This window comes from Nycticebus coucang, chromosome 6, assembly GCF_027406575.1.
Source record: "Nycticebus coucang isolate mNycCou1 chromosome 6, mNycCou1.pri, whole genome shotgun sequence".
NCBI classification, from domain to species: Eukaryota; Metazoa; Chordata; class Mammalia; order Primates; family Lorisidae; genus Nycticebus; species Nycticebus coucang.
Genome location: NC_069785.1, coordinates 49,848,409 through 49,992,587, shown reverse-complemented (window position 1 = coordinate 49,992,587; position 144,179 = coordinate 49,848,409). Strand labels below are relative to the sequence as shown.

Here is a 144,179-nt window from a genome sequence, read left to right as displayed (position 1 = left end):
ATTGAATGTGTCCTCCTCGTGTCTTATAAGAAACCATCTAAGTGATTTTCAGTTCTCTGAGTAGCTCAGTTATGGTCTAAGGTAGTAGTGAAGATCAAGACTCTGGGGTTGGAATGCTCAATTATATCCTGGGGGAACTCAGGCAAGTTACTCAATCTCTTTGTGCCTTCATTTTCTCATCTGGAAATACAAATATGAGTAATAATGGTACCTACCTTATTGTCAAGTTATTATGAGGAATAAATGAGTTAATTTGGGTATAGAGTTGAGAACATAAACAGTTTATGTTCAGTTTTTGCTTTTACTATTTTAGCATTTTTTACAATTGGCTAGAGACTTTTACTTAGCCACATTCAAGATTCCAAAAATCATTAGAGACTGGAATAGGTATTTTGCCTCTTAAAAGAAAGTGAACAGACACAGGAGATAAAGGAGTCCAGAGATACCTAACTAAAACCCTTAGGTAAATATCATGCTAATCAGCCCAGCTATTGTCGCAAGGCTATATCAGAAATAGAGACAGAATTACAAGTATGCACTTAAACTCCTTCTGTTCTTAAAGGCCACCAGTACAAGGCATTTATCTGCTCAACAAAGGGTTCTAACTACCCACATAAGAGGCCTTTAGGCTTAGGAGGTAGTTACATTGCAGACTCCACTGGAAGGGGCTGATTATTTAGTTCAGCACTGGAATCTCAAACTCCATCTATTGGACCAGGACAGGAGCTGTGAACTAATGTCTTCTAACCCTTTCAGGAGGCAACTATTTATTCTGTAAGCGTTTCCCTCTATGGAAGACTGTGAATGCCTCTGATACCAATTTCCTTTTCTTCTGACTGACTGCCTGACTTCAGTGTAGTGCGAATTAGTTTTAGTCTTGGTCTTACATCAACTAGACATTTCCATTCTAAGCCTTTTATCTTGAACTGTGAAATGAAAGTCTTTGTTCTTTATTAAGGGAATTCTGGAGCAGATGGGACTTGGTTTGGGGGATATGGATGAAATTACATCATCTATAAAGCCAACCTTGAAAGGAGAACCTGATTTAAGCCCCTCAATAGGTGGGTGTGGTAACAGGTGCAAGCTGATGGGAGGCACCGGCCTCTGTGTTTCCTTCTGTTCTCCTTGGTAAGACTCTTGGTAAGGGGAAGATAGAGGTTAATGTGGCTATGGCATTGAATCTCTATTCCTAGGAGAATTAGCATTTAATAAAATTTCCACATTGTATCCATACTGTAACCAGCCTTTCATACTTTTTATATTAAACTGAAAATACAGATGTTGACACTTCTTGCCTCCCCCAAACTTCCCGCCCCCAAATTCAAGGTACACATTAGACCATGAATAAAAGTCATGGATAAAAATATTTTTGGTTAATAGAATTTCTCTTTAGTGGACCTGGAAATCATAATGTTGTGAAGTTGGTGATATCTGAACAGCTTGTGAGAGTTGAACTTTCAGTAACAGTGCTCAGAATTCATAAAGTTTTCTTGCTTTTTGATTTTAGAGGTCTTTCTTCTTTTGGATTAAATATCTGGCCTTATTTTCTTCTGGTCACCAAAATGGAGGGTCTTGGTGGGTGTCTTCTCTAGGAGATGAATGGCATACCTATTACTTGGACGCATACCTTGGAGGACACTTTATAAGCCTTCGTCACAAACGAGATGCCTCATCTCCTGGCATATACGACTTTCAGTGTGTTCAGCTAAGCTCAGCCCAGTGAGGCCTTCTTAGGCCAAATTATTAACTGTCTATGAGGTATTCTAGACATACACTCTTGCACCCCCTGGGGTACAAAGAGCCTTTTTGAGATGAGGGTTTGGTCCAGAAGATCCTCAGCCAATACAGATATATGCTAAATATGCTTTGAGATGGAAAGCATCAAGGAATCTCACTAAGGCAGCTGGTTTGGGAGTGCCATGGACCTGAGCAGTGATTATGTTTATAAGATGGGTAGAAGTGTTGAGGACAGTGTCTAGGAATAAAGCAGACATTAGCCTGCCCACGATCAATTCCTAACACAACTGTTCCCTAGCTTGGTGACCTTGAAGTTGAGTTGATCTCTCAACTTCAGTTCCTCCTCTGTGAAACTGAGAGAAAAACAGTAGGATGGAAATAGTAGTCCCAAACTCAATGGTTGGATCACAGTTTCAAAGGAAAGGAGTGCACGCACTTTGTCAGTCTTGTGTCCTCGAGTGGCATAAATATTTTTGTATTTATCTGTCTCCTGCTGTATTTTTCCATTCTGATTCACAGATAGTCTTTTCATTTCTCAAATAAAGAGAATGAAGGCAGGGGAGATTAATTTACAAAAAGCCATTGCTTCTTAGGGTTTGTAAATCTCTGTTACTACTGGTGATGAGGATAATAAAAAATGATAGCAAGATATGTTTAAATACTGTTTTACAGTTTTCAAATTGCTTTGTCATTCATTCTATCTCATTATCTTCCCAATATTCCTGAAGATATTCAGGAATGGGTGTCTTTATCCCTGTTTTACAGATGTGGAAACCCTCTAAGTCATAAAGCTAGCTCTTAGCTGGGCCAATACTACAATTCAAATCTCTGAGTTTAGGCTCCTAAACTGAAAAGCTTTTCATGATATCATAAATCACTCCCTTATCTCCTATCTCTAGGGTTTCTAGGTACATTTGTACCATTCTTAGGGCACTAAGATTGAAAAGGACATTAGAAATCCTCTAGTTAGCTCTCTCACTGAAGTCCACAGAGGTTGGGGACTTGCCCAAGATTGCATGTCTGTAATGGTGGCAGACTGTACTTCTTGATTCTGGTACAGAGGTCTTTCCATTAGCTCATGCCAGAAACTCTCTTTTAAATTCTATTTATACAAGGGGTAGGGGAGGAAGTACAAGTAAGAGGTAGGTCTGGTTTCAACCTCAAGCTATGAAATTTTATTGCAAAAGATTTAACAAGGAGGAGAACTAGTCAGGTCAGAGCTTTGTGAGGTTTGGGGACTTTTAGGTCCTATGGCTACTTGTAGGGTTTATGTGTTAGTTTTTTGAGTTTTCATACCTGTGAACCTTTCTGACCTATTGCTATAATTAGAAGAATCATATTCTATTTATTCCTTGGACTGAAAGTTTCCTTCCATTTAAGATCTGATTTGCTAAAGCTAAAGGGGTCTGAATCTGGAATGCAGAGAAGACTCCTGAGCTTTGCAGAGGGGAGAAAGCCGGAAGGCTCTAGCATAGTCTGTTAGCCGGACAAAGCCGAGAGTTGGCGCCCAGAGCCATGTCCTCGTCCGCCGGCAGCGGCCACCAGCCCAGCCAGAGCCGCGCCATCCCCACCCGCACCGTGCCAATCAGCGACGCCGCGCAGCTACCTCATGACTATTGCACCACGCCCGGGGGGACACTCTTCTCCATAACACCGGGAGGAACTCGAATCATTTATGATCGAAAGTTTCTATTGGATCGTCGCAATTCTCCCATGGCTCAGACCCCGCCCTGCCATCTGCCCAATATTCCAGGAGTCACTAGTCCTGGCACCTTAATTGAAGACTCCAAAGTAGAAGTAAACAATTTGAACAACTTGAACAATCATGACAGGAAGCACACAGTTGGGGATGATGCTCAGTTTGAGATGGACATCTGACTCCTGCAAAAATTAGAAGAAAAGCAGCAACCCGGATCCTTGCGTGTACCCGATCTGGCCAATAGAATCAACAAAGCAGAGCAGCAGCAGCACCAGCAGTCCCTATTGCAGTCTTCACCTCCCTCCCTCGGTGCCAAATGATGGGAAGATGGGTGTCATCTGACCATTCTTCTCCAGGTTTCCTGTTCCCATTCCTAATTAGACAGATTAAATTGAAAAAAAAAAAAAAAAAAAGAAAGGAAGCAGAAATTTAAAGCAGATGTTTGAGATAAAAATAAAGAGGGTATCTAAGGCCAGACCAATCCTTACGCTCTATTCATTAGAAACCTCCATGTGGGGACAGAGGAAAAGTGACAAATTCCAATGATGATTTATTATTTACACAGCATGGTGGAGAAGTTAATCACAGATGTTTATTGACTTTGTTGAACTAAATGACCTGCTCTCCCGCACACTCAAGGTAGTTATACGTGTATCCACCACATGTCCCCAAGGCGTAACTGTAATGCATCACGCTGAAACTCTCACGCGAGTGCATATTCAAATGTCCCTTTATCGAACTCTTCAACTTCATCCTCCCAGGTAGAAGAAGGCATGCTACTATACGGGTCTAATAGGATTTTGAAGCATCTGATAATAAGAAGTCCCAAGAAGATACACAAAATCCCGACAAAAGCAAAGCCAGTCTTCTGCTCCAGCGTCAATGAGAAAGCCGATACTTCGTTGACGCTCATCTTAGCGGAAGAGTTGCCACAGAAGATACTACTCATCGTTCACTGGGGCATCCTCATGGATCCTCACAAGTCCTGCTGGAATCACCTCTGGGCCTAGGTACAAAATTGGACTCTGTTTAGTTTTATTCTTGAATGATATTGGGCAGGTAGTTTTGCTTCATAAAATCTGGCATTTTTCAAACCCTCTTGAAGCAAAAGATGTTTGAAAACATCATCAGCAGATCAGAGCGAAGTTAACATCGGAGATGCTACTTCTGTTGCAGTAGTCATGGGCTTGCTTTTGTGGACACATAAAACTGTGTCTACTCACTCTAAACATAAAAGCCAGTATGAAGGTGAGTAGTCAAATAATTTCCCCTACCCGCTCTGGATTCATTGCCAGATGGTTAAGTTGCTGCTTCTTTGATCTGAATTGTCATCTAATTTTCACGTGTAAATAGTACCATAAATAATCAGAGAGCCTAAGCTGGTCAAGCTGTTCACAGCCTACACCTCAAGGTCTATCTCCATTTTATTTGGCATAGATCCTAACACTTTTATTTTATTTATTTCTTTGTTTATAAATTAAATTAATTAAAAATTTTTTTAGAGACAAAGTCTTGCTTTGTCACCCAGTCTGGAGCATAGCAGTGTAATCATAGCTCACTACAGCCTCCAACTCCTGGCTCCTGGCCTCCAGGGATCCTCCTGCCTCAGTCTGTCTGGTAGTTGTAATTACAAGTGCAGGACCTAATGCTTTTAAACAGATATAATGTCTTCTCTCTTTTTCACCCCTTTTGCTTTCAGAGTTACATCCTTTCATTTTCTTCTCCACTACCACTTTGTACACTAAATGTCAATTTCTTAGAGAAATTGTATTTTTGAAATTAACACAAGCAGTGCTCATCCTAGCAGCTTGTAGTCAACAAGCACCAATAGCTATGGCTATTAGCCTCCTCACCATCATAGCCATGAGCTTGCAGAACACCTTAAATAAACATAAAATCCAAGTTGAACGGTATGTTTTCTCTGCGAACTCAGCTTCTAGACAAGCACCCTGCTTCCCTTCCCAGCCAGATTTTTATCCATCAACTCCTATAATGTCGAGATTGTAAAACTACAACAAAAATGTTTAGAAAGTATTATGTATATAGTGAATTGAACCAAAGCTGCTTTTTTCCATTAGGTGTTTTAATGAATGAATTAAATCAACCAAAACAAAAAGATTGGTTAATTAAATCAAATGATTACTGAGGTATAGCCACCCTTTTTGAGAGAACTATTTATCACCAAATAGCTTTTCATGTAATATCTGAGAATGAGAGACTGTTGGTACTTTCATTTTTACTGTTAGTTCTAATAAGTTCTTAAAATTATATTTGTTGTAATATATTTATATGTTGTACATAATTCTATAATATATTTTTATGTTATATGTAATGTCATAGTATGTAATAATTGACTCTTGAGTTTTTGGGGGTCTCAATTATCAGAAAACAACTGAGATAGAACAAGTGATGGGAGGTAAAAAAGGGAGAGTGAGACTAAAAACAGTCCTTGTAGTTTTCAGAATTATTCTGCAAATAACATACTAATCAATGCCCCTGGATATTTTGTTTTATAATGATTTGGCTTACAAGAGAGATTTACTCTCAAACCTCGAGTGGCAGAAAGAGACAGTACTTTCTGGGGTATGGTATTTGAGTTTTTGTTCAATGAAAGGAAAAAAGAATATTGTTCAAACCCTTGTTGAATTTCTTTCTACTATATCAGTTTTGTGCCCCACTAAACATTGCATAGTGAAAATCCTTTAATTTTTTTTTTAATTTAAGAACATTTAAGTGGTTCAGAGTGGGCTTTCTGAAGATGGAGCTTTTGTTGCACTATCTTGTAAAAGTCATAGGAGACTAAACTGAGCATCTATGACTCTGAGACTTAACTGGGACTTTTTTTTTTTAACTAAATTGCTCATTTTTTTGCTTTCGGTCAATTAAAGGTCATTTGCTGAGATCCAGTCTCTGGCTCATTTGTTTAATGAATAGAGACAGTGAACTTTAGGATATTTTTTTCTTTATTGTTGGGGATTCACTGAGGGTATAATAAGCCAGGTTACACTGATTGCAATTGTTAGGTAAAGTCCCTCTTGCAATCATGTCTTGCCCCCAGAGGATATTTTTACATGGAGATGCTGAACCAAGCATTCCTCATGTAAGACTGATTCAGCCAAGTAACTTGTTCAAATCACTTTTTAACTAAAGTAAACCTTGTTAGGCTACAACAGTTGGATGTTTCTGGCGCTATGTGAGTAAAATGAGGTAATAAGCCTGGTTTATTGGTGGACACTGGTTTTTTCCAACGGAGTCCCTTCAATGAAGGATTTATTGCCTAGCAGCAAGGAACGTTGCCAGAAAACAGTCTTCAGCTGCTGGTGCCTTACACTGATTGTCTCAGTTGCAGAGAGCTGCCTCATCCAAGGTCACGGCCCTTCCCAGGAAGACCATTCAGTGATTAATTGATGAGACAGTGCAAAGTCATGGCCACCTTGACTCAAAGAGAGAGAACTCTAAAGGACCATTCTAGCTCCAGAGTTCCAAACGGGGTCAGCTGAGACTGTCTCACTGGGTTCATGTCACATTTCTGCCCACTTCTGCCTGAGTCTCTCCTCTTCCACAGGTGTTGAGCCCAAGCACACTCCTTAAGAAATATCCAACAAACCAGTGGAGTGGCTCAGGTCTATAATCCTAGCACTCTGGGAGGCTGAGTCTGGAGGACTGTGTGAGCTCAGGACTTGAAGACCAGCCTGAGCAAGAGCAAGAAGCTGTCTCTCAAAAAAAAAAAAAAAAAAAATTAGCCAGGCATTATGGCCCATGCCTGTAGTCCCAGCTACTGGGGAGGTTGAGGGAGGAGGATGGGTTGAGCCCAAGAGTTTGAGGTTATAATGAGGTATGGTGATGCTGCTGTACTCTAGCTGGGGTGATAGGGTGAGACTCTGTCTAAAAAAATAAATATATAAATAAATAACACACAAAGTTAAACAATTAAAAAAAAATTAAAGCAGAAACTAAACTCTTCTCAGGGTCTGGTGATGGGGGAACCCAGCCTTCAACATCTGGCATTGAGAAAGTTAAAACCTGGGCAGTTTTAAGGATTTGTTTATTTTACGCTGAGTTCTCTTTGTTACTGTGTAGAAATGGCCTAAACTGGTTATTCTAGCTATGATGTTAGCTAAATTTATTTAGGTGTTTAAAAGAATTATGAAGTACACATAGATCCAGCGTCATGCTGATCATTAGAGGACTTAAATCTGTTAGCCTGTGTTTAATCTACTTAACTCTGTTACTTTTCTTAAAACCGGCCAACCACCAAACAAATGAACACAAGAGCCATTTTCTAGATGAAGAAATAAAATACTCATTTCATTTGTTACCATTAGAATAATTAGACAAACAAATACCTTATATTTTATAATACATTTCATATATACCAGAGAATGCTTTGTTCTTACAGTTTTAGATAACATGTGGATTACGGAATTGTTATTTTTAATTGTAATTATTTTTCAATAATAATTTTCACATAGTAACCATAGTTCCTGGTATACTATAGGGATTTACTAATACTGTATATACTAATGCTAATTTGAATCTAGTTAAACTAAATATGTTGAAGAACATAATTTTTGATGAAATAAAGTGATTATTTTAAAAAAATGCACCTTTGAAATAGTCACAAAGCATAAACATGTGTTTAGTTAAAATGAAAAAGAAAATTCTATTGAATTTTGAAAATCAGCCTTGAAGATAAATATCAAAATTCAGTTGCTCTTTTAGAGGGCAGTGTTTCTGTTCTTTCCCAGCAAATTTATCCAGCATTCTCAGAAAGACTCACATGATTTTTAGTATTGAAAGGAGTGAAAATGGATCTTTCCTAATGTCCTTGTGGATTTCCTTTGTTTTCTAAGGAAAGGAATGTAGCCATTATATTGCTTTGGCATCAGTCTGTACCGGAAAGTGCAGAGTTAAAGTTTGTATTCAATTGTAATGACTTTGGTTGGCTTAACATTTCTGATATTATGCCTTCTTCCTCTGGCCCTGTCCTCTAAAATCTCAGCTGTTACCCTTAGCTAAGAAAATATTTAAGGTATTTCAAAGGCTTTTGGAATCAGGCAGGGATATAAACAATAAATAGATACACAGACTCACTGCTAATAAATAAAATCACTATTTTCATAGTGCCTTGGAGGAATAGATAAATGGCTACTTCATGGCTTTAAAAATAATTTATAAGCACTCTTTGCACCTCTATTATTGGCAAAATATAGAAGAAATGCAGTGTAACTAGAGAAAATGCTGAGAAGTGTTCAAAAACTTAAGGATATCAGTACTTTTAAAAAGCTAAATGAGCTTAAGGTAACATATATTAACATTACATTAACAAATATATGTATCTCTATAATATATCCATATCTACAGGGCGGCCATAAAATTCACATGCGATTTAAAATGGCATGCTGTTTTGCTCCACTATCTTGTAAAAGTCATAGACTAAACTGAGCATCTAATGACTCTGAGACTTAACTGGGACTTTTTAAAATGGCACACTATTTTAAATTGCACACAAACTTTATGGCCACCCTGTATATAATAAGCCAGGAAGATGCAATCATAGATGCTATGAAAGAAGGAAAAGCAAGTTAAGAGGAAAGAAAATGATGGTGGGTGAGGGCACTCCTTTAAACAGGTCAGCAAAGGGTGCCCTAGGGAGATAACTCTTTGTTGGGGAGACCCAAAACCTGGATGATGTCAAGGAGGAAGCCATGAAAATATGTGAAGGAACAGCCTTGAAGTTTGAGGAAATAGCCATTGCCAAGGCTTTGAGGGGGTAGAGTTTCATATGTGATATGCTCAGATCAAGAAATTGACTAATAAGGGATTAAACCCCTTATTTGTACAAAGTGGTCTAATGGTATTAAATGACAAAGGGAAGGTAAAACGACTTAATCTCTTTGTGTCTTTTTAACTAATGTAGAATGGTCTTTAGATATAACACCAAAAAACAGAAAACAAAACGAAATAAAATAAACACAAACCAAAACAAACAAACAAAAAAACCCCACCAAACAATATAAGGGGACAGGGATATAGCAGAATGATGTTTAGCCACATTAAATGAGTTAGAATTTCCAGGATCAGATGATTTATGCTTTGCAGATGTGCTTTCAAGACCTTTGAGAAATTACTAACCATGAGAGGCTTCCAGAGGTAAGGACATGGACAAATGTCTCAATTTTCAAAAGGAGTAAGGGGGGGATCATGAGAGTTATATATCAGTAAGTTGGAATTAATCTTTGTTGCGAATTGACAGTTAATTATTTAACAGGTAATTTGTCAACATTTAAGAAGTCACTAAAAGTTAACATGAGTTTAATAAGTAATGACAAATTCACTTCCTTTTTGGAAGTTTGCTGTTAACATGTTAATGAATCAGGAAAATAACTTGGATGTGGTTTTCTGATTTTGACAATGCACTTAATGGTCTCCCATGATATCTTGGGGGGGGGGAAACATGAGATACACCTTGATAATAGTATTTTTATGTAGTTCATAGTTGACTGAACTACCCTAATCGATAATGGGTTCTATAATCTTGGAGATAGGTCTCCAGTGTCACAAAGGTCTGACTTGTCTGTTAGTGTTTTTGAGCAGTGACTAAGTTGAAGACATTAAAGTGATGATGGCCAAACATTCATTACAAAATTTTACAAAATATTTCCAAAATACTCTCTATGTGTTGGAAACCTCTTTGTAAAAATTTGTAATTAATATTTTATAAATAAACGTGTTATTTTTTCTGCAATTTCCTATTTTCCCCATGGATGGCTACTTTAGGGGTGATTTTTGGGATACCCTATAAACCTGTAAACAAGAATAAAACAATGTAGTCTTCTACAAAGCAATAAAAAAAGGGAAGAGGAAACAAACCTGTATTTAAAATCTTCTTGGTCACAAATACTACTTTACATGTATTATTTTATCCCCATAACACCCATATGATATTGATATTATTATCTCAAACATCTTGAAAAAAAGGGAGATTCAAAGACAATAAATAAATAAAGAAAAGTTATTTTACCCCTTTGGGGGTCAGGAAAATTTTTCTTATACGAGATTGTATTTGAACTGACTCTTGAAAGAGAAAAATTCAGATATGTGAAGAAGAAAAGAGGATGACATTCAATGTGAAGGCAGAAAAGTGCTGGGTTTGTTCAGAAGACAGTGAGGAATCTGGCCCAGGCAAAGGGGACTATGGAAAACGAAATGTTAGAAAGATAAGCTGGAGGCAGATTTCAAAATACTTGGACTGCCAGGGTAAAAGTTTGAAATGTACTTGCATAAGGATTGAGTGGCTTGATAATGATACTGAAGTAGATGTAAGTTTGAGGGAGAGAGCATCATGGAAGTGAAATAGATCAGGTGAGAAGCAAGGGGTGTGTGTACTATGTAAGGTAGTATTTAATACACAGTAGATGTATAGAGAAAGAGGGTGTGGATTTGAAAGATATTTAGAGAAATATGATGGATGGGATTTGGCAACTGATGGATTGTAGTGGGCTGTGGAGAAAGAGACATTAAAGATGACTGTCCTCTCTTAAGCCTAGACAAGTATAAAGATAGTGTTTTCATTAACCAAGCAAAGAAAATAATAACAAAGCATATATTTAGATGGCAAATGAATAATTTTATTCTAAACTTGGTGAATTTACAGTATTCATGATTGGCATCTAGTACATAAAACACTCAATAGACAATTTTAAATAAATAAATCCAGATCATTTTGGTCAGCATAAAACCTTTGATGGGGTGAGTATTTTAAGAGTATTGCTGTCGAAGCTGGGTGCAGTGGCTCATGCCTATAATCCTAGCACTCTGGGAGGCCAAGGTGGGTGGATTGCTTGTGTTCAGGAGTTCTAGACTAGCCTGAGCAAGAGCAAGATCCTGACTCTTAAAAAAAAAAAATAGCTGGGCATTGTTGTAGGTACCTGTCATCCCAGATACTTGGGAGACTGAGGCGAGAGAGTCACTTGAGACTTGGAGTGAGTCTCCAAGAGTCACTTGGAGAGTTCGATTGCTGTGAGCTGTGCAAAGAGAGACTGTGTCTTAAAAAAAAAAAAAAAAGTATTGCTATCAAAGCTTGTAAAGAACAATTTGTCCAGGAGGGAGATATGTTAATACCTAAAAGTATTTGGAGATCAAAATTTAAGAGAAGGAAAATATTGAGTTTTGCTTAGGAAAGGTAAGTCCAAGAAGACAATAGGTGAATTCAATTACTGGAAGTGTTATTTGTAGGAAACTAGTGGACTTGTTCTAGATTAATCCAGTGGGCTAGGCTCAGCGCTGGAGCATAGTGGTTATGGTGCCAGCCACATACACTGAGGCTGTTGGGTTTGAACCTGGCCCGGGCCAGCTAAAACAACAATGACAACTGCAACAACAACAACAAAATAGCTGGATGTTGTGGTGGGTGCCTGTAGTCCCAGCTACTTGGGAGGCTGAGGCAAGAGAATTGCTTAAGCTCAAGAGTTGGAGGTTGCTGTGAGGTGTGATGCCATGGCACTCCACTGAGGGTGGCATAGTGAGATTCTGTCTCAAAAAAAAAAAAAAAGAAAAAATCCAGTGGGCTGTTGTGTTGTAATTCCATTGAGGTCTATTTGCTTTTACGGGAAAGGATTGAAGATGGAAGAAACATAGCAGTGAGTTTTAAGAAATGCCTCTCCTAAAAATAGAAAACAAGATCTCCTAGGGGAGTTATATAAGAAGTACTCAGGGTCATGACTAAGTGTGTAGTAGGAAGTTCACCTGGAATAAAGGAGGCTAGAGTTTCCGGAAGGAGCTGTTGGTAAATGTCAAATTCAGTAGTGGTGATGGAAGCACTGAAAACCAGGGTCTTGGGTTTGGCATTCAGAATTACTATATCATTAAAAAAATTAGTCGCATGTCCAGGAAGGACAATAAATTGAAGGGGATTTAGGAGAGATGAGTAATGAGAAAATGGAGTCAGGTGGTAAAGAAACCTGCCAGAAAATAACTTTACTTGCACAAAAGTTAGAAGTACAAATGGTTAAATCATGAGACTAATCATTTTCAATAAGTACATAACTGAAAATTTAGTTTTTAAAATAATAGCCAATAAATTCATCTGGGGTTCAAAGAACTATGAAATTTTCATTTTTAACAAAAAATACTTGGGCTCAGAAAGAACAGATGTTCTATTAATATATCTTAAAAGGAAAAGACTTAGCCATATGTATTTATATAAATACTCTACTTAATACCAAAGGTGAAAACAATATATGGGTCAAGGAGAACAACTGAAAGGGTAATAATCAAAAGTTGAAAAAGTCTAGCTATTACTGCAGGGTCTGTCTACATAAATGTAAAAATAAATAGCAAAAGTAGAAAGCAAATAACAGTAAAAAGTTAAGCAATTGCCTAAGAAGATGTTTAGCAAATAGATGGTCTAGGTAATTCAAACCATATACGTAGCAGTTGAAATACCAGTGTTTTGGTGGTGCCCATAGCTCAGTGGGTAGGGCACTGGCCACATACATTAAAGCCGGCGGGTTCAAACCCAGTCTGGGCCAGCTAAAACAACAATGGCAACCACAACAAAAAAATAGCCAGGCGTTGGGGTAGGTGCCTGTAGTCCCAGCTAGTTGGGAGGCTAAGGCAAGAGACTCTCTTAAGCCCAAGAGTTTGAGGTTGCTGTGAGGTATGACGCCAGGGCACTCTACTGAGGGTGACAGCTTGAGACTCTGTCTCAAAAAAAAGAAAAAAGAAATACCCGTGTTGCAGGTCTAAATTTTTCAAAGAATTTTTCCAACTTGCTCTGTGAAATAAACTTGTCTAACACTAAGGCTGAAGTTTTTGAGAATATATTGCTAATTGTGCTGAGCTTTGTGACTTTCTATGGCTATAGAACATAATATATATAAAAACATTGTTAATAAAGTATTATTGAAAACAAATAAAAGTCTTCCATTACAACACTAATTTTTCATAATTAATAGGCATCTGAAATATTCAACAATTATAGATAAAAGGTGCATTTTTACTTTAATCACTGGAAGAGATTGGAAAGCAAAAGATTATTAGGTTCTGTAAAACAGACATTGTAATGCCTACCTCAGGAGGAAAACATCGTCTTAATATCTTGTTTACTGGGAAATAGAAAATGAAATTGACATGAGAAAACGTACATTGAGAAGTTATAAAACATAAATTTTTAAAAAAATTCATGAGAAAAAATAGTTCAGAAAAAATGAATTTTCAATTAAAAAGAGTACAATGTAAAATTGGGTAGTAGTAAAGTTATTTTAAATATGCCACACTACAAAAAATGAGAAAAGATTAACATTGCACAGTTTAAATATCAGAATCATTCTAGGATTGAAATTTTAATATTTAAGTATTTTTTCTGTTGTATAATACTATTCCAAGTGATAACCATGTTTACTGGAGTAAATGTTCAGATCCTTTAGAAGTGAGTAACTTGGTTGTAAGTATATCATTTATTTCATGGCAGTTGTCAGGCACTGAGATTTCTATCTCCTGATGAGTCATAAGATTGGGCCAAGGGTATACCTGTAGAGAGTAAAAGGCCTGAATCTCATGAAGTTGGCTCCCACTTAGCAGTCAATAAATAAAAAGCAGCCTTTTTATGATCAGGTGTTATAAATCATATTACTGTAAGTACTTAAGAAAAGATAACAATATTTTTGTACTTGATGTATAGACTTTTATAGTTACAAATGTTGTATGTGATGTTTATTTCTTCCGTGAAATAAATGAAATGAGTTTACTGTTTAGAAGATACATTTATTATTTTGTAAGATGCACTTACAAAAATTCACTTTTCAGATAAAGTTATCTAATTTGCATGTGAGAATGCACAATTGCAGAAGCCATTGCTAAAAAGTGTGTACCCATTAAAGAACCTCCTCTGTTTTTTTTATCAACAGGTTTTCTCCCCCTCTTGTTTACTTATCTAGAAATGATATTCCTAACAATAAGTTTGCCATAGTAACAATTAGTGTAGAATATAATGTTCTGGGTAAAGAATATTTTAGTATTAGCCATTAGTTATTATAATCTCTAATGATAATGATATGACATTCATAATTTCATGAAATAAGATATAAGAAACCCCAAGCTTAAAAAAATAATGAATGCTCCCATATATGCACCATATACATATACATCCCACACAAAACATAAAGGTTATTAAATCCTATTAACAGTAAAGAGAAAATAAGCATTTTTGAAGCCACATCTGCATAGAGCTAATCATTAGGAGTGAAATATGTCAAAACCAAAGGAAAACCTTAAATTACAAACCCAGATGTCTTCCTCGCAGACAAGTGCATGGTTTCAGGGCTTCCCAGAGATCCAGAACCTTGAGATCTGTCGGAATCTACCTCAAAACCCTCAGCTTTCAACCTTAGAGAATTTCTCTCTTAAGAGAGTCTTTGGATGGCTCCTCAAGGACTCTGACACTCATTCCTTCCAAAGCACTGGGAACCTGGTCTGAAAATCCTCAAAATGTCTTACTAGAGAAACCTAGACCGTTATTCTCAATCTGCGTTGTTGGTCTCTAGTTTTCCTTCTCACATTAAACCCAAGAATCATGGAAACTTCCTGCAAAACCTTTTGGGAGAAGCATCAGCAGCAATCTGCACACGCACACACACACAGCATCTCCTTTATTTATTTATTTATTTATTTCTTGCTTGTTTGTTTGTTTAATTCATTTATTTTGGCGGCAGCAGCCGCAGCAGCAGCAGCAGCAGCGCGGAAGCATTAGGGCAGCTCTTCCCCCTTTAGAATTGGAACTCCTCAGACCTGCAGGCTCCGCCACCCCCCACCCGGCGTCTGGGTCCCCTCCTTCGGAAACGCAGGCGAGACCGAGGACGTGCTCCCCTGGACCCGCATTCGGAGCCCTGTGGGTGAATGCGCAGGGAAGGGGGAGAAAGTAACTTCGCAGGCAGCGGTGTCTCACCTTCCATGCTTGTTGCCATGGAGATGGAATCCAGCGAGTAGACTTAGTGTTGGCAGGTCTGTCTGTGCGCGCCGATCGGCTCAAGAACAATGGGAAAGGCGTGCTCTGGGCACCTGCGTGGAGTCTCGGGACCGCGGCGAGCGCTTTCCCGGCCTACGTGTGTAAATGTCTGTGTCTTGTCGGTGAGGACAGGAGGACGTGGGCGCCCGCCGGAGGACGTGTGCGCGCGCGCGTGTGTTCGCGGGAAGAGGTGCCTGGATTTCTCCGGGGTGGCCGCGTGTAAATGTTTACGCGCGCGTGTGTGTGCGTGTGTGCGCGTGTGAGACCGAAAGGGGAGGAGAAGGGGGAGGGGAATCGGCTGCCGCAGCAACAGGCTCTGTCTTTCAGTTCTGCTAAAAGAAAGAAAGGAAAGGAAAGCAAAAAGATAAGCGATCGTTTTAGCTGGTATCACACCCTGCAGGTCAGCAATCAGGGCTTATCACAATCTTTGCTTCCGAAAGCAGCGGGGGGCTTATTTATTCATTACTGAAATCCGTGTTTTCCTTTCTTTGCTGCATTCCTGGCTGTGCCGCGGGCATTTTACTGTGCTGGGGGCAGCTGTCACAGTCTAATAGTAGGAGCCGATTCTTACGTGTTCTTCTCGTCCGATAAGGGAAAGATGGAGTGGAAGGCATACTGCTTTGACTGGAGACTGAATGCGTCATTTGGAGTTCTTTCCCCCCAATCTTTCCCTTTTATCTTCCAGGCAAACCCACTGAACCCCCCACGGTTTCTAGGAATGGGCGCCTCAGCGCTGTCCTTAGTGCTGAAATGTTGCGGGTGAGACCTTGCTCCCAAAATAGTGGCGAGGAACTCTTTGATAATGTCCTAGATAGCTGCCAGACACGTTCCTAAACAGTGTTGAATATGTAGATCCCGAACCTCAACCACGTTGAAAGCAAAGCAAAGCAAACAACAGAAATCTCCCTTTTTATTCTTATTTTTAGGGGTTTGGTTATTTCTCTAAAGTCGGTGATAAGGTTCCCAATTCTATTTATGTTTTGAGACTATATCCAGATCCTACCAGTTGTAAGTACCTGTAGATTATCCTGTGGTTGGAGGAAAATGTAGGTACAGAATTGGGACGTTGTTCGTGTAAAAAAAAGGAGGCTAAAAAAATACATAACGCAAGTATAACCAGGTTCAATAATGAAGACGAACTTTATGATTTTTTTAGGGTATTAACTAATTTAGGAATTTAGTGGTCTCACAAAAATATGGGCAAGGTATAACTGTCAGTTCATGTAAGACCATAAAAAGTTATACTTTTTAATTTAAAACTATTAAAATGTCCTAAAATTTAGGTGAAACTCTCTAGTATGAAAGAGTATGGAAAACATATCTTCTAGAGATACTTTCATAGCCAGTAGTTTTATTGACTCTTTTAAGCTTGCTAAGGGCCACATCCTTTGTTAGTATTCTGTGCTGTAACTGTGATTCTTTTTTTTTGGAGACAGAGTCTCACTTGTCACCCTCCATGGAGTACTGTGGCATCACAACTCACAGCAACCTCAAACACTTGGGCTTATGCAATTCTCTTGCCTCAGCCTTCCAAGTAGCTGGGACTACAGGTGCCCGCCACAATGCCTGGCTATTTTTTTTGGTTGCAGTTGTCATTGTTGTTTAGCAGGCCAGGCTGGGCTCAAACTTGTCACCTTCATTGTATGTGGCTGGTGCCCTACTCACTGAGCTACCGGCACCAAGCCAATAACCATGATTCTTAAAATTTAATGTGCAATGAACTCCCCAAGAGACTTGCTAAAATGCTGATTCTGATTCAGTAGGTGTGGCATTGGGTGTCAGAGTTTGCATTTCTTAACAACATCCCAGCTGATGCCAGAGGTTGCTAGTTTGGTACCACTTCAGGTAGCAAGGTGCTTGAGATGTTATATTCTAATAAGGCAGTCACTCATATAGTGTGGGAAAGGAGGTCTTTTTCTTCCATCTATTATTTAATGTATTTCTCTAGACTTTTAAAAGATAATTTATTCAAAAAAGTTCAGAGGTTAATCATGTAAAGATTTCGTTTGCATAGTACTAACTGTTTATGAATTCATTTTCATTTGATTTTGATTTTGACATTGTCTGGACTCATGGTATACTCAACTCCACTCTATATTTTCATATTATGATCTGAAATCATTCATTCTCTTTGTAAACCTAGCTGAAGGAAGTAGTGATGAAGGAAGTAGTAGTAGCGGAAGGAAGTGATGATATTATATTATTCTGCTGCTGAGGTATGGTCCCACTTCAAAACTTTATTATCATGGTTAGAGACTTTGACTTATCATTTTATGACTTTCATTATGGCTCCATGGTAAATGTTTATGAAGCTGATTTTAAAAGGCTGGATGTTACAGATCTAATTCTCAGTTTAGAAAGTGGAACCATTTGTTTGATCACTTGTGTGGTTGTTAATTTGTCAGGTCATTGACATCAAACACACATGCTTAGATTTTGAAGGTTGCTCTGGATAGTTTTCTGATTTTTTCCAAAAATCCATACTTACATCATTTGATGTAGTGTTTCCAGTTAATGCTTTTGAATTGATTCCAAAGGAATGCTTTATCTACAAATTAGGTTCCTTGGTGTTAGTTGGTGCATGACCTTGACCCTTTTCAAACTATAAAAAAGATAGTGATGCTCTTAAAAGACTGCAAAATGGCTCAGGCAGGAAAGCATAATGGATTAATAATCCACTGTGCTCTACTTTGTTACATGTTGGGACACAAAAATAAATTTGTTTCTCTGCCCTTGAGGAGATACATTGCAAAACAACATGATAAGTTCTACAAAGTTCTGTAGAAGCACAGAGATTAATAAGCTGTTCGTATTTTATTCTCCACTGCCAAAGAAGTGATGAAGAATTGTGGAATACTTGCACTCAGGTCCTTGACAGTACCTGCCGTACAACTTTTATAAAAATTGTTGAGAGATGTATAATGCATGAATACCCTTCTAAAGCACACATGGCTTACCTACACATTTGGAGAGTCTATGGTTTACTATCAAGACAATGCAAATTATTATGAAGATAAATATGTGAGTGGCACTGTTTAGACCTCCATCAGACCGAATTGCTTTTGCTGTGCTTTGACACTGTGCTCTCAGTTTATATTCAAGTATTCTATACAGAACAACACTCAGGTTATACAACCTGCTCTGTGTCTACTATGGGTTGTTACTAGAGCTTTAATCAACACGTCACTTACTATTTCTTATATAAAGATGCCTAAGTATCGTTAAATCCTGTAGATATACCCCCTCGCCCCGATATTTTTTTCCATACCAATTTCATGAATTGGATTCTTGCTTAAATCAACTCAGGGTAAATGATATATTCTGTTCTTACATACAATGAAAATCATGTAACTGATCATATTTTCCATTTCTTATTTATTTTTTATTTTTTATTTTGCAGGGGCTGTCAGAGTCAAATTAACAGCTATTAGATGATTACGTAGGAGCTTAACGGCTTTTATATCTATTTTCTTTATCTATTATCTTAACTACAGGAATTTTGTTTTCTTAGGTAACAGTATAACAGTATACTATTTTCTTTGAATTATCTGGGGTAGCGTGTGACCTTATATTACCGTCCTCATAAAATCAGTCATGGCATGAATAAGTAAATGTCTCTACTTTTTGGCCAAAGTGCGTTGACTATTGGATGAGTGTATATGGTTGTTTTACAAATTTATTTTAAATAGTATACTAAAATATAGAAAAACATATCATCTAATTAGCTATAAAGATAAAAATCTAACTTATAATGACTAAATATTAGAATGTTAAGGTGACAGATTCATTTGTATAATTACAGGTCATCTTAAATTCAAATCAAATGTTTTCTTGTTTCTCCTTCTATATGTGTACAATAAATGGTGTACCTTACATGATTAAGACTTTTTATTATGTCGGAGACAGGAAATATTATCTACCTTGTTAGAGGTTCTGGTAACTATAGGAATTTAGAAAGCATGACAGCCACACTCTAACAAATTCATTCTAGAAGGAAGGTGTCACAAAGAAATCGAAAGCATGAATTTTCTCTAACAAGTCAGCTCAGGACTCCTATCAGAAGAAAATTTGGCTTGCATGAATTCTTTCCATCCTGGATCCAGTTGACTTCTTTCTCTTGAGATTTGTGAAGTGAGATCACCTCTTGAACTTATTAGGCTGATAAATGACCTTCAACTTTCCAGGGAAATCTATATTTTGTCTGGTAGAAGTTTAATTTTCTTCCTGAGCTAAAATATTTTAATTTATTTGTGCCTTTTTATTTGAATATTGCTATTAATTAAAACATTGGAGGGTGGTACCTGTGGCTCAAAGGAGTAGGGCGCCAGCCCCATATACTGGAGGTGGTGGGTTCAAACCCAGCCCTGGCCAAAAACTGCAAAAAAAAAGAAAAGAAAAAAGGAAAAAAAAGTTGGATACCACATCTTTGAAACACACAAAAAAAGTTACGGTTTTTTGTTTTATTTTGTCTCACTCTGTTGCCTGGATTAGAGTGCAGTGGTGTCATCATAGCTTATTGTACCTCAACTCCTGGCCTCAAGCAATCCTGTCTCAGGCACCCAAGTACTAAGATTACTGTCATGAGCCACTATACCAAACCTCAAATGCAATTTTTTTTTAAAAAGTATTAATAACAAATACAAATTAGTGTCGATGTAATTTTAAAGATTAAGACAAGATTCACTTGGCTTTAGATGATATTATATATTTAGCTATGTTCATAAGTCAACTTTTTTTTTTCTTTTTTTATTGCATTCCTGGCCAGGTACAGTAGCTCACACTTGTAATCCTTAGCACTCTGGGAGGCTGAGGTGGGAGGATTGCTTGAGCTTAGTAGTTCAAGACCAGCCTAAGCAGGAATGAGACCTCATCTCTGCTAAACACAACATAATTAGCTGGGCATTGTGACAGATACCTATAGTCCCAGCTACTCACTATGTTTGGCAGGCTGAGGTAGGAGGATAGCTTGAACCCAGGAATTTGAGGTTACTATGAGTGAGGCTGATGCCATGGCACTGTAGCCTGGGCAACAGAGTGAGAGTTTGTCTCCAGAAAAAAAAAAAAGAAGCATTTCTATCTATTTTGAATGTTATTTTAATCTATCCATGATTTTTTTTCTATATAATGTTTTTAATTTTTTTTTTTTTAGGGGAGAGAGTAAGATGATTTTGAAATTTCACTAAGAATTAAGTGCCATCTCTCTAAAAATACATATATACAAATATTTTGCTCACAGCTCAGGCATTTGTGGACTTCTAGAAGTTCATTTCTATACATACAATCCCAAGTAAATCCAAGGAGCCTATTTAAAATCCTGCTGTAAATGAATGGTCTACAATCTTATTCTCAGTTTGGCAACTAAGTATTGAATGGCTTAAAGTCCTTTATATGTTCTTTTCACTACCCTCTCAGTTTTCTATTTTTTCCCCTTGGAGGTCTTCTCTAGGTCATTTTACTATCTGATATCTTGAGAGTGGTCAATGTTGAAAGTGCTGAAATGGGTGGCGCCTGTGGCTCAGTGAGTAGGGCGCTGGCCCCATATACCGAGGGTGGCGGGTTCAAACCCAGCCCTGGCTGAACTGCGACCAAAACATAGCCGGGTGCCTGTAGTCCCAGCTGCTCGGGAGGCTGAGGCAGGAGAATGGCGAAAGCCCAAGAGCTGGAGGTTGCTGTGAGTCCTGTGACATCATGGCACTCTACCAAGGGTGGTAAAGTGAGACTCTGTCTCTACAAAAAAAAAAAAAAAAAGAAAGTGCTGAAATAAGATTAGAGAGTATAGTAACAGGATGATTAGCTTTGGTTTGAAAATGACGGAGTGGGATTTTGTCAACAGTGAAGAAATTATCTAAGGGTGTGGACTCATAAGTGAATTGAGCATGATGACACTTGCGTGTAGTTAATGATCTAATAATGCTGCTCTGTTTGATGAGTTCCACTGAAGATGAGATGTTATGTCTGCTGGTAAACTTTTCTGCAAAGAAAAATGCACTAAATGTTTCCAATCAGAGCGATCTATTTAAATGAAGTTTCATTTAATTGCTTTTAATTTTACTGCCCACGGCCTGAAATTGTTTCATTTAAAGTGTTCTTCCAGCCCTCTACTATATTTACTATTGAATCTAATGAGTATGATAGGGTACCTTGGGCACAATCTCCGTGAATGTGTAAGCTATAACTACAATATAATATATAGTAATTAGCTTAAGTTAATTTGCTTGGTTAAAGAAACAGAGAACGAAAAAAGTTTTTCTTTTTCCCTATTACAACGTATGCTTCTGTCATATGAGTCTGTTAATACATAATTGGCAAATAGGGATGTCACTGTGGAAATCAATTGTCTTACACATGATTTTCCCTACTATATTAACATTTTGGCTACTGAGTAAAAGCAGCTAAACTCTAAATCCACTAACCCAGCTGAAGGCAGCAAGTTGTGGAGGAAAGCTCAGTACATACACAATGCCATTCACAAACACCTTTTCCTCTTGGCTCAGTTTGACCACATGCTCTGTCTTGAAAATGTGTATTGCATTAATTCTTTTTTTTTTTTTGAGACAGAGTCTCACTATGTTGCTCTTGGTATAGTGCTGTGGTGTCACAGCTCACAGCAACCTCAAATTCTTGGACTTAAGCGATTCTGTTGCCTCAGCCTCCCAAGTAGCTGGAACTATACAGGTGCCTTCCACAATGCCCAGCTATTTTTTGTTGCAGTTGTCATTGTTGTTTAGCTGGCCCAGGTCGGGCTTGAACCTGCCACCCTCAGTGTATGTGGCTGGCGCCGTAACCACTGTGCTACGGGCACCGAGCCGTATTGCATTAATTCTTCCTGACCTTTGTGTGTGTCCTTATTTTCATAACTCAGTCCTTCCTTGGACCTGTCCCATCATTCTTTTTTAAGTAAAACAAATTTATGCAAGTCTAAATATATATTGTAATATATATAACTTGTGTTTTTAACTGAAAATGTGCTAGCATTTTCATTAGGTTTATAAATGTTTTTTGTAGTACTCTGTGATGCTATGTAGGTTTTTCATTGTTTTTTCTCCAGTATAATTTTCTGTCTAAGTCTTGCCAGTTATGTTGTAATTGAACAGACAACTTTTAGAGCAGTTTGAAGAGAGTACAGAGTACAGAAAGTTCCCATATATCTCCCTTCCCTTTCTCCCACAGTTTTACCTATTATTACCATTTTGCAGAAGTGGGGTACATTTGTTAACATTTGATAAGAAATGCTGTTATATCATTATTAACTAACATCTATAGTTTGTTTATATTAGAGTTTACTCTTTGTTTTGGTCAGTTCTATGAGTTTTGACAAATACGCAATGTAATGTGCCCATCATTTTATTTTTATACAAAATAATTTCATATCCATAACTATTTCCTATTCATCTTTCCTTTTCCCTTCATTAACCCTTGGAAATCATCAAATGTTATTGTCTCTATAGTTTTGCCTTCTTCCAAAATACATGTATAGAGTCCTACAGACTCTGTTGCCTTTTTAGACAGGCTTCTGTCATTTAGCAATATGCATTTGAACTTCCTTCATGACTATTCATGGCTTACTAGCTCATTTCTTTTTATTACCCAGTAATACTGCTTTGTATGGATATACTACATATTGCAGTTTGTTTATCCATTTCCTATAAAAGGTATTTTGATTGCTTCCAATTTGGAACAATTACAAATACACACACTATAAACATTTGTGTGTAGGTTTTTGTGTGGACATAAATTTTCAACTCATTTTGGTAACTAAGAATATGATTAATTGCTGAATTGTATGTAGGGTAATGTTTAGCCTTGTAAAAAACTACCATACTGTCTTCCAAAGTGGTTGTACCATTTTGTATTTTCACCAGCAATGAAGGAGAGTTCCTGCTGCTCCACATTCTCATCAGCATTTGGTGATGTCATTGTTTTGGGATTGTAGTCATTCTAATAGGTCTAAAGTAGTTTCATCATTTTATAAGCTTATTTTCTGTCCGTATCTTCTTTGGTGATATGTCTGTTTAGAACTTTCTGCTTTTTAATTCTGTTGTGTTCTTACTGTTGAGTTTTGAGAGTTCTTTGCATTTTGGATAAGTCCTTCAATAGATATGTTTTGCAAAGATTTTATCCTAGTCTGTGGCTTGTCTTTCCATTTTCTTAGGTTGCCAGTTATTTTTAGTGCATGATTTTGCAGAATGTGAGTTGTTTTCCTTTTTTCAGGAATGTATACATTGTTAAAGAAGAAACACCTGTATATTTGACATTAGATTTCTATAACTAAGCTAGCCAAATAAAATTCATACCTCTTATGTTTTAGGTACTAGGTACCAGAAAGATAAAAAAATCACTTTAGGCAACTGTAGAAGACAATTAGAAAGGCCTAAGAAAGGTCTTATCTTTCAGTTATTACCTAAAATTCAGTGTAAAATAAGTTGAAGTTAGTTGCTATTGTTTAAAAGAGTATTTTAAAAATACAAACATTTCAAGGAGACAATGTAAACCTAATGTTTTGAGGACTGATTAATTTTAATAATTTTTGTATAATCTGTATTCACAGTTCTTATGTGACTCTTCCCAAGACTTTGGAGATTGCTTAAAGCAGTAAGTGATTGGGAAGAATAAGGTCTGATTTTTCAGAAATGTTTTTGACATTAGTTTTCAGAAATAATAGGAGTCCAGATGCAGAAGTCTAGTTTGAAGTACAGGACGCTTATGCAAACTGACATTTGCTCTGTGACTTTAGAACTGTCAGAACATCTACCCTGACAGGATTACCGTGCACTCTCCTTAGTAGCCTAAAGTACATTGCAGGGAACTCATACTTGAGATTTGTTAAGGGAGTTAAAGTATAATTCACAAGTATTTTTTACATATTATCTTATTTGATACAGGCATTTCCAAATATAACAGACACAATGAATGCATGGATTGTTAATACAAAATAAAATTGAGGCTAGACTTGAGAATCCCCTAGGAAGAAAAACCAGTTAGGTCATATAAGCAAAACTTAACTTATGTTACTTCTTGTAAATTCCTCTAATAATCATAAATTAAACTTAACTCACTTTCCAAAAATGATAAGAGGATCACTTTGAACCAATTTTCTGCCATCTGAAAACCCTCATGGTAATAACCATTGGGTTATTATCCAATTGTAAAAGTTAAACTTCCTTATTTTTTCTTAAATCAACCTACAATGCCATGCCCTTGTGCTTCGTTTCATCACATTCAGTTTGAGGTATCCCACCCTGCAATCCGTTCTTTTGTAAGTCTAATAAACTTTACAAATATTTAATTTGACCTGATTTTATTGTTGACAGGCGAAGTGAACAAATACACAGAATAGTTCTCTGAATTCGAGTACCCCAGAGAGTATGTCAAATGTCTTAGGAACTCTGCCAAAATAAATCCTGCCAATGAGAGGCACTATTGCAAAATTTGAGAGGAGGAGGAGAAAGAGAAACATTTACTTTCAGCAAATGGCAGATGGAACATTTATATCAGCAGCTTCTGGTCATAAGAACGTCCTGGGACTGACTTTGTTGCCATGAGTCAGAGGCATTGTCTGGGGTTCCTTGCGATTCCTGCCTTGCTAATTTATCAGACTCCAGATATGGCCTCCTGGACCTTTGCCTTGCAGCCCTAATGATTGTTGTAAAAACTTCTAAGACTTTGCATTAAATCCTTTTCTACAAGAAATATCTATAGTGTTTGAGTAAATCAAAATTTTCTTTCTTTTCCTGATTGCCTAACAATGTTAGGAATAAAAATCTTAGAGATATAACTGATCAAGTTTGTTTATATACATATTAGATATTTTCATATAGACACTGAGCATGTTTAAACAGTGATTTGAAAAACTAATACTCAGCCATAAAAAAACTGGTGAACTAATAATACCTTTTATAACTGAATGGAATTGGAGGCCATTTTTCTTTCTTTTTTTTTTTTGGAGACACAGAGTCTCACTTTATGGCCCTCAGCAACCTCCAACTCCTATGCTTAAGTGATTCTCTTGCCTCAGCCTCCCCAGCAGCTGGGACTACAGGCGCCCGCCACAACGCCCAGCTATTTTTTTTGGTTGCAGTTCAGCCGGGGCCGGGCTTGAACCTGCCACCCTCGGTATATGGGGCCGGCGCCTTACCAACTGAGCCACAGGCGCTGCCCTGGAGGCCATTTTTCTAAGGGAAGTTTCACAAGAATGGAAAAACAAATGTCACATATACTCACAATTACATCTGAACTCATTGATCAAACACTCAGGTGCACATTTGGGAGTATAAGTCAATGGGAAGCAAGCAGGTGGGTGGAGCAAGAGAGGAGGGGCAAATTCACACCTAACAACTTTGGGCACACTACAATTTTGACTCAAACTGTACAAAATCAATTCATATAATCAGAACATTTGTAACATTTGTACTGTAATATTCTGAAATAAAAAAATATGTGTAATGGCCATGGAATTACTTCTTTCTACCATCCTGTACTTCTCTCTACATCTTGTTCCAATATACTAAAAATATATCACCTTGGTATACTCCTGAAAAACTATTGCTTCCAACAAAGTAGGCTGATCAGTAGCTATCAAGAATGGTGTGACCCTTATTGAAAAGGGCTATAATATTGCATAATTTTTTAATTCTGTTCAGTTTCATGAAACTGAGGCAACAGAACTCCAAAGATAATGCATAAAGCCGATGGAGGTTATATTTATCTTCAAACCAAAAGTCTGGATGTGGGCAGTGCAGAGTTTATACAATGACTCTGAGATTATCAATATTTTAGTTTCTTATATTTCTGATCTGTCATCTTTAGCTTGTGGCATTTGTCTTTATACATTGACTCTTGATTACAAGATGGATGTTCCACTCTCTAGTTTCACAGGAATGAAGAAAGGCAAAGAACTTAGTAGGAAAGTAGAGACCCTCCCAGAATCCCTAGTACAACCCATTGGATAGAGATGTGTCCTCTGGTCACATCTAATATTTAAACTGGGCACATTGCTATTTTAAACAAAATTGTGGTTCTGTTAGTAAGACAAAAATGGAGAATGTATATCACATAAAGAACGTCTTGTAGTGTTCTATAGGATAAAGCAAAGGAGAAAACAACAACAAAAAAACACTGTAAATGATGTCTGCAGAAAAACATATTAAAGTAGTGTATGTGTGAGTAAACGAAATTATTGAATCAAATCAATGATTTCAATTCATCAGGCTTATGCTCAGTTGTACTTGATAGAAAGACCCCAAATAACAGCAATTTGTCACTATAGAGATTTGTTTCTTCTTGAAAACAAGTGTAGAAGTGGGAATATCAGGGTTGTAACTGTGACTCCATGGTGTCATCAGAGACCTGGATTCTATTTTCCTGTTCTACCATCCTTAGTGCTTTGCTTCAAATTACAAGGTCACTTCATGGTCTAATAGGGTTGTTTACTTACAGATATCATTTTTCCATTTCAAGCCAGTATCAGGAGGAGGAAAGAGAGGACAGAAGTGTCATTCTCTTGGATAAGTCAGTTTGTTCTAAGGAACCTCCTACATGAGCCTCCTATTTGTGCTTATCTTATTGGTCAGAAGATAGTCACATAGGCAGTTATAGCTGCAAAGGAGACTAGGAAATGTGAGCTTTTAGCAATATCCATAGCCATCACAATAATTTGGTTTTCCATTACCAAATAAAAAGAGGGAGATGGATTATGTCAGTTTATGTGTCATCACCATTTATAGGATATCTTCAAATATGCACGATAGTATGTGGATTAAACCCTGTAATTGATCAATGTATGAAATCTATTTTTTCTTCCAAATGTTGTAACTGAAAATTGAGAATGATAAACACAAAATTTGATATAAAGCAATCACTTTCATTAATATTCTGAGTTAGGATACCAAACTAAGGATAGTTAAAAATATTTCCAAATAGGGGCGGTGCCTGGGCCTCAAAGGAGTGGGGCACTGGCCCCATATACTGGAGGTGGCGGGTTCAAACCCAGCCCTGGCCAAAAAAACTGCAAAAAAAAAAAAAAAATATATATATATATATATATACACACACATATATATATTTCCAAATAATGGCTGTGGACAGAGGAAGCCTAATGCATGGAATTATTAAAGAGGAGTAGCTACGCAATTAGGGAGGAAAGTTGGGCAAGGATCCTGAAAATTTGCTATTTTGTTTTGCTCTGCTTTTATTGGGGTTACTGGGGTGAGACTGAGGAAAAGATGGGGCGATTTAAGAAATTAGAAAGTGTTTAGCCGGGCGTTGTGGCGGGCGACTGTAGTCACAGCTGCTCGGGAGGCTGAGGCAAGAGAATCGTGTAAGCCCAAGAGTTAGAGGTTGCTGTGAGCCGTGTGACGCCACGGCACTCTACCCGAGGGCGGTACAGTGAGACTCTGTCTCTACAAAAAAAAAAAAAAAGAAATTAGAAAGTGTTAAAAAGTTGAGACTCAAATATTTTGGAATTGTAGGAGTCTTAGAGGAAAAAATATACCTCCCAATATTGCTTACAAAAAATTGAAAGTAAATCTGTTCTTAGGCAATCAATGACCCTAATATTATAAAGTTGAAAAATAAAACAATTATCAAAGAAATTCTAGCAAAACTCTTGGTATTATCTGAATTATTTGAATAATAGAGGTGAAAGTGGAGCTTCTGCCTGGATTATTCAGAAAACTGTCTTGATTTTAAACTTCGCTTGGCTGATGAAGACTTTACACAATGTATTTTTGGAATGCTAAATGCTAAACAATTGACTCTTAAATTAAGCACAGCTATGGGGAGGGAGAGAGAGAATAAGTAGTTGATTGTCAGAATAAGATTAAACTTTTCTTTCTATTGATGATAACCAACATCCACATTTTCATCATATGTAGAATGAACTTTTTAGAATAGAGGGAAATATATATGTAGATTTCAAATATAACTCATGGTCTTTTTAAAAGTTTTAAATTCCCCCTTACGCTTCAAAAAAGTAAGAACTCAGGGCCTTCAAAACCAGCCATCTAATTTATATACTCAAGCAAATTGACTTGAATATCATGCTGTATTTTCTTACTTCTTATTGTTGATATTTGCCTTTTAATTCCTGAAGACAGAGAATAAGAATGATGGCATTCTAGTTGCCACTCCATTCTTTTCTTTGGTAACAGGATCCTGGGCAAGTGAGCCCAGCCCAAAAATGATTTGCCAGCCTCTCCTTCAGCAAAGTGTGTCATGTGACTAAGCTCTGGCTTGTATGAGACTTCTGGGTAGGATCCTTTTTTGTCTGGATTCCTTCTGACACACAAGGTAGACAAGATGCCTAGACTTCCAAAAGCCCTCTCAGGCCAGAGGGCAAAATTAAGAACAGAAGCTTCACCTTAGAATAGTGAAAGGTGAAGGTAGCAGCAACCTGAGTCTATGATGACTGAGGATCCTATACCTTCTCTGGGATACTCCCTCTGCATTTCTTCTACTTGAGAGTAGTCATCACGTGGATCTTGTTCAAGACACTATTATTTCCAGGGGCTGTTACTAGCAGATGAAGAAAATTTCTAAATGGCACACATACTAACTATAGTATTAGTTGAAAATATTTTGGAAATTTAGGGTTACATTTCTAGATAAGTATAATGGCTTCTTTCTCTCCAATTTGTCTGAAAGAAAACTAAGGGGCTACGTGAAGTTGTGCTGGTAATATATTTTGTGTGACTGTGAAGGATAACCCTTTTGCAACAGAACTTGGGAAAATAAGAACTTGAGCATTACTTAACAATTTTTCAATGTGAATAGATGTACTAAAAAGAAAAATGGTAGAGACGGAAGAAGGAAAATATAGAAGTGAAATCCAGCAATAGAATATTAATAGCTATTTTTTCTTTATCTTTTGCAGATTTTGTTAAGGTAAGTACATTATTAATAGCAAGCAAGGGAGGAGAGATTAATCTATAGAATAGTCAGATGGAGTGATAAGGTTTAATCATTTTCTGCTCTTCAGAAGTTGCCCCAATTCCTTCCATCTTTTCAAATCCAGATCTTCTATGAAGCCTTTACTGATGCCCCAGTAGGATTAACCTCTGCTCTTTATGCATTTATCAGGACTAGGACTAAGCTACAGTGAGTGAACAAAAAATTTAAAGTGGTGCTCAAAAGCTCAGTAGTCAAGATACATATTTAATGGAATATTTTAATTGGCACACTAAGACATGCAGGCCAGTCTCCTGTTTTCGTAAATAGTTTTAAATTATGTAATACTTTGCTTTTATCTCTATTACAGCAACAGCACTGATATCATGCTTTTTATAACAGTCCTTTCCCAACAGGGCCATACTCATTTTTGTATTCCTCATATCCTACTCCTCTGTTTGAAGCATAAAGGCCTCTTTAAAAACTTTGACTTGGGGTGGCTCAGTGAGTAGGGCGCTGGCCCCACATACCAAAGGTGGCAGGTTCAAACCCGGCCACGGCCAAACTGCAACAAAACAATAGCCGGGCGTTGTGTCGGGTGCCTATAGTCCGGGCGGCTACGCAGGAGGCTGAGGCAAGGGAATCGCCTAAGCCCAGGAGCTCTTTAAGCCCAGGAGCTGGAGCTCGCTGTGAGCTGTGACGCCCGAGCACTCTACTGAGGGGATAAAGTGAGACTTGTCTCTAAAAATAATAATAATAAAATTAAAAAACTGAATAAAAGATTTTTTGCAAGAATATACTCTGGTAGGGGTAGTGGGGTTTAATTTTCATTGTTAAATTCAACTACAGCTAAAGAATGACAGAGAATAATGACTATTTTGAAAGCACTTGTAATTTAGTGCTGTGGAAAAATCACTTTGATTCTCTTTGACTGAAACCCTGACTGGCCTGGAGAAATAGAGAATTGTAATACAACTTTGTGTTTGTAGAGCACTTTTTCCTAAATAAAACTCTCTCTTAATTCTCACCACAATCCTGCCAGGTAGATATTGTTATCTTTAATTGCCACGGAGAGACTGAGCAGCACAGGGCGTGGCTGAGGGAGTTACTGGAAGAAAGTGGCACAGCTGCGGCTCGCGCCCCGTGATCCTGGTGCTCCCAGAGGCCGAGGCCGGCAGATCGCCTGAGCCGGGAGTTGGAGACCAGCCTGAGCCGGAGCGAGACCCGGTCTCCACTAAAAATAAACAAACTGGGCGGCGCCTGTGGCTCAGTGAGTAGGGCGCCGGCCCCATATGCCGAGGGTGGCGGGTTCAAACCCAGCCCCGGCCAAACTGCAACAAAAAAATAGCCGGGCGTTGTGGCGGGCGCCTGTAGTCCCAGCTGCTCGGGAGGCTGAGGCAGGAGAATCGCGTAAGCCCAAGAGTTGGAGGTTGCTGTGAGCCGTGTAACGTCATGGCACTCTACCCGAGGGCGGTACAGTGAGACTCTGTCTCTACAAAAAAAAAAAAAAAAAAAGAAACAAACTGAGGCAAGTGGATTGTTTGAACCCAAGAACTTGCGGTTGCTGTGAGCTGTGACGCCACCGTACTCTAGTCCCAGCGCCAGAGTGAGATTCTGTCTCAAAAAAAAAAAAAAAAAGAAAGAAAAAAAATCGAACACTACGTCTCAGGGTTGAATGAAAAACGATTTATACAGTAACGACAGTGACTTTTTCTGTGTTTATGAAATAACGTAGGCGGCATCCTGAGCGCAATATTTTATTTATTTATTTATCTATTTTGAGACAGAGTCTCATCATGTGGCCCTCGGTAGAGTGCTGCCGCATCACAGCTCACAGCTACCTCCAACTATTGGGCTTAAGCGATTCTCTTGCCTCAGCCTCCCGAGTAGCTGGGACCACGCGCTCCGCTACAACGCCCGGCTATTTTTGGGGGTTGGCGGGGGAAGAGAATCTCTATCTGGCTCAGGCTGGTCTCGAACCTGTGAGGTCAGGCAATCCACCTGCTTCGGCCTCGCAGTGTGCTGGGATCACAGGCGTGAGCCACGGCGCCCGGCCCTAAGCGCCATATTTTATCAGGCATTCTTAAATTCAGATTAAAATGTTCTGAGTGTGTGTGTACGATTGATGAAGTAGCTCAACTCTTCAGGCATAGGATTGACTATTTCATGGCATTTTTTGGTAAAGGGCAGGACCTTACATACTGAAATGCCAAAGAATGGGGGAAATGGAGGAAAGTATGAAGTATTTGAGAAATACTTTCAAACTACAACTTTACCAGTAATGTGTGTACGATTTTCTGCACGGCACGTAAACCCCCTATGCTTGCTTCTTTATGAAAAAAAGCGTTGGGGTAGGTGTTAGAACTTTTCAGCTGAAAAAGGTTATTTCGGTGTGAAATATTGTATTACTCAGGAGTTAGGATTTGATTAAATTTTATGGGTTTCTTTTTCACACATCGGGAAAAAAATCTATTACTATTTTTTAAAACTCCATATGGCAATTAAATTTGTGAGCTTCTGTTTCACATATTATTTCCACCAGTATGTTATAAACACATAACCAAAACCCAAAATGTCCATTTCTAGCCAATCTAGAAGATGTCTTATGAAAATTATAAATTCCTCCCATTGATTGCTGCCCAGAGAATTGTTATAATAAAAAGCTTCAATTTTCTTTTACTAAGCTGATAGTTCAGTATCAAGAAAATCCTCACTCTTAAGAACAACCCATTCCTAAAGAAATACAAAGCCATTCAATTTGGTGAATCGCAATCAATCATCAATAACTGTTTATTGAATATCCACAGGGTGCCTAGGCATTGAAGCGGTAGGCGACCGTTCAAAGGTTTTCTAAGGGGAGCCGGAAGATCTGCAGACGTTTTTAAAGAAGCAAACTGCTGTGTGCTTCTCTAACATAAATTGTCCCTACCTGAAAAGAATTGAATAGTCTGGGATTCAGAGTTCCACATTTTCTAATCCTTCTTTGTAAGCGAAGACCCCATTGGGTGCCAAGCGACAGGAGGTATGGTGGTCAGAACCTGGCACCACCAGGGGCTTCAAGACTGGTAAAGCCCTCCCAGGCAGGTGCAGGGCCGACTACAGTCACTGTGGCCCTGACCCCGGCCTCCCTGTCTCCCCTCCCCCACCCAATCCCCCACCCGCATACACCATCTCCCAGTCGCTCAGCCTCGACCGGTTCTCGCGAGATCCGGGCAACTGAGCGCTCGGGGCCTTTTCAAATCGGGATCCGTTACCGCTTTCCCGGCCGCCGCCATTGTCGCGCTCGGAGCCCCTCAGCGCAGGCGGCCAAGGCGTAGGCAGCGGCTGCGGGATGGCGGACGCCGACAAGCCCGAGGTACCCGGGGCCACCGGCAACGACAGCCCTCATCAGCAGCCCGCGGAGCCGCCGGGCGAGTCGCGGCGAGAACCGCACCCCCCGGAGGCGGAGAAGGAGCAGCCGCAGCCGCTCGGCAGCAGCTCCAATGGCGTTAAAATGTATTGTCTTTTCCACCGGGGATGGGGCGAAGTGGGGTGCGGGGAGCGGCCGAGGGACAGGAGGCGGGCTAGGCCTTTTTGGGGGACTGCAGCCCCTCAGGCCAAAGCCCTCGGCCGCGTGAGGAGCAGGTGCAGCCGGGCGGCTCCCGGGCCCTCCCCTCCTGCCTTGGGTCGGTCCGCCTGTGGCTCGGGGAGTCCGGGCCGAGGGTCTGGGGGTCAGGGGCCCGGCCCTCCGCCGCGATTTCTGGGCCGAGGCCTCTGGACACCCCACTCTTCCCTGCCTTTAGCTGGAGAACCTTTGAGCAAAGCCTGGCGACAGGAAAATGGTCCCCCCTTTAAGGGCCAATGGTTAGTGTTCATCACTAGGGAGTATCTAGGGATGACATCATCGACATTTCCTTTTAACCACCGAGAACGCATTTAAGAGGAATATCCCTGGCCTTATTTTTAGCTTCGCAAGTTCAGTATTTTGTTGTTTTCTAAAGCGTATGTTCATTTTTGAACTGATACGGAAAGGAAGTTTAATAATGTGCTGTTAGACTTAATCTATTGTGTTACCCTTAAATTGCTAGACTTTATTCATTACTTTTAAAAGGGGAATGTGCGTTTCGCATCGCCTTTCCACCCACTCAGTAATATTTGTCAGCTGTGCAAGCTGTTTATAAACTCAGGTTGTGATGGTCTTAATTTGGTATAATGATAATACAAGTTTTTTTTTTTTTTTTTAATTGAAGAAAGCCCATTTTAAGGTTGGAGCTGTCGTCAGGGCCTATAGAGAATTTAGTTGACTGAAATCCATAGTAATTTCTAGTTACAGGGAAATGGTACGCGGAAATATTATGCACCCCGTTGTCCCTGTCATGTGATGGGACATGAAGTCAAGCACTTATTTTCCTATGCCTAACTCTTTAAACCTGAAGTTAGAAGCATGTTAGTTTAGTGGAAACATCCTTTTCCTTCTCAGAGTAGAAAGCAGTAAACATGGGCTCACACGAAAATGGACAAGGAAAAACGTCTTTCTGACTTTTCTCTTACATAAAAGTGTTTGAAACTGTAATAAGATCTGGACTATTCTGTGAAAGACTTGATTGCAGATGAAAAGGGGGTAACTGCAGCTGCATTATGACAGCTCTCAAATGGGTTCTAATAAGGTAGCTAGCAGAGAACTCACAGAATTTGTTCCTGGATGGAAAGTGGTACACCTCAGTAACTGAGGAAGCACAAAGTGAGTGAGGTACTCACCAAGTGAGTTAGGAAGCACAAAGTGAGGCACTTTATACCGTGCTTGCCAAAATGTGGGCTTTCAGGGATTATATTTGGCATTAAATATAGAAATGAAAAACCATGGCATGATGATTAAAAGTATGTGCTATTAGTATGTGTCTAATCATGGACATACATGCTTTTACCTGAACAAAAAGCACAGCCCGAATTAGCTGTTATACTTGGATATGATTGGTGTGATAGTGCTGGTGCAGGTGAAGTTGGTATTTAAATCTACATCAGATCTAAAAGTCCAGTCCCATTAAAAAACTCATTATGGTTGAGTAAGGCAAGAAAAGATGGAGGAGAGAGGTGTGGAAAGAATCCTTGTCTAATTTGGGAAGAGAAAAATATAAGGTGAAGATATTAAGAAATATTACAAGTAAATATAGATTCTTTCCATATTGCTTATAATTCATCTGTCTTCTTTGCTCTTTTTCCAGAAGTTGAGTAGAGGCTAGTTTACTCTCAGGGATTTCTTGTACTGTCAATTTCGTAAAAGCATCAACATATGATGATGGTCTAGCATAGGTTATTCACATTGAATATACAAGGGACCTAAACCTTTCTGACTCAGTGAACTAGTCATTAACTAGGAGTTAGTTAACAACACCGACATATAAGATTGAATTGATTAGCATGTTTTCAATGATACGAATTCATTGTGATCATGAAAATAAGCAAATATTGCCCTAAAATATATATTGCTTAGAAGTGAACAGAGTACTTTGTCATAAGGATTGAAATGACTTTTGCTAAGGTTAATCCCATTGAGGATGGGATACTACTGTGTCTTACGAGTCTCGAGACCACTTTTTAAAAAGGCCCAGTACTTGTTGAAGAAATGCAAAAGTGAACTTTTATGATTATGAAACTCATATACAGTGAATTTAGTTGGCACGCTCACATCTTTAGAGAGGAAATGTAAATATCTGTTTTTCTAGATCTGATCTTTTCCTTTATGTCAAAACGCTCTACCAGCTCTACTTTTCTTAAAAGTGAATAGGAAGGAAAGCAGCAGTACTCTTGTAATGAATATTCATGTATGATTAAGTAACACTTTAGTGTATATGGAGTTTGAGAGTTATAGTACAGCACTTGTAAAATATTAAGCATTGGAGCAAGGTGAAGTGTTCCCTACTAGGGTAGTAACTTTTCTTGTATTAGGAGTAAAGACTGAAACTAGCCTTCATTTGCCCCTAGTTATACCCTATTGAGGTATAATTGACAAATAATTGTTTGTATTTTTAAGGTGTACAATGTGATGTTTTCATATATGAATGAATACATTGTGAAATCATTACAATAATCAAGCTAATGTATGCATCGCTTTCTATAGTTACTATTTTTTTTGTAGTAAGAATACTTCAGATCTACTCTTAGCAAATTTCAAGTATACAGTAAGTACATCATTATAACTATAGTCACTACACTATACATTAGATCTACAGAACTTATTTATCTTATAACATAATTTGGACCCTTAGAATAGCATCTCTTCCTGCCTCTTCTGTTAAAGATCCTTCTACTCTCTGTTTCTATGAGTTTGACATGTTTAGATTACACATGGACATGAAATCATGCGGTGTTTGTCTGCGTCTGGCTTACTTCACTCAGCATAATGTCCTTCAGGCTCATCCACATTGTTGCAAATGGCAAGAATTCCCTGTTTTTGAAGGCTGTGTGTGTTTGTATATATATCCTTAGGGATGCTTTATTCATTCATCTGTAAACACTTAAGATTGTTTCCTTATCTTAGAAATGCTGCAGTGAACATGGGAATACAGATATCTCTTTGTTCATATGGTAGCTCTGTTTTTAATGTTTTGAGGAAACTATAGTTTTCCATAATTGCTTTACCAGTATATAAATTTGTATAATGTTCTCCTTTTCCCACATCCTCACCAAGCCTATCTTTTAACTTTTGGATTATATCTTAACAAGTGTGAAGTGATATCTCATTGTGGTTTTGAGTTGCATTTCTCTGATGATAAGTAACGTTAAGCACTTTTGCATATACCTGTTTGGCCATTTGCATGTCATTTTTGAAAAAACATCTATTCAGGTCTTTTTCTCATTTTTTAAATTTTTTTTTGCTATGGAGTTTCTTATGTATTTTTAATATTAACCCCTTATCAGATATGTGGTTTACAAATATTTTCTCCCATTCTTTAGTTTGGTTTTTCATTCTGTTTATTGTTTCCTTTGCTGTGGAGTAACTCTTTACTTTGCTATAGTCTCAAATGTTTATTTTAATTTTTGTTGCCTGTGCTTTTCATGTCATATTAAAAAAAATCATTGCCAAGACCAATGTTGTGGAACATTTTGCTGTGTTTTCTTGTAGAAGTTATATTGTTTCAAATGTTACGTTTAAGTCTTTAATCTATTTTGGGGTCATTTTTATGTGCATTGTAAGATAAGGATCAGATTTCATTTTTTTTGAAATTTGTTGAAGAGACCCTCCTTTATGAATTGTGTATTCTTGGCACCATTGCTGAAGATTAGTTTACCGTGTACATACAGATGTATTTCTAGGCTTTCTATTCTACAGATATATTTCTAGGCTTTCTATTCTATTCTGTTCCATTGGTTTGTCTGTCTTTTTATTCCAGTGTCATACTGTTTTGATTACTATAGACTTGTGATATAATTTGAAATAAGGAAGTGTGATGCATCTAGCTTTGTTTTTGTTTAAGGTTGCTTGTGCTACTTGGAGTCTTTTGTGGTTTCATATGAATTATAGGATTATTTTTGCTATTTCTGTGAAAAATTCTATTGAAATTTTGATAGGAATTGCATTAAATCCTAGATCTTTTTGGGTAGTATGGGCATTTTGACAGTTTAAATTCTGATCTGTGAACATGGGATATCTTTCCATTTATTTGTATTACCTTCAATTTCCTTAGTGTTTTATAGTTTTCTATGTACAAATCTTTTACTTCCTTGTATAAATTTATTCCTAGGTATTTTATTATTTTGATGTTATTGTAAATGGGCTTGTGTTCTTAATTTCTTTTTGGATAGTTTGTTGTTAGTGTGTAGAAACACAACTGATTTTTGAATGTTGATTTTGTGTCCTGTTACTACTGAATTTATTTGTTTTAATGTTTTTTTTTTTTTTTGGTGGAGTCTAAAGTTTTCTACATATGAGATTAAGTCATCTGAAAACAGGTAATTTTACTTCTTCCTTTCCAATTTGGAAAACTTTTATTTCCTTTTCTTGCTCTTGCTATGCCTTCCAGTACTTGCTGAAAACAAGTGGTGAGAGCAGCTGTCTTACTTTGTTCCTGCTGTGACAGGAAAGCTGTCAACTTTTCACTAATGTCATGTTAGCTGTGTGGGCTTGTTACAAAATGACCTTTATTATATTAAGGAACATTTCTTCTATACCTAATTTGTTGAAAGTTTTTATCATGAAAGGATGTTGAATTTTTCCAAATGCATTTTCTGTATCTATTGAGATGATGATTTCCTTTTTTGTCCTTCATTCTCTTAATATGGTATATCACATTTGTTGACTTAAATATTCATCCTTGCATCCTTGGGATAAATACCACTCGATCATGGTTTATAATCCTTTTTAAATATGTCATGGAATTTGGTTTGCAGTATTTTGTTGATGATTTTTCCATTTGTGTTCATCCAGGATATTGGCCTATAATTTTCTTGTGGTATCCTTTTCTTGCTTTGGTATCATGGTAATGCTGGCCTTGCAAAATGACTTGAAAGCATTCCTTCACGTTCATTTTTTTGGAAGAAGTTTGAGGAGGATTGGTATTGTTCTTTAATATTTGGTAGAATTTACCAATGAAGCCATCAAGTCCTGGTTTTTTCTTTGTTGTGACATTTTTGATTACTGATTCAGTCTCCTTTCTCATTATCTGTTCAGATTTTCTGTTTCTTCATAATTCAGATTTGGTGAATTGTATGTATTTAGGAATTTATTCATTTCTTCTGAGTTATACATTTTGTTGGCATGTAATTGTTTACAGCAGTCTCCTACGATCCTTTACATTTCTTTGGTGTTGATTGTAATGTTTCCTCTTTCTTATTTTTCTGTTTTTTTTTCTTTAGCTTAATCTTTGTCAATTTTGTTTATCTTTTCAAAAAACAACTGAATTTTGTTAATCTTTTCTATTTTTTTTCTGGTGTATTTCATTTTTTTCTCCAAGCCTAAGTGTTTCCTTCTTTATATTAACTTCTGGCTTAATTATTCTTTTTTCTAGTTCTTTGAGGTGTAAAGTTAGGTTGTTTGAGATCTTTTTTTCTAATGTAGGCATTTACTGCTATGAACTTCTGACAGTTTTCCTCAGCAACGGGATTAATTTTGGATTTCATACTATACCCTTATGCTTTTTAAGTCATACATTAAAATTGTTTCTCCATTTGATGTTAGATACTGATTTTTCCAGATATTTATGTTATTTTGGGTAGGTTATCTTTTCAGTCTTAAGAGTCGATAACATTTTTGTGACTTTTCTAGAGTCTGAAACATATTGGGGAGATGGCCTAAATAGTTTGTGAATTAGTGGATATAGTGCCAATACTTTTGTATTATGTAGCATCATTTCCTTAAGAGTTCTGACATAATTTTTACCTTCTCTCCTACAGTATATTTATGACACAGAAATAGTTCAGAAATTGTGTAAGTACAGGTTAGTTTCTTAATAGATTATCCTTCTAGTCTCAGAACTGATATGCCTTCCATAAATAATCTCAGGTTTATACACTGTAAATGAACAGTTTAGCAGTATTTTTTAAGATGCTACTAAATGAGGAAGATCTGAAAAGATTGCTCTCTATTATCATTTGAGTAAATATTTTAAAGGAGATACATATATTACTACTTTTCAATGGAATTGTCAGATCATTGTAAGGAAATGTTTATAACATCCATGTAATCCCCACTGAGGTCAAGACTAGAAGAACATCATGAGTACTTCAGAACTTTGTGTAGTTTTCACAATTGGTTTCATCAAAGAAGAAAATAGTCAGAGGAAGGGATATTTATCTAGAGACTGTATAGGTAGCTGCTTACCTGAATAGATAGCTATTTTTACAAACATTCATTGAATTTAGCCTAACTCTATTATGTAAATAGGTCCTTTGGGGAATGAAAAAGAAGGGTTCTTGTATCCGTTGTACCTGTACCAACAAACAAGAGAAAAGGCCTCTGTGCCCTTTGCTTGCTGCCATTTTGAAATTGCTGCTTTGTTCTCAGATAGTTAGGTACTCTATAGTTGAACACTTGAGACTCAGACCTCTTCTATGCCAGCCTGTTTCTGATGAGGGGATGACGTATTTGATAGTGAAGATGTCCCTGTCAGGGTCTGAAAAGGTAGCAAAGCAAGTTTGGCTCTGATATCTTTTTATCGTATCAGCTTTTCTGGCAGACAGTGGCAACTTGATGAGCATGGATTTGTAATAGACTGTTCATTCATTCAAAAATTACTAATTCTCCAGCACATACCATATGCAATTACTATGCTGGGTGCTGCTGATGCCAAAGCAGACAGTTTTTGTTCTTATAGAGTTTATGTACTATATTTATGGCTGTGTTGTTACCTGCTCAGATGAGCAGTGTCTAAGAAATTTACCATGTTGTGTAACAAGTGACTGCTGTTAGAGGTGTGTGTGTATAGCACTGTGATGTACAGACTCCCAGAAATGTTTGGCTTAAAAGATAATTTAAAGCCTGGGTTAGCAAACTTACTTGATTGTTGGAATATTCTAGGAAGCTTAAACAATTTTAGATTCCTGGGTGTCATTCCTGAAGGTTTTTTTTGTTTTAAGACCAAGTCTCACTCAGTCGCCCTGGGGTTGAGTGCTGTCTTTATAGCTCGCAGCAACCTCAAACTCCTGGGCTCAAGTGATCCTCTTGCCTCCGTCTCCCAGGTAGCTGGGATTATAGGCACCTGTCAAAACAGTAGGCTAATTTTAGAGAAGGGGGTCTCGCTCTTGCTCAGGCTGGTCTTGAACTCCTGGGCTCAAGCAATCTCAGCCTCCCTTAGTGCTAGGATTACAGGCACGAGCCACTATGCCCGGCATCCTAGAGATTTTTATTAGTATATGTGTTTGTGAAAAATTGCTTTAAAATTGAAGTTTGTTTTTAAAATAGTTTTAAATTCACCAAAGTAATTAATGATTTAAAATAAATTTGTTGTTACTTTTGAAAAGTAAATTGCATTTTTAAATATAAATCCAGATTTTTATCTATGAGATTTATTTTGTTTATTTTGAGAGAGTCTGTCACCCTGGGTAGAGTGCCATGGTGTCCTAGCTCACAGCAGCTTTAAACTCTTGGTTTCGAGTGATTCTCTTGCCTCAGCTTCGGGTGTAGCTGGGACTATAGGAGCCCACCACAACACTGTCTAGTTTTTCTATTTTTAGTAGAAACGGGGTCTCATTCTTGCTCTGGCTGGTCTCGAACTCCTGAGCTCAGGCAAGCCACCCAACTCAGACTCCCAGAGTGCTGGGATTACTGTGCGAGCTACCATGCCTGGCCTGTAGGATTTATTTTAAATGTTTATCTCCATCTTAGGGGTGGTTGGTGTATAGCATCATATTGTTATGCTTTGATTACAGTGTTATAAATTAAATTTTTTTCCAGTTAGGGTCTCATTAAAAAGTAGATTTATAGGATGGCACCTGTGGCTCAAAGGAGTAAGGCGCCGGCCCGTATGCCAGAGGTGGTGGGTTCAAACCCAGTCCCGGCCAAAAACTGCTTAAAAAAAAAAAAAAAAAAGTAGATTTATAAAATTCGGTTTATGTTACATTTAAGTATTGCTTCTCTCCTACAGCCCATCTCCCTATTATATGTAATATTACTAATAAAAATGACATAATTTAGAAAAATAAAAACAAAAAAAGAAGAAAAAAGCATAATTTGATGAAGTACCATATCCTAGTTTATAGTTTAAAACAGAAAATGTTAAGCATCAAAATATTAGGATGCCTTATAAATTTTCTGTGTTGATCAAAATTAGGACTAGAAAAAATTTGAGAGTTTTAATGTGAGTATATACATATACAAATGTAGAGGTATAGGCATAGCTGTGTATTTTAATTATGATTTTAAGCAATGGAGGAGAAGGTTTGGGCTATCATTTTATAAATTAGATTTTTAGAGTTTTGAATGAAACCCAGAAATTTAAGTCTTCATTATAGGTGGGTGTTTTACATGCTTTAGAAATGTAATCACCTATGTGTCCCCTGCCCCAGACTCTTAATAAACATTTATTAAGTAGTATGATGGAAAAAACTAGGTGTTTGTTTGGGTGTTCACAGCTACTTAATATGGAAAAAAATAAGGTTTGTTAAATGAGAAGGTTGACAATATGCCCAAACCCTTACTTTGAAATGGCATTGGGTAATTTCACAGCTATTAGGCTGACTCTTCGGCTACTTTGTTGAGGTCTAGAGTAGTGGAGAGTTTTGTGACATGAAAAATATGAAATATTTATTTAATATGGACTCACATTCTTAGAAGCACAACTGAGGGTTTTGTTTTAAATTCATAGGGAGAATGATGAATCAGTGAAAGAAGAGAAGTCTGACTTAAAAGAAAAATCTACAGGAAATAAGAAGGCCAATAGATTTCATCCTTATTCAAAAGACAAGAATTCAGGCACTGGAGAAAAGAAGGGTCCAAATCGTAACAGAGTTTTCATTAGCAATATCCCATATGACATGAAATGGCAAGCTATTAAAGATCTAATGAGAGAAAAAGGTAACTATTTCTGAAATAAACCACTGTTGGATAAACTTCATATAGAAAGGGGAGAGCAACTAAGCAGACTTTTTTATTCCTCTGAGCCACACAGACTCAAAAAATTTATTTTTATTTCTTGACTTGTGAATTAATCTTTTCCTCCTCTTTCATTTGACACAACTGCATTACAAGGTAGTATGGATAAATGAAGTATTTTTCTTTTTGCCATTTTAGTGGGATAGTAGTGAGCCAGCATATGCATGCCACCAAGAATTTTGTTAAAGTGATTGCTTTGTCTAGTTGAAGTTTTTATAGATTTTTAAAGGACTATTGCATTAGTTAAGCAATAAATTTAGTGTGTTAAAGTATGACTAATAAGGCCTGATTATTTTTTTTCCAAAAGCTGTTTTGTTATTATCTTGGTGGAGTCTGGAATCTGGCTGTGGAATTTATTTTGTTTGCATTGTCATGACTGCCATTATGCTGTCTTTGCAGTTCTATATTAAAATTGCATTACTGCTGTTGCAATTTTGTTCTCGAATAATCAGAAAACCTTCATCTTATATACATGGTTGGTTTTGGGGAAAAATAATTTTAATATTTGATCTTGTAAAAGTTAGTTTTGTTATCTTGAAAAATTGAGTTTCAACAGTCCTGAAAATTATGTACTTGGCTTTGAGGCTGATCTCTTCTAATCAATTTTTTAAAATTTGCATTGGTGTATCTGTTGTAAGGTGACAACTATTTGATTGGTTTTATTCATTGACTTTATTTAGAAAGTGTGTGGCTTGCTGTGAAGCATGACTTGTAAATTTAGTTTACTGATGGCAAATATGATTGAAGACATTCAGGTAGAAAGTCACCTTAAAACAGCTGTGGTGTGTAGGCTGACCAAAGTTATTTGAAAAGTGCTAATGTTGATGTTTTCTAATATGATAGGCTAAGGGACCATTTGTATGTATATGTGTTATTTGTTCACCAACTATATCATGCTGGCCAAAATATGATCTGTAGTATGAATTAGGTTAATATGGTTGTTAGCTTTTTTTAGAGAATGTGGACGATGTACATTTCTGAAAATTAGTTAAATTTACCTAGCTATTGATAGGAGGTATGTTGGTCTGGTTTTGATCGTTGGTGAATAATAGGTGCTTCTTTGTAGAGTTGTGCACAGGTGTGCAGTAAAGCAAGATATTGGTGTTTAAATGTATTGTTTCTTGGTATCTTCCTTTTGTATGTCTTATGTAGTTGGTGAGGTTACATACGTGGAGCTCTTTAAGGATGCGGAAGGAAAATCAAGGGTAAGTGCTGTGGGCAATAATCTGCTTGAGGTTTAAAAGTTCCTCAGCAGTTTACTTTTTGTATAATACTTGTACCAGTCTCTGGAAACTTAAGTTTCATTTTGTTTTACTTTTTTATGCAAGATTTGAGGCTTTATCCTAGCAAGTCTGACAACTTATACAAACCAAACTAGCTGCCTGGAAGGGATGGGTTTTGTAAATGCTCGTAAAGGGCATTCACTTTTCTAATGCACTAAGGTAATGCTTCTTTTTAGCTAAAAAAGATTTTAATATAGGATTTTGTTGATTTTGATGTCTTCAAGGATATTTTAAAAGTCACTGAGTTGATACTATTCCCTAAGAGTTTTTTGAGAGGCCTATAACTTAAAGGTGTTAATTAGAATGTATATTTGAAACTTTTACTGAAAAGTTTAGTGTGGGAGCCTACAGGACTACATAAGAGGCAGTGCTTTGACCAATTGGTATGATGACATTTCTGATTAAACTGACATCAGAGGAATTGGTTGATAGTAGATTTTGATTTTTAGCAACAAGAATACAATATACTGAAGAGTACAATGGAAAGCTATTAATAAGGCTTAATTACATCAGCAAAAATTAGGTACATAAGAAATAAAAACTTCGTCATCACATTCAAATGGCATATAGAACAGTGATTGTAAGGAATTATGTTTAAAAATGATTCTATAATTCTTTACCATAGATAACTTTTACATTACTTAACTGGGTGCTGTTAAAATTATGTACAGCCAGTTTTACTCTAATAGAGCACTTTGTTAGAAATGAAATTAATTAATATTTATTTGCTATTTTGATTTTAATAGAGTTGAAAAGCATTCTACACAATACATTTTTTGAAATATTTGTTACTCTGTGAGGATAGGTATGTTGGAGCTTTCAATTATTTTCTTGAATTAAATTGAATTCGTGCAGTGACAATAGTTTTAACCTAAAAATCATCTAAAAGTAAAATTGTACTCCAAGCTTGTTACATCTTATGTTCTAATGTCTTAGATTTAAAAATTTATAGAAAATTTGTGGTCACTTGCCTGTTATGTTCTGGAGGTGTTAAAGATGAAAAGTCATTGTATTGTGTTATTACGTTTAAAGATTTAAATGTTAGAATCTACCATTACCTTCATCTACTGATCTAAAGCTTTTTTTTTTCTTTTGCATAATTTGAAAAATCTACCTGGATATAGGGTTGTGGGTAAGAATTTTTTTCTATAAGTATCTTAAGTCAAATTAAACTTCTGATTGCAAAAAAAATTAGTACATAAACATTTCCTGTTAATTTTTCTTCCATTAAGTGTGGTTGAATTCAAAGATGAAGAATTTGTAAAGAAAGCACTAGAAACCATGAACAAATATGATCTTAGTGGAAGACCCCTGAATATTAAAGAGGTAAGATTTCTTATATTTAAAAACATAAATTTAAACATTTGACAATAAAAACATTCTTTCTTTGGATTTTCGTTTTTGGTAATGTATTTGTGTGAACTATAGCTTTTAAAAATGCTTACGGAGCATTATATACTGGTGATAGTTTTACTTGTACATGATTGTCTGTTTGCCCTTAAGCAGTCAGTTGTCTTATATATTTGATCTATTTCAAGTTGTTATGAACAGTGCTAGTGATCACCATAGCCTTCAGCAAGTCTTAACCATTTCGTTGGTGGAGGGTCTTGCTTTGATGTTGTTGGCTACTAACTGATCATGGAGGTAGCTGCTGAAGGCTGGGGTGGCTATGGTAATTTCTTAAAGTAAGAGAGTGATAAAGTTTGTTGCATTGATTGACTCTTCCTTAGAGGAAATATCTCTCTGTATTGTGTAATGCTGCTTGATAGCATTTTACCCACAGTAGACTTCTTGCAGTCCTCTCCAACCCTGATGCTACTTTATCAACAAAGGTTGATAATGTAATATTCTAAATCCTTTGTTGTCACTTTAATGTTCTTTGCATTTTCACCAGGTATAGATTATATCCCCAGAAACTTTCTTTGTTCATGTGTAAGAAGCAACTCCTCATCTGTTTAAGTTTTATCATGTGATTGCAGCAATTTAATCATATCTTGGGCTCCACTTCTAATTTTACTTCTCTTGCTATTTCTACCACATCTGTATTTATGTCCTCTACTGAAGTCTTGAACCCCTCACAGTCATCCGTGAGGACTGGAATAAACTTCTTCTAAACCAGTGGTTCTCAACCTTCCTAATGCCGCGAACCTTTAATACAGTCGAAAGGGGTCGCGACCCACAGGGTGAGAACCGCTGTTCTAAAGCATTGATGTTGATATTTTGACTTCCTCCTATGAATCATGAATGTTCTTAAATGTCCTCTGGAATAGTAAATCTTTTCTAAAAGGTTTACAGCTGACTGCCCAGGTTTATCAGAGGAAATCACTATGATGGCTATAGCGTTATGAAATTAATATATTTCTTAAATAACCTCAAAGTCAAAATTACTTAATGATTCATTGTAGCAGAATGGATGTTGTGTTAATGGGTATGAAAACAACATTTGTTTCCTTGTAAGTCTCCATTATAGCTCTTAGGTGAGATGACTAGGTTAGGTACATTGGCAATAGGCTTTAACATTTTTTTTTTTTTTTTCCTTGGAGACAGAGTCTCACTATGTTGCCATCAGTATACTGAGTACTGTGGCATCACAGCTCACAGCAACCTCAAACTCTTGGGCATAAGCGATTCTCTTGCCTCAGCCTCCCAAGTAGCTGGGACTACAGGCTCCTGCCACAACGCCCAGCTTTTTGTTTGTTGTAGTCATCATTGTTGTTTAACAGGCCCAGGCTGGGTTCAAACCCACTAGCCCTGGTGTATGTGGCTAGCACCCTAGCCGCTGAGCTACAGGCACCGAGCTGCCTTTACCATTTTAAAAGGATTTTTTTTTTTCCTTTGCAGCAGGTCTCAACAGTGAACTTAAACTATTCAGTAAACCATTCTATAAACAGATGTGCTATTATCCAAGCTTTGTTGTTCCATTTATAGGGTAATTGTGAAGCCCTAGGATTATCAGAATGTTAAATGAGCATTGGCTTCAACTTAAAGTCACCAGCTGCATTGACCCCTAACAAAAGAGTCTCCCTGCCCTTTGAAGCTTTGAAACTGGACATGGACTTCTCTTTAGCTATGAAAGTCCTAGATGGCATCTTCTTACCCTAGAAGACTGCTGCAGTTTCATCTTCACTGAAAACTTGTTTAGTGTTGCCACCCTCATCAGTGATCTTTAACTAGATTTTTTGGACCACTTACTGCAGCTTCTCCATCAGCACTTACTATTTCACTTTGCATTTTATGTTATGGAGATGGCTTTTCTCCTTAAACCTTATGAACTAACCTCTGCTAGCTTCACATTTTTCTTGAGCTTTTTCACCTCTCTCAGCCTTTGTAGAATTGAGTAGAGTTAGGGCCTTGCTCTGGATTAGGCTTTGATTAAGAAAATGTTGTGGCTGATTTAATCTATATAGACTACTAAAACTTTCTCCATATCAGTATTATGGCCTTTTTGCTTATTATGCAGCTGTTCACTAGAGTACCACTTTTAATTTCTTCAAGAACTTTTCCTTTGCATTCACAACATGATTAACTATTTGATGTAGGAGGCCTAGCTTTTGACCTGTCATGGTTTTCAACATGCTTTCCTCACTAAGCTTTGATCTTTTCTATCATTTGATTTGAAGTGAGAGACATGAGACTCTTTCGTTCACTGGAACACTCAGAAGTCATTGTAGCGATATTAATTGGCTTCATTTCAATATTATATCTCAGGAAATAGGGAGGCTTGAGAAGAGGGAGAGAGAGGAATGGCTGGTCAGAACATGTAAAGTGTTTATCAGTTAAGTTCATTGTCTTGTATGGGCATGATTGGTGGTGCCCCCAAACAGTTAAAAAATCAGCGGTCATAATCTCAAGTTACCATAATGTTTAATAATAATGAAACAGTTTGAGATTTTGCACCAATTACCAGAATAGCACAAAGACACAAAGTGAGCACTTGCTGTTGGAAAAATGGCTCCAAAAGACTTGGCTTGACTCAGGGTTGACACAAACCTTTAATTTGTAAAAAAACTGCAGCATCTGTGAAGCACAGTATTATAAAGTACAATCAAGTATGTCTGTATTTACCTTACAGAGTTTTTATGAGGATTAAATGAAATACATGGTAAAGAGTTCAGGCACTGACATCAGAGGATCTGTGTAACTCAGCAAATCACACTCACTTAACCTCTGTTTCCTTACAGCTAAAATGGGAATAATAATAGAAACTGCGTAATAGTGCTATAAGGACTCAAAGAGTTGATGTATGTAAAACACTTAATTTATGGTAGCTATTTATTATACTTATTATAATTTATTATACTTATTATAATTTATTATACTTATTATAACAAAGCATTGAGCATGGATATAAAAATATTTTAAGTAATAAATGTTAGCACTAATAATAATGATTGTTAATCTTAATACTGATTGTTATTGTTAATCTGGCCAGGTGTTCTTGGTGTCTTGTTTCTGAGTGTGAAATGGTAATAGCTTGACATTAAAGTCCATGGTACAGTACATATACATGTATCCCAAATCCCTTTATTTCAGTTAGCATCCAAATTCTTCTAATCCTGTTCGAGCCTGGGATTATTGTTACTTTTTTAAATTTTTGATAGGGACATGGAGAATTGGTAGAAAAAGTTTAGACTGTTGTGGTTTGTGACAGCAATTTATTTGTGGTTTTATGTGTAAGCCAGGATGCTTCAGAAATATATTGGTATCCTGAATAATTTCTCTTAAATTATAATCCTCAGAATGATTATAATCTTCAGACTATTTTTAGTATTATAATTTTCTATTTCCTATTCCTTGTTAAAGGCCAAGTATTCAGATTCTCAGTATCCTTTTTTTTTTTAATTGGAAAAAAAGTTTATTGGCTATTAAAAGGCTAAGGTCATACTATTCTTTTAATTTTGGCACGTTGTAGACCTTCAGTAATACTTCAGAGGCCCTAGAATAGAGTTAAATATGATCCAAGTTGATATAGAATGTCTCCATTTTCAACTTTTTAAAGAGATGAAGTGGTCAGATTGGCTTGCCTAAATGATGAGGAATTTATTCAATTAACTTTTTTGTGTTAACATTACTATAGGCAGTCTCTTTCCTGGGATTTATAGTTGGGTGATTGGGGTGAATACTTAGAATTTCTACTGAGATGAAAGTCCAAGGAAAGTATACTTTCATTGTTCCTTAATAAATCTTGAGAATTACGGTTTTTCATTTAATGGGGATTAGCAGCAGTTGTAAATGTATGATAGGCCTTCTAAAACCGATAGCAGTCAGTGGCTTTCAGGCTGACTGCAAGGGAACAGAGGAGTGAGAGCCATGTTACCTGGTAGGTGATTTGTTTTACATACATTTTATTTTATATATGTATGCATGTGTTATGTGTATATATATTTGTTACATAAAAGACAAAACATAGCAATGTGTTTTATTAATGCAATAAGCAAATATCTTAATAGTTAAGAAGCATCTTCTCTGCAGTGTTGTCCTCCTTCCCCATAAAGTAACTACTGTCTTAACTTTTGCATTTGTACAAGCTTTTGAATCCTAGACCTGGAGAATTTATTTATTTAAATACTTCATGGCATTTTTTGATAACATTTATGTAATACTTTTTATTTCTTCTTATGAAGACATTGGCAGACAAAGTAACTTCATTCTTGCTTTCACCTTTTCACCTTTTATGCTCCAGAAAATAGCCATCCTAGAGAATTTGTAAAGTCATCCCTTTCTTGTCGTTATTATTGTTCCTGGACTGAGGCCAGTGGAGGAGAGTTGATGGTCGTCTTTAGCATAATTTTTAGTAGTGCAGATGATACTCTATCATTGTAAACACATCATTTATGTGATTTTTCACTTATTTATTTTGTTTTTTTTTTGGCATTCCATATAGTGGCATGAATGAGAAGTACCTTTAAACTTGCTTTTTTGCATTTTGTTTAAAGGTAGAGTATTTCTCTTATAAAATGAATGAACTTAACAAAAAACAGTGTTTAGTATCATTCCTTGTTTGGACACTTGGCCTTCCTTTATCTCTTCTTTGCTTCTATCTCAGATCATAATCATTGTTGAGGAAGGTAAGAGGTTAGAAGATAGATAATAGTTCAGGAATGAAATTTACAGATTTTAATAGGTCTCCCTCTACCCTATTGTTCATGGGTTTTATAAGAGTCCGTTCCATTATTGAGAAGCTTTGAATTAGTCTGAATTTGGGCATTGGGCATTCAGTGGTAAGAATTCACTATTTCTACATTTTGGAAAGAAAGGGTCACAGTACTTTGCTCCTCTTTGAGGTGTGGGTATGTATCATATGCTTGTCTAGTGTGTGGGCAAAAGTAAACTAATTTCAAGTTTTTAAGTGACTTTAGTGATTGGAAAGAGGTACTTAAGTGACATCTCTGGAGACTGAAATCTTTTGTCTATCCACAGGTTTTTATGGGACTCAATTCTCTGGATGAGGAAAAAGCTCATTCTTCAAGAGGGTCAATAATTTGAGCAAAATGGGATAGCTACTGTAGAATTTGAAGTTGTTATTTATTTTATATAGATGTACTAATACATTTAGTGGCACTTAACATTCAATGTGTGTTATAGGATCCCGATGGAGAAAATGCTCGTAGGGCATTGCAACGAACAGGAGGCTCATTTCCAGGAGGACATGTCCCTGATATGGGATCAGGGTTGATGAACTTACCACCTTCCATTCTCAATAATCCAAATATTCCTCCAGAGGTTATCAGTAATTTGCAGGCTGGTAGACTTGGTTCCACAATTTTTGTTGCTAATGTAAGTTTAAGCTTTAGTTTAAAATTTTATCATTCAGATACTTAGTTCTAATCATTGGAAAATTTAATTAGATGAATGAGTTACAGGTTTACAGAACATTTTGTTTATTTTTAACTAAAGTGAAACAATAATTATTATAAAATCTAATTTCAGTCTGTATATATAAGGTTAAAGTTTAAGTACAGCTGTTTGGATTTGCATGCAGAGAACTGTGGAATTTTACAGTAAATACACATTTATTTACTTTAATAATATGTATTTTGGTGCACATTAATAAATGGATTTCCTTATTGTAGACTTAATGTTTGCGAATGTGCATATCATAGTTGGTTTGTCATGTGTTCTAAATTTTTGCAAGCCAGTGAAATTAACACTTTTCAAGATCTGAATTTCTCTTGGTAAAAATAGATATGCAAGTTTCAAATGTATAAAACAGGTTTAAGCACCTGAGATGATTTGGGAAATTAAAAAAATTATAAGGATGAGGAACCACATAGTAGATGTAGCTTAGCTGATTTTAAACAAGTAAAGATGTTTATTTGAAAATTATTGGTATATTGTTAAACAAGAATTATAGTGATTTATAGCTCTGAGGATTAAGAAAAGATTATTTTGTATTTATACGTGGGGAGAGGGATTTACGAGGTTTGTAACTTCATATAATTTTATGTTAAGCTTGACTTCAAAGTTGGTTGGAAGAAGCTAAAGGAAGTGTTCAGCATAGCTGGAACTGTAAAGCGGGCAGATATTAAAGAAGACAAAGATGGCAAGAGCAGAGGAATGGGCACTGTCACTTTTGAGCAAGCAATTGAAGCAGTTCAAGCAATTTGTATCCTGATTTACGTTTTAGCATTATTTATGAAGTTGAAGAAGGTTGATACTGTCTTGTGTGGGTAATAGAATTTTAAGGTTGTCTGGCTTACGAATATGTTAGACTTTAGTCTCCAGCGTGTAAAACCTTTACTATGTCCAAGTACTAAAGTCGCTCTTAAAACTTGAATTAGCCATACTGTACAAGGATGGTATGAAGTTGTTTTTCTACTTTCTTCCTACCACAACTAATCATATGTATAGCATGCTTTTGACAGTTATGTAATACATTATACATTAATGCAATTGTTTTAATAAAACACTGTTAATTTTCTTTTTTCAGTGATTGAATTAAAGGAATATATTTTATGTATGCAATAAAACTATAAAGCAAAGAAGCGAAGTTTTTTTTTGAGTTTATAGAAGTGGCTAATACCAAAACATATTGATGATGTTAATTAAAAATATTAGAGATAGTTAGACTTTAAGATTATTAAAAATTAGTTTGTGTTCAAGTATAAGTTTGTAGTTAACTTAATGGCCTTTCCTTGACTGAACCAATAGCTATGTTCAATGGACAGTTTTTATTTGATAGACCTATGCATGTGAAAATGGTGAGTTGCTATATATCACATTAGCCCTTCAATCATTTCAAATCTTTTATCTGCTCTCCTCTACATTACAGTTCTTTTTGGTAATATGCTAACCATATAATGAATTTTTTTATAATTAGGATGACAAATCTGTTCCTCATGAAGAGTACCGTTCACACGACAGTAAAACACCACAGCTACCACGTAAGTAAAAGCTATTATTAGAAACAACATAGACCATTTTTTTTAGTTTTATTATATGTTAAAGAAACTTTTTATTTTTGTGCCTGCATCCTAAATTGCTCATGGTTTGGGATTAATTTGTAATTGTGGAGATAGTTTCATGCTATTGATTAGGAAGACTGAGAACATTTATCTTCTCAGATAATGTGCCATTATCTTTTTGGTACTTTTCCCTGACTATATAAGAAATACGTTCTAAAATTTTGGTAAGTTCATGCACATGAAGGAAAAAATTCCCCTATACTTTCATCACCTACACTTAAATTAACCCCCTTTATAACATTTTTATATATATTCTTCTAGTCTTTCCTTCTAGGTATATTTTTTAATGTAGGTGGGAATTATCAAATAAATAACTTTGAATTTTTTATGATTTAATATTAGAGTATAAACATTTTTCCATGTTGAAAATTCTTCCCAGATCGGCTTGACGCCTGTGGCTCAGTGAGTAGGGCACTGTCCACATACTCCAGGGCTGACAGGGTTAAGCCTGGCCCGGGCCAGCTAAACAACAATGACAGCTGCAACTAAAAAATAGCCAGACATTGTGATGGGTGCCTGTAGTCCCAGTATTTGGGAGGTTGAGGCAAGAGAATTGTTTAAGCCCAAGAGTTTGAGGTTTCTGTGAACGGTGATGCCATAGCACTCTACTGACGGCGATGCAGTAAGACTCTGTCTCCAAAAAAAAAAAAAATTCTTCCCAGATATTTTTTATTGGTAGTATAATAATGTTACACAGATGTTCACAAAGTATTTCACTGTTCTGTTTTGTGTATTTTAATTATTTATTTTCATAACCAACAGAGTAATGCATATAACATCTTTGATATGTTTTTGGTTATTTTCTTAAGATAGATATTATGAAGTAGATTTACAGTTCTCAGGGTATGTCCACTGATTAGTTTTATCAAATTGCTTTCCAAAGGATTATAAAATAACAGTGTAATGTGCTTGGTATTAGTCTCCTAATGTCTCATTTGAAAAATGGGGATAATAATAGTATCTACTTCATAGAATTAGCACGAGTTAATGTATTTAAAGCCCTGAGAACCTTTCTGGCATAATGTAAGTGCTCAGGAAATAATAGCTATTATCTTACTATTTCACTGCACCTTCTGTGGTTCTTAAAGTTTTTTATCATAAAATATTTAAAATATACAGACACAATTGTTCTTTAGCTATCATATGTCATATTTGTTGTTTATATTTTTTCTTTAAATAAAATTTTTCATGTAAAATCCTGTACCCACCTTTCAATACATACTTTACCCAGAGAAAACAGCTTATGAATACAGTATTTATCATTTAGGTTTTTATAATTTGAATATACATTTATAAATCATAAACATACAGAATTGTATTTAGAATTTGTTATGAGTGATGTCATGTTTATTTATATATTATTAAATAACTTGCTGTTTTTGTTTAAAATTGTTTTTGAGATTCATTTATGTTTATAGATACATCTCTAGTTTCTTCGTTTTAATTGTTGATAACCACATTTTATACGTTTTGCAACTTTTTAGGTTATTCTAATTTTTAAGTATTAGAAACAGTTCTGAGTTGGGGAGTCTGAATTGAGGAGTATTTGTTCTGGCCTTCATATAATGTTTTGGGGAAGATTTTTCACTACTGATTAATCATATTTCCCTCTCTTGCTCTTTGAGTGAATTTTGGTAATTTTAATTTTTCTAACTTTTGTATTTTTGTTTATTTTTTGAATTTATTGGCATAAAGTTATCTCTTAAATTTCTGGTACACCTATAGTTCTGTCTTAAATTCTGAAGGTTTATAATTTTTTTGGTCAGTTTTCTAGAGATTTGTCTGTTTTGTTAGTGTTTTCAAATAACTGATACTATTTTATCTTTAATTTCTGCTTTTAGCTCTAAAATTTTTTTTCTTTCTATTTCTTCAGGTTTAGTCTTTTATTTTTGTCCTAACTCCTTAAGTTGAATCCTTAATTTCTTTTTTTTTTTTTTTTTTTTTTTTGTAGAGACAGGGTCTCACTTTATGGCCCTCGGTAGAGTGCCGTGGCCTCACATAGCTCACAGCAACCTCCAACTCCTGGGCTGAAGCGATTCTCTTGCCTCAGCCTCCCGAGTAGCTGGGACTACAGGCGCCCGCCACAACGCCCGGCTATTTTTTGGTTGCTGTTTGGCCGGGGCCGGGTTTGAACCCATCACCCTCGGTATATGGGGCAGGCGCCTTACCAACTGAGCCACAGGCGCCGCCAGAATCCTTAATTTCTTAAGCAGCCTCTCTTTTCTAAGGTAAACAGTTAATGCCTATAAAGTTAGCAAGTGTATACAGGTTTTGTTATGGAATATTTTTATTATGGTTCAGTTTTTAAAGTATTTAAAAATTACCATTATGATTTCTTACTGAGGCATGTATTATTTGGAAATACAATTTTTGAATTTCCAAATGCATGAGGTTTTTTTTTTTTCTTCTTCTTATTTTCTGACTTCATTGTGGTCAGCGAATTAATTTGGACTTGTAATGGCCTACCCTATGGCACATTTTTATACACGTGAGTGGTACAGGTGTGCTTGGTGAGTGCAGTGTTCTGTGTGTGTCCATTGAATCAAGTTTGTTAATTACTTAAATTGTCTTAGAGCCTTACCAATAATTTTGTTCACTTGTGCCATCAATTATTGATGGTAAAATCTTCCTTTAGAGGGATAGTAGCTCAAACTTGTAACCCTAGCCCTTTGGGAGGCTGAGATGGGATGACTGATTTAGGCCAGGAATTCAAGACCAGCCTGAGCAACATAGGTGACCCTGTCTTCATTTAAAGAAAACAAACAACAACAACAAAAAAACAAAAATTAGCCAGGCATGATGGATACATGCCTATAGTCCCATCTACTTGGGAGGCTGAGCATGTGGATTGCTAGAGCCCAGGAGTTTGAGGTTGCAGTAAACTGTGATTATAATTGCTGTCTAGCTTAGGCAACAAAGAGAATCCCTGTCTCAAAACAAAAACAAACAGAAAACAAAGAATTGAGGATTTGTTTGCTCGCTCTTGTTTTTATAATGCTTAAATATTTTGAAGCTAACTTAGTAGCTACATCCAAGATTAAACTGATTTCTTTTCTTTCCTTATTTTTATTTATTTATTTATTTTTTTCAGAATCTCTCTATGTTGCCCTGGGTAGAGTGCTGTGCTGTCACAGCTCATAGCAACCTCCAACTCTTGGGCTCAAGCGATTCTTTTGCCTCAGCCTCCCAAGTAGCTGGGACTACAGGCGCTCACTACAACACCTGGATTTTTTTTGTTGTTTAACTGGCCTGGGCCGGGTTCAAACCTGCCACCACTGTGCTATGGGTGCTGAGCCTAAATTGATATATTTTCTTAGTGAATCAGGTATTCTATCATTACAGAGTGATCTCAACTCTAATTACCTTTAGGTCTTTTGTCTAATATTAATGTAAGTATAACAGCTTTATTTAGTATTTGTGTAGTACAGTTTTCTTATCTCTTTATTTTTTAATTGCTTTACTTGTGCCCCTTATAGTGTTATAGCTGAGGTAGGACATTTAAAAAATCTATTTGACAGACTTTATCATGAAATCAAAGAGTTAATTTCATTTATTGATTTCATTTGGATTAATTTCCATCATTTTATTTTGTGTTTTATTTTTGTTTTATAATTATTTTTCTTCTATCTTTCTTTTTTAGTTGCTCTTCTGACTGTAATAGGTCTGCATGAAGTTAATAGTTATATTAACTATTAAAATGCTTTTTTTTTTTTTTTAATTTTTTTATTAAATCATAACTGTATACAATGATATGATTATGGGGGATCATACACTAACTTCATAAACCATTTGACACATTTTTATCACAGTGGTTAACATAGCCTTTCCGGCGTTATCTCAGTTACTGTGCCAAAACATTTATATTCTACATTTACCAAGTTTCGCAAATACCCCTGTAATATGCACCACAGGTAAAATGCTTTTAATCATTTTCCTGCCAAATTATGTTGTTATTGCTCAATATTTCATTTCTATATTGCTTTTTTCCAGCATCCCACGAATTAGACATTATCATTTTCTTTTGTTGTCATTCCTGTACTTTTACATATGCTGGCACTAATTTTTTTTTTAAGTATTTGTTTTAGAAACTTTCTTAATGAGCATCTGTTGTTAGTAATGTCTCTGAATTTTGGTTTGTCTATAAACGTCTTCAAAGATAGTGTTACTTATTACATAGTTTAAGATTGATAGTTATTTTCTCTCAGCGCTTTAAAAATATCCCAGTTATAGGCGCCAGCCCCATATGCCGGAGGTGGTGGGTTCAAACCTGCCCCCGGCCAAAAACTGCAAAAAAAAAAAAAAAAAAATCCTAGTTTTCTAGTTTTCGTTGTTGCTGTTAAGTCAGCTGTCTACTGAATTGCTGTTTCTTTGTAGGTAATTTGTGTTCTTTATTTAGCTGATTTTAAGATCTTTGTTTCTGGTATTTAGTTTTCCTACAGTATGGGTGTAAATTTGGCTTTCACAATCTGAGAATTCAGTTTTTAAAAATAATTACTAAAAATTTGTCTGCTGTGTGTCTTTGACTATTGCTGTTTTTACCTTCATAGAGCAGTTCCTCTCTTCTTCCTAATTAGTCAGGGTGTCATCTTTCAAGGTCTCAGCTTTATGTGGGAGCTTCCAATTTAGTTTCCCACTGTTTATGTTCTTCTATTTCTTTAGGTTAAAAAAAAAACTATCCTGTTATGTTCACACATTTATATTACATCTATTCTTCGTGTGGTTTATATTTTTATATACTCTTCTATCTCGCTATATAGTATGAACTCATGGACTTTGACAGAATCAGTTTGTTTTAGTTAATCATTATAACCTCTTCCCCTCAATAATTTTTTCCTCTCTCCTTCTCTTCCTGCTTTCCTTTGTTCAGATTATAGCTTGGCAAGTGGGAGGCTCATTCCCTATGCTTCTTATGTTCTTACTTTTTGGTAAAAACAAGATTTCCTAGATCCACTTTGATTTTTTTTTTTTTTCACTTCAAGTCATTGGTGCTTCTTGTACACATAAGTATGGTTGAGGGTCACATGATCAGATATGGTATTGCTTCCAGGTAGACCATTTTAAGTCAATGTGTGAGGAAAAAGGCATTTCTTTCATGTTGATCTTTACATTTAATACAATATGCTCTATATAATAAACATGCTCTAATTTTTAAAATTAAATATAGCATATGGTTTTCTAAGGCCCATTAATTACTACTTTGAGTAGCAAGAACATTAAAACCATACTCAGATTTAGTGGACTAAAATAATCCCCATCTATATATATGTTAATTAGTTTTAATGTGTTTAAGGTCATTAAATTATACTTTTTAAAGTCTTTCCAACTAATTATTTAAATATATATTATGAATTCTATTTATAGACATAAAATAGAACTTAATTATTTTAAGAATAGTAAAAAGCATGTTAGATTTGGAGGAAGAAGACTTAAATTCTACTCTTAGCTTAATCACATAGCTAACTGGCATTGTTGAAGTGACTCAAAGTCTCAAAAATTTCCTCATCTATGAGTAGTAGATGTGTAAACACTTAAAGTGCCATATAAATCTAAGTTACATATGTCAGTGAGAATACTAGGTAATAAAATATCTGTTTTATTCAATGTTACATTTTCGTTTTTGTTGGCTTATTAGTTTAATTTGAATCATCTTAAAAGTAATTCTGAGATTTTTAAGTAGTTGTAAAAATTTGGACACTATATTCACTTTCAGATATATATTCCATTTATAAAATGATAAGATATTATGTAAAATCCTCCTCGTATTTCAATGTATCTTTAAGTGGGATATAAATAGAGCTGTTTCGTAGAACACTTCTTAATAAAAGGTAATTTAGACAGTTCCATGTCTAAATGTGCTGCTATTAAATGAAAGCAAGAAAGCACTTCAATGTGCTGCTTTCTAAATGAAAGCAAGAACCAGTGCTCTTATTGGCAAATTTGCAAAATTTTAGGGATACTATTTTATACATACAGCTTTTTTTGAAATTTTAGTGCCAGTTAGTTAATCATATTTGGATCTTGCTAACATTATTCGTTTTTTTTTTTTTTTCCTTTTTAAAAATTTTGATAGAAGGTGGGGGTACAACTGGTTTTGGGTTACCTGGATGAATTGTATAGTGCTGATGTCTTGGTTTTCAGTGTACCCATCACTGAACAGTATACATTGTGCCCAGTAGATGTTTTTTCTTCCCTTACTTTGTTCCCATCCTCCCTCTTTCCTAGTCTCCAGTGTCCATTGTACTACTCTGTATGTCACTGTGTACCTGTAGCTTAGCTCCTTCTTATAAATGAGAAGGTGCAATATTTGGTTTTCCATTTCTGCTTTACTTCACTTAGGATAATGGTTCCATTTCCGTCCAAGTTGCTGCAGGAGACATTATTTAATTTCTTTTTTGTGTTTTAGGCGGTCTTGGAGGCATTGGAATGGGACTTGGTCCAGGTGGACAGCCTATTAGTGCCAGCCAGTTGAATATAGGTGGTGTGATGGGAAATTTAGGTCCAAGTGGTGAGTATTCTTTCTTATTTCTTTTTAAATGATACATTTGTTAGGTGATGAAGTTTACATTTGACTAGTCTGTAGTAATGTTTAAAGGACTCTATTTTATAGTTGGATACTTTGGGTGTCACTTCAGTATGAAGAAAGAATGAAACCAGAAGAGCAGCTACCATGAGAGAATAGGCACAAGTCAGGAGGGCTCCCCTGGGGTCAGCCATGTTGTGGCTAGTCTTTTACCCATAAGGCTTTTGAAGTGTCTTTAAGGCAGAAGGGGACTATATCATGGCACGGAGTATTTATGAAATGACTGAAATGCTACCGTATCATAGGCAACTTAAATTTGTGTGTCTAGTTGAGAAAGTAGCTTTTCAGGTAGCTATTTGGCTATTCACCTGGACTAAGTTGTAGTTTATTTTTAGAGATTGGTTTTTAAACTTTCTGGTATCAGGACTTTTTTATACTCTTAAAATTTGTTGGAGACCAAAAACTTTTGTTTATGTGGTTATATTTACCAGTATTTACTGTATTATAATTGAAAAGTTAGAAACGTAGATTACATATTTATTTAAAAATACTAATAATAAACCCATTATGTGTTAAATATAGTTTTTAATAAATGAACTGTGTTTTTCAATGCAAAAAAGTTAGTGAGAAGAGTGGCTACCTTTTTCCACGTCACTTTGATGTTTGGCTTAACACCAGAAAGCTGTTACCAGTTTGTTGTCGTGTTATATATAAGCCTTATATTCATGAGAGAGTGAGAGTAAAACACTTGAGGTCATAGTAGGATTCAATAACTAAAATAGTTTTGACTTGTTGAATTCTCCAGGGTCCCCAGACCATATTTTGAGAATTACTGTTTTTTTAATTGATAGACTAATAAATGCTGTTCGATTCCTATTTTTTGTTAAGATGCCATAGTCACACTTTAAATTATGAGGGTAGAATGGTAATCATTCTGATCCAAATAGTTTTTCTGCCTTACTCTTAGACTGTCATCCTCTTTGCCCCCTCGACGTGTACTATTTATATAATTTACATTTTTTACAATTCTCTTAATTGCCATGTTAACGATGTTCTTATGTTTGGGCCTGATCTCTAAATCTGATATAGTGATCTTTCTGTGTCTGTTCTGAAACAAAGTTACCTAGTCCTAGGTAATCTCTAACTGAATGATGTAGGTATGACGAGTGAATTTTGGTTTCTTTTCTAATAAATATTCAAAGAAACTTTTGAAGACTCATGATTAGATACCTGCCATCGCACAGCACTTTAAATCGTTTTCCTGTATCCTATTCCTTCTCTAGTGTCTCCTTGTGGCTAGACCAGTGGTATCTATTTTGTTATCATGCCTTACATCATTCTTTAATTGTAAAAATAAAATTTACTCAAAGTATGTACTGTGTATTTTATTTGAGGTATGGGAATGGATGGTCCAGGTTTTGGAGGAATGAATAGAATCGGAGGAGGTATGTATAAGCATTTGTTTTTTTGTATGTCCCCATTAACCATTTTTAATAACTGGAAACTATGTTGAGAATTCAAAGAAAAAAGTCATGGTTTATTGTTCACTCATGTTCTAAGGCTGCTAGCAGAAAGTAAGCTTATTATATACTTACAGATAGGTGATGTTTGAAAAAGTAGCTACACAGGAAGGGTGGCAGAAGAGCTTGTGATTGAGACATAACATTTGCAATGTGTACCTTTCTGCTATATAACTGACAGATCTCAGAATTAATCTTTATTCCATAGGAATTGGGTTTGGTGGTCTGGAGGCAATGAATAGCATGGGTGGATTTGGAGGAGTTGGCCGAATGGGAGGTAGGTAAATGTACGGAGTGGGATGTGTATGCTATGTTTAGTTTTGAATGGGTGCCATGGATGTCTTCAGAAGACCTATGAGCACTAATGGATAAGGATAGGCCTGGTGGGAATGGGGATGGTATATGTGGCATAAGGTAAATTGGGTGAAGTACAGACTTTTGTCTTAGTGACTTAATGCTGTCTTTTCAGTTCAGTTTAGGTATATGTTCCTTAGTGTTTTACTGTGCACTGACATACTTGAAAAATGGGTTAATTTGTTGCACAATCTTTGCAGAGCTATACCGTGGCGCAATGACTAGTAGCATGGAGCGAGAGTTTGGACGTGGTGATATTGGAATAAATCGAGGCTTTGGAGATTCCTTTGGTAGACTTGGTAGGGTTGGCTGTATACTTTTCCTTTGTTTTCCTTTTTTAATGGAAAATAGAAATTTATAATGTTTCATACAAGTTATTACCTGAAGAAAACAGTTTAGGGATTTTAATGTACTTGATGTTTTTTCAGTATTTTACATATTTGAACCTGATTTTCAGAAGAATTTATACTTTTTAGTGATTGTACATCTTCTGAGAGCATAGTACCTTGGAAATTTTAAAGTATGGTTATTTAAATTAATTAGTATATTATCTTTCCATCCTTGTTTAGGCAGTGCAATGATTGGAGGGTTTGCAGGAAGAATAGGAGCTTCTAACATGGGTCCAGTAGGATCTGGAATAAGTAGGTTTAAATTTTACTAGAATTTATACAGTAATGTTTGAGTGCTTGCAAAATCTTTGCAAGAGTAGTTATTGTAGTATATAGTAGTACCTTGTTCATATGTTAATATGTCTTGCCATAACTTACTTTGATAGTTATTGAGCTAAGCTTTTCTGTTTGATCATTGTTCGAAATTTCTAGATGAACTATTTGAATTTTTTTTTCTTTGATATCTCTAACACCAGAGTATGTGTTAAGAAGCCAAGCCACGAACCTTCCTTCCAATTAAGGAATCTGGAAATTTCTCTGATCATGTGCTAGAACAACTTTTGCTTTAGCACAAACTTTGTTTCCTTGCTTATTTTCTGTAACAGATATTAGTGGCTAGCTCATTTTATCTGTGAACATCTTGTGTCTTCTGTTAATTATAAATACAACACTTTTAGAGATCCCTGAGGTTGACAGATAAAGTTGAAAGAGGTGCTTACTTCCTTTCCTCTTAAAACCTTTTATGTGAAAAAAATCAAGGATAGTTGCAACACTGGAGAATGCTATATCTCCCATCTATCTGTTTCTGCTACCATATTTTAGGCCTTACATTAGCCTTAACACATGGCTTATATATATTTTTTTCTTTTAACCTCTGTTCCTTAATGGGCCATATTTCTGTGAACTCCCTTTACTTTATTAACTTTCATTCTTTATTCATTTTTTGAGACAGAGTCTTGCTCTGTCACTTGGGCTAGAGTGCAACCTCAAACTCTTGAGTTCAATCAATCCTCCTGTGTCAGCCTCCTGAGTAGCTAGGGCTATAGGCGCATGTCACCACACCTGGCTAATTTTTCTTTTTTATTTTCTTTGTCTTTTTTTTTTTTTTTTTTTTTGGTAGAGACAGGGTCTTGTTTTTGCTCAGCTGGTCTTTAACTTCTGGCCTCAAGCAGTCCTCCTACTTCAGCCTCCCGTTGAATTCCTTTAATTGATAAAATTCACAAACAAGAATATATAAGCTAAGAGTAAACACTAAAATCCTGTAAGCTGGAGACATCTGCTTCCATTGTGTCTTGCTTCTCATTTTATTCCTTTTTTCATCACCTTTTAGCTTTGGCCATTTTCCTGTTAATCCTAACTTCTCTGTCTTCTTCTTTTATCTCAGTGTTAATACTTCTGTTTCCCTAATTTTATAGTTGTTATTCACAGAAAGCCAATTTTAGGGTGATGTTAATTTTTAGGATTTCTATGTTTCGGGATATTAGAAACAAGAAAAAATGTTAAGTTTTGAGAATGAGTAAAATTGGAATAATTAAAGGGGACTGGAAATAGAGTTAGTGTATGAAAATGAAGTAGGTATAAACTAGAAGTGAAATTCTCAAGCTCTGCTAAGTGGGAGTGCTACCTTTTTTTATTGTTACCATGACAAATCCTAGATAATAATTGAGATTAAAAGTTATGTTTTGCCATGATCTTGTATTTTAAATCTGAAAAGCAATGAAAACAAAAACTGTGTGGGAAACAGAGGTGAAGATACTGAGGTAAAAGGCAAGCTAGGAAAGGAGTATGTATATGCAGGAGTGTGTGATGAGGCAACCTGTGCAGTAATTTGACTTGATTTCCATGTATCTTTGTTCTAGCAATTATTATGGATGATATTACTGTAAAATGAAAAATAAAGATTAAAAACTACTATAATGTTAATGGTTACAGTGTTTGGTACAGGATTGGTATAATTTATATGATGTGTTTTATATTCAGAATATGATTTTATAGCAGTTTATAACTTATATAGTGGCTAGAATTAGATTTCTCAACTAACCAAATGTATACCAAAGTGAATGCTCTTCCTTGGAAAATTGTCTGTATGAAATGATTTTATGTTTATAAATATTTAATTGTATAAAATGAATTGATTTTCTCTCCTTTTTTCCTGAAAAATGACTCTTGTTTCCCTTCTTCCTTCTCTTTCTTCTTTTCCTTCTTCTTTTCCTCATGTTTTTGAAACCAAACACAAAAAACTCCCAAATCCTCCCTTCCCTTCTTGAAAATCCAGGTGGTGGAATGGGTGGCATGAACAGTGTGACTGGAGGCATGGGGATAGGACTGGACCGGATGAGTTCCAGCTTTGATAGAATGGGACCGGGTATAGGAGCTATACTGGAAAGGAGCATCGAAATGGATCGAGGATTTTTATCGGGTCCAATGGGAAGCGGAATGAGAGACAGAATAGGCTCCAAAGGCAACCAGATATTTGTCAGAAATGTAAGCAAATAAATGTAAAGGATAAATAAAATTCTTTTTTTTCTTGTATATATGTTACTAATACCTCTTTTCATTCTAGCTACCTTTTGACTTGACTTGGCAGAAACTAAAAGAGAAATTCAGTCAGTGTGGTAAGTATGCCAATGACTGCAGATATGTTGATACCGATTATGGAGGAACATTGGTTTTAAACTTTTAGACATTTTTTAGATCTGTGCCTGTCCAGATGTTTATTCCTGAGTAGTCTGGATGGTGTGCCAGGTCTAATTCCACTTCAACTAAATGTGTTATTTTGCTATCTTCTAACTTAAAGCAATGCAAATTGCTACTGAGTAATAGGGTTTAGGGTTGTCCTTGTCTCTTATAAACAGGGGCTTGTTTTATTAGCTCATTTTTAAAGAGTTACCATATCATTTGTATTACAAAGTTTTTTCTTATGAGAAATATTAATAAATGGTATGTTTACTCCCTTGTTTATAGCGTAGTACAGTGGATTGGCAGCATGACTACCAGAGATGCTGACATCCAGTTGATATGTGATATGTAGATAATACAGTTGAATACCAATGGCTGGGGGGAGTAGGTTGGCAGGGGGGTCAGGGATGGTTTGTTTTTGTATGTGCCTGACCCTGTTGGGGTCAGTGATGCCCATTCTACACATGCTTATTACCTGACTCAGCTGGTGGTATAGAACCCACTACCATTAATGCCTTAGACATAGGTACATTTTGAGTGCACTTCTAATTCTTTTATAAACTGTTCTTAACTATAATGGTACTGCCTCTACAATCTTAGTATGTTTTTGAAGTCTGTAGAAGATTAGGTGATTTATTACTTTTCAAAGAGAGCCTTTTTACATACTTATTTTGTTATAAAATATCTTAAATTGATGAAGTTCTCACCTTTTTTATGGTAATGAGAGAATTAGTGTGAGTAGGACAAAGGAATAGATTTTTTATATTATTTTTTTGCTGTTGCCTGGAATCTCAGAGATGTAACCACAGTGGTAAGCTATATAGATAGCAAATAATGATGAAGAAGGGTTAAAAGTGGTACACTCAGCCTAGTAGAGTTAACAGAGAACTAAGAATATTTGGAATATATTGTTAATTTATTAAGGTCATGAAGGGGATAGGTTTAATGCTGTCTCACAAAAATAGCCTTTGTTGCCACTATCAGAGATAATGTTATCTACTGGGTTCTTATAGTTGTTTATACCTAACTGTTGTAGCTTTTATTATATTGCAATTATATGTTCATATTTTCTTCCATTCTAGATGGAGGCTCTTGAGGGCAAAAACTGCCATCTTTTTAGCCTAGCACCTTTCATTGCTTTCGTACATATACTAGTTTTTATTATATGTATTGTAATTATTTGTTCAGGTTTTCTTTCATCCCAGATGGAGGCTCTTGAGGGCAAGAACTGTCATCTCTTTATCATACACCTTTCATTGTCTCTGTCTATATAGTAGTTTATGAAAGAATTTGTAAGTTAAGTGTTGTGAATAGATCTTTGTTCTTTTATTCAGTTATTTATTCATTAAATCTACAAATATTCTACTTTTGGCAGTTTGCTAGGCACTAGAATTATGAAGGTGAACAAAGTCAGATATCCCTGCCCTCAAGAACAAACAAAATGAATTTGTCTAGGATGTTCTTCTGGCTCCCTTTGTTGATCATCCTTTTATTTTGCACTAACCTAAAATTGAAGGAAGAGAAACTTTATTTTTTAAATTAAAAATTTGTTGAAAATAAGTCAATTTGTAAACAGTTGTCACTAAAATAATGCAAAATAGTGAAGTTGAGGTACTGGTTATCTTTTTAGGAGTAAGAAGATCTGCATGACGTGTAAGCAGACACATCTCTATCTGTTCGTGAATCCCAGACTATGGAGGAAAGATCCTGTCAGGGCCTTAGCGAAATATATCATATGAAGAGTAGCAGCAGCAAGTATAGACAATCTCTGCTGATGTAGTTTCAGTGAAAAAAGCATCTCCAAATGAGATATGACATTATGTTGAAAAGTAAAAATGTGATTCCACCCGCTTTGTTTTTATTTCTGATAATGTCTTGGCTATTCAAGGTTTTTTCTGTTTCATATAAAATGAAAGTACTAGTTTTTCCAGATCTTTAAAGTATGACAGAGGTACTTTAATGGGGATTGCATTAAATCTGTAGATTGCTTTGGTAGTATGTACATTTTAGCAATATTGATTCTTCCCAGCCAAGAGCATGGTATATTTTTTCATTTGTTGACATCTTCAGCTATTTCTTTCCTCAGAGTTTCATAGTTCTCTTTATAGAGATCTTTCACGTCCTTTGTTAGGTATACTCCCAGATATTTCATTTTCTTTGGCACTACTGTAAAGGGAATAGAGTCCATGACTGTTTTTTTCAGCTTGACTATTGTTGGTTTATATGAATGCTACTGATTTTGTGAGTATTGATTTTGTAGCTTGAGATGCTGCTGTATTGCTTGATCATTCTAAGGCTTTTGTGGTTGAATCCCTGGGGTTTTCCAGGTATACGATCGTATCATCTGTGAAGAGTGAATGTTTGACTATACTATAAATCTGTAGTGATCAAAACAGCATGGTATTGGCACAAAAATAGAGAGGTAGATGTATAGAACAGAATTGAGAACCAAGAGATGAATCCAGACACTTACGTCATTTGATCTTCGATATGCCTGTCAAAAACTTAAATTGGAGTAAAGACTCCCTACTTAACAAATGGTGCTGGGTAAATTGGCTGGCGACTTGTGGAAGACTGAAACTGGACCCACACCTTTCACCTCTAACAAAAATGGACTGTCACTGGATAAAAGACTTAAACCTAAGACATGAAACCATAAAGATTCTTGGAGAGAGTGCAGGGGAAACACTTGAAGAAATTGGCCTGGGAGAAAACTTTATGAGGAGGAACCCCCCCACCCCCCCCGGGCAATTGAAGCAATACCAAAAATACATTACTGGGATCTGATCAAACTAAAAAGCTTCTGCACTGCCAAGAGCACAGTAAGTAAAGCAAGTAGACTGCCCTCAGAATGGGAGAGGATATTTACAGGTTACATTTCCAACAAAGGTCTAATAACCAGAATCCACAGAGAACTCGCACTTATTAATAAGAAGTCTACAGGCACATGAAAAAATGCTCATCATCTTTAATCATCAGAGAAATGCAAATCAGAACTACTTTGAGATACCATCTAACTCCAGTTAGAGTAGATCATATAACAAAATCCCAAAACTACAGATGTTGGCATGGATGTGGAGAAAAGGGAACACTTCTGCACTACTGGTGGGAATACAAGTTAATATGTTCCTTTTGGAAAGAAGTTTGGAGAACACTCAGGGATCTAAAAATTGACCTACCGTTGGATCCTGCAATTCCTCTAACTAGGAATATATCCAAAAGACCAAAAATGACTTTGCAAAAAAGGTATTTGCGTCAGATTATTTATTGCAGCTCAGTTTGTAATAGCCAAGTCATGGAAGAAGCCCAAGTGCCCATTGACCCAGGAATGGATTAATAAACCATGGTATATGTACACCATGGAATATTATGCAGCCGTAAAAAAGATGGAGAATTTACCTCTTTTATGTTTACATGTAGGGACCTGGAACATATTCTCCTGAGTGAAGTATCTCAAGAATGGAGGAAAAAGCATCCAATGTACTCAGTACGTCTATGAAACCAACTTAAATTTACTCACACTTTCTTATGAAAGATAGAACACAACTATAGCCCAGGATGAAGGAGAGAAATGGAGTGGGAAAGGAGAGGAGGGGAGAGGTTTGATAGAGGGAGGGTAAACGGCAGGACCACATCTATGGAGCATATTGCAAGGGTACAAGTCAAAGCTATCAAGTGTAGAACATAAATGTCTTAACACAATAATCAAGTAAATGAAGCAAAAGCTTATATAAATTAGTTTGATGTAAGCATGTCAAACTGTATAAAAGAACAACACATTGTACCCCACATATGCATAAATGTATTCATAATCTATGTGTATATGACTTAATAAAAAAAAAGTAAAAATGAAACTTAGCAAGAATAAAGAGCTAAGTAGGGAAAAAGACTATAAAAATGTGAGTAACACTGAGTTAACTCTTCATTATCTTAATAGAGGCAGGTTTCCTTTAGGTATGGGCAAGGCTTACAGCAAATTTGAAGTCTTTTGGTGGGCTTCTGTTTGGAGTGGCATTGTTTTGATAGAAGGCTATCAGCAATTGAAGGACATTTTCTGAAAAGAAAAAGCATCCAAATCTACATTTGAAAAATTTGAACAGTATTTTTGGTAAATTATTTTTTACTTTGTTCTTTTAGCTATATTCTTATACCCTTTTTCATCAACTTATATATCTGAAGAATTTTATTTTTATTCTCAAAATACTGTATAAGCATCTGACTTTCAGGTTTTATATTCTGGTAATCTCATGCTTATATAATCCCTTAATATATCTCCCCCTATTTTTATTCTTAATTGCATTGATGGGAAAGAAAATAAGTTATAATAATATAGAAATTAGTGTTCAGCTATTGACACCTATGGAAATTATCTGGCTAATATGAACTAAACCATCCATTTTTTCCACATTATGTTGTTTATTTATAAATCTTTGAGTTTTTCACAGTGTATCCTATACTATGTTTCGTTTTAACCTACTGTGAGTCAGTAATGAACTCTTTGGCAATAAAGGCAAGTCTGTTTGTTTGTTTGTTTCCCTTTGCCCAAAGTAAGTATATTCTATTGCTTGCTTCTTAATAAGAGTCTAGTGGTATTCCATGCATCTGTCCTAAACCCTATCTGCCAGTAAATGGTCCCGCTGGCAAGCTCCCGGCTCATAGAATGTCTTTAGTGATCAGATGTCCTTGACGGAGCAATTGCAAAGGCTGAGAAAATGTTACATTATGGATTACATTGCCCTCAATGCCACATTTTCTCAGGCTTTATAAATTCAGGAAAAATGTTTTTAGATCTTCCCAAATATAACAAAGTGAGAAATAAGTGAATATAACTGTTATTTTCCAATTTCTTCTACTTCCTATAATCTCCCAAAGGTAATGTTTTTGACCCCAGGCTAGTAAGAAGCGTATCTTTCCTGTAGTAAAAGAGAGCTCTGTTTTTATCCTGTCCTGTGTAATTCCTCAATGACATGCATTTCCAGGAAGACTGAGTAAAAGTAAATTAAGTGATCTGTGCCAAGTTGGACCCCACATTACTTCAGCTTGTGCTAATGGGGTCAAATAGGCATAGTTTTTCAAACTTAACTCTCGTGTTTCTCTATACTTAGCTGAATTCTGGTCTTCTGGCTCGGTATGATGCGAGATTATAACATTTTAGAATTTCAGTGCTAGGAAAGCCTATTCCCAGTTATTCTTGCTGTTAGCACTGTAAACAAAAATAACTTTGTTCCACAGATTTCCACTGTGTAGTATTTATACATCAGTATACTTGTTAACTGCATGAGAAATTGTGCCTTCTGATAGATTTTATTTACCAAAGCACTTGCTGCTACAAGCATGATGAATGGACTTTACTCTAGAGTAACTTAATAGTAAAAGTAGTTTGGTAATAGTAAAAATAATAATATGTGAAGAACATTCATTGGTAGTTACTTTGATTTGTTTGTAAAGAAACATCAAAACTTTGTGTTTTGTCCAATATATTTTAATTTTGTTTCTCATGGTAGAATGTCTGATTTTCCTTTTGTCTCCTATGGTTATGTTACAGCTTCACTTAGGTAGTAGATTTTATTAAACGAGTTTTTTATATAAAGGCTTTAATTTTGTCTGTCTTTTCCCAAAGTGCACCCCATAATATGTTAATAGACTGGATTAAATAAACTGGAAAGATTTTTCTTACGGCAGGATAAGTCGTTTTTATTACTAGCATATGTAACATCAGTATGTTTGATTATTCTCTGATACTGATTTCTCATGGTATGCTGTTTTGTCCTTTACTGTTGGTAAAATAGCAGTCCTATTTTCATGGAATCATAGAAGTCAGTAGATGTTTAAGTCAGTTAAGGAATGCCTCAGTATGAGGTCAGCCACATCTGATTTTAGTCAATTATTTGATACTGTTTTTTTCCCCTGAATTATTTATCTTTAGAAAATATATCATTTGGCATTTTAATAGGATTAGGAAGAAACTTAGAAAGCTTTCATCTCTTTCTGGTTCTCGTCTATCCATGAAACAATTATGGATGGGCTATTTTCAACATAGTATATAGCCCAAATGTCCAAACTTGTAAGAAGGTTCAAGTCAGCTAGAAAATTTTTGAGATCTTCCATCCAAGTACTAACCAGGCCCGACCCTGCTTAGCTTCCGAGATCAGACGAGATCAGGTGCGTTCAGGGTGGTATGGCTGTAGACATTGTGAGGTCAAGAATTTGGAGCTCTGAGTGCTGATTCCTAAACTGGGGGAGACAACTTAAGAAAGAAACATAAAGAGAAACTTATTTTGAAAGATTGAGAGAGATTATGTAAAAGTGACATTTTCCTTTAAAGCTTTGAAGATTTCCTTTTTGGGTGAACCTTATTGGTAATAAAACTACAATGAGATACTTACTTTAAGAAAAACCCTATGTTTTTAGGTAAAATTAGAATAGGGTGGAACCTTTAACTGTAAAGTCTCTTGAAAATTACAGTCCCTTTCAAAATCACTATTAAGTGCTGCCATTTACCCCAGTAGGCTTCTTTAATTCAAGTTGCTTTTTTTTAGGTATCAGCATTCAGGATACTAAGAGGACTCTGAAAATTGTGCTACATTATTTATCTTCAAAGGGTTAAAATATATATATATATTTTTTGTTTTATGATACCTATTAAAAAGTATTATTGCTCTGGTTTTTGTTTGTTTTATTTTATTCTGGTTGTAGCTAAATATTACTAGACTCTTTTTAAACCATTATGTGTACTGTCTTTGGAGATTAGCCTGTGTTATAATGTCCTTTCAGAACATATGTAAAGACTGCCTGTCCTGGCTAACAAGATCGTGGTTTTGGCTCAGTTTGACATTTACCATTTAATTAGTGTTTAGTAGGTGGGCTATTGACTACCATTTGGTTTTAAAAAGAAATCCACCTGTACAGGTGGATGTATAAACAAAAGTAGAAAAGTAGTCCAGGATGTTGTAGGTAAGAGATCATTCAGATCAAGATTTCAACAGGAAAAAGATCATACTTATCCACTGGTAATAAAAATTGATCCCATAACCTGGAGAGGGATTATGCAGTGTTTTGGCAAGCACTCCCCTTTCTTTTTTCCCCTCCTTTTATAGAACTGAATGTATCTGGCTATCTGATTTGGTTGCCAGACTAAATTAGCTGACACTATAATATTTGAAGTTCTCTAACTTGATTTGTTTTGACATGTACATGGTGGGGGAGGGGAGATATAAATAGTCACACCTTAAATTTATGAGCTATTTGGATTGTGTTATTATGCATTCTGATTTGCCTGAGGATTGTCTGACTTTACATCTGTTACTTATGTGTAATTAGTGATTAACTCCCCCTTATAGCCACTTTATATGTTAATAAATGGTATTGGTTTACTTTAAATACTAGTCTCTAGGGTTAGCAGTGGTATTAACTGTACATGAAACAATTGTCTGGTTTTCCACCTCCTCCCTGAAGTTTCTCCTTTGTGCTAATTTAACTTTACTGTTACCTTTATTGACATAATCTATGCTGTTTCTTCCATGACTATTTCCGTAACATATTTGGTGCCATTCTTAGACTTTGAGTCCAAATTGTGATATTGAATGAATGACTTTGGCACTGTGGTGGAAAGCAGAATTAGCAGGGCCCTTTGTGGCCTGATAGAAATCAGATTTCTATCGGGTCCTTTGATGCCTGATAGAAATCGGATTTCTGGGCAGTTGCACTTATTTGCAGTGTATGGAGGAACGAAATGAAGATGAAAGGAAAAGAGATTGGGGGTTTGGGCAGTAAACAACCATTTAATTTAAAAAATAATTTTATTTAAATATATAAGTTTCTTATGGGGCATGGTTGTATTTTGTGCTAGCTCGATTGACTGCTATAAAATACACTTCAGAAACTAAAGATTTAACATAAAATGTATTAAATCCTAAGCAAATCTATCCTGATTCCAATTTTGTATATTCTAATATGTATCTTTGTTACTTTATATGAATTGTATTCTATCCAAAATATAAAATGATGAGAATAACGCTTATATGAGTCATTATTTTAAATCATTAATATTGTTTTTTTTAGCCAAATTACTTATCACTTCCTTGGCTATGGGGAATTTTAAACCTGTATAGTGAAATGGAACCTATTTAAACTGAAAAGTAATTCTAAGGCTTTTCTTTTATAGGTCATGTAATGTTTGCAGAAATAAAAATGGAGAACGGAAAGTCAAAAGGCTGTGGAACGGTCAGATTTGACTCCCCAGAATCAGCTGAAAAAGCTTGCAGAATAATGAATGGCATAAAAATCAGTGGCAGAGAAATTGATGTTCGCTTGGATCGTAATGCATAATTTCAAACCATGGTTGGAACATTCCTACATCTGTTTTGCTGAATCTCCTAGTAGAAGTCATTTTTAAAGTAATACTGTATGCTTACAAAAGCTGTAAAAATGTACTTTTAAAACTCCCACCAGCTTTTAACAGTATAATGTTAAAAATATACTGTGATTTTTGTTAATCTCAAGTTTGGGTTTTTAAAGACAGCAAGTCTGGTCATTCAGTTTAAATGAATGGTTATACTGTTTTTAATGAGATAAGCCATTTTCTTGTTGTTTTCAGTAATACATCGTGAGATTTGTTCTAGTTTCTTCAGCTTTTAAATATAGGTGGTTTTTTCCAAAACTTCTGTTTTATGATATGTAATTGCTCATGAGAAGAAAGGACTCAGACAAATTAGGATGTAATTTTGGTTGGTTTTCGATTACTCTTTGCTGATAAAGAATTACTTCTGAAGTTCAAGATTTTTTTTTTTATTTAATTTAAAAGAAGAAACAGATTTTTTCCTCTCTTTCCCTCCCTGCCATTCACATTTCCCATATAACACTATTAATAATATCAACCTCCACAACCCCTTATTTTATTATTTCCAATAATTCCAAGTTCATATAGAATTGATAATGTAGCAAGCCCCACGTATAATAGTAGGCATATTATTCCTAACTTTCTGTCTAGTTTCCAGCCATTGAAGTGAACTGCTAAGAAGAGAAAAATAATTGAAATGTTGAGAGAGATGGTTATGTAAGTTAGTCCTCTGCTGTTCACTTCTATAGGAGCTGATGCATTTACAAATGCAGTTTTAATAAACCACGGAACACCAAGACATAGCATATCAAACACATTGGATCCCACGATGTTAGACATAGCCATATCTCCTTTACCTACAGAAGAAAAGCATGTTGTTAAAATATGCATACCAGTACTGCATTTTATTAATAGTCTTTGTAAGGAAAAACACTGGATACTTTTTGTTGTTGGTTGGTTTTGGAATATTGTTATTAGAGCAGATGTCTTATTGAATTTATATTTTAAAATTTTTCTTGGGTTAGTATTTAAGTTTTAACATTTATTTAATGATAATTATCTTTATTTATTAAACCATTTTTCAATAAGGTATGTAGCTTATTGCTTTTCATTCAAGTTTAACATGGTTAATTAACTATGTAATGCGCATTTCAGGTGTCTGTTATTTGGGGATTAGAGTAAGTGAAATTAATCTATTAAATAGTACACTTTTCCTCTTAAGTAACTTTTTTCCCCCTTCAAAGTACATTACCAAGCAGGTAAATATTTTGAAAGCTGCCTTTACTCATTGGAATCCAGCAAGGTTTAAAGAATGGGCACTGCAGCTTGAGTGACCTAGTTCTTACCTTTCTTTGCAACCAGCACACTTGAAATTGTGTCTGGTATGCTTGTTCCTGCTGCTAATAAAGTAAGGCCCATTACTGTATCTGGAATTTCTAGTGTTTCTCCTGTAATAAACATAGACGTTACAAGTTAGAAACTTTATTAGATTCATTAACCAGTCTTTACAGATACTTCCTCCCTGAACAAAAATAAAATAGGCATATTTAGATTTTAGAACCAATATGCATTTTATTTAGTTTTTTTGCTAGCAAAATATTTGAATCAGGTTGGTAATTTGGGCAACCCATGTAGCACAGATTTTTAATTACAGATATTTACTAGCCAAAATTCTTCTAGTGAGAAGTCACTCCATTTGGTATTCTTACAGAAGTTGAAGATGTCTGCCTTCTATCTCTTTAGGGCTGTTGTTTTCATGAGACCCATCATTTTCTTTTCTGAAAATGTTTCCTCAAAAGTAGTCAAGCAAATTATTTATAGCTATCTTTAAGCTGTGTGTTAACATGTATATTTACATTTTTAAAGTTGTGCTTTAGTGATATACCTTCCTTTAAATTTCGAGGAAAACAAAACCTATTTGTTTTCTAGTTGAGTCTTTCTAATGTAAACAGTCCCAATTTATTAATACTTATGTTAAATTTGATGTCAGTACAGTATTTTTCAGAAATGTATTCATTACAGGAAGCAGAACCAGAGGGAAGTTTAAAAAAAAAGAGGGTATTTAACTTTTTTTCATGGTGTAATTAAAAATTTGGTTTAGTATCTTTTTTCTTTATTTTTTTCTTAAAACACCAATTAAAAGAACTTCATTAGAAAGTTGCTTATTTATTGCATGCTTATATATTGATGTTCTAATTGGAATTGGTTGTTAATTTTTGTTACTGGCTTTGCTAGAGTTCATATATATAAATACTAATATTTACATCTTGGTAGCTGTTCTGTGATCTATTGCTTAATTTTGCTCTCTTTTAATTTTCTTTACTATGTATCAAATGTGTCTGGCTGAGAAAATTTGGGTAGATACAACATACAAGCGAATTGGACTTTTTATCTTTCTTGTTTAAAAAAAACACGGTATTCCACTTTTTGCTATCATATTATTCGGAGACTTACATATTAATTTGGGAAAAGTCAAGGGTCAGCAGTTATGTGTGTGTTTGCACGTATATGTGTGTGTGTTTATAGGGCCAGGTAGTATATAGCCTTTGTAAGTTATATGATCTCTGTTGCAGTTATTCAGCTTCACCAGAATAGCTTGAAAGCAGTTCACAGATAATATATAAAATGAATGGGACTGACTATATTCAGTAAAACTTTACTAATAAAAACAAGCTGGGTGGTTTTGGCACACACAGTAGTTTGTTCACCTCTAATATCAGTCAATACAGGTTGGGAGGAAGTCCTGATTTTTTTTTTATGTTTATAAATTAGTTTTTCCTTGGAAACTAGAGAAGTTTGTGGCCAGCAGTAAGTTAAACAGTGTTAGTTAAGTGTTAATTATAAAGGTACTAGAAACCTATAATGAAACTTTATTTTGTATCCTTTCACTCATTTTATAGTACGTTTATGTTGCCATGTTGAAAAGCAAAGTAAAATATAATCCACTTAAACAGTGAACACCTCTTCTTTTCTCAAAGCGCTGGCTCTTTGCACTATTGTTTATTGTGGAATGGAATTAAATATGAAGAATTTATTGTGGATGCCATGCAATATAATTTAATTAGTAATCATAATAGACGTCCTACAAATTTGATTGCATTTTTAAGATGATCCCTGACTTGTATGCTAGTGGGTATAATAATAGGAAATATAGTTGATACGTAATATGCAGGTCACAAAACCTGAATGATCTCTTTGTTTTATTAATATTTAATAATATAAATATTTAGCTCTAATATTTAATCTTGCTGAAAAAGAAATTTGCTTCCTAGTTAGACTCCTTGATGTGAACATAGGCAATTTGTTCTCATATGAAATTATTTTCTTTTTCAGTTGTGCTATTGTACTTAAAATACATACCAGTAATTGTGACCATCCAAACCAGAATATATGTGAATGCAGATATCCATAGTGCAGACATGAAAAAGGTTATCACAAAGTAGTTCTTCCAAAATGTTTTTCTACAATCTGGTGTGGTTAGAAAAAGTAATGTAATAATAGGAAGGGATAATACCCAAAAAATTCTTTTTAAGTCTGCTTCAGGCATGTTGAAAACACTTGGTGGATCTGTTGTGGAAAAATTAAACAATTTTGAGTTTTCTCAAATAGTCCATTAAGTTAGAAATGCCCATTTAGAAAACTATTACCTATTGAAGGAAATTAGCTTTATCAGTTCTTTTTTCTTTCTTTTTTTTTTTTTCTGTAGAAGTTTTTAAAAGACTCCTTAAAACATTTGAATACCTCATTACTGATATTGTCAAAAAGAAACTAATTGAAACTTCAGAGTTGATAATGTTAGATGTGATACTCAGCATTTCTTGATTTGGGCCTTAAATGCAAAATACATCAAAATAGCTTGGCACATTCTGTAAATATGTTAGAGATCGTGTTTATGAAATGTCCTTTGGACATCTCTTGGTTTTCTACAATGTGGATTGTTTTCAGTGACTATTTGCTTACGGGATTAACCTGACTTCTAACCCATGTGCTTCAGTTACGTCTACTATCTTGATGGTGCCTCTTCCTGCCCTATGAATCAAGTAATGCATACTTAGGGAATATAAAACAATTATAGTATAGTCCTCTTACTAAGTTGCATATTCCATTCTACTTATTATAAGTGGGGGTTTTTTTTGGAGGGGGTGTCTGTTTTCTTTACTCTTTTATTTACAAATTTAGTAAAAAAAAGAATTCAGACTACCAAATTAAAAAGAACCCTAAGAAAATGGAAGTTAGTGAATTATCTGTGGTGTAACTTATGAAAGTTTAGTGTGTTCCTTTATTCAATTTAAGTTAGTGGAAAACAAAGATAATGTTATATTGGATAAATATGGGAATTTAAGGTTGTTCAAAGTTTGTATGGCATTGATAAAATAATATATTCATATATTAGATGAAATCACATTACAACTAGTGCTAATAAAATAACTCATAAAAATGTCTCCCAAGCCTTAACCATTGTGTCATTAAGTAATATGAGATATAGTTTTAATGTAATCAAAGAATTGGGACTGGTTCTTTTGCATTCTTGTTATAAAATTTAACTTAGAGTTGCATAGCTCTTATACTAGAAAGACTAGAGGCTATAATTTTTTTAAGAAGGGGAAAAAGTCATGTTTTAAGTTTTGTAAATAACAAATTAGAATAAATTTCCTTCCTAATGGACTTAATTAAAATTAGTGTCTATTTTATACAGCCACTTTATGAAAAAGTAACTCATAAACTTAAAATCCTGGCCCTAGCTGAATTTGACTTCCTAGTGAACACATTTATCTAATGTTTTGGTACTGCTTCAAATGGTGTTTCAGCCTCAAATATTTCCTTCTTTCTTTTCTTCTAATCCAGCCTCTTTCTGAAATTCTCAATTTTTATAAGTGGTGCTCCCATTTTCTCAGTCAAGATCAAAACTGTGCAGTTGTCTTTGTTCCCTTTCCTGTCCCCAGCTAGTCCCTCAGTTGACACGTCTTCCTGATGCTTTCTCCGTATTGTGTCACATCTTTTCTCTTTTGTTCCCACGGCTTTTATTCTACCTAGGTATCTAGTGAATGCATTAGCTTTTGTAATAGCCTCTTATAGACCTCCTTGTCTCTTACTTCACATTTCAGTTCTCTGAACATTAGTTCAGGATAATATTCCTAAATTAACAGTTCTAATACATGTAATTTCCCTCCTTACAAACCTTCCACGATCCTTATACTAGCATTTAGGATGCTTCCTATCCTATTCCTTTCTCTGCATCCTTCCTCTGCTTCCGTAGTATGCATTTGCTGTACTATACTATGTATATTCTCTGCATCATTGATGTAAGTAAGAACTTAAGTTGCTGTTGCTCATTGCTTGTAACAATAGTCATTATTTAAAATCTTAACCTGTTTGGCAAGGCTTTCTCTGTTTAAATGCTTTCTATGTGATAATCTTCTAACACTCCTCATCAAATTTTGTACAGTCTTTCATTTATGAACCACAGTTACACTTGATTTATCTTTTTATGTTACTTACATACCTTTACACTTTGGCTGTTTTGTTTTCGTTTTCTTATAATACATGAAGTTCCTTAAGGGTAGGGAATTCCTCTTTATTATCTCAGAACTTCTACCTTTTTTTTTCATGTAATAAGAACACAATATTTGCTGAATTGAAACGAGATTCTTATTTCTAGTATATAGACTTAATGTTGGGCAGGATGTAGTCATTACCTTCAGAAACCTGGCTAAGACCATGTAAACTTATAGAGAGCTGACAGTAGCCAGAATCTTCATGAAATATCCCACTATCAGTTCTTGACTGCCGACGAATGAATGGTTGACCCTCATCTTCCCATCCCATGAGTGGCTGGTGTTCACTTCTCTCCTCCATAGCTTTTGCAAGACCGGTACAGCAAGAACTGCATTTCTTTATAATATATTGGTTAATTTTAATGTCAAAACACAGCACCAACACATATAATCCGTATATCAAAAGCAATAAAGTTCCTTCATACCTATAGATTAAAGAAAAGAAATTTGTGTTTTTAAATTAAAGACAAAAGTAATTTGGAGTTAATAGCTTTGGGGCAGTATCTATTTAATAATTTTCTGACAGAAGCAGTATTAGAACAATGAAATGTTTCTAGGTATTTTTTGTTGATTTGTCCAGTTGATTATAGTATTATTATAAATCTATTTATAAGAGCCTGATACTTCTTTCTGTATTTAAAAAGCAGAATTCAGTGTCTTTATGTGTACTTTCTTTCCAAATCATAGGTATTAAAAAAGCCTTGAAAATAGTAATTGGAGATTTTCAAAATCAGGAAAGTAAAACTAAGGAATAGTGGTGGGCATTTTCTACCTTAGTTTATAGGTGTAATGCATTTAAGAAAATATAATAATAGCTTATTTCTACTTTGTCTATTCAAATTTTCTGTAATAGGAATTTTGTGTAAAATATTCAGAATGTGTCAGGCTTTGGCTGGGGATTTTCAGTTTGTTACACAGATTTTTCAGTGATTTTAATGTAGCTTAATTTGTTTTACATTCACAAAATAAGGATATTATCAAAAATAAAATTAAAGCTTAGGTACCAAAACTGTTTTTCTGTACTCTGGCAGTTAGCTAATGTAATCACAGTGGAACCTTGCATTTACCTTTTATAGTCATAAATCTCTTTCGGCTGCAGCTGACAGAACAGAGTTCCTCATTTCGCTAATGGAGGAAGTATTACCTTAGATAAACTCTCACAGTCACTGCCCCTATAGATAGCTGCTGAATTCCAGAAGGATTTCCAGTTTACCAACTATCTGTCTTTGGGAGGAAAAATGAGATGTAGATGACAGGGTGGTTAATTTAGAAGTTCTGCTCCCTGTTAGGTATTACACAGTGCTTTTGAGTTGTGGTACTCCAGATGGGTCAGTTGACATTTTTTTTTCTGGTGTCCTCTGGCATATCCAACCTATGGGGCTGTGAGTTTTATGTATCTTTATTCCTTTTGATGTCTAGCATACTGATGGGCACCTAGTAAATGCTTGATGCTTATTAGTTGAAAAAGTTGATATCTGTCTACTAAGTTCCCTCCTTGTTTCAGTTTTCTTGGACCAGCTAGGTACAGATTACAGTAAAAATAATTTTTAATACTGAAAGCTAACCATTATTGGTTCTTAGAGAAAGAAGGCTATAGTTCCTCCTGCTAAACGAGCATCAGAGAATTTGGAGGAATATAAAGGGACTGCTTTTACTTCCTACACCATCTTTCTCCAATCTTTTGTGACAGTGACCACTTCTAATGAAGGCAAGGTAAGCAATAACCCAGCAGAAGGAAAAAACCAACTGTTTGGGTTTTAACAGATGATAGAAGTTGGGAAACTTTCTGACTGGTCAGCCAATTGGGAGAAGGAGGAGTAGTGGTCTCCAATGACTAATGAGAGAAAAAAGGAGTCCGTGAGGTGGCTAAAAAGAAATCGCAAAATAGAAGACTTCAACTTATGATGAGGAAGTTAGCTCAGAGACCCATCGGAATATGTTGTGGAAGTGGCAGATTGACTGAAATAACATTTTTGGAAAAAAAAAAGTTATGGAACTATCAGAATTTTGTAAAATCCCATTGTGTATTTATGTTATACATAAGAGGAACAGTTATCACAAGCTTACCAGTAAACTTGGTTGTCAAATATTATGCCAAGAATTGCTGCTACGCTAATTGCATATGCTGCACAGTCTCTGAATAGGGGCCAACATGAGAGTGTTGAAACCTGTAAAATGATAGTTAATTTATTGTTTCCATTATAGTGTAACTTCTCTTAAGTACAATGCTAGTGTAATATTAAAATTGCGTGTATATTTGTAGTTAAATATTATTCCCTTTTGCATATTGTTTAGAGGAAAAGGAATTTTAAAGAAAAAACGTGTTTCTGAACCTAAATGACTTTCAAAAATTTGACTGGAGCTATTTGTGGGTTAACTTTAAATTGAATACATGTTCTTCTACTGACTAATAAATTTGATCAAATATATTACTAGTGCCTTGTTTGTTCATCTCATACTATGAACAGTTAATTTTAGAATTTGGGAAGACAACAAGTTATGTTGAATAATGTTTTTCTTACATACCACATTAGACAGTAAGCCACAGGCTGCACAGATACCAAGCAGGTTATAAATTGCAGATCCGAGAATGGTACTAATGCCAATATCTCCCTTTGTGATAAATACACCTAAATGCAAGATAGTAATAGCTAAGTTAGTGTTAACCTGAATAGGATAAAAGTGTATTGAGTAAGTAAAAAGTATAAAAAGCAATATTTACCTAGGAAAGCAGTAACTAATTCAGGAGCTGAACTACCCGCTGCCATGAAAGTTGCACCTGCAACATCCTGAGACAATCCAAGGGCTGAACATAAATGAAATTAGTATTATGCTGGATGAAGTGAAGGAGATATCTTTATAACTAAATACAATAGATACTCAAAACTATAGCTTCCTGTACAAACACTAATGTTGACTTAAGCTGCAAAACTAAAATATGCAGGTTAAAAAATAAAATACATTGTTTTGGTTCCCTCATGGATTTATCACTTGGTACTTCTATAGAAAGACTGAGAAGACCAGGAGGCTCTTGGGAGGAAATGCAGCTCAGTATTCCGAGTGTCAAGATATGGGGTTGTTGCAATCCGGAAAAGGAACCCCTTTCTAACTGAAGGGCTTGTGGGTGAGTAGCAACAGCATGACTTTAAAAGATAATTTGGGAATCTTAACTCAACTTGAAAGAGGGAAAAACAGATTCTATAAATGAAACTGTATCCAGCTTGCTCACAAATTTGCAATTTGAACTTTGTCTAATTACAAATGAGAAGAAATTGTTAAATAATAGTCTAATCAATTTGATAATGTATAAATACAGTTGATTGATTTAAAACATGAACCTATTAAAACTTTGCTTGAAAGTAGTAAATAAAATATTACAGTATCATCCAAACAGTTGAGTATGTCTTTCAGACTTACAACCATGCAAGTCCATTAGCTTCAGTCATTGACTGGATGAAAGTCTTAAAAGATGCTTGCTGGGCATTGTGGCGGATGTCTGTAGTCCCAGCTACTTGGGAGGCTGAAGCAAGAGAATCGCCTAAGCCCAGGAGCTGGAGATTGCTGTGAGCTGTCACATCACAGGGGGCAATAAAGTGAGACTCTATCTCTTAAAAAAAAAAAAAATGCTTGCACCTTTCAGTTTTAGAGCTGAGGGACTTAATATGCAAAGGAAAAGAGAAAAGCCTGGAAGAAACTACTCTGCCTTTGCTTTAAGAAAGTTGAGATAAGGTTGCATCAGAAATCTCTAACCAGGCTTTGCTGATAAGCTAACAACTAGTCAGTAGAGGTAGCAGGCTAGATGCTAAATTATTTATCATAGGTCACAAAGTTAATGTCAGTCAGAACTAGAATTCAGGTTTTCGAGACTTCATGGTGATCGTTTGTTGATGTTTTTTGTTTACTATACCTATATTGACAGGTCCATGCAGACTCTTTAAAACACTGGTGTGCTTAATTGAGTACCTGTTACACGTGGTTGCTATTTCCTCTTTATTCTTATCCATAGGGCCATTGCTTGTTGCCTGCTCCTGGGACATTGGCCTTTGAACTTACTGATTTCCTTTTTTATTGTTTCTTGGTGTGATATATTGTATTTGAAAATAATAGCTACAATGTTTCTGTCCCATATGCATTCCTTTCTATACCTTATTTTAAAAAACAGGTAGAGTCTGTCTTCATTTCTGGAATCCGAATGATCATTTGTGACTTGCTTGTTTAATAGAGAACAGCTATGACAGAGCCATTATATTTCTGAGACATGAAAGGTGATACAATTCCTTTTCTTGGGACATTTGTTCTAGGCCATCACATAAGTCCTGATACCTTGAAACCCCCATATTGGAGAGACCTCATGAGGAGTCCATAAAGAAATGGAGACGGCTGAGGAATTTCTGCTATTTCTGTCCCCAAATTTTGACTCTTCTCAGCCTAGGTTCCAGAAATGTGAGGGAGTGAGCTCTCAGATGATTCCAGCCCCATCCTCTGACTGTAACTTCATGAGAGCCTGGGCAAGAACCACCTAGCTGAGCCCAGTAAACCTCCAGGACTGTGAGAGGTAATAAAGTGATTTGGGGTGATTTGTTTAGTAGCAATATATAGTCTTCTGGGTACTCTTCATTTATTTGTTACATTTATTGTGTACTTCTTATGTGCCACATGCTTTTCTATGTACTAGGGATAGGCAATGAACAAAAGAGACATGATTTTGCTCTCATGGAGCTTTAATTATAGTGGAGGGAAAAACACACATGATAAAATATTCATTATGTTAAAGATAAATAGCAAGGAATAAAGGCAGGGAGGGGGAATATAAATGTCATGGGGGAAGGATTGAAATCTTAGGTTGGGTAACCAGAAAGGAGTTAATTGAGAACGTGAACTACAGACTTTGAAATGAGGAATATGCCTGGGTTAAAGACTATTCTATGGAGAATAATGACTGCAGAGATTCTGAAGTGGAAGCTAGCCTTTGTGTTCGAGAAATAGAAGACCTACACGTCCGGAATGATGGGTGTGAAGGGAGAGCAGTGGGCGATGTGAGATTAAAGGTAATAGACCATGGAAGGCCTTTTGGATACTAGTTAGGACTTTGGCTTTATTCTGAAGGATAGAAGTACTTGGAAAGTCATCTACTTGCTGCCTTCTGAGGACACCAGGCCTGGTCATTAATTTTAACTCACAGAGTTATTTGGTCTCAGAGGCCCAACTAGCTTTAGATGGAGCTACTTTGATGCTGGAGAAACCATTGTGAAAGATTCTGTCAGGATGGTTAAAAATGATCCAATCCAGGCAGTTCAGCAGTCCTCAGCCATTTTGGCATCAGGATCAGTTTCACAGAAGAAATTTTTTCATGAATGGTGGTTTTGGGTGATTCAAATTCATCACATTTATTGTACACTTTATTTCCATTACTATTACATTGTAACATATTATGAAATAATTTACAGCTCACTGTGATCAGTGGGATCCCTGAGAGGGTTTTCCTGCAAATAGGCAATCCTATCTGGGGGTAATGGGAGAGGGTGACCAATGAAGCTTTGCTTGCCCACTGCTCACCTAATGTGTGGCCTGGTTCCTAACAAGTCATGGACCGGTACTGGTCTGGGGACCCAGGGGGTTAGGAACCACAGCTTTATTCTGTGTCTCATCTCACTGTTTGCCTTTGGTTATGTCACTTGATGGACATCTGTCTTCACTGATGAATGAAGAGAGAATAATCTGTGTAGCTTACATTTTGTCTTAGTTTTATGTTGCTATAAAGGAATAATACCTGAGGCTGGGTAATTTATAAAGAAAAGAGATTTTGTTCATGATTCTGATGTCTGGAAAAGCTCAAGATCGGGCATCTGGACCTATTGATTTTAGGTCCAATGTTGTTTCTGTTTTACCATAGAAACCTAATACAAGTATGACACTTAGGCAGACCAATTATAACTTGGTGGGTGAAACCCTTGCTTCATGGCCTAGGCATCATAACCACCCCCTTCCATTTTTTTCTGGGAGTTAGGAGTACTTTGGAAGTTTTAGCATATTCTAGGGAATTCGAATTATAAATGTAGTGCTGCATGAATTATCTTCCAAAATCAAATCAGGACTGTATAATACATGGAAGAAAATGAAAATGAAGATAATGCCTTATTTCGAAATAACTGTTCAGACTTGGTGTTAGTGCTAGCTTAAGAATGCTTCTTTAGAAAAATTCGATCTCAAGAGAGGAAAGGTGACCTATTGGGCTAATGCAAGGTAGAAAAATAGGTGGCCCTTGAGAACTCTTTTCTGTCTCAAATAACAGTAAGAATAAAGCTTGTTGCTATTCACTCAGCTCTAATTGAATTATGAGAAAAGGTTTTGTGTAGATGAATGTATAAAACTTTGAAGATATTTTAACAAGTATCTTAAGGTTCTAAGAATATTTTATAAAATGGTTTATACCTTTGAACTTTAGAATAGATTGGCTTTGTCTTCCTTGATCTTTTGGGTAGAATTTCTCTCTGCTATGGTTTATTATTAAAGATAAATTGTTCTGTTTTTTTTTTTTTTTTTTCCTACATTGCTATTACTTCCCCCACCCCATTACTCTGAAGGAATAATCACATTTCCTTCAGGGTATAGTAGAAATGTTCAAGATGAGATTTCTCCATAGGTTCAGGTACCAAAATATTGTTTAAAGTGAAACTTCATTGTAATCAGCTGATTATTAAAATTCATCAGACTTTTTCTAAAGTGTGTTCTCTTCTGTAATGCCATGTTAGTAAGTTTATAATAGCTTTTGAAAGTCATCTTCTGGAAATATGATATAGTAGGAAGAATATTGAACTAAAACTGAGACATGGATTCTAGCCTGCCAGTAACTTAATGAGACTTCAAATGAGTCATGTAGACATACCTCATATTTTGCCATCTATAGATTGGAGGGTTAGACTACATGATCTTTAAGGTATTGATTTTTTCAGTCTTTATTCAAAATGTAGAATATCAGTTCTTTTCCTCAAGACTGTATGCCACTTTAAATTTCTTTGTTAAAAAACTGCAGTCCTGGGTGGCGCCTGTGGCTCAAGGAGTAGGGCGCCGGTCCCATATGCCGGAGGTGGCGGGTTCAAACCCAGCCCCAGCCAAAAACCACAAAAAAAAAAACTGCAGTCCTATATTACTGAAAATTTAAGAGGACAGAGAGAAGATTCACTTACACTTTTACCATTGTGTTTTAACTACTGCTATTATTTTGATGTATTTCTAGTCCTTTTCATAGTGTATATTACATACTACATACGTAGGTCAATATAGTCACAAGCATGCTATATGCAATTTGATGTTCTTTGGTGCAGTTTTTAAGTCTGCAAATTTTCATGCCTTGTGAATATATTAGAGTTTTGGGAGAACAATCAAAAATTATTCAGACCCAGCCCTAGTGACTAAGATGAGCAGTCATGCCAAGAGGAAATGCGACAGCAAACCAAAATATTTTTTTGATCATAAAACTGATTGTGCAATTAATTTCAAATGTATTTCTAGAAATATTTTGAGCAAAATCAGCATCATTGTGATTAGGAGGAAAACTAGTTACTGGGAGTCAGGAATACATATCTGCATGTATGTGCTCTGTGGTTTTACTAATAATACATAAAAACAACGTATTACCTTATATTTACGACCTCATAGTTTGTCTAAACTATGAAGGAATTAATTCTGAAACTTGGAATAAGGCTTCTAGTGGCCCACCGAAAAAGGGCTCTTCCCCACTCCTAATCTAAGAACTACAGGATTACAGTGGACTTCCACCTGCCCTTGGCCTAGCATAATAAACATATATAGGACCCTTTACCTCCACCCTTACAGTTACCTCAGTTTTGGATCCAGAACTTGTCCAAGTCACATAGGTAGTAAATTCAGAGTAGAATGGGAACCTAGAGATCTTGTTGACACTAAGAAGCCTTTAGGCTATCTTTGTGGGCAAAGTAAAGAGATTGATACATAGCTTTATCATCATCATTATTATTTCTTTTTCTTGCAATAGCCTCTTGATAATATACAGGCTACTTAGCACTTAGATTCTTAGGCCTGGTGTGGATTTAGATACAATCCAAGGGGACCACAATTTAGATCAGAGAGAAAAGAACAACAAAGAGCATAAAATATTCTTGGGAGGATGAGGGTCTTTGTAGCGAGGAGGAAGCATTATTCTTAGATTCTTTGTTCTTTGGGAAGGTTTTACTTCTGTAAATTTCATGAGGATTAAGAATCAAACAATTCCCCTGGAACTGTAGGCTGTCCAAATGCCGTACTCACAGAATTATTCAACTCTCAGTTTTATCAATTTAGAAACAATTCTACCTGGAATTACAACTTGCATTTCTTTCTTATTGTCTATTTCGGAAACACAGATTAGGACATGGGCAAATATTAGTTCATAGAAGAGTGAGTAAAATTTTTATAATGAAATAGTAAATATTTTAAGTATATTTCCCCCAACTTTTATTAAGATCATTTTCACTTTAGACATATTATAACTCAAAGGTATCAGAATGATGGAGGATTATAATTTCTAATTGAATAGTATATTAGTGTAACATTTAAAAGAAGGGCGGCGCCTGTGGCTCAGTGAGTAGGGCTCTGGCCCCATATGCCGAGGGTGGTGGGTTCAAACCCAGCCCCGGCCAAACTGCAACAAAAAAATAGCCGGGCGTTGTGGCGCGCGCCTGTAGTCCCAGCTGCTCAGGAGGCTGAGGCAAGAGAATCACGTAAGCCCAAGAGTTAGAGGTTGCTGTGAGCCGTGTGACGCCACGGCTCTCTACCGGAGGGCGGTACAGTGAGACTCTGTCTCTACAAAAAAATTAAAAAAAAAAAAAAGAAGAATTTCATAGCCGACATTGAAATTTGGGCTCTATCAAATGACCAATCATAAGAAGTTTTCAGAGTTTTCTATACAAATATCTTGAAAAATATTAAGAAATCTACTCTAAACTGTGGTTCAATAGCTTTGAGATTTCCATTACATATCATAAGGATATTTTGTTTTCATTTTATGTTAACTTTTGTTAGATTTTGAAAAAATGAATTATAGAGATGAATAGTAATAGTCCTATTTGGCCTTAAAAGTAATCTGGTTAATATTACGTTTTAAATGTATATTATATAAATTGGTTTATATTTCAATTATAATTTAAAGGTATTGCTTTTTAACCAATGAAAGATTACTAAGGATAAAATAGTATGAGTGCTGATGTGAAGGCAATAAAAGGAATGTAGAACATTCTAGAAATACGTAAGATATAAAGTTGCCATGTCGCATACTAGGTAAAATAAAAGAATGAGTTTTACGAGCTTACGTCCTACCTCGTGAAATAGTACTTGCTTTTAGTTACCTTAAACTTGGTTTTCAAGCTCTAGCAGATGTCCTGTATACTGGATTATTTGCTCCAAACATGTTTGCATTGACTTTGTTCATTCACCTTCTCCACTTTCATCTTTCCTGATCGAACTTTTGCAGTTTGTTCTCATGTAACAATGAATATTCAGTAAATATTTTCTGTGTGCCGGGTATCTGGGTAAGCAGTTCACTTACATTTCCTCACATGCTTAGTACACAGCTCGCCTAGGAGGGCCACAGCTCAGGCAAGCCAGTATTCTCTCTTTCTAGGAGATCAGCAAAAACTCCATCCTCCACCACTTCCAGCTCATCCCTACTTAGAAACTCCAGTCTCAAGCCTATACTAGTTTTTACCTTGCTGAATCTTGTTCCTCACCAAATGAGTGGCCCCTGTGGGGATTTGAGGAAGGAATAATGGATTGGCGAAGTCTAGGGTGAGACAGGGGCCTGCCAATTCCTCCATTTGTGTTCTAGATAGGAACTGAAAATATGTACCCTATAGAAAATTAGGGCCTCATGTATGATGATTGAGTTCTATGGTACTCTGAAGGTTGTCCAGAAAGTATCCAGCCATGTATATCTCTCTTTTTAATATTACGTGGCTGGACACTTTCTGGACAGCCCTTGTGTGCTGGACACTTTCTGGACAGCCCTTGTGTGTTATTAACATAATCTCATGTACATCTTAGACAAAATGTTCAGATTAAGCCTGGGAGCCTAATTATTATAGGCCAGTGTTTGTAACATCAACATATAACCCCATACAGGTTACCAAAAGTCTAAACTGATTTTTGTAAGTATTTCAGTGTATTTTGTAGAATATGTTTTTCTTGGTTACAATGGATATTTGATATATTATTTTGTCAAAATCTTGTTTGTGGTAAAGAAATCTTGTTTGTGGGCAAAAGTTTGTTCCCTTAAGAGGGAAACTTCTTGTAAGATTATTCAAATAGCATAGTTCTGAAATAATCATAATATGGCAACTTATCTCCAACAGAGATGTGTAAAATTATGTGATACTTGGGTTTTGATATCAAGAGAGCTCTGCATGGCTTTGTCAGCTTGAGAAATTACCTAGCCTTCGGACCTCAGTTTTCTTACTGGCAAAGTCAAAATATTAGTCCTTACTTTTTTGGGGTTTTGTAAAGACTACATGAAACCATACACACAGAGGGTGCCGAAAACACTATGCACATTTGAAAAAAGGGAAAATCTACTAAATTTGTAATATTCAAGTGACGTTTGACTTCTGCTATTTATTACAAGAGGTGCTCATCATGACTTGTCTGCATCTTTTGTCATTGGTCTATGTTGAGTATTACAGTTTTAATGCAATTTCTTCCTTTCTTGCTTGATCTTCTGCAGTTGTATCATGATTAATAACTGATAAATAAATAACAATAGTAGCAAATTGTGAATGCTTCAGTGAACTGTTCGGAGGATTATGCTAATATTAATAATTATTAATTGACAAAATGGGAGGGACTGCTGTAACTCAATGCTTATCAGGGAACTGTGGGAAAATGCAAAGCATTTGCAAACGCTTTTGAAGCCAGTTTCTGTAGATGTAAACCAATTGCAGGGGACTTGTTTTTTTATTGCTTATGTCATAATTTGGATAAGACCATGCTAGACCTTGAAAAGAAAAATGACAGAACTAATTCATAGGCAGTTAAAATTTTTTTGAGCTGCGCTATTTCTGTCTCATTTTGTTGCCAGTATTTTCGATAACTCAAGGCGAGGGTCAATTTTTAAGGGCTGAAGATTGGCTGTGGCATGAGCCTCCATCAATCACACATCTGTAATAGCTGCTATATTATATATCAGGGCACAGTGATTCACTTGAGAAATATATATTTTTACTGATGATGTTTCAAAGTAATTCCACAAGTGACATGGTAGAAGTCATTATTTTAGACCTATGAAGTCACTTAACGAAGATTATTTTGGAGTCATCTAAATTTTAATGCAGTAGTTTCTTTTGCAGTGCTAGAAAAGTTTTTATTTATTTACTTTTTATTGCTACCAAGATAATTTTTTATAATGAAAACTCTTGATGAATTTATTCTTAGTCATGCCATTGTTTAGTTGAGTCATTGTTTGAAAATGGACATAATAATACCTTAGCATTAAGTTTTCTTAATTTTATATTTTTAACATTTTTTTAATTTTGGTTTTTTTAACGTTTCTCCACTTAAAAGTGTGGTACTGACACAGAATGAATAAATACATTATTAACATAGATTTGGGAGTAAAGAAACACCTACATATATACAAGAATTTATATGAAAATTGGTTAACTTTTGGAAAAAGTAGCATTGTATCCTATAGCAAGACAAATTCTTAGTGGAAGAAATAAATACATGTGAAAAACTATAAGTAGAAGAAAATATGACACTTTTCCTGACCTGGGGATCCAAAAAGCTAAGAGTAAAACCAAGAGGAGAATTATAAAAGAAAAGATTTATAAATTTACTTAAAATTATTTCTATGTGATATTATACAAAATACAAAAGCAAACAGCAAACCCTGAAAACATGTGATATAGAAGAATATACTCTTTATATATTTTTTAAGTCTTGAAAATTAGTAAGAAAAAGAAAAATACACTCAATAGAATATGAGCAAAACCCCCACAAAAACAAAATTGTAAAATTGAATAAACATATAAAATATTCTCTCTCATACATAGTAAGATAAATATAAGATTTATAAAATAAAGTTCCATTTTAAAGCAATTAACAAAGATACTTAAAATATGTTTTTCATGGTTTTCTGGAATGGATTCTGCCATACATTATGGAGGCTTAAATTGGCACATTCTTTGTTGAACACCTTTTGGAAATTATATCTTATAAGGCTATGTGTACTTCTGCCCCTTAATCAGGAAATGATCAAAGAAATGTGCAGAGATTTTATACAGTCATTGGCATAACATTATTTATCACAAAAAGTTTAAAACAAATGTCCAATGAGATTAAAACCAGTGTCAGGTTACTCAAATCATTTATTAAATCACAGACTATCATGCCACCATTAAAAATAATATTTTGAAGAGTAATGATATGGGAAAATGTACACATTAAAATAATACATGAAAAAGAAAGACCTGAAACTATAAATGTATTTAATAAGATTCAAAAGATTTAAAGAAAATAGACCAAGTGATAACTGTGGGGATTGTAGGGTGATGGAAACATAGGTTATTTTACCTTTCTCTTCAATTTTCTTGTATTTCATTAAGTTAAAATAATATGTTTAAGTAATTTGATCTTTATTAAAAAAAATCAGTGTTAAGGTAAGATGTAATGTCAGTATAAAAAAGTATATATTTGCATCTATTTAAGTTTAATAACTGTAATAAACATGCTAACCTATTCTATAGATTTTTTTCATTAGCTAAATAGGTGTTGAGTACCTCTGCCCTTGCCAGTTACTGTTTTAGGTGCTAAAGACACTGCTATACTGCGGTGGGCAAGAAAGAAAATAACTTGCCTTGCATTTTAATTTTAGCAGGGAGGTGAGTAGGGTGTTGAGAGAAAGGAGAGTTTACGTTCACATTCTTTCCTTTGTGAAGAAATGGTAGCAATGGTTGTGTGGTTGAGGAAGGGAGGGTGTTGAGGATGTTGCCTCCTGTGAATATACAGAGGGGAGGAAACCCAGCCATTAACTTTGACGTTACTCTGAAGTGAGCAGGCTCAACAGGTTAACTAACCAATAGGACACAGAGACTTATATGGTGCAAAACATCACAGATATCCCGGCTTTAGGGACCAGTGTACCAGTGAAGGCCTATCCTCAGAATTCTGAGCACTGTATACTGCTGGAGGAGGAGAACTGAGAGGATTGGACTGGCTGATCTTATTTTCAGAACCCAGTAATGGTATTTAGTTTTTAATAACTGAGTTTACAATTTCCCAATGCCAAAAGTCACTTTACATAGTATGCAAGATACTGTTCTATTTATTTATTGACTGATTCTTAAATTTATCAATTAGTTTCCTTAATGGCAGGATGCTGAGAAAGGAAGAGGGGCAGGGTGGTCTTTAATTGCATTTGTTTATCACTTACCTCTTTAGATAAAGTTATAGCCATCTTAGAGTAAAAATGAAAAAAAGATTTTGAAGTATAGAATACAAAGTATTAGGAAATTCATTGTATTAGGAGTACATACAAAATGCATACAAGTGAAATCTTAGAGCATTTCTCATAATAAACAGCCAGATAGTAGACAAACTGGAAGTTTCTGGAAATAGGTAGTATAATAATAACTGCTGAGTACCAAGTTAAAGGTGCTCTGATGCATATTAACTATCAAGAGAAACCACACTTTGCCAATGCCTTAAGGCATAGAACCCCACAAAACAGAAGTCCCTGCTCTGTAACCAGTTGAGATGGACAGAATTATTGCTGAGCTGTTTCAAAGAGCCTTATCTATGTGACACAACTCTTCCTGAAGGTTATGGGGAAGGTTTCCAGCCACTTACATTCACTGATGATTTCCAGGGAGGGTAGAAAGTACTCTTCACAGACAATAGACACAGCCATGAACATGTAAAGGATAATTAGGAAGTAGATTATGATGCCTCCGTCTCTGCGCTCCTGTTTTGTGAAAAACCCTTCGGGAAACTCCGATGATGGAGAAATAACACATTGGGTGCTATTTTCTAGTAAGGAAGAGGAGATGAAAGCTTGAAGAATTCGGAGTCACACATTCCAAGCCCACAAAGAGAGCTTCCTTAAAAAAAAAAAAACACAAAACTGCAAGTGTGGCATATCTGGGTAGAATTTTAAGAACCCAGTGAAAACATATAATGTACTTCCAAATACGATACAGTTGTAGAGCCTTTAGAAATTAGTTTTCAGGACTGAAAAGAGATGCTTTAATGAAATATGGTGGTGATGGTGTAAGAATTAAAAAGGGGAAATCATGAAATCACTCTTTCTCTGCTTTATTTCTAAAAGTGAATTTTTAACCCCATCCCCACCCGCCGAACTTAGAGCTGTATCTCTGATGAGTAAAGATTTCTAATTTCTGTACAATTTTGTTTTCACATTTCTGAGCCTGAGTTGTCCAAAGGTCTGCAAAAAAATCATTGCTACTGCAGAATTTCTAAGGATGAAAAGATTTTTTTTCCATGATGGCGTCTCCAGCAATAAAAACCGGAGACTTGCTTCATGATCTCCATGGATTACTTCAGAGCTATCTCTAATAACTTCTTTGAGGGACCGAAAGTGTTTGATACATTTCTAAATCCTAAAATTCGGAGCAAATTTCAAGCAGGAGGTATAAGTGAAAGTTATGTGAGAATTTCCCCATCTTTGCCCCTTCTTCTCTATGTATGGCAGCAGCAGCAGCAGAGGTAACTGATCCCTGTGTCCACCTACCTGTGGCCCTTGGGAGTTGCTGGGGCAAGGAGGCTCCTGGGAGAGGCAGGTGTGCGGTGCTCCAGAGGATGCCAAGCAGTAGCGCCCGTCTTGCCCATTTCGGTCTCTCTTTTGTCTGCATTTCTGCTGTGCTCCCACTGCAGTGTGCAGCTTCAGAAAGGGAGGAATACAGATTAAGCTGGGTCATGTGAGGAGTCTCCTTCCTGCCCAGTGCTCTGCCCAGGGCATATCTCAGCAAGCCCCGCTCAGGAGTCAGGGAGATTGGAGCAAGTCAAGCTTCTCTGATCCAGAGACCGAAGCCCCGGGGAGGTTGGAGGAGAAAGGGTGGTAGGAAACAACCATTGCTTGCAGCTGTTCCTATGGCCCACGGTCTCTGAGGGCAGGGCTAGGCAGCGTGCACTTTATGAAAATGCATGGTTTTATTTAACATCTCCATACTGGCTCTGCTTTTAACCTTCTGTAGATTTGTTAACTCTTCCATCTCTCTAGCTCAGGGGTCCTCAAACTGCAGCCTGTGGGCCACATGAGGCGGTGTGATTGTATTTGTTCCCATTTTGTTTTTTTACTTCAAAATAAGATATGTGCAGTGTGCATAGGAATTTGTTCATAGTTTGTTTGTTTTTTTAACTACGGCCCTCCAACGGTCTGAGGGACAGTAAACTGGCCCCCTGTTTAAAAAGTTTGAGGACGCCTGTTCTAGCTCTTGCTTTTGGAAGTTGTTGCTCTCTCTAGCTCTTGTTTGTAAAAGTTGTTGTAGTTGGTGTATGTACATTCTATAAAAAGGTGGCTCGCTTGGCACACTTTTACAGTTCTAGTCTTCATCTTTGTTTAGGGCTAAAGGCAGGAAGGCCAGTTAGGAGATGACTGTAGTAATCAAGGCAGTGGCAATGAGGATGGAGAGAAGCCAACACTGTGAAGAACTATTAAGGGGATAAAGTGGATCCTATTCGATTATTGATTAGTTGTGCTTTCTGTCAGAAGGAGCTAGCTAAAATGTAAATTTAATAAGCCAAATAGTGTTCAAATTTAGCCTACTATCTTCTCTAGCATTTAAGAAGCTTGCCAAGATGTTAAGAACGTGTGGCAGTGTAGTAACCTGTGGCAAATAGCATGGGCTATAAAACAGACCAGGTTGAGTCCTAGCACTGCCTCTTTCTAGCGGTGTGACCTTGAACAAGTTATTTAACGTCTGTTCTACTGTTTCACTATCTGTGAGACAGGGATCGTCTCTATTTGGGTTGTGGTGAGCGGTATGTAAGTGAATGTGTGTAATTAGAATAGCCACTGCCATTTGGTCTCTTTCTTCCTTTCTCTGTCTCTCTTTTTCTTTCTCTCTTCCCCCTTTTTCTCTTTCCCCTCCCTCCCTCTCACTCTTGATTGAAATAGAAGCTTTTTTGGTTATAAAAAATTTCATAGTTTTACAACTTTTATAGTTTCTTTTCTGTGCAGAAAAAGCATAACAAATTGATGTGCTTGCAAATTGTAGATTTATAAGCTGACTTTCTCTGGTGGAAATGACTAAGTTGCTTCCTGATATTTGTGATCCTAGTTTGGTAAAAGTTCTCAGACATCCTTCATTTTGCTGGGAATTGCTACCCATTATAAACCTCTCTGAAACTGTCATTTCTAGGAACTAGATATCCAGATGGGTAGTGTGGTTGTAAGGATGGGATGATGAGTCACCAAAGCATAGCCCAGTAACAGAGCAGATTCTCAACAAGCCGAGTTCCAGCTGCTGATACTCACAGGAAGCAGCATCCTGGATCACTGGCCTGTGGCCTCTGTGCCAGCTGTGGTTCAGACAGGGAAGGGGTCACCTATTTTTGTGCTCAGTGAAAGTGTCTCCAGAGCCTCTTCTCTCCAACACGCAGTACTTCAGTCACTTCATAAAACAAAATTTCATAAATTAAACACCAACAATAGCAAAAATTCAAACTCTAATTGTGTGTATTTTTAGACTGTTATAACTTACTTTTTCTGTTAAAAATACTTTTTAAATTTCTTTTGCTGTATAGGTTTATCCTCCTTCTTATCTTTTCCTTATAATTTACAAGGTTTGACAATTAAGTTTGTGAGCTCATCCTGGAAAAAGTGTTGTACCTCATTGCTGAATATCACTATGGTCACCTTCAGAGTACTCCCATTGGGAAGCTACACACCAAAGCCAGCACCTAGTTCACCCTTTAAAGCAATTTTGGAACTCTTTTTCTGGAATGGTCATCAGCACTGTCATTGTATTACTACCGATGTCCTGAATGTCATCAAAATGTTTTTCTTTCAATATTTCCTTTATCTTTAGGTAAAGAAAGAGTCATTAGGGACTAGATCAGGTGAGTAAGGAGGGTATTCCAATACAGTTATTTATTCACTGGCTAAAAACTCCCTCACAGTCAGTGTAGTGATGCAAGAGCCATGAGTTGTTAGCCAATATTTTCCTGTTTCTTTATCAATGTTTACTTGGTCTGCTATGCTTCTCACAGCCAAAAAATTTGATGCACAATTTGACAAATTTTTGTACTGTTTTCGTCAGTTCTTGTTATTTGCCACTCTGATTTTTCTTTGTCACTGATACTGTCTCTCCTCAGAAAAACATTTAATACATTTTCTTCATGGTATTCTTCCCATGACTTAGACTAATTTGTCCCTGCTTTCCTTTTCACTCTAGTCAAGTTTAACAAGAAATTTAACGTTTGTTTGTTGCTCTAATTCAAGCTATTATGGCACACAAAACATGCAACAATAATGAACATCACCCAGCAAGACAGCATCACAAGCCGCAGGAACACAGCTGTGAGACATTGATATACCAAGGTTATGAAACCTTACTGAGTTGTTTGTACAGTGCTGCCAACATAAGCACACAAAGGCAAGTTCTTGACCTTCATGTCCAGCATAAGAGCTCAGTGCACTTGATCTATAGAGTTTCCCCACAGGTCATCTTGGTAGAGGTCATGGTGTTCCTCTTTTCCTTTTGTGGATTGGCAGCTGGATGCAGAGGCTTGGTCAGATTTGGTCCCACCACTCTGGCAAGACTGTAGGTAGCAGTGTGTTTACTACTACTGGAGGCACACAGTGTCTGTTTATCTTTTTGTAATGTGAGCAGCCATTCATGCCCATTACCTAAATCCATTAATTCTTTGGGGGTTGTAAAAGGGTAGAATTCTAATTCCATAATTTATTCTTCAGTTATTAGTTGCAGTATTTTATGAAGAGATGATTTCTATCATCTATTCTCAGGTACCCAGTTAATATAGGAAAGACTAGACATGTGTTGAGTCTTTCCCTAAATTACCAGTTTGTGTCAATTCATCACTTCACATTTTTCCCTAAAAATAAGTTAGATTAAAATTATTATGGGCTTGGCACCTGTAGCTCAAGCGGCTTGGGCACCAGCCACATCCACCAGAGCTGGTGGGTTTGAATTCAGCCCGGGCCTGCTGGTGAGACTTTGTCTCAAAAATAATAATATTAATAATAAAATTATTATGAATTTGATGTATTTAAATGTTTGAGGGGTTCCAATTCATTGCAATCATTATCCTTTTTAAAGCTCACATTGTTTCATCTTTAGCCAGTGGCAGCCTTATTAAGGTGATCTCTGAGCATCTTCAACATGATCTTAATCATCTTGATAGCTTCCTCACTGCATAGTATAAAAAGATAGTCCAGATTCATATTATACATGATATTACCCAATTCTCCAACATCGTTTTTGATTTTTTAAGTTGGAAGTATTTTAAGAGCATATCTAAGAATTTGGATTGCTAGTGATGCTTATTGCAACTGAATTGGTCATTGTTTCTAAATCAGTCTCTCTCTCCCGTCCACACACACATACTCCTGCCTCTTCATAAAATACCTCGAGTTCATACTGATACTTCTCATTCAAATCGAAAGTATAGCCTTTCATTTTAATTCGAATGTTTACTGACTCTGTATCCCCCCTTTTATATCAGGTTCTGGTTCTCAAGAACATAGGAGATGATAGAATTAGAATATCTAATATTTTACCCGTCTCATATTATTTACATGCCAGTCTCTAACAATAATGATACTATTGATACCAATATAGTTATTCTTTTTGCATATGTGTTTCCATTCTTCTTCTATCCTGTTTAAGAACTATAGTCTCTCTGTATTGCCTGAGCATGTAGACCAGGAGTGTCCAATCTACAGCCCATGGGCCACATGCCAATTTTTTTTTTTTTAATTAAATCATAGCTGTGTACATTGATATGATCATGGGGCATCATTCACTAGCTTTACAGACCATTTACCAAGTTTCACGTATACCCTTGTAAGATGCACCCCTGGTGTAATCCCACCAATCCCCTTCCCTCTACCTACCGCCCCCTCCCTCCCCTCCCTTTCCCCCTTCCCCCTGTTCTTAGGTTGTAACTGGGTTATAGCTTTCATGTGAAAACCCTAAATTAGTTTCATAGTAGGGCTGAGTACATTGGGTACTTTTTCTTCCATTCTTGAGATACTTTACTAAGAAGAATATGTTCCGGCTCCATCCATGTAAACATGAAAGAAGTAAAGTCTCCATATTTCATTAAGGCTGCATAATATTCCATGGTGTACATGTACCACAATTTATTAATCCATTCGTGGATCGATGGGCACTTGGGCTTCTTCCATGACTTAGTAATTATGAATTGAGCTGCAATAAACATTCTGGTACAAATATCTCTGTTATGATGTGATTTTTGGTCACATCATAACAGAGATATGCCCAGTAGAGGGATTACAGGATTGAATGGCAGATCTATTTTTAGATCTCTAAGTGTTCTCCATATCTCTTTCCAAAAGGAATGTATTAATTTGCATTCCCACCAGCAGTGCAAAAGTGTTCCCTTTTCTCCACATCCGCGCCAACATCTCTGGTCTTGGGATTTTGTGATATAGGCTAGTGTCACTGGAGTTAGATGGTATCTCAAAGTAGTTTTGATTTGCATTTCTCTGATGATTAAAGATGATGAGCATTTTTTCATATGTCTGAAGGCCGCGCACCTGTCTTCTTCAGAGAAGTTTCTCTTCAAATCCCTTGCCCAGCCCGCGATGGGATCCCTTGTTCTATTCTTGCTAATGCGTTTGAGTTCTCTGTGGATTCTGGTTATTAAACCTTTGTCGGAGACATAACCTGCAAATATCTTCTCCCATTATGAGGGCTGTTTGCTTGCTTTACTTACTGTGTTCTTGGCTGTGCAGAAGCTTTTTAGTTTGATCAGGTCCCAGTAGTGTATTTTTGAAGCTGCTTCAATTGCCCGGGGGGGGGTCCTCCTCATAAAATACTCGCCCAGCCCGATTTCTTCTTTTCCCTGCACTCTCTTCTAGTATTTTTATAGTTTCATGTCTTAAGTTTAAATCTTTAATCCAGTGAGAGTCTATCTTAGTTAATGGTGAAAGGTGTGGGTCCAGTTTCAGTCCTCTGCAGGTTGCCAGCCAGTTCACCCAGCACCATTTGTTAAATAGGAAATCTTTTCCCCACTGAATGTTTTTAATTGGCTTATCAAAGATTAAATAATGGTAAGTAGCTGGATTTATCTCTTGGTTCTCTATTCTGTTCCAGACATCTACTTCTCTGTTTTTGTGCCAATACCATGCTATTTTGATCACTATTGATTTGTAGTATAGTCTGAGGTCTGGTAGCGTAATTCCTCCTGCTTTGTTTTTATTTCTGAGTAATGTCTTGGCTATTCGAGGTTTTTTTCTGATTCCATATAAAACGAAGTATTGTTTTTTCAAGATCTTTAAAGTATGACAGTGGAGCTTTAATAGGGATTGCATTGAAATTATATATTGCTTTGGGTAGTATAGACATTTTAACAATGTTGATTCTTCCCAGCCATGAGCATGGTATGTTTTTCCATTTGTTAATATTTTCAGCTATTTCTTTTCTTAGAGTTTGATAGTTCTCTTGATAGAGATCTTTCACATCCTTTGTTAGATAAATTCCCAAATATTTCATCCTCTTTGGCACTACTGTGAATGGGATAGAGTCCTTAACTGTTTTTTCAACTTGACTGTTGTTGGTATATATAAAGGCTACCGATTTATGAATGTTGATTTTGTAACCTGAGACGCTGCTGTATTCCTTGATCACTTCTAAAAGTTTTGTAGTAGAGTCCCTAGTGTTTTCCAGGTACACTATCATATCATCTGCGAGGAGCGAGAGTTTGATCTCTTCTGACCCTATATGGATACCCTTGATTGCCTTTTCTTCCCTAATTGCAGTGGCTAAAACTTCCATTACAATGTTAAAAAGCAATGGAGACAATGGGCAGCCTTGTCTGGTTCCTGATCTCAGTGGAAATGATTCCAATTTAACTCCATTCAGTATGATATTGGCTGTGGGTTTGCTGTAGATGGCCTCTATCAGTTTAAGAAATGTCCCTTCTATACCGATTTTCTTAAGTGTTCTGATCATGAAGGAATGCTGGATATTATCAAAAGCTTTTTCTGCATCGATTGAGAGAATCATATGGTCTTTGTTTTTTAATTTGTTTATGTGCTGGATTACATTTATAGATTTACGTATATTGAACCAGCCTTGAGATCCTGGGATAAAACCGACTTGGTCAGGATGTATAATTTGTTTGATGTGTTGCTGGATTCTGTTTGTTAGGATCTTGTTGAATATTTTTGCATCTGTATTCATTAGTGATATTGGTCTATAATTTTCTTTCCTTGTTGGGTCTTTTCCTGGTTTGGGGATCAGGGTGATGTTTGCTTCATAGAACGTGTTGAGTAGTCTTTATTCTTTTTCTACCTTTTGGAACAGGTTGAGTAATATAGGTACTAATTCCTCTTTAAAGGTTTGGTAGAATTCAGACGTGAAACCATCTGGTCCCGGGCTTTTCTTTTTAGGGAGGTTTTGTATGGTTGATGCTATTTCCGAACTTGATATGGGCCTGTTCAACATTTCCATTGATACTGGCTAAGTCTTGGAAGGTGACGTGCTTCCAAGTATTGGTCAGTTTCCTTCAGATTTTCATATTTCTGAGAATAAACTTTCTTGTAATATTCATTAAGGATTTTTTTGATTTCTGAGGAGTCTGTTGTTATTTCATCTTTGTTGTTTCTGATTGATGAGATTAGAGGTTTTATTCTTTTTTTCCTGATTAGGTTGGCCAAAGGTTTATCTATTTTATTGAGCTTTTCGAAAAACCAGCTTTTTGATTTATTGATCTGTTGTATAATTCTTTTGTTTTCAGTTTCATTTAATTCTGCTCTAATTTTGGTTATTTCTTTTCTTCTACTGGGTTTGGGGTTGGAATGTTCTTCCTTTTCCAGTTGCTTGAGATGTCCCATTAAGTTGTTAACTTCCTCTCTTTCCGTTCTCTTGAGGAAGGCTTGCAGTGCTATGAATTTCCCTCTTAGAACTGCCTTTGCGGTGTCCCAGAGGTTCTGATAGTTCATGTCTTCATTGTTGTTTTCTTCCAAAAAGTTGGCGATTTCTTTCTTAATCTCATCTCTGACCCAGCTATCATTCAGCATAAGGTTATTTAACTTCCATGTTTTTGTATGAGTGTGCAGATTCCTGTTGTTACTCAGCTCTAGTTTTATTCCATGGTGGTCCGAGAAGATGCATGGAATAATTTCTATTTCTTTAAATTTACTGAGGTTAGACTTGTGACCTAAGATGTGATCGATTTTGGAGTAAGTTCCATGGGCTGATGAGAAGTATGTGTATTCAGTTTTGTTGGGATGAAATGTTCTGTAGATGTCTGCTAAATCCAAATGTTGGATGGTTAGGTTTAAATCTAAGATTTCTTTGCTCAGCTTCTTGTTGGAGGATCGATCCAACATTGCCAAAGGAGTGTTGAAATCTCCGACGATTATGGAGCTGGAGGAAATCAAGTTGCTCATGTCTGTTAGAGTTTCTCTTATAAATTGAGGTGCATTCTGGTTGGGTGCATAGATATTAATAATTGAGATCTCATCATATTGAGTATTACCCTTAACAAATATGAAATGACCATTCTTGTCCTTCCTTACTTTTGTTGGTTTAAAGCCTATTGTATCTGTAAATAAAATTGCAACACCTGCTTTTTTCTGATTACCATTTGCCTGAAATATGGACGACCATCCTTTCACCCTGAGTCTGTATTTGTCTTTTAAGTTAAGATGTGACTCTTGTAGGCAACAAATATCTGGCCTGAGTTTTTGTATCCAATCAATTAACCTATGCCTCTTTAGAGGACAGTTTAAGCCGTTCACATTAATGGAGAATATTGATAAGTGTGGTGAAGTTTTGGATATTGAGTTTTTCAAAAGTCCAGTGGGCATTTTTAATCCTTTCGCCAGTGTGGAAATTGGAGTTTGATCCGAAGTTTCTGAGTGAGTTTACTTTTGTGGTATAGGATTGGGTTGGTCATTATGGAGGATAGGTCTGAGAATATCCTGAAGAGCTGGTTTTGTTATGGCAAATTTCTTCAACATATGAATGTCATTAAAGTATTTAATTTCTCCATCATAAATGAAACTCAGTTTAGCTGGATACAAGATCCGGGGTTGAAAGTTATTTTGCTTTAGGAGATTAAAAGTCGGTGACCACCCTCTTCTGGCTTGAAAAGTTTCAGCAGAGAGATCTGCAGTCATTCTAATATTCTTACCTTTGAAGGTAATGGTTTTCTTTCTCCTGGCAGCTTTGAGGATTTTCTCCTTCATATTAACTTTAGTGAAGTTAACTATGATATGCCTGGGGACGTCTTATTGGGGTTGAGTCTTGCTGGGGTTCTGAAGCTGTCCGCTATCTGAATTTCAGAATCTCTAGGCATGTCTGGAAAATTCTCTTTCATAATTTCATGCAGAAGGGCCTCTGTGCCCAGCGAGGCCACTTCATCTGTTCCTGGAACCCCTATGATTCAGATATTCACTTTCTTCGAATTATCCCTGAGCTCTTGGAGAGAATGATCCGTTTTTGCTCTCCATTTCTCTTCCTCTTTGAGAGTTTGGGAGTGTTCAAAGGCTTTATCTTCGATGTCAGAAATCCTTTCTTCTGCTTGCTCCATTCCGTTGCTGAGGGTTTCTACTGTATTTTTCATATCTTTGAGGGCTGCAAATTCTTGCTTCAGTGTGTCTAAGTCTTTGGTGGTTTTGTCTTTAAATTCGTTAAATTCTTGAGACAGCTTTTGAATTTCTCCTCGAATTCCTAATTCCACTTTGTTAATCTTGTCTGCAATCCAAATTCTGAATTCGATTTCTCACATCTCAGCCAGTTGTTTATGAATGGGATCGTCAATTGCATCTTCCATATCTTTCCTTGGGGCGTGTTGATCTATTCTGGTTATTCATGTTACCGGAGTTTTTCCCCTGATTCTGCCCCATGGTTGTTTTACTCCCTCTGATTTTTCCCCCTGGGGCTTTGTCGAGGGCCTGTACATTGTTGTGGCCTGAGAAACTGGGCCCTGTCTGTTGTGGTGGGGCTAAGTGGTTCTGTCTTGTTTTCAGCTGGTTTCTGTTCCACCCTAGTGAAACAGATACTTTGGATTGAAGTCTCAGCTGTGGAGAAATATCAGCAATTAAGTCACCCCGCCCCCCACCAGCAAACAATTGGAAAAGTCAAACCTTCCTACCACCGTGCACCCAGGGCATCACCTGATTTGTCCTCAGGCGATTGGTTCAGTTCAAAAAGGTCCAAATCAATTGTCTCAGTCTGCACCTGTCTTGGGTGAGAGAGTTTAAGAGGTCTCTGGGAACTGGATCACAGGGGTCTGGTGACTATTCTGGTGTGGCTTGTTCCAGTGCTGCATGGAGTCAGGAGAAGCCACCCAGCCAATAAATCAGTCTGGGAAGGTGCTGCCTCCTTCCCCACCTTGCATCACTTCACTTCCAGTCACTGATAGCCCTGCAGTTGGCTGACCCAGTTGCCTGTAGTGAATCGGTACTCCAAGAGTTTGTACCTCCCTGAATCGCAAGGAAGTCTGCCAGGCCACTGCGCTCTGCCTCTCTCCAGCAGGAGGAGGTGAGGCCTGAGAACCTCGGGCGCTTGACGAAGGTGGAGGGGTTTTCACTCAGGTCCAGTCTCACCCCTGATTAATGTTACTGACAGAACAGAACAGAACAACTGTGGTTCCCCTGCAGAAGAGAAGCTGAATTGAGCTCCAAATGAGTTTGTCTTTGCTCTTGTATTGTCTATAGGCTGACAATCCCCTGAGGGCCAGGTGCGTCTTAGGTTTAGTAAAGCGGACCTCTGGGTCAGCCCCACCCTGGGAGTTTCCCTGGTTTGCAAGTTGGAGTTGCCTCAGGCAAACTCAGAGTCTCTGGTTGCCCAGGGAGACAGGGGGTGTGGCTTCAGAATATTCGGTAGTGAGCCGTATTGCTAGCAAAGGAGGGCTGCTGCTTTATGGCTCAGGCAACGGCTGCTCCGGTGTAACTCCCCTCCTCCGCTCCCGTACCCCAGAGTCTGCACCAATAGGCTGCAGCCCAGCACTGTCTACACCTCTTGAGCAATCGCCCAAGAGTCTGGACCCCTGGGGGACAGGCCTCCAGACCTTGGAGCAACAGCAGAGGGTAGTGTGGGGAGCGCTGGGTGCCTGGGGTTGCGGGCAGAGAACACACAGAGCTTTGCACAGTTTTATGCTTGGCTGTATTGTCACCAAAAGATGGCTGTCGCACTGTGCCTCAGGGAACTGCCACTCCAGTGCAGTCTCCTCTCCGCCCACTGACTGGGACTGGCCTCCAGACCCCAGTGTGAGCGAAGGGGAGCGGTGGGAGCTCAGAATTCCAGGTAGCGACTATATACAGTTTATACAGTTTTATGCCTGGCAGGAGGACGCCGTGGCACCCTAGTAGGGGAGGTAGGTCCAGTTTTTAGAGGGTCTCTCCCGTGGAGTGTAGTGGGAGGACCTTTGAACTCTGACCGGTTGTTTGTGGGGCACTCTGAGCCGTTCTCATGGGGGAGCAGACTCCCATCCGCTTGGTGATGGATTTTGTACCTTTTGTTTGTATCCTTGTGGTCGCAGCTCGCCTCAGCGGGGTTGACGTGCGTTCTACAACCTTCTCTCTTAGTGCAGCTCAAATCCACCAGGTTACTTGCTGAATATTTGTCCTTTAACTCTCCTTCTGGATGGGAGCCTCTGTGGAAAGCTGGCTTCAGTTAGCCATCTTGTCTCCTCCCCCACATGCCAATTTTGTGAGGACATTTTTTGCTTGTCTATGTTGGAGATCACGAAAAGTATATTATATGCACTGTTTCTCCCTTTAACCCTCATTTAGTCTTGGTTCTTCAAGTTACCACATGTATAATGCTTGCTACTGGTCCTTCCTTAGGCTTTTGTTTCTCTAGGTATTTTGATGCCTGAACCTTTTTTTCTTGTAGATTGCTTGGAAGGACTCGTGGGAACAGTATTTCTTGAGTTCTTTCATGCGATTAATAATTTATCATTGATCATTATATTTAGAAAGTCAGCTTTGCTGGATACAAAATTATAGGCTTATGGTTTTTTCCTTAAATATGTTAAATACTCTTCTTTCATAAAGCATTGTGTTGACAAGTTGATAATTAATTTTCTTCCTTTTACAAATCACATGCTCTTTTTTTCTATCTACCCGAAGGATTTTCTTCCCTTAAAGGTTAGTAATTTTCCTAGAATATATCATAGTATTGGTCATTCTGGGTTAATATTCTTAGGTATGTAGTAGTGTGCTTTTTCAGTGTTAGTTCAAATCTCTCACCCCCACCCCCAACCTAGGAATTTTTTTTTTTTTTTTTGCAGTTTTTGTCTGGGGCTGGGTTTGAACCCGTCACCTCTGGCATATGGGGCCAGTGCCCCACTCCTTTGAGCCACAGGTGCCTCCCAGGAATTTTTTCTTGAATTACAGGTTTTGGTATTTTTTTCTGTTCCCTTTCTTGAGCTTTCTTCTTTCAGGGACTTCCACTGTTTCCACGTTGGGTATTCTTTGGGCATCTTTAGTATTACACCTTGACTGCAAATCTTTTTTCACCTCTTTTCTTTTTAAATTTTAAAAATCGTCATGCTTTTTCTTTTTCTTTTTTTTTAATTTTTTTTATTAAATCATAGCTGTGTACATTAATGTGATCATGGGGCACCATACCCTGGTTTCATAGACCGTTTGACACATTTTCATCACACTGGTTAACATAGCATTCCTGGCATTTTCTTAGTTATTGTGCTAAGACATTTACATTCCACATTTACTAAGTTTCACATATACCCTTGTAAGATGCACCGCAGGTGTAAGTCATGCTTTTTCTGTTTCTTTTAAGTCAGTATTTGTTGTGTTCAATGCTTTTGTGTTCCTTCTAATTTAATATTCATTTTTCAGATGGCTATTTTCCTACTACCCTGTTTTCCCGAAAATAAGACAGTGTGTTATTTTAAGGTGTGCTCCCAAAGATGCGCTAGGTCTTATTTTCAGGGGACATCTTATCTTTCCTGTAAGTAGGTCTTATTTTCGGGGAAACAGGGTATGTCTAATTCTTTACTGAGCTCTGCTTCAATAGAAGTACCTGGTGGCTTTTAAAGTTACTGATTTGTACTTACTAGACGAATTGAATACAAATCTACAGGGGTTACTCAGTCATGGTATTTGTAAAAAATCTCAGGTGATTTTAGGAAAGTGGAGAACTACTTGGCTATATATTGCTATCCTTGCCTTCTAGATGTTAGATTGAATCAATTGCCTAAGATCTAAAGTTACATATTTGCTAAGTGGCAGAGCTAGGATGGAGAGACAAAGTTCTATCTAATGTCAAGAGCATGAACTCCTTAACCACTAAGCTGAACCATCTCCTCAGAATCTAAGTGTCATGCGGGAAAAACCATGTCTTATATAACTTCCTACTGTACTTTCAGTGTGCACCACAGTGCCAGGCACATGAGGGTATCTAATAAACGTTGTTCAATGAATGAATGAAATAAATCAATAAGGCATTCTACATTTAGTTTTTTCTTGATAATGTCCATAGGATCCTATAGGAATACACTGAATTTTTTGTAAGTCGGTCTTTTTGTCTCATTCAAATACCATCTGCCCAGTTCTCTCAGTACTTTTCTGAGATGCACCCTAACTCAATCATTCAGTTAGCTCTTCAGCTCCACCTGCTGATGCTTCAACACAGATTAGGCTTCCCAACTTCCTGTTTGAGGGAATGCAGGAAAGTGTACTATAAAACATATAAAACATATAAAATCTGTCATTTGAAAAGATAGTTTGACTCTCCTCCATTCAAGGGCAAGGAATGCTGATTAACCCCTGAAACGAAGGTTTGCATGGGTTGCCCTGATTACTGTGAAGGTTGAGGAAGGGAAGGGAAGCAGTTTGCTAGGGCTGTTTCCAGGCTTGAATCTAACTTATCAATACCACCTTTTAATTTTTTAAATTTTGTATTGGAATATGTAATATGCACACAGAAAAGTGCACATATTTTGCTATTGCCTTTTGCAATTTAAATATAGAGAATCTTGTCACAAGAGTCATCTTTAATAATGCAAGTGACTGATTGTCACCATGCTAAGAACTGGAGTGGAGTGAGTGTTGAATATGAATGCATTGTTGTGTGGGGCCTTCAGCGAATCAGTTGCCACTGTCCAAAGAGTGGCGTTCCCTCAGGCTGTAGCAGCAGGACTGGGAGCTTTCAGCTTAGTTGGCAGAGCTCTTTCATTTTTTTGCCTCTCACCATCATGTAAGTTGCTAACTTGATCCACAGCCATGGCAGAGTGCTGAGTAGCACTTTCTTCGTGGTTCATATATCCTGCCAGCTTTCCCAAACCCTCCACTTCGTTAGGTTTCCTAGCAGACTCACTAAGTTTGAGCACAAAAACCAGGTTTGAGCTCTGCTTAGATCGTGAGTGAACTTTCCTAATTTTCAAGCCAAATCTGACCGGTCCATTCCACTGCTGTATGAGTCCAACTCTGAAAATTGTGTATAACATTCTTAATTCTTGAAAGCCTTCATGATCTCCAAGTTTGTATTTCTTCTTTCACTGGAGTGCATATTCCAATCCTCTTACAGGGCTCTTGCCTCCCTAAGTGAAAAATCACTGAGGTTAAAGCAGATTGAGTAATAGGAGGGAAAACATACAAATTTATTGAATGTGTCCACTTAGGAACCTGCAGAATGAAGACTGAACTCCCCATCAGGGCTCAGAAGCTTACATGGCTTTCTGGTAAAATAGGCTATAGGAGGGAGGAAAAGAAAATTCTGTCCAGGGTCAATAAGGGATTGTTAGGGAGGATGAATGAAGTGGGAACAAAAATTAACCTGATTTGGAATTCTTCTATGCCATAAGCTCCCGGCTGGTGAATAAAGCCCTTCCATACATACACACACACACACACACACACACACACACATTATACATATGGTAACTTGAAGAACCAAGACTAAATAAGGGTTAAAGGGAGAAACAGTGCATTTAATATACTTTTCGTGATATCCAACACAGATAAGCAAAAAATGTCCTCACAAAATTGGCATGTGGCCCATGGGCTGTAGATTGGACACTCCTGGTCTATATGCTCAGAACTGGTAAATAGTTCTCTATAGAATTTAAATGAGTATGAGAGAGGGAGCATCGTTTTCTTCAAGAGTCTATTCAGGTGTGGTCACATTCCTGGTCTTATAGGAAGGGGGGAAGAAAAGAGCAGTTGTCCTCCTAGGTGGGTCTGTATGTCAGGCCGATAAAGAAACTTCAAAGATTTTGAGAACGCTCAGGGCAGGGGGCAGGGAGATGTCAGAAAGATCTTATGCCAGTGTTTTTCAACCTTGTTTATCACAGCACACTTGAACCTATAGTTAAACTTTACAGCACACTTAAATTATGTTGCTCAAAAAAGTAAAAAAATAATTGTGCTTTGAACTTCTTTTGGAAATAATGATCTTCAGAAATTTTCATGGCACACCTAAGATCCTCTCTCAGCACACTGGTTGAAAATCACAACCGTAAGCCTTTTTTTGGTCAGTCCAGTATGTCAGAATGACATATTTTAGGACAAAATACTTTTATTTTGTTTTTTTACCGGCCATTGTTCCCTAACTTTTCCATTGCTGTAATTCCTCACTGCTTAAGTATCACCTCTTCCTGTCAGATGCGAAATTTGTGTCTTCCCCAACTGCTTCTATAGATAACATTGCTGTTGTAAAAACAGCGTCTGCATTGGATGGAGGGGACCAACTGACATCAACCAGACCAGTGGCCTTGCGTGGGAACTAATTCAACAAGTCTTGCAAGCCCCTACCTGGGAACTGTTCCAGCCAAGGAGACAATTTCTGCTTCCCAGCCCTATACTTTCTTTCCAAGCCAGTCAGCAGACCCAATTCCTAAACCCTTTGTTCACTAACCCACCTTTAAGCATCTTCACTCCAAAATTCTCAAGGAGATGGATTTGAGAAATTATTCTTATCTTCTCTCCTGGCACCTTGAGGTAGTAAATTCTCTTCTACAATTCCTGCTCTCTCAGTATGTTGGCCTTTATCTGGGCAGTAGACAAAGGACCCAGTTGGGTGGTAATGGGGAGGTTCAAATTATTTGGTAGTATTCAAGCTTAGTAGATCACATATTATTTAAAATAAACAATATTTAGAGTGGAAAGAAATACTTTTAGAATTAGCCAAATCTGGGTTAAACTTCCCTTGCCCCATACGTTCTGAAACAGTAAATGGAGTCAACATCACATACTTTTCAGGCTGTGTGATTAAAGACAGAACATAAACACAAGTCTCCTTTCTCTCTGCACTGAAACTGAGAACACATTTCATGTTACTGACATTTGGCAGAGGGCTTAGCTCTCAATGAAATGGAATGCACTGGGCAGGCCATCAGGCTAGGGGAAAAAATGAACAGATAAGGGATTTTCATTAACTAGTTATACAAAATGGAATGTGGCATTTAGCCTGCTTTTTGATAATTGTGACTCGTACTTCATTTGTGCTAGCCTTACTCTGCCCTTGTTCTCTGGGTGTAAATAAAAGGCTTCCCCGAGCACCTTGGCACTGGGAAGTTTATTGAGTGATTTGGAAAAAGGCCTGCCTCTGACTTGGTGTTGCCATTTTCTTCTTTAACTGTGTTTCACTGGGGGGTTCTGAAGGGGTGACAAGTGGGAATAAGAAGTTAGGGTGGTGCCTGTGGCTCAAAGGAGTAGGGCGCTGGCCCCATATGCCGGAGGTGGCAGGTTCCAACCCAGCCCCAGTCAAAAACCACCAAAAAAAAAAAAAAGTGGAGGGGCCCTGACTCAAACATGCTATGGAGCATAGAAATTTGCTTTCCTCTCTTTAATAAAACAAACCCCCTTAGAGTCTGAGTTGACATCCCTGGTTTGCTATGTGTAGGCTGCCGTCTCTGTGTGGAGAGATTAATTCTGCCTTTCTGCAAATCACTGGGATGAAGGAATTTGTCAGGGATGCTCAGAATTTGCTGGGCTTAGAAGTTCTTCCTTAGGTTTGGAATTCAGGAGCCACAGAGTCGCTAAGACTGAACCTGACAGAGTTGAGTCCTGAAGAGAGAGAAAGCCAGTGAATGTTTTCTAACTCTTTTCTGTTCTGGGGTAAACTATAAAAATTACTTCATGTGCTTTGCGGGCCTTTCTTAGCAGTCAGAGATGGAGATCGTTGTATCTCTTTTGTCCTTGCTGTTGTGGCAGGGGTGGGGTGGGGTGGGGTGCAGCTGGGGAGAAGTAGGAGAGTTGACCATCAAGAGCGATCACTTTGGTCCGAGCAGCTTAACACACCGTGCTCACGCCATGCCAGACTGCTCTTGGGACGCGGTCTACTGTCAGTCTCAGGAAGTCTCTTGAATGCACAACATGTGGGAGTCTTTTTGACAAGTCTTTGGTTAATATTCTCAAGGATCTACAACTCCATTATGCTTTTTGAGGGCGTAAGGGCATACAGATCTCTCCTTTTGCTCTTCTCTCCTTTGCTTTCCAACTTCCTCTAACTGTTAATATACCCTACATGGACATGTGCCCTATAGGGACGTGGGCCTCCCAAATACCCCTTGCAGAAGGACATATATTCCCAGCACTGGGCTTGCTGGCAGGAGACAGCCCCTGTGTTGTCTGCCTCACCTGCAAGAGCCGTCTTACATTAGGGCATACCATTCACTGTTCGCTGGCAGCCCACATGGAAGGAAGGCAGAGATGTGAAAACCCAGCCATTTCAGCTTGACATGGAAAACTGATGGGAAAGAATCCTTTCAGAGATCCCCCTCTAGTTTGGCCAAGACTTCTTTGGACTCACTTTGAAGTTGACTTCTTCCACTTCCCAGTCTTGCTTCCTCCCCCTCTGTTCACAGGTGCTGAGCCCCAGTAAACATCTCCACTCCCAACTCCATGTCAGTGACGATTTCTGAAGAAGCTTCCCTTCAGAGACTTTGGCTGATAGGCGCTAGCCTTCCTGGTAGCTTGGGAGTGTTCTATGCTCAGTCTTCCAAACTTTATACAGTGAGTTTTAGATTTAGAAAACGCTTCTTCCTTCAACAAATCTTGTCTTTCAAAACCGTTTTTCTCTATGAATAGAAGAAAAAAATTGCATTTGAAACTCAAAGTTGAGGAATGACTCCTTTGTTCTAGGCTGTGCCTGCCCTTTACTTGAAGCAATGGATGCCATTGATGGGTGACCACAGGGCAAAAGGAAATGTAAAACATGTTGGAAACTTTTTGAAAACATAATCTTCATTATAACTATTTTAAAGAGTTTTGTAAGTTCCAGACCACCAGGCAAACGTTGGTAGCCTGGGAGGCTGAGGTGTGTGGACAGGGTGAGGCAGCCCCTTTCTAGTGTACTATGCCTCCTTTTCTCCTTGAAACTCCTGCTTATTTTTGTGGCTCTGGAGGATCCTTCTAATCTGACATTTTTAAATTTTCCTCCTAGATACAAAGGGAACAAGAGGTTCAGGGTCAAAGGCCAGAATCTTTCTGTGCCTTCTGTGCTCACCTTTGGAGCATGACTGGGAAGCCATTAACTTGTCCTACAGGTGGACTCACATTCATCTCCCTGTAGGGTGTGACATCAGAGAACCTCAAATGACCAGCTGCCTTGGATTCCCTGTTGAAGGAATGTGGCCTGATTGCAACTTTCAGCACTCACCCAGCACACACTTCCTTAGCAGACTTGGCTTCCTCTGACGGGGGGGTCTCCAAGAGACACACTGGCAGGGGCTGCCATGAGGTTGAGTCTCTCAGAGGAGTCTGTGTGGTGGAGTCCTGGTCTTTTTATGCCCGGGAGTCTGAAGTGGAGATCAGAAGTTCCAGCCAAGTCTCAAGTCTTACTGTCCCAGAGATCCACAGTTTTCTTTTAAAAAGTGTCATAAAAGTCAATTGGCCCTTCCACATGGCAGAGCATAAGTGTCCTGAAAATATATATTATTAATAAAAATAGCTTTTTTGAGAATCTCCTTTGAACCATGCGCTGTCCTAAGCCATTATGGTTATTACTATATTGAATTCTAAGAATAACTCTATATAAGATAAAGTTGCTACTAATATTCCAGTTTTATGTATGAGGAAAGAGGCCTGGAGAAGTTAAATAAAAGACACCCATTCTGGTTTGGTCCCTAACTGTTCATAAGGAGTTGCTAACTCCATTTTCCTTTTAGGTACTGAGTAGCTATTCCTGGAGCACCTGCTGTATGCCAGCACTGGGGGCAGAGTGTGAGCAGACAGACTGAGTCCCTTCACTTTTGAAAGTCAGGGGTGGTCAAAGTGTGTAGCTTTTGACATCCAATACCTAAAGACAAGTTTTCTTTGTTTGTTTTTGCATGGAAATAAGCCTCTGCATTCTAATTATTTTTTAAAAGTTCAGTTGGGAGAAATCAGGTTTGTGGAGAATTTCTAAAGGATATATTATATGCAGCCCATCTTCCTTCCCAACTCCCAGTGTCAGTGTTGGCACCACTCTTGCTGTCATCCTTGACGGCTCCTCCCATCCTTACCACATCTGTCAGTCATCGACTTCTGATTGCTCTACCTCTGAGAGATCCCTGAGTCAAGGCATTCTGCTCCCCGTCCATTGCCACCATCTTCTGCTGCAGTTCCATGGTGACTTCCCGACCTGTCCCCACCTGTCCCTCGTCACCCCGCTCGCCACTCTACCGCTCTCTGTCCTTCTAACACCTGTGGATCAAGCAGGCAGTTCAATATAGGAGCACACAGCTGAGAGGCACAGCCGGTAGGAGAAGGTGGCCCAGCAGACAAGTTTCAGAAAGAGGGTCACTGAGGTAGGAGCACACCAGAGGAGTGTGGCACTGCCAGAGGGGCAGGGGGCAGCTTTAAAGGAGAGAGTTGCTAGAGATTCTCTGGGACTAACCACATGAGAATACCAGACTTAAAAATCTACATGACATACAAAAATAAAAGGGGAAAACAAGAGGAAATGTATTGTAGCTTTGAGCTGTACTGTACATGATATTTGAGAATCATTAAATAGATTGAATAAGCATATTAAGTACTGTCATTATAGGAAAATTTATTCCAGAACCCTAGTTGACACACCTATTATATTTTACAAGAGCTTTCCCCCGCTGGTACAGATGCAAAGGCTGCAAGGACAGAGAATGCCAGAGTGAGTGCAGCTCAGCAGTAGCCCTCCCACCCTTGGTAGATCAGGGACAACTGCCTGCTGCTTTCTCCAAAGATTCATTTAGTGGCGCGTGTGACAAGATTGAGACTATTAATTGTGTTTGCCATGAGATGTATGAATAAGTAAATAAAATGCATTAAAATTTTATCAGTGACTATAAAAATCTCCTAAAATCATGTATGTTATGTTGGTATAGGTAGTTTTACATATTTTTGTAAACTACCTGAAACCCTTTCTCAGGAGAAGCTGCGTACTCATTGAAGACTATATAAAATAATACTACATAAAGTCATATTTTCACTATTAGATTTTTTAAAAATGACCCTGGGAAGGTAATTATTATTACCGTTATTAGAACTACTAGCTATCAGACATTGTATGTTTATAGTATGCTAAGAAATATGCTAAACATTTTTGTGTATTATTTACTTAATCCTTATAACAATCCAATAATAGGTGCAATTAATATTCCCATTCATTCATTCATTCAACAAATGATGTGTTGAATACATACTATGTCTTTATGGATGAGTGAGACAGAGAACTTACTTTCTTGGTGCTTTTTTACTAACAAAGGACAATAAACAATCTTATAGAATATTGGTAGTAATAAATGCCAGAGGTAAGTTAAGCTAGAGAAGAAAGTGTTGGGTAGTTTCATAGGAGGCAGCATTTTAGACAAGGTGGTCTGGGAGTGCCTCTCTGAGGAGGTGACATTTGAGAAGACACTTGTGTACAGTAAGAGAGGGTTAGACATCTCACGAAAGAAGTAACACAAACTCAACAAAGGCTAAGTAACTTGCCAAAGGTTACATAAATAGAAAATGGCAGAGCTGTAATTTAAGTTTAGGATCTGAAACTCTGGATTCTTCACTTTCAACTGTTGTACCCAGAACCCAAAGTTCTGGGTTAATTCCATAGTTTTGGGTGTACAGCCTCAACTACCAAAGGCGGTCCTTGCTGCTCACTAGTGCTCAGTGTGGTCTTGTTAGGTCCACTGTATATGGCTACGCTGCAGTTGGGTGGCAAATAGATAAACATGTCTTTGATGAGATCAGATTTGTGAAGCAGCCAGGAATTTTCTTGGTTGTATAAAAATAGTGGAGGAGAGTGTCTCTGGGAACAGTGCTGAGCAGTGTTAACTTCTGAAGCATCACTGATGACAGAGCTGCATCATGCTCACAGCGCTGGAGGAGAGTTCACATTGTGTCCTTAGCCTGAGTCTTGAGGAAAATAGAAGTGGAAACATCTTTCTACCTTTACTCTCCTCTATTTTTCCTGTCATGCTATAGTTGCTGCTGGAAGGGAATGCAAAGACCCTGTCTCCTTTACATTTACCAGCCTTCCTTCATTGTAGTACATTCCTGCAACCTTCCCTTCTCTCCACTGATACCCTTGCTGGAAGGCAGATAGTACCTCGTTGGGCCCGTGGCACTCTCTGTATAGACTGGCTTTAATCACCTTCTTCCCTAGTCCAGGGATGAGAAGTGACAGGTGCTTGTTCATAAGAAGGGGGGAGGCATCTTTTGGAGAGGAACCTGGATCTGGGATAAGCTCCGGAATAAATCTTAGCCCTTAGATGTGCAAACTGACAATCTGCAAGTTGATGTAGTTTTACATATCTCTCTGAAGTGTTTGGAGATGTCATGGAGGGACTCAGAAAAATTGTAACCTATTGATTCACTTGCTCATCTGCACGTTGATCAAGAACTTATTAAACGTCCTCAATATGCACTACTTAGTTCCTAACCCAGGAGATGCAGAGAAGCACAGGGTCTTGTGGCAGAGACAGACATACACAGGCTCACTGCATTCAGTGCTGATGCTGGAAAAGAGTGCTGCTGAGGAGCTCAAAAAAGCCTCGCAGAGAGGTGCTGCTGGGGGGATCTTCGAGGAGGAGGAGAATTGGACAGGGGAGGAAGAAAATCGGAGCAATGTTCTAAGATGGAGGCCAGTAGTGTGTCCAAAGACTCAGAATTCAGAAATGGCATGAAGTGTCCCTGAAGGGAGGTGGAGGAGGGATGCCTGGAAAGGAGGCTGGGCCAGATGAAGGGCCTGGACCTGTTTTTTTCTCTCCCTCCATGCAGGAGAACATAGTTTTAGAACAGAAGGAACCTTAGAGAATCATCAGTAAAGAATCTGAGACTCAGGGGTTCACCTGAATGAACTATATTTTTAAAAATAGAATATGATTTAGGAATTATTGCCAACTGAGAGTCTCCTGAGGATTTCTGCTTTGGTTGAACAAATACGTATCAGCATAAACGTTTTGTATGAAAGGTGTGCTTGTGTGCAGAATGATAGACGTGTCATAAGGGCTTCAGATTCTAACAGTCATGAAAAGTTGTGCCTGTTGGTGAGTTCCTGCACAGAATTAAGATTAATGTGTTGGACACTCATACAGGTGGGAATAAATTGGAACAGCTCTTAGGGGGAGTTTGGCAACATGCATCAAAACAACCTATGAAATCTGAACAGCTTTGACCTCAAGTTCCTATCAAAAGAACTTGTGCTAAGGGAAAGGCTAGAAATACATTCAGATTCTAGAGCATATCCATTCATTGTAGTATTGTTAATAATGTCAAAAAACTGGAGATAATCTAGATTTCCTAATAAAATAATTATGTTATAATGGAGTACTCTGCTGCTGACATTAAAATGATTAAGTAGAAGTTTGTTTATATAGAAATATATTCCTAAATTAAAAATAGGTTAGGAAATGTACGGTGACCCCATTCTTATAAAAATTGATGTCTATTCTATTTATGTGTGCATATTAAAAAAGTGCAGACAAATATATACCAAGATATTAATAGTGGTTATTATCAGGTGATAGAATGATAGGCAATTCTTAAGTTCTACAATTTCCAGGTTTTTTGTATAATTCTAAACATGTATTACTGGATTACTTGTGCAATGTAAAGTCACACGTCATCTCTGTGTGTGTGTACAGACTGGGTGCCTGCCTGCTCATCTCACCTGTTTAGGATTGTTCTGTTGTTCCATTCAGGACCATTTGGCTAACAATTACAGGAAGAAAAAAGTAAGGTTTGGGGGCCATATATTACAGCTGGGAAAGTTCTGGCTTATGTAGGTTGTGTCCGTGATGGGCAAGATAAACAAGGCTCATCTCCACTCGTTTTTGGAAGCATACATCTTCAGATTAAACGTGGCCGGCCAACTTCTGAAGTTTCCATTTCCTTAGTAACAGAGTGGTGTAATAAATTGGAAAAAAGCATCTGCTACTTTTCAAATCATCTGTATTCACCCAGACACCTGGATTCTCTTTCAAAAGCTGTATGATTTTTGTATTCTGTATACACAGATGGAAATAATCTAGGGTTAAGCCAGTCCTCTTGTGGGGAGTTGCTTATCTAATTTTGCCTGCTATTTTGACTCTGATGATCAAGAGGGTATCAATCTGTTTCTAACACTTTTAGGAAGATTCCTGTGGTGGGCTTTATGAAGATGAAATGGAATTAAAACATCATTCACTGTTCTTATGTGTAGACATCAAGCTGGAAAGGTAAGGTATGCAACAGATCCAATCCTTTTCTCTTCTCTCCTCCTCCTAAGTCTGCTCCAAACTGGTCTCTCTTCTGCATATTTCATGTTGCTTTTATCTGAAAAGTTTTGATCTTCCCTGGGATATTTATATCCTGCTTATGTCTTTACTATAGAATATTTGTGTATGGAAGAATAAAGAATTGAAATACTAATTGCTGTGTGTATTTCCCTGTTTGTTCTCTTTCCCTGTTTTAGATGGGAAACAAAATTGTATTTCTTTATCCTGGATATTTTTGTAGGGCAGAAAGGAGAAGCTGCTGGAGGGCTACAGTCCTCCAATGCTTTATAAAATATTGAATATCAAATATCAAAGAGATGTTGCTGGGTGGAGAAAAGAGGTAAAGAGGACACACCCTGGAGGACAGGTCCCAGAAACTACGTAGGGTCTGAGGGCCCTAGTCCAGGTTGCAGCGAGGATCCATGGGGCTTCTGAGCACCTGCACATGGTGGGGTTAGGCTTTCTGCTTTGGGAAAGTTGAACTTCAAAGGACCATGTTAAACCTCAAAATATTAAACCGTGAAGATGTCAGAAGAAACTTGGAAAAATGCGAACCTGCTCCTAGGTTCTTAGTAAATCTTATAGATACTGGAGAAGAACGAAACAATAAAGTGTGAGAGGACATTGATCTCTAGCCCTGAATCACATGAACTTTGAGGTAGACTTAAGCTGATAAAAAGAAAACAAAGGAAATTAGTTTCTGGCTTTGAGTTGGTCAGATACATCCTTTAGAAAACCTTGTTTCCCTTCATGGTTCCTCCACCCTGCTGCCCATAGTCATAGAGATTTCTGAGTTTTGTGGCTCTAAGATGAGTGATTGGACAACTGCATTCCCTCTGTGAAGATGAGTAAGTCTAGTAATTAGAAGCTGAGATTTAAGTGCTGTGGTTACCGATGGGGTAACCACAGCCCTTCATGTGAGTCAAGTCCTTTGTAACCCCTTCATGTGAGTCAAGTCCCATCCAGGTTGAAGCTAAGAATAGACAATCCATTTTTGTAGGCTCATGAGATTTCCTGTGCCACATCATTAAACATCACTGTGCCCCTCTGGCAGCTCCAGCTATAGTTGTTTGCCCATGCTTAGGAGCAGGCACACCAGTGTTAGCTATGCTGTTAAAAGCTATGGCATTGATTATTCCTTGGTTTATGTCATGGTTTCTGAGGCTGTGATATAATGTCACCATGTCAAAGTCACTGTGAGTTTGGGGCTTTAACAGTTGTTGCTCCTGCATCCATTCATACAGGCTGGGGCTACACGAACAGCACAGTATGAAAAGGAACAGGGATTATAAACCATGTGTGAGAGAGAAAGGTAAGAGCCCCAACTGCAGGTTTCTGGCAGCCTAGTGAAAAAGTTAGGAGGTGGTCAGCAACTATAACACACGAACACTCTTAAAATAAGGCCGCAAGTAACAAGGGCTAGAATCAAGTTACAAGGCATTTTAAGCTTTTAAGGAAGGGAGAGTTTATTCCGGGATGGAATATTTGTAGAATAGTCTTGAATAATGGGGTAGGGTTTGGGTAGGCAGAAGGAGAAAAGATAATCTGTATGGCAAAGGTAACCCAATCTGTCACATTTTCCCATCATAGCTTAAGCCTGAGTTTGAGGTAGTTTAGAACAAGGTAAAATCATGTTCCATTTCTTTTTAGAAGAGTTTTAATTCCATTCCATTTCCTTTCTCTTTTTCGTTCCTTTTATGCAAAGATTTAACTGAACCAATGGGATAAGTTTAGACACTCCCCAGAGATCAAGGATGATTGGGGATCAGGGGGGTTTGAAAAATTCTTTATCCTTTGAAATGAAACTGTGCTGGTGCTCATTTTCTGCCTGTGTTTAAGAGCAGCATCAGTGTAGCAGGGCAGCGAGGAGGGGTAAAGAGTCCACATCTCTAGGTGGTTCAGCTATTGCTGGATACCTGTGTGGTTTGAATGTATGTGTCCCTCAAAATTTCATATGTTGGAACCTAAAATTCTCTTTAGGAGGTTATAAAGTCCAGAAGGCTTCACACTCATGAATGAGATTAGTTAGTACCGTATAAAAGGGTGAAAGGGAACTAGGTAGGCCCGTGTGCCCTTCTGCCTCCTGCCATGTGGGGAGCATCAAGATGCCATCTTGGGTACCTTAATCTTGGAATTCCCAGCTTCCAAAACTAAGGAATAAATTTCTGCTTTTAAAAATTACCCAGTCTCAGGTTTTTTGTTACAGCAACACAAACAGTATAAGACAATACTTTATGTGGGGAAGCCACAGGCAGAATGGGGCAGCGAAATGTGGGCAGGCTGCCAGTTGCTGTCCATGCCTGGAGCATCAACGAGGCAATGGTGAGATGGAGAAGGTCCCTGATGTAATGACGTGAGTTAGGCTGCTGTATCACTGCAGAAACTCGTAGCTAACAATGCCTGCGTGCTCGTTCACTGCCGTGCTCTTTACACGCTTGGTCTTCTTCACTTCCTGTAACTCCCCCACAAGAGAGGTCCCGCTGCTATCCCTATTTTACAGATGAGGAAACTTAGGCAGAAGATTTGAGAAAATTGGCCAAGGTTATTATCTAGTAGTTAGTGTAGCATCGAAATCAGATACCAGAGCCCAAAGCTCAATTCTTATGCCAGACTGACTGATTTGAGGAGAAAACAGCAGGGGTGTACAGGGAATTTCTGTCAGTGCTTCCGGCATTCTGGTGGGTAATGGAGGCGTTGCTTAGCTTGCTTGCATTGGAAGATAATTTAATGAGCCATATTAAAACAAAAATAGTGGCTGCACTCACAAGTCTTTCTTGGATTTTCCCAGATATTTTCTCTTTTATCTTCTGCCATTAATAGAGTAGTGGCTAGACAGTGACATTTTTACAAAAAGAAGCAATGAATTACTTAATTCAACAATGAATTAAAATAGTTTTCTGATGGAAAAATCATTGATAGCCCATAAAAGAGTAATGCTCTTGGCTTGGCACCTGTAGCACAGTGGTTACATACACCAAGGCTGGCTGTAGTCTCAGCTACTTGGAAGGCTGAGGCAAGAGAATTGCTTAAGCCCAAGAGTTGGAGGTTGCTGTGAGCTGTGACGCCACCGTACTCTACCCAGGGCGACATAGTGAGACTGTCTCAAAAAAAAGAGTAATGCTCTTAGAACTTGCCTGGAGTTGACTAAAGAGAGCAAATGAAACAAAGCTGCAGCATGTTGGATTTTGCTGATTGCGTTTCTGAAAAATAAGTAAGCCCCAAACTCTACTATTGCAAGACTGTTGGCTGCATGACTTGAGTGGCAGGACTGTAATATTTATTCGCCAGTCAGGAAACACAAGCTTGCATTCCTAACTATGCCTTTGCTCCTCTGAAACATATTTTGTAACTCTTCAGGAGTGAATGTTGAACTATATTCTGTGGTGTTATCTACAAATTCACCCGTAATTCAAGAGTACCTCCATTACTGGAAAGAGAATGCTTCTAAAATAGCTTCCAAGTTCTTATTTCTAAAGCAATTCTGTTCCAATTATTTTGGAATTAATGGAGATTCTAACCTTATACCCACTGGAGCTGGTGCGCACTGTTCTTTGGGACCTTAGTGCAATGAATCTTCTAAGGGTGCTCATGACCTTAAGGAAAACTCATTTATGTTTTGGTGAAAAGGTAATGTGTACACACAAAACACAATGCAAAAGATCAGTCATAAGAGTCTGTCTGACCCCAACCCCCAGCCACAGCAATTACTGTTTTCCTGTTCTTGTGTCACATAACATCTTGATTCAAGTGATAGGAGAATATTTTGAACAGACCCAAAACTAAACACTTAAACTTTGACCTTTAGAAAGTCATCAAATAATACACAGTGCACAGTTGCAGTCCTCACCTCCTCCCTTTAACCAGTTCTTTCTTTACTACCGCTCTGACCCTCACCTCCTCAGGAAGGGCTACTGTGAGGTTCATAAGGGCTGTGGATGGTGGAGTCAAAGATGGGTCAAGGTGAGAGATGGGTAAGAATCAGGATTGTGTGATGTGCTCATTAATTGTTTTTCAATGCAACTTTTAAAGACCCAATTGGCTTTATAAAGTCCTGTTTTGTGCAGTCCTCACATGAGCGTGGCCTCTGATTGGTATATTTGGTTGCCTGCAGTACTGGCTCAGGAGTTGGTGGCTGAGCTTTGGTGGCATTCTGTGTGGTTCAGCCTCTGTCCCCAATGCAATGAGCAGCAAGCTCTCTTGAAGCAGCACGGACAGGGGGAAGGCGGGAGGCTGCTGTGGGGTGAGCTCCCAGACTGAAGCTCTTCCATGCCCAAAGGCCACGTGTATTTTTCAAACACTTCTCTCACAGCCAGTATCCACCTCCAAAATCCACAATAGTTTCTAGTTCTGATCATTGTCATGTGATACATGGTTACATTTCCCACTGAGACAGGAGAAGCTGGCAGTGCAGGCATGGGAATAGCGTGATGAGGGCCTGGAGGCGGCAGACCCTGTGTGTCCGTGGTGGACGGGGGAGGCAAGGGCGCATGGAGGGACCTGTTTAGGAAATTTGGGCCTTGCAGGAAACAGGAAGCTTTGAATCATTTGTAGGGCAGTGTTTTTCAACCTTTATTACCTCACGGCACACTAGAACCAGGAATTAAAACTTCCATGGCACACTTACATCATGTTGATCAAAAAAAGAGTAAAAGAAAGAATATACTTAACTGTGCTTTAAACTTCTTTAGAAAGTAATCGATCTTTAAAAGTTTTCATGGCACACCTAACATCCTCTCATGGCATACCAGTGTGCCACGGCACACAAGTTGAAGATCACTGTAGAGGGATGTGGTCAGTTGAGAAGGGAGAGCAGTTTGGAAAGAGAAGTCAGGGTGGTCTGCTTCTACCACGCTTACTGGCTGGAGCCCTAGATGTCACTGTACTGGGAATCCAGGAACATAAAGTAAATCCTTCACCATCTTTCATCAGAGACAAAGAATTTTAATGCCAGTCGTCTTTCTATCCGTCAGACCTAAAAAATGTATCTAGTCATTTGATGGATAATATACCCAGGTGTCTTATCATCTGTTTGTGGGTTGGAAATCAAGGCACTTTGGGATCCTCTGTCATGTCTCAGCGGTTTGAGTTTTTTTAGGTCCTTGAGTTAAGAATTTGTTAATCTTTAAGATTAACCAGGTCACGAGTGCCATTTGTAGGTAAATCAGTATCCTAAATAGTCTGGGAACATGTGTGCAATAATGTGGGTACAAGGCAATGTTAGGGGTCAAGAAGAGCGCCCTGCAGTGACCTAACTTGCTCCTTCGGATCTGTGCTGGTGTGATGGAGCCCTGCCCAACAGAGCCTGCGCAGATGGTGACAGTGGCCGGGTGTCTGGTTTCTCCCTGGTGAGTGCAGGTGGGTGATACTGTGTGATGAGAAGGAATGTTAAGAGAACGTGCTCCAGAAGAACTTTAAGGCAGCGGTTCTCAACCTGTGGGTTGCGACCCCTTTGGGGGTCGAATGACCCTTTCACAGGGGTCGCCTACTATCAGATTTTGATATTACGATTCAGAACAGTAGCAAAAATTACAGTTAGGAAGTAGCAATGAAAATATTTTATGATTGGAGGTCACCACAACATGAGGAACTGTATTAAAGGGTCGTGGCATTAGGAAGGTTGAGAACGACTGTTTTAAGGGATGTAACACAATATAAAGTGACTGAGAGCTTAGAGTAGACGTCAAGCTGGCCTGCAGCCTCTGGAGCTCGCCTGGCCCTCTGAGTGGACCATCACCTGCTGCCTGCTCAGGCACAGAGGGAGGTGCAGGAACTCAAATACACCTTCTGCACTCAAGCAACTTTCCATCTTCCGGGAAGCAGACACATGACCAAGTAATTGCAAGATGCTATGGAATAAAATAAGTGCTAAATAAGTATAAAAAGAGGGATGTGGAATTGAGGATGAGAAGAAATGAAGATTGTTGGGGGAAATGGAAATACATTAGACTGGTGGTTAGTGAAGCCTTGGAAAAGGAATAAAAAAATAACTGAAGGTGAAAGAAGAAACTTCTAGACAAAGTGAAGAGAATGAACAAAAGCCTGGTGTTCTAACATGGGCGCTGTGACCTGGGGCAGCAAGTGCTCCAGCTTGCAGGGTGTGTAGAGGGAAGTCATGGGACTGAGGCTGCTGTAGGGGCTGGACTGCACCCTAGAGGGTCTGCAGGGCCAGGCAGGTTTTCCCAGAGGAGAGGAATGTGCAAACCAGAGGCCAAAGCCTGGTAGGGGGGCCACCTGCAGGGGCCCTGTCTCCTCTGTGTTCTTGATAACGTTTATGGCATTTATTGTCAGGCAATATTCTAAGATCTTTTGATCACTTACTATTCACAACAATTATTTACAGTAGGGAGAAGTAGAATAACTAGATGTATTTTAAGATTACATAGCTAAAAAGGATAGAACTGGAATTCACACCTAGACCACTGGCTCCAGATACCTCACTTGTGCCCTCAGGAATTCGGTGTTCAACCTGCTAAATGTTTGATGAACTGATAATTGCTGGCGTATATGGAACCCTCCTGGGTTTAGGTGGCATAGTCAGGAAGGGTCCAACTCAACTGTAACAGTTATAGCTGAGACTGACTTGCTCGGCCTGAAATGGCTGGAAAAGGAGGACCAGGTTGTTGCCACGAGTCTGCTGGGGGTGCTGCTTCTGCCCTTTACAGCTATGACATCTGCAAGATGGGTAGGAAAATGGAAATAGAACTTGGATCCACTAAGATCCCGGGGCCATGGCTATAATACAGTAACTCCAAAGACATGTACGTTCTCCTGGGTTGAACAGTCCCATACCCCCGAATTCACATCTGCGCAGAAGCTCAGAATGTGACCTGATTTGGAAACAGGCTCTTTGCAGATGTAATTAGTTAAGGTAAGGTCTTACTGGATTAGTACTGGTCTTAAATCTGACAACTAGTGGCTTTATAAGAAGAGATGAGGTCACACAGAGCCTGTACTAGTCAGGGTTCTCCAGAGAAAGAATCAATAGGAAATGTATATGTTTAAGATATGTTTTTGTAAATTAACTTATGCAATTATGGAAGCTGGAAGTGCTGCAGTATAAGTCAGAAGACTCTTTGCGGGGGTGGGGGTGGGTGGGAATCCAGCTTACCCGAAGGAGATTAGTTTTTTGTTCTATGTAGGCCTTCAGCTGGTTGAATGAGACCCGCTCACATTATGAAGGGAAATATGCTTTACTCAAAGTCCATAGACGTAAATGTTAATCTTATCCAAGAACACCCTCACGGGAGCATCCAGAATACATTTGACCAAATATCTGGGCAACATGGCCTAGCCAACTTGACACACAAAATTAACTCACCCCAGAGACTCAGGCACACAGAGATGAAGGTAATGTGAAGACAGAGGCAGAGATTGGAATGATGTGTCCACAGCCAAGGAAGGCCACAGAAGCTCAGAGGCCTGGCGCAGCTTCTCCCCGAGAGCCTCCAGAAGGAGGCGAATGGATTACCTGCTGATGCCCTGATTGTGGACTCCTGGCTGTGAATAAATACATTTCCATTGTTTTAAGGCACTCAGTTTATGGCAATTTGTTACAGTAGCCCTAGGAAATGGAGACACGGATAAACTCAGCAGGGGAACAGCCACATTTCCGAGTAGAAATCTGGGTCTCACGCGTTGTTGAGATTAGTTGGAGATGTTCATGATGCCGTGTACAAAACAGAGCTCTGTATGGACACTGGAAAAGATGAGGGTGGGAGAAGAGAGGCTTTCATGTAGAGGTTCCAGAGCCCAGCATATACACACTTCAATGGCAAGCCACATGCTGAAAATAACCCATGTATGTGACAGAGAAAAAGAGGTTAACGTTCACTTCTGTAAAGAGCTACAATTGTAAAGTCAATAAGAAAAAGATAAAATGCCTATAGGAAAAATGAAAAAAGAAACAATATACAAAGTAAGAAGGACAAATGACTGTTCCATAGCCGCCTGGTTGACCTGGGTTCATGGTGCTGGCTGCCCCCACTAAATCTGTACTCAGGATTTGCTTTTTCAAGCGCACCCCCAGGATGCCTGTTGTGGAGCCCACAGATGAGGCCCAGAGAGAAGGCCTGTGCTGAGCCAGACCAAGTGAAGGAGGGCCCCGTACTGCTTCCTCCACCAGAGGGAGGAATGCTGATGTATTCCAAACCTGGAACAAAGGGTGATATGAAAAAGGAAAGGTTTGTCAACTGATTAATTAAAAAAAAAAAGAAAGAAAAAGAAATGGGTGCTTGTCATTAGCACTGGACCATGCCACGCACCGCGGGGAAGAGAAAAGACTGAGGGATACAGAAGAATAGGACAGCCCTCCAAGGTGGAGTTAAGCATTTGGGCTAGATTATATCAGTGGCTTTCGGGTCTGGCCTTGCCTTAGAATCTCTGGAGAGCTTTTTAAAAATGCAGATGCCTTGGGCGGCACCTGTGGCTCAAAGGAGTGGGGTGACAGCCCCATATGCTGGAGGTGGCGGGTTCAAACCCAGCCCTGGCCAAAAACTGCAAAAAAAAGAAAAGAAATGCAGATGCCTACTTGAATGTTCATCGAAGTCCTGTGTGTATTTGTGAGAGTTCCAAACTGGAAACGATTCAAATACACATCAATGGTGGTACAGATAGATTGTTCACATAATGGAGCACCATTCAGCACTGAGAATAAGAGCCACAGCTACACACAACAGTGTAGATAAAGCTCTTAAGTCAGATGCTGAGTGAAAGACACCAGGTAGGGAAGAGTCTTACATGTACCATAGCAACATACGAAGTTAGCAGTACCGTGGCTTAGGCCTGTAATCCTAGCACTCTGGGAGGCTAAGGTGGGTGGATTGCCTAAGCTTACAGGTTCGAGACTAGCCTGAGCAAAAGTGAGACCAGGTCTCTAAAAATAGTCTGGTGTTGGGGCAGGTGCCTGTAGTCCCAGCTACCAGGGACGCTGAGGCAAGAGAATCATTTTGAGCCCAAGAGATTGAGGTTGTTTTGAGCTGTGACGCCACAGCACTCTACCGAGGGTGACAGTGACACTGTCTCAAAAAAAAAAAGTTAGCAGTAGGAGAAGTGGGGTGCAGGGTATCCAGGTACTCTCTGTACTAACTACACTTCCTCTCTAATTCTAATACTATTCTAGAATTTAAGAATGTAGTTAAATATAGAAAAGTCACACTGTGTGGTTCCATTTATATCAAATACAAAGAGAAACTTGGCCTATTATTAGAAGTCAGGCTAGCAACCCTGGGAGGAATGGTGTCAGGAGGGGATGCTTTGGGGTGGTGACAATGTTCAGTGTCTCAATCTGTGTGCTACTTACACGGATATGTCCCACTGGGAACATTTATTGAGCTGAACACTTATGTGCCCTTTTCTGTAGATATATAAAAGTAGCTAAAAGCTATCCTGATAGCCAGTCCTATCTAGGGCAGTAGTACCCTAGATTGCCCTAAACCCCAGGGATTGGGAGCCACTGCTATTTGTCCTGTAGGCAGCAAGAAGGGCCAGAACTGGGACAGGCTGGAGCTGGGAGTCCACCCCTCCTTCCCACTCAAGGCGACATGTGGGTCCTTAAGGGCTGGGAGGTATTGATGAGACAAGCAGGGCTTCACAGTCAATGAGCATTTTCAGCCCAGGAAACACTGAATTTTCATTTTGCATTTTTCTGTTTTTTCTGATGGTGGTTATGTTTTTGCCTGGAATCTTGATTTCCCGTCTTAAATGCTCTTGTCATGTGTTGGCCCCTGAGGGTCAGAAGCTATGAAGGGTGTCTCACCAAGCTTCATGCAAATAGGGAATTAAAAAGCAATTAGTCTCATGCACCCTGAACACTGTATTTTATCTAATTTGTACTCTTTTTTGTACTTCTACTCAAGCCTCAGTAAGCCCTCAAGAAAGCATGGGTGAAATAAATGACTGGGAAAACAAGCCCCAGCGTTTAAGTTTGATCACAGTCACGTTCTGTAGCATTAGCCGTCAACTCCTAACACACCACACGTCAGGTGTGTAAAGTTGGGGAACAGAGGCAAAGATTGATGGCATCCAGGTTTGTGGAGGGGACATAATTCTGTGGTGAGTGTGTCGCCACATGTGACTCATTGTTAGTTCAGAATGTCCAGTTGACTCACTGTTAAGTTTCTTATTTATTGATGAGAAGGGAGCTATAGAATATCCACTCAGAACATTTATGAGTCTACAGTGGGCATTTTCAGCCTGGTAGCTTCTACTGTCTTGGGCTCACTCTGGGTTACCACAATACAACAACGATAACAGCTGGCCTTTATTGAGTGCTCACGGTGTGCTAGGCATTCTGCCAAGCCCTTTCCATGAATTATCTCATTTAATCCTCCCTTCAATTTTATGAATCCCCACTTGACAGATGAGAAAATTGATGTCCAGGATGAATAACCATCCAAGGTCCTGGCCCTTGTCAGAAGCAGAGCCTGTTTCATCACCAAGTCGATTCCTAGACCTCATTTTCACTGTAACGTGACGCTGGTTACAGCGATGTGACCATGTAGCATTTTGTCCTCAAAGCCCTTTCCTCCCATCAGAGATTCACTCACCCTACCCTGTCACACCACTTGCCACCTGGCCCCTTCTCTCCCTCCCGCTTTCTTTATCTACTGATATGTGCATTCACTCCGAAGAGTTGTTTCTCTGTCTCCCGCTGCTTCTCATCTCTAGAAGAGCTAAGGATAATTTAAGTCATACTACGATGTTTGGGATTTGCTATGTAATTTCTCTCAAGGTGGCTGTCCTCAAGGAGGAAAGTGCTCACCACCCACCCAGTGCTCAGGAAGGTGACATAGGCTAACCCGGAGCTCAACACACCCGGGCGTGCTCACCAAATCCTCTTTCAGCAAATAAAGTTTTATAGGAATAAAACGTATTCCTCCCAGCTCCACCCAGTCTTGAGTTTATTATCTATGGCTACCCTGGCGCTGGTGTGGCAGAGCGGAGCAGTTACCACAGAGTCCTTCTGTGCTACCAGGTATGAAGCGCTTGCTACCTGGGCTGACACAGTCACTCTGTGGCTTGTTACCTGAGCCGACACAGTCACTCTGTGGTGTCCTGCTTCATCCACATAGGACTCGTGCCCCGTGGCTCAGTGATGCCAGTTTCTCTCCTGCGGTTTCAGGTTCCTTCCTGGGGTGGATTCTGGGCAGGAGGAGCATTCTGAAATCACATTACAGGGGTCACCACCGACCCTTACTGTTTGTGGCAGGCAGAGGAGGCTCCAGTCCTCCCTGAATATTCATCTGCACTTTGGCAAGTGAAAGAGTGACAAGCATCCTCACGGAAACAGAGTGATGTATTATTTATCTCGCAGTGAGGGCTTCCTGGCATGAAGGTGGCAGGGCAGCCCCAGCTGGGGAGGGGTGTGGATACTGTGCCAGCAGGAGTGAGCGGCAGATGGGGATTGTGCCTCTGTGACACACACACACACACACACACACACACACACACACGGCAGTTATGTGTCCTGAGAATGATATCCTTCATCAGATAAGGACTTTGCATCAAAGAAGACACTTGAGGTGTGCTTCCAAATAGACCCTGCATGTTCAAAATAATAAGAACTGAAATTAGTCTTGCAACACTTGGAGCTAACTGCAGTGTCTGCTTCTTTATTGCATTTTTGTTAAGGACCACTGGCCATCAGGCAGTCCTTGTTGTCCCCTGCTTGGGGGGCAGGGGCGGTGTGGGGTTGCTGTAGACAAAAAGACAGAACCACCTGGCTGGGGAGCAGAGGCGCCGCCTCCAGCTGCATTCTAGGAGGCTGCTTACATGCAAGCCCTCAGCTCCTCCCCCGTTCTGCCTTCTCTAACTGTGAGAAGCAGGGGCATTGCATTTGTGGACCATTCTCTCCAGGAGCTGTATTTCCCTTCCTAGGGGGAAGGAAGTGGAAGTGGATCCCAAGTGCTTGGATCTCATATTTTCTCCTGGCTGACTAAGGAGGTCTTATCTTCCTAACAGGTGTCTGTCCACATAACTTGATTTCCTGCCCGGTGCCTCTTACCAGCCTCTGTCAGATCGTCTCTGTGCCTTGGTACAGTGAAGGAAATTTGGAAATACAGTAGTTCCCTATCACCCACAGGGGATACGCTCCAAGCACCCAGTGGAGGCTTGAAACTGAGGTTAATACCAAACCCTATATTGTTTTGTTTTTTCATCTGATAACCAAGATGGCTAAGAAGTGACCAACAGGCCAGGAGCCTGTGTAGTATGGATACCTGGACAAAGGGATGTGTCACTCCTGGGCTAGGATGGAGTGGATGGCATCATACTACTCAGAATACTGCATAATTTAAAACTTCTATGAGTTGCTTATTTTTGGAATTTTCTGTTTACTAATTTTGAACTACAGTTGAGGCAGGAAACTGAAACCACAGTAAGTGAAATTATAGGTAAGGAGGGGTCTTTTGTACTAAGAAATTAGCCCTCATTGTCTTAGCCTAGGTTCCCTAAACAGTAGAGCTGAGAGCTGAAGCCCAAGGCTTGTTGGACTAACTTAACTCCAGGCAGCAGGAATGGGGCCATGGGGAATGAGGCAGAAAGGAAAAGAATTGAGCTAAGGAAAGGCCAGAGCACGGAGCACTAGCCTCCTCTGAGGGGGATGGATTGCTTGATTTCACAAGGCCATTTTCCGAGAAAATATAGGAACTGGGTCTCAGGACGGTTTACCCTGGGGAAAGAAAGGGAAAGAAATTCCCCCACCAGCTCCAGGAAGGTTTAAGCCACACATTTTCAATTCACCTGTGTTTCCTGGCTGTGTACACAGAACCTAAGTGGTGTCCTCGGAAGCCGCAGGCTCACAGGCACAGATGCGGCCACCTTCTCCGTGCTCCCGCCATGCTCCTCAGTGCGCATTTCCACACACGTGTTGAGTCTCCATGGCGGCGCGTGCAGCCCTTTGCTGGAGGCTTTCCCTAGTGACAGGTGCCATGACAAACCCCCATGCCAGGGAATTGGTGGCTACATATGCCAATGTCCTTGCCTCTTGGATGAGCTGACTGTGAAGCACATGCCGTGGTGTCTCCAGAGACCCCCATCACCCCCTGCAGCAACCTGCTTGTGAACACACCCCTGATGGCTTTCTCCTCGTCCTGGTCTCCCTTCCTATGCCCTCGTCAGTTTTCCCAGCTTCATTACCAACATCTCATCTCAGCATCTGCTTCCGGGAGAGCTCCCCCGGGGCAAAAGTGAGGCCCTTGTGAGGGTGTGGGGCGCACAGCCCAGACATGTGGTGAGTGCTGCCCTACTGTGCCTGGGCAATGTTGCTCAGAGGCTGTGAAGAGCAGGTCACTGCGGTGACTGCTGGGCAGGAGTCAGGTGAGACAGAGAGGATCGGGTGCGGGGGAGCACACAGGTGTTGGAGGGGTGTCCGATCCTCCTGGAAAACAGAGTTTATTGGCTTTAAGCCAGCCCTGAGTGTCTACCCTGGGTGGTGACTGTGCTGGGCACTATATGTGGACTGATGCATTTAAACTCACCACTTGTGAAATGGGCACTGTTAGCATTATTAATGTGTACAAATGAGAAAACTGAAACCTAGAAGGATTACATGACCAGGAAAAGGGCAGGCTGCCCCCGCATCCTGCGCTTTGAAGTTCATAGTTATGGATGATGTGTCGTAACCGGTGATTACCATTTGCAGGTTCACCACAGCCAGCAGAGCCATCGAAGCACCCTGTTCCCGCCACATCTGACCACATTTGGTTCCTTAGTGGAGTGTGTGTGTTTGTGAGTATGTGTGAGCTTGTGTGTCAGTGTGTATGTGTGAGTACGTGAGAGTGTGTGTTAAGTGCATGTGAGTACGACAGGATGTGTGAATGTGTGTTAAGTGTGTGAGAATGTGAGTGTGAGAGTTTGTGTATGTGAGTGTGTGAGAATGTATGTGTGAGATTGAATGTGAGAAGTATGCATGAGTGTGAGTGTGAGACTGTGTGTGTGAGAGTGTGAGAGTATACATGTGTGTATGTGTGGGAGTGTTTATGTAAATGCATTTGAGTGTGACTGTATGTGTGAAAGTCTGAAAGTGTGTGTGTGTAAGTGTGAGAGTGTGAGAATGTATGTGTGATATTGAGTGTGAGAGTATACGTGTGTGAGTGTGAGTATGTGCGGGAGTGTTTATGTAAATGCATTTGAGTGTGACTGTGTGAAAGTGAGGCTGGGAGTGTGTGCGTGTGTATGTATGACAGAGTGAGTATGAGAATGTGTGTGTGAGAGTTTACATGAGAGTGTGTGTTAAGTGTGTGATTATGTATGTGTGAAAGTGAGTCTGAGAGTGTGTGTGTGAGTGTGTGTGAGGGAGTGCATGAGTGTGAAGGGTGTGACTGTGTGTGCTTGTGCACTGGTTGGTGGGAACATGGGTGCTGGGGGGAAATGTTGAAACACAGAGACCATTTTCCTTGAAGTGTTACCCAAAAAATAACCTCCCACTCTTTTCAATCAAAACAGAACCTGGGTCTGAGTCTTGGGTCTTGGTTTGGGTCTTTTTTCCAAGACCAGAAGCTGTTTCTAAATTAGACTCTGACTTAGTGGCCATCAAATAGCACAAAGCAAAACAACTTTTTGATGAGTTAAGTGTAAATGAGTCAGAGACAGAGAGATTAAATTTTCCCTCAAATACACATGGGTTAAAAAAAATTACAGTCTCCAGAGAGGCTGGCTCCTCGAGGACTGAGCTTTTGCCAAGTCAGCACACTGGAGGAAGGGCCTGTGACTCTCTGCCAAACCCCAAGCACCCGGGGAACCTTCGCCTCAGCTTCCTGCTGAACCCAGGAAGAATCCATCTTCCTAAATCCTTGCTGTCTGTCAGATCTGAGGGCCCATTTCTGTGCAAATGATTCACTGTTATAATTCATGCCACTTCCTTACAGACTCAGGGACTTTTTATTTTTTACATATCAATTCCTATGTAGTATTTCAAAACTCTCTTTCCTGTCCCTGTCTCCCGCCAACCCTTCTACCATCTCTTTGCCAACAAATTCAAAACGCAGGAGTCAGCAACAGATTTCCTTTGCGTCTGGCCCAGAATCTGCCTCTGCCTCTGGCAGTGTATTTCTGACAGGTGCCGGTGGCAGGAGAAGCGACAGCATGTGCGGCACGCAGGCAAATACACTTCTGCGGATCATCATCTCTCCCGCTAGTATCCCTTCGGGTTACAGTGAAATTGCCTTTGGGACAGTTTTTGTTCTTTTTCTTAAATAAATGACCGTGGATATCATTCATCCCCCAATTCCATTTTTAAGAACACAACAATTAGAAAAGGATTAGGATGATTCCGAGTACCCAGAGACTTCTCATTCTAAGTTTTTGTGCTAGAAGTTGTCCCCTGTTGCAGTGTGGCTGTAAAAATGAGAGTCAGGACTGTGAATGTGTCCCCTCAGAGGGTGGCGGGATGGCATTTACCAGGAGCACACGGGCTGCCGATGGGTCACAGCTGAGTGCAGGCTGGACCACTAGCCTCAGCTTGCTCAACTGCAGGCAATTCTAGTTCCAACGTGGGTAAAATGAACAATCCAGAGCCAGGAAAATAAACCTCTTCACTTTGCATTTTAATGCCAATGGATGCGGTTTCCAACACCGAGCCACAGGCGCTTGCCAGGCCCTTTGCGTTTGGCTTGGGTTTTAATGAGCACCCAGAGTGTAGTTGTCTCTCACAGTCTTTTCGCAGAACATCCAGATAATCCCTTGGAACAAGCAACCTATGGCATCCCACCTGCACCGTTCCAGGCTTATCGTTCATGCACTTTTTACTCTACGGATCCCGGAAGGGGTTGGGTCTGACAGTGGCACGGATCTCAGAGAACAAGCAGGTCAACCTGTGAAACGTTCTGCAGGGTGGGTGGCACACGCCGGTTTAGAATAGAGCTCATTTAACAGCCTGCACACAGCTCTAGAAAGGATTCTCAAGGGCGGCGCCTGTGGCTCAGTCGGTAAGGTGCCGGCCCCATATACCGAGGGTGGCGGGTTCAAACCCGGCCCCGGCTGAACTGCAACCAAAAAAATAGCCGGGCGTTGTGGTGGGCGCCTGTAGTCCCAGCTACTCGGGAGGCTGAGGCAGGAGAATCGCTTCAGCCCGGGAGTTGGAGGTTGTTGTGAGCTGTGTGATGCCACGGCACTCTACCAAGGGCAATAAAGTGAGACTCTGTCCTACAAAAAAAAAAAAAAAGAACGAAAGGATTCTCAAGCTCAGCCTGCTCTGATGTTGAGCCGTATGTATGCGTGGCGGCCGTGGTAAAGTTGATCAGCAGATGGAAAACTCCACCAAACCTTTTATTGGCCATATGTCACTTTTGAGTGTTGGCCAGAAAACTAAATTTTTAACTAATATATAATCATTTAAGCACCTCCAAAAAAAAAAAGATAGCAGCTGCACTTTGATTTCTGATGTCTTTCCTCTAGGCTCCCCCAGCTTGCTGGAGTGTCTTGAGCCGATTTCTTTAACCCTGTGCTGTCTCCTGAACCTTCACCAGGTGGCACCATCTTCAGAGCTACACAATTCTGGAATTGGTCCATCTCCCTGCTGTGTCTTACTTACGGCTGAGTTCTCTCGCTTTCTATTATTATTCAGGTTGATAAGGGATGCTACAAAGCACAGGCCTCCAGTATTTTAGTGCTTTCACCTCCTTGGCTGTCTTTCTAAACTTTTTTTCCAACCCCTCGTTGGTGCAGGGCCCCTTGCATTCTCCCTGGGGTGCAGGGCCCCTTGCATTCTCCCTGGGGTGCAGGGCCCCTTGCATTCTCCCTGGGGTGCCTGGGCTGGCTGTTTGCTCAGTCTGCAGGGCTGGTCCTTGCTGTGGACTGTGGGAGGGCAGCTTGTTCTGATCTAAGAGGACATGACCCAGGAGGGAGCTCCTCTGGGAACTCAGCTCTCTTTTTGTCAGAAGCATCTAGAAGGAAATGATTGATGTCAGAAATAAGGAGAGCAGGCCTCATCTTGGCTCTTTATTCTCTTCTGGCTCCTCTACCGGTTACAGTTGAAGTGCCAAGTCTTCACTCCCAGCTGCCACAGACATGCCTCTGGCTTAGTGCTCGAGGCCTCCTGGAAGAACAGGCTCCTTGTTATAGAGTGAGGGTTCTGTAGTTGTTCATGGGGTCAAAGTGCTGGGAACAGCCAGGAAAGGAGTGGGGAACCCCACGAACTTGAACTTGCATGCCTGCCAACCACTAACTCAATAATTCAGTTCAGGAATATACAATCACTGAGGTTGTATGATCATAAAATGGCTCTATAGCTGTCATTGTAACCAGCTCTGACTCAGGATTCTGTCTATTAATTCCTGCAAAGCCCAGCCACCTCCCTAATGTTATTCAAAAGACTTTGAACAGTGGTGTGAATAAAAATTATAACAGTGCATCAAACTCAATGATTTCTATAACATTTGGAGCAAAGCACATTACATGGGGAGTAAAATGCACATTCATCATGGGCGTTTGGGTTTGTTTTCTGTTTTTATAAAGACAGGAAGTAAGAAATACCTTTCCTGCAGGGATTTTTGGTTATCTGTTCCTGTGCTAACCTGTACATCTCGCAGAACAATTATAGCCTTGGTTTTTATTATTTGTAGGAGTTGATTATCTTTATTAGGTCTGATTAAGATTGTACTCTGTAGCAATTTCACTTTGGGGGGTTTAACGTACAGTTAGAACTGCTGTGTGAAATAACCAACCCGTGTACGTGGTTAACCATTTCAGCATTATTTATAAAAGCAGGAGATTGGAAACAACTCATATGTTTATCAACAGCAAATAACATTAGGATACGTTGGAGAGAGCTGCAAGACATTTGTTAGTGGAAGTCAGGTGCAGGACAGAGTGGGTAGTATACTGCCTTTCAAATCCATACAGTATTTATTTAAATACTCAAGAAGACACTTGGAAGGATATACAAGGAAGTAAGCTGAGGTCTCAGAAAGAACAGAGTCAATAGGAGGGAAGAAGCCCCTCCTCAGGTTCTTGGATCTGGCTTTGGTACTCACTGTTCTGAAGACAAATTTCCCTACTAGCTCCCCTACACTGTCCTAAATGCCAAACCTCAGCTTCCTTGATATCTCTGCCCATTGCTGACCATGTACTTCTTCAGAATGAGGCAGCTCCACTGTAGTCCAATTGGAAATATGGAATTTTGCTGCTCTGTGTGCTGGGGAGGGAGCTAGTATTTCTGAGTGCCTGCTGTCTTTGCAGAAATCCTTCTTTTAATCATTATAATGGCCCTGTGAGAGAGGTACTTTAATTTCACGTATCTCCATTTTCTGGAGGAAGAAATTGAGACCCAGAGAGGTTAATTCACTTTCCATGGGTCCTGTATCACTTGACTAATGGGATCAAGACTGAACCCCAGATAGCTGATCTCTACTGCAAGTGTAGGAACGCAGTTATTCTCTCACTGCTTTCATCTGCTATTCTCCTGACTCTCACTGGCCTGTTTCTCCCGCTGCTCATGTCCTGATGCCTTACCAGCTCTTCTTCTTTAGTCTTCTCCTCGAAATAGACATCTCCAAGGTACCTGCCCTTGTGCTCCTCCTCCAACCCCTCTGAGAAGTTTTGCTGTCACCCAGTGGTTTGCTTTTCAAGTCCACATCTACCCGGTTTCCCCGAAAATAAGACATCCTCCGAAAATAAGACCTACTTACAGGAAAGATAAGACATCCCCTGAAAATAAGACCTAGCGCATCTTTGGGAGCACATCTTAAAATAAGACACTGTCTTATTTTCGGAGAAACAGGGTACATACTCAGACACTTATTTCTACCTGCTCTATGGACATGTCCATCCGGGCATCATGCTGAAACCTGGGGGGCAATATTTCCCAAGGCAAATATATCACCTTTCTGTTTACACTCTAGTTCTTCTGTCCTTGTATTCCTTTACTGATAATACCACTTCCCAAACTTCCCATCCCTTAAACTCAAAACCTGGGAGAAGGTTTTTATTTCTGTTTTCTTCCTTGCTTCTAATTTTTAATCAGTAAAAAATGCTGGCCTTTTGAGCCTACCACCTTCACGTATCTTGGTTACTCAGGACATGGTGCCTGGGAAGTACTCGCCTAACTGGCCAACCTGCCTCTGTCTTCTTTCTCCTCTCTAACAGAGACTCCCTGTAGAGTACGGCACCCATGAGGTCATGTGAAGGAGATGTGCGAATGCTGCCTCGGGGCACAGAAATGGAAACGGAAAGGCCCATAGCACAAACTATCACCAAGTGCCAATCCTCCCTAAGTCTGAGCTATAAATTACTGGGCTACCATAAAAATGCCAACTGGATTGTTTAATATTTTTCTATGAATAGACCAGCTTATTTGAGAGCTCTAATGGAAAAAGAAAATCTACTACAATATCCAAGAAAGCTCCCAAAAAGAGGAATGAAAAGGGAGAACTGACCTTAACAGATATTAAATGTATAACAAAGTGATGGTCATTAATGTAGTTAGGAATTGTGCATAAATAAACAAGCAGAACGATAGTCAGAACAGAATCAGAAATTGACCCCAATACTTCACAAAGATTTAGTATTTGGCCAATCTTTATCAGTGGGGAAAAATTTGGCAATGCAAATGCATGGTGTTGGGACAATTGGGGAGCCATCTGGAAAGTAATAAAGTTGTACTTTTCCTAACTCTTTATACCAAAGTAAGTGCCAGATGGACCATCAACATTGAAAATTAAACTATCAAGGTTCTAGGAAAAAAAATTTTTTTAAACATTTTAATGATCTTAAAGGAGAGAAAGTCTTTCTATGCATGATAAAAATCAAGCATTTCTGCATGACAGGAAATGCTGTGAATAAAGCCAAAAGACAGAGCCTCAACAGGGAAAATATTGATAACAAAGATGTCAGATGATGAGCAAGGTTTGTTATATAAAGAAAAAGGAATCAATAGGACGATCAACACTCTAATAGAAAAACTATGAACCAATAGCTCACAAAAGGAGATACAAATTGGATTTAGGTATTTGAAAAAATGCCTAGATTCTACACAATAAGCAATTATAAATTAAAACTGCATTTTTCACCTAACAGCCAAAGGTTTTTTAAAATGTATTTTTGGGCACTTAATTTTGATGAGATTTTGTAGTCGTTCATAGTTATTTTTAGGTATATAAATCGATACGACCTCCAAAGAGGCTAGTTTCAGAATATCTATAAAAATTTAGAATGTGCCTACCCATTCACGTATCAATTGCATGTTTGGGAATTTCTCCTATAGTTGTATTTAAACTTGTGCCTGAAGGAATATGTGGATAGATATTCCCTGCAACACTGAATGTAATAGTATGTTCTATCATCCTAAAAAAGAAATGAAAACAAGAATAAAGCCTGGAGCCTGCCATGTTTTTTTTTTTTTTTCTTAAAACCACCTGATTGTTTCCCAGCAGCTATGGAAGTTTTTGTAATCTGGCCCACCCAGGGTCAAATGCCCACACTGTCTGCCCTGTTCATTCCCATCTCCGTAACACTGTGTGTAAATCCTGCTGCTTAACTTGCAGCCTTGCCCTGCTTTTTCCTAACCTGTGAATCCTAACTTGATTCACAGACTATCTCTTGCTGAAAACACCCTTGAACACTCCACAATTCCCCATCTGCAGGTGAGAATCTCTACTTCCTCTGCCTTTGGACATGACCCTTTCTCCATAGCAATTTGGGGGTGTCCCTTGAGCAACAGTGATGTTTCCAAACTCTTCTTTTGATGAAAACTGTTTCGATATGACCTACATAAAACATCATACACTAACCTTTTCTTCCAAGAATAAAAATACCTTCATGATTTTTTTCCTGATTATGTAAGTAATAGGTACATACTTTAAAAAGTCGAAAATCTCATGACTCATTCCCAGATGTGTATGTGTGCAGTACGTGTGTCTGGGGTGTACAGTTGAATAAAGGAACAAATACATTTCCTAAAGTAGATTTCAGGGTCAAAGAATGTACATATTTAAAATGTTGAATATGTTGCCAAACCGATCTCTGGAAAGATTAATGGTTTCATTCAACATATTAATCGAAAACCTTGTATGTGCCGAGAACTCTGTGCTAAGTACTCATGATACCACCGTCCTCAGAACTCTGTGCTACATACTTATGATACCACCGTGCTTAGAACTGTGTGCTAAGTACTTATATGATCCACACTCTCGTGAAGTCTGGTTTAAGGATTACTGAGAAAGATACTTAGCACGTTTGGAAAGTAGAATGGAAAGGATTTGACCTACTTTAAAGTTCAGTGATGACTTTCTGGAGGGAGTGACAGTTCAGGTAAGGCCTAAAGGTTAAAGAGGAGTTACCTAGACTACGCAGGGAAGAGAGCACACTTTAGACGTAGCCTGTGGGGATGTGGGCACACAGGAAGTAGAAGAGGGCTTATAGGGGTGAGGTGGAAATGAGGGGAGTGTGGGGCAAGGCGAGCCTGGAGATAGGGGTAGGGTGCATACCAGGAGTACATTAGTAGATCTTGTTTTGGATTTTATTGCTTTTCTAAAAGCAAAGAGAGGTGTATGCAGATTTGGGGGATCATATTTGTGTTTCGAAAGGATAAATTTGGCTGTGTAGAAAGAAGTGACAAACAGAGGCAAAACTGAAGACAGTTCCATGAGGTAGGAGGCTATTGCAGTGGTCTAAGTGACAGGTGATAACAGCCTAAACTGGTCTGAACTACAGATCATAATACATAGTTTGGACCAGGAGGTTCAAGGCAGAAATACAGGAAAGTGGAAGATTTTATGATTCCACTAATTTGCACTGCTATCAAAAGTGCTATCGCTGATCTTTTTTGCCTTTGCCAATCCAAAATGAGTATAAGCGCATGTCATATGTATTATGTAATACGTACGTACAACACTACATTACATAGACAGAGTGCATTATGAACCTAAATTTTCCCTTCTTTGATAATTAGTGAAGATGAACATTTTTTCATATTTCATTGGCTATTTTGATTTCTGTTCCTTTCTTCCTTTGAAGTTTCTGTCCCTATGCACTGTCCATTCTCTCACTGAAGTTTATATTCTTTTTCTTTTCTGGGAAGCAGTCCAGGACCTCACACTGCATTCAGTTACCATGTCTTTCTTGTCTTTATTGATTGATGACAGCTTCTCAGGTGTATATCTTTTTATTAATGATTTGAATAGACCATTGGTATATTGATTCAGAGCAGAGCTTGGTAAGAATCCAAGTGTAAAATCAAAGAACTCTTAAACCAATTTAAAAATAAAAAGCAAAGGACAGTCTGTGATACAGATTGCAAACACTTTTTCCAGTTTGTCTTTTTGTTTGTTCAACTTGCTTGAAGTTTTTGGTGTGTGTGTGTGTATCATGTCAAATTGATCTTTTCCTTTTTACTATTTCTGGCTTTGATATAATGGTCAAAAGTCCTCCTCTTTCAAATGTTATAATGAGTTATCCTCTATTACTTTTACAGCCATACATTTTCAAGTATATCAAATAAGATGCAAAACAGACATTCTTTAGACTATGCCTTATTCTCTCCACCCCTGACTTTACCAGATGGGGCAATAAAATGCAGTGCTGAGGTGGCGCTTATGATACGAAATCAGCCATGTCAAATGTCTCATCTAAGCATCTGAAATGGTTTGAGTGCAAAGATCTTAACTTGGGCCTGACCAAGTTCTGCCCTGTGCCAATGCTATTTTTTAATCATCTTACGAATCCTACCAAATTGTAAATTTTTTGAAGGCAGAAACCACATCTATTTATGTTGTGCAGTCCACCTGTGGCTGGGCCCCTTTAACAGCCTCTGCCAGGATAACATGTCAATGCATTACTCTCATGAAAAAAACACAAACTCTCGCCCCACTGACAGAAGTGTCGATTTTCTCCAGCAAGACAATCAAATGCCTGCATGGGCAGCATTTTTGTCCACTTTCTCCTTTATTCTCCTCCACAATTTCTCTCCAGGGAGAGTAAAACCCTGCTCAGAAAAATAACACCCCATCCCAACCTTACCAGACCTTATATTTTTCTTCAAAAGTCCATTAAGGGTTTCAGTTCATCATGTCTGTGTCTCCTGATGTTTTTCTTAGGAGACTCTGGGCATGGCAGAGTCAGTACATACTTGTGGGAATCCATGAATCGGGACTGGGAGGCAATCCTGCATCCCAGGAATCTAGGATGTAGAAAAGACTATCTCCTTTCTTAATTCCTTCCTGTTTTCCTTTTGTGGAGAGAATTAGGACTCTTGGAGCCCAACCACTATTTTATGGGCTATCACATCAAGTTAGTTATAATAAGGACCAATCTTAAGTTCACATCAAAGTGCTTAGTTACTGAAGCAACATTTTCTTAAGTGGTCCCTTAGCATAGATGCATGGGACCGTGTTACTGCAAAGTGAGTAGATGGTCAAGGTGAGCTAGAAATATGGAGTTCACCTTTCTATCCTGGGTGGCCAAAGAGATCCAAATCTATTTGGGATAAAGCCTCTGCCAGAAGCCAGCAGTCCCCAGATGTGGAGTTTATCTCTTCCCCGAGGAGGGGGAAGAAGAAATGAGTGGAGATAACACTGGACGAAGCAAATGTGAGCAATTTCAGTCCCAAGGAGCGAACCACATGCACACAGGTGAGCAAGGCGGTGTAGAGGGCAGATGCTTAGCTTTAGTTGACTGATGCCTCACCCAGAGTTGGATTTCAAGAACAGCCATGGGACATTCAAATGTCAACTGAACACAGAGAACAAGATGGAAGTCAAGTTCAAGCTATTAAAGGACTCGTGTCCTGGCACCTAATTCAGGCCTAATGGTGAATAAGGTCATTTCCCTCTTTTCCTTTCTTCTTTCATTTCCTAATGACCCATCCTGCCCCTGCTCCCTGGATCCTTTTTTTGTTTGTTTGTTTTGTTTTTTTGAGACGGAGTCTCCCTCTGCTGCTCCAGGTCGGAGTGTCATAGAGTCATAGGTCACAGCAGCCTCAAACTCTTGGGCTCCAGCAATCCTCTTGCCTCAGCCTCCAGAGTAACTGGCACTACAGGCATCTGCCATAACACCTGGTTAGTTTTTCTATTTTTTAATAGAGATGGATTCTCACTCTTGCTCAGGTTGGTCTGGAGCTCCTGAGCTCAAAGGATCCTCCCTCCTTGGCCTCCCAGAGTGCTGGAATTACAGTGAGCCACTGTGCCCAGCTCCCAGGAGCTTTTCAATCTTAAATCACCTATCACAAGTTTGCCTTATGTGAGCCAATCTCTTGTTGGCCACATGACCTCAGGCAAATAACTTTCTGTCTCTTAGCCTCATCCTAAAGCAATGGGAAATAGTGAGACAGAGTGTGGGTATAGCAACCAGCACAGGTCTGGTACCTTGAAGGGCTCCTCTGATTTGTATTAAGAGAAGACAATTTTTTAGCTGTCAAGGTACCTGAGGCTTCTCTTTCTGGGGCTGCTGGAGGGGAGATTCCTTAAGCACCAAGGACAAGAGGCATACGTCTTCCCACTTCCTTCCCTCAGCAGTGTTTCCAGCATTTAGATTTCTTGCACATTTTGAAATCCTGGAAGATGGGTCCCTGGTATCTATTCAAGTGCCACAACCCGTGAGTTATGGCTTCCACTGACCCCTGTGCAGGGCAGCACAGGCGCTGGCAACAGCTGCGAGAAACGCAGTAAAGAGCGGGCAGAATCCGAGCTGCAGCTGGGTTAATGAGGCCGCGGTGTTGGGGTGGCTGTCTTGAGGACTATAAAATAAGAAAGAAAGAAAGGAAAACAAGAAAACAAATCCCAAAGCCCCAAACAAAGACAGATGTTTTGACTTAGGAAAAGAGCATTAAGAGATATCAGTTTAGAAATGTGTTTTCCTAACAGCAAATTGATACTTAATTGGGTTAAAATAAATGGGAAAGCATTTTATATTTTTAAAAATACTGACCCAAAAAGGAAATGAAAATGTAGATCTCTCTATTTCTCCACGTCCCCCTTTTGTTTCTCCATTTTCCTCTCCTCTCCTCCAATACAAAGAACTCCCATCCTCAGATCTATTCATTCCGCAGGGACCTGGGGGGCTGGCCCAGTGATATGGAGGATGTCATCGGTAAACAGGAATCTTGGAATTTCTACCCACAGGCTACTGATATCATGGGTACCTGAATCTGACTATGGCAGAAACCTCAGTTAATTTAAATGTGGGTTTAGCATTTTGATGATGTTTAATGATGTAAGGAGACAATGCTTATCTCCAATATTTGCAAGACACTGGAGCCCTGGACTGGGTTGCAGGGGACATAAGTTGTAGCTCTGAGCTGGCCCCTCACGGAGGTATGACTTTGGGGTAATAACTCAAGTTCTTGAGCACTCCACTTTCTGCTGTCTCATCCTCCTTTAAGATGCAGTCTCAGTCTTGGGCAGGGCTGCTGTGGAGGGTTAGATAGGTTAGACACCCATTCTGGGTGCAAGTACAGGTTCTTCCCCTTGCTGAAACTCCACCTGCTCAGAGGGAGCCACTCTTTACAATCTGTGACCCTGAGTATGGGCCTGGGCAAAGACCCTCTTGAAAGTGGGGCAGAGATGAAGATGGAAGAAGCATTTTGGACAGACTGGTAGCTGAAAGCCAAAGATGTGACCATGCCTGCAGGATGATTAAGGGTGACCAAAGACAAGAGAAGGCAGAGTGAACAGTGTGGGAGAGCAGAGAGGAGGCCAACAGCGTAGGCTGAGAGGCATCCAGGGAGCAGTCTGCGGAGGACCAGTGGAGGATCCTTCCCGGAGGCAGGGGAACGTGGAGTGCAGCCTGGCCACCATTCAGGGGCAAGATGGTGAGACGGGAGGGACCAGCCAAGGAGGGCTGCACATTGCCCTGGCCTACAGAGATACGAGCATGGCTGGGGTGGAATGAGGGCTTGGTTTTAGGGGGTTGGAGTGGGGGACAGGCTGGGAGAAGGTAGAAAAAAGAGTAGAACATGAGAATGAAATAGATTCCAAGCCCATGCTTTTCAGGTAATGAATAGCTGTGATTTATCTACTTTGATGTAGCTGAATAGAGTTTGTCCCTGGCAGAGTTTACTCTCTGTAGTAAAGTGGTTTGCATTGTGCATGCCTGCTCCTGATTGGCCTCCTGCGGTGTTGAAGGCGTCTTAAGGTGAACAGATGCTGAAGAGAAGCAACTGGAAAGGTCTAAGGTGGTGTTAAAAATAAGAAAGCCTTTAAAATGTGGTGTTAAAAATAAGAAAGAATTTTACTCGGAATTCCCTAGACCTGGTTGGTTTGAGAGAAGGAGACAGATTATGATCTGGAAGAGAAGGGCAGGAAATGTGAACAAGTTTTAAATACAAATGACTGCAAAGAGCCAAGGCTGGAAAGAGGTGGGCAAATTCTAGATTTAACACCGGGGTCCCTAGACGGAGCAGGGGAAGGTTCCTGGGTGTCCAAAGACAAGGTAGGGGGCAGATGAAGAAAACAATCTGTCAGATTTGGGGAAAGTGGAGCGGGTCCATTTGAATGGGTGGCTTGGAGTGAAAGCAGGATGGAACAGGTGCCTCTGACCCGGAATTGGGATGGGGAAGAGCACAGGCTGCCCCAGGAGCTCAGCCGGAAGGGCCGTGGGGCTGAGAGACAGCCAGCAGAAACAGGGCCATGCTCCAGACGGACCTCAGGCCAAGCTGGGCTAAGCACGATGTGGACGTTGGTGAAAACCCATTACAGCTGTCAGTATAGATCTTGCTTCCAAGATTTTCCCAAAATGTGCTGAAGAGATTTTCCTGGGAGCTGTGTGAACTGACAGCCTATCTAGGGGGAGCAATTCTGCTTTCTTACTTGGTTGGGAGGCTGAGGAGGACAAGGGAGCAGGTGGGAGAAGTGAGGATAGCCCCGGGTTAGATGTGTTACGCGGTACGTTCTGGCGCTTCTCAGAAGGTTGACCTTAGCAAATGGGCCCCTTGGTTTTGAAGGTTCCTTTAGGTTCTCTGAGACTGAGATAAACCTCATGCCCCTCTGTGTAATATCCTCAGCTCAGTCTTCAGGAAATGCCAGAGGCTTGTTCACATTAGTGACAACAGCTGAGTGCCCCAATCACCCCACAGGGACAGCCAGTCCCCAAACATTTAGTCTGATGCACCATCCTTACAGCCTTTGTCCCTCAGTCCACACGCCACACAGTTCCCTGTTGTGCAAGCCACTGCTAGCCCCACACCTGGTGCTTGCACCCACTACCAAGAATCCTGACACGGCTTTTTAGGCAGGCATCATTTGAGCAAAGGAGAAATCCAGATTTGGAAAGGTAGGTGGCCTGCCCAAGATCGCAGAGCTGAGAGTCCAATCAGATTACGCTTTGCCTACTGTATGTTAATTCCTCATACTTACTCCTGGAATTGCCCTTATGTCTTCAAACCCCAAATTGATATTTCACAAAAAAGAATTCTATTCTATTCCTCATAGCTTCATGGAGACACTGCTCACTGAAACAAATCCAGTCACAGAAACTAACCTTTGACAAACATTGTTAAATCATGATTCGTAAGCCAGAAAAGAAAATCAAGTAAAATTATATTCTTTTGTTTCTTTTAAATCTTCCATTAAACCAAAAATCTCCAATGAACAGGAAAATCTCTCTACAAAAACCATTAAGTTAAAAATAAACTGGAAAAATTGACTGGCAATCAGCAAGAATAATAGAAAATTAAAAACCCTCAAACTAGAGCAGTAATTATACTATTGATCTGAAGGATTAAGGCAAAGAAAGGGAACTTGGGGATAGAATGTGACTAATGATTGCTGCCCTTTGCCTGGGAACTTGGAGGTATGACAGGTGATTAAGTTTTAGGACTCAGGAGGAGAGACTACCCTCTCCCCGCAATAAAGAAATTTGTTCAGGTGGCTCATGCCTGCAATCTCAGAACTTTGGGAGGCTGAGGTAGGAGGATTGCTTGAGGCCAGTTCAAGACCAGCCTCAGCAATGTAGTGAAACACCCCACCGTCACCTCTACAAAAAAAAAAAAAAAAAAAATTAGCTAGGCAGGGTGGCGTGCACCTGTAGTCCCAGCTACTCAGAAGGCTGAGGCAGAAGGATTGTTCAAGCCTTGCAGTTCAAGGCTGCAGTGAGCTATGATTGTGGCACTCCTCTCTAGCCGGAGGTGACAGGGTGACCCCAGTGCTACAAAAGCAAGTGCTGCTTTGGTCCTTGAGGCCCAATCACTTTACTCTTTGAAGAATTTAGGTCTTGACCCATTTGTGTCCTTAAGGTATCTGGACTCTGTTAAGTTCTTGCTCAATGGATGAATCAAATATTCTACAAATGACACCCTTCTGATATTACTTCTAAATAAAAGGACTTGGGGAGGGTGGGAGGCAAGCAGTCCTTTACCATCCTCTATTTGCAACCGTAACCTGCCCTGGGTTCTCCTCTCTGCCGTGAGGGAGCCTATGGAAGAGGAATCCCTTTCTCCAAGGCAGCATGGAGCTGACATCCTTTCTAGTGTCCAGATTCCAGCCTCGGGCTCCTGAGGGCTTCCAGGCAACACCGTGAGCCTTCTCCTTACCTTACTCACTGCCACCGTTCCCAGGTGGCCTGGCCGGGCTGTTTCGGGTTGTTCAGTTCAGCTCCTAGAAACTCAGACCTCACTTAATTTTTCTCATCCAGTCCTTGGAGTTTTCCTTCTCTCACCATAAATAAATCCACGGAAAGTCACATTTTAGGTTTCTCTTAAGAGGAGACTCCGTTCACTCATTTACTCAACAGCTATTAGTGAGTGCTTACTGATATCTTTCTCAACGTCACATGCTCTGCTATTACTGAAGCTTCAGCTCTGAACCACACAGACAAACTGCTCTTCTCATGGAACTCGCCGCGTGCTAGTGCTGGGGAGAAGGGCCCGGGTGTGGTGAGCTCTGCCGTGACTGGCCCCTTCCTCCCCACTGCCAGGCAGCTTCAATAGGAAAGGATACAACATCTTTTCTGAATGGTCCGGGTAGGTAACAGGGATGACATTGAGAATCTCACCCTCAACAATTTTACATTTATATGGTCTATAGGACATGCCCTTTCTGACTAGCCGGGGGACTGGGCTGCCCATGCAGATGGTCACATTGTACAGGAGAGACTGCTCTCAGCCACACCAGCTTCCCAGCCTCTTACTGCATTTCTCATGCACCTTTGCCCCATTGCTCAGTAGAAGGTGTGCAGGAAAAAAAGGATTGACTCTGATAGTCATGGAAACTACCTGGGTTGTGACTTAGGAACAAAGGCTGCTACCTTGACCTCAAAGTGTGCTCTGGTCTGAAGCTGGCTGCCTGGACATTTTCTTCTCTCTGTGGGGCCATGTAGTGTGGTTAGCGATGAGGCCCCAGAACTCAGCTGTGTACTTGGGATTTCCCCAGCTTCTTTCAAGAGGGTCAAGG

At 38.5% G+C, this 144,179-nt stretch overlaps 4 protein-coding genes across 12 annotated transcripts; 2 read left to right on the top strand and 2 right to left on the bottom strand.

Annotated features, from left to right (window-relative positions):
• The first annotated feature begins 3,225 nt into the window (after nucleotides 1-3,225).
• Nucleotides 3,226-3,826, top strand: LOC128587604 (eukaryotic translation initiation factor 4E-binding protein 2-like). Its single transcript, XM_053593937.1, has one exon. It carries the CDS (start codon nucleotides 3,253-3,255, stop codon nucleotides 3,613-3,615), a length of 363 nt encoding a protein of 120 aa, XP_053449912.1. The 5' UTR covers nucleotides 3,226-3,252; the 3' UTR covers nucleotides 3,616-3,826.
• A 205-nt stretch (nucleotides 3,827-4,031) lies between these two features.
• On the bottom strand, nucleotides 4,032-15,565 carry CTXN2 (cortexin 2). Of its 3 annotated transcripts, XM_053593934.1 has the most exons (3): nucleotides 14,723-14,974; nucleotides 13,511-13,545; nucleotides 4,032-4,442 (listed from the first exon to the last, which is right to left on the bottom strand). In XM_053593934.1, the coding sequence occupies exon 3, from the start codon at nucleotides 4,383-4,385 to the stop codon at nucleotides 4,140-4,142; it is 246 nt and encodes an 81-aa protein (XP_053449909.1). In that variant the 5' UTR covers nucleotides 4,386-4,442; nucleotides 13,511-13,545; nucleotides 14,723-14,974; the 3' UTR covers nucleotides 4,032-4,139. The 3 variants fall into 3 exon arrangements, with proteins under 3 accessions (XP_053449909.1, XP_053449907.1, XP_053449908.1); XM_053593932.1 differs by lacking the exons at nucleotides 13,511-13,545; nucleotides 14,723-14,974 and adding an exon at nucleotides 15,384-15,565; XM_053593933.1 differs by lacking the exon at nucleotides 13,511-13,545.
• A 16,969-nt stretch (nucleotides 15,566-32,534) lies between these two features.
• Nucleotides 32,535-72,532, top strand: MYEF2 (myelin expression factor 2). 2 transcript variants are annotated; one of them, XM_053593935.1, is made up of 17 exons: nucleotides 32,535-32,822; nucleotides 41,606-41,814; nucleotides 43,045-43,097; nucleotides 44,300-44,307; nucleotides 44,408-44,501; nucleotides 49,761-49,952; nucleotides 50,628-50,781; nucleotides 51,327-51,376; nucleotides 51,496-51,559; nucleotides 58,044-58,145; nucleotides 59,555-59,605; nucleotides 59,889-59,957; nucleotides 60,235-60,333; nucleotides 60,604-60,675; nucleotides 62,699-62,907; nucleotides 62,987-63,038; nucleotides 71,267-72,532. In XM_053593935.1, the coding sequence occupies exons 1-17, from the start codon at nucleotides 32,659-32,661 to the stop codon at nucleotides 71,428-71,430; spliced, it is 1,806 nt and encodes a 601-aa protein (XP_053449910.1). In that variant the 5' UTR covers nucleotides 32,535-32,658; the 3' UTR covers nucleotides 71,431-72,532. The 2 variants fall into 2 exon arrangements, with proteins under 2 accessions (XP_053449910.1, XP_053449911.1); XM_053593936.1 differs by lacking the exon at nucleotides 60,604-60,675.
• SLC24A5 (solute carrier family 24 member 5) lies at nucleotides 65,353-91,943 on the bottom strand. 6 transcript variants are annotated; one of them, XM_053593928.1, is made up of 10 exons: nucleotides 91,751-91,943; nucleotides 90,850-91,029; nucleotides 79,718-79,801; nucleotides 79,522-79,625; nucleotides 79,063-79,163; nucleotides 77,137-77,420; nucleotides 74,801-75,007; nucleotides 72,787-72,888; nucleotides 67,074-67,156; nucleotides 65,353-65,446 (listed from the first exon to the last, which is right to left on the bottom strand). In XM_053593928.1, exons 1-10 carry the CDS (start codon nucleotides 91,935-91,937, stop codon nucleotides 65,393-65,395), a joined length of 1,386 nt encoding a protein of 461 aa, XP_053449903.1. In that variant the 5' UTR covers nucleotides 91,938-91,943; the 3' UTR covers nucleotides 65,353-65,392. The 6 variants fall into 6 exon arrangements, with proteins under 6 accessions (XP_053449903.1, XP_053449905.1, XP_053449900.1 ...); XM_053593930.1 differs by lacking the exon at nucleotides 65,353-65,446 and having other exon boundaries at nucleotides 66,103-67,156; XM_053593925.1 differs by lacking the exons at nucleotides 65,353-65,446; nucleotides 67,074-67,156 and adding an exon at nucleotides 71,935-72,297.
• Between the last annotated feature and the right edge of the window lie 52,236 nt (nucleotides 91,944-144,179).

What these genes read in the sequence shown, in the direction of transcription:
- LOC128587604 (XM_053593937.1), top strand. Translation starts at nt 3,253, where the DNA reads ATGTCCTCGTCCGCCGGCAGCGGCCACCAGCCCAGCCAGAGCCGCGCC.
- CTXN2 (XM_053593932.1), bottom strand. Translation starts at nt 4,385, where the DNA reads ATGAGTAGTATCTTCTGTGGCAACTCTTCCGCTAAGATGAGCGTCAAC.
- MYEF2 (XM_053593935.1), top strand. Translation starts at nt 32,659, where the DNA reads ATGGCGGACGCCGACAAGCCCGAGGTACCCGGGGCCACCGGCAACGAC. An exon ending in AGATCTAATGAGAGAAAAAG is followed by an intron (nt 41,815 to 43,044) that starts GTAACTATTTCT and finishes TGTCTTATGTAG; the next exon opens with TTGGTGAGGTTACATACGTG. An exon ending in AGATTCCTTTGGTAGACTTG is followed by an intron (nt 60,334 to 60,603) that starts GTAGGGTTGGCT and finishes ATCCTTGTTTAG; the next exon opens with GCAGTGCAATGATTGGAGGG.
- SLC24A5 (XM_053593925.1), bottom strand. Translation starts at nt 91,937, where the DNA reads ATGACCCAGCTTAATCTGTATTCCTCCCTTTCTGAAGCTGCACACTGC. An exon ending in CCTGGAAATCATCAGTGAAT is followed by an intron (nt 79,802 to 90,849) that starts GTAAGTGGCTGG and finishes ATTTATGTTCAG; the next exon opens with CCCTTGGATTGTCTCAGGAT. An exon ending in GTGGCTTACTGTCTAATGTG is followed by an intron (nt 79,164 to 79,521) that starts GTATGTAAGAAA and finishes ATCATTTTACAG; the next exon opens with GTTTCAACACTCTCATGTTG.